Below are 144,179 nucleotides of genomic sequence, written 5' to 3'. Positions count from 1 at the left end.
TTTATTTTAATGGAAATGTAGCATATCTGTCATACTTTGATAATTTTAATAATCATTATTACTGTAGATAATTAACATTATTTCATATATTTCCATGCCCTATTTTGCTGGCAACTAATGAAGGCTTGGATGAAATGTAAAATAAACGATTAGGCCATAAGCAGCTGCCCATTGTTCCACTGCCACGTCCCGCTTATCAACAGCTCCATGTTGGCTTTCACGGCACAAGAAAGAGTGGCCATGTCAATCCTCATTAATTCTCCCATTGAATTAGAAGCAAAGTAGATGATAGGAAATTAATGTCTGCAAGGAGATACTTAAATTATTCAACAGTAACAGGATTATGATGAAAGATCACTACACTGGCTTCTTTCTCTTCATCGCCATCCATTCTTCCTCCTGTGCTCCTGTTTCGCCTCCCCCTCTTTTCTTTTGTTCTCCATCCCTCTCTCCTTTTATTTCAGTCACATTCAGCCATTGCTCGGGATATATATTTTTTAAACCCTGCCTGATACTAGTATTATCCCCTATTGTGGACATTGGTGTTACGCCTGCATTATCTGACCATGCATTAAGTTATAATACTTTTGTTTTATTCATTCGTCTTCAGCTTTTAATCCGTAAAAAAATAATCAAGCTCCTCTTGATTTCCTCTGTCAGGAGGTTTTCAGGCATTGAACTCCAACATGTCCTACAAATCAAACGTCAATATGCGTTATTGTTGGTCCATGCTCTTTTCTGATCTGATGCTGCTATCAGCAGGACGACATCATCTGGCTGTGCCTTCCAAAACTGTCACAGAGCCACTTGGTTTTAATTTAGGGAAACATTGTGGTTTATGGTTCAAATTCCTACTTCATTATGGTTAGGGGACCCTCGTCGTCATGGTTACAATTACCAGCAATAAGAAACGTTGAATGTTGACATTTGATGTACAGTCTCCTGCCTGAAATTCCAACACTGTGTTGAACCATTCACCCAAACCTCCTCTACACACACTCTAATAATGTTACCTTTCTACTTTTCACGGTGGAGCAGTCATCAACCATTTCAAATTTAGCAAATTACTACTCAGTTTAATTATGACTATAGAATGTGATGCCACTTTCCGATGCCACTTCACAAATGTCAGTATTTTGTCACTACAACCCAAAACCAATAAAGTTAATTTTGCAGAAGAGACAAGAACATGCTGTAACCTCAGGCACAGAGACAGACGGAGGGGGTGTGGAGACATTGGAGGATGTTACACAACCATGGCAACAGAGATTGAGAACAGTGTCTATGCTGCAGTGAACACACTGCTTTTGCTTAAATCTGTGAAGATGCAAGAATAATGATGTTTGAGTCAAACACAAAGATTACCATACCAGCTTTCCTTCAAACAAGCGACATGATAAACACCATTGAACTGAGAATCAAACGAATATCACACTAGTCTCTCTGAAGAGAAAACCTAGTGCATGAAAAGGTAAGCAGTTATGTAGCCCGTAAGCTGTTCATATCTATATTGTTGCAGCAAGAAAAAAGGCCTGTTTGCCAAATAACTAAGTCTAAAACTAGCTTTCAGTGCAAATAACAAGAGCAAGAGCAACGAATTCTCTGTACCATCTTTTTATTTTGACTTCAGTATGACTTTTGCATATGGATTAGTGTTGTTTATTTGCATGATAAATTCACCCTTTGGATTGAATTTTAAAAGTTTGTAGTTTCATCTTTTCTTTTGAGTTTCTCTGCACTATCAATGGTGCATTCAATGAAAAGAATCTCTTTCTTTTTCTTTTTCTTCTTCTTTTTTTTTTTACATCTCATCCAGGGGTGAGTCTAGTACATATTTCATATTTACTGCATGTTCCTGCACTAAATATTCAAACTTATTTTTAGCAAAAAAATACAGAAATAGTTACAGCACTGAGGTGTTTCCGTTCATTTTACAACTAATTAGGACAATGTGTTTGATGATACTTTGAACCTGAGCATAGCCCCAGTACTTGGCATCCCATCTTGTGAGGGGAGAAGCCAACCTTGGCTACAAAATGTGGCTGTTTAATTGGGCCTCATAGACTATATTGGCAGACTTGCATGGTACCTGGTGGTAGATGAAAAATGCCTTTTATGAATAATTAGGAGGCATTTAACAACCACACAGTATTCCCAATCTAATAATAATAAGGTATCAATGTTTAGAAGTCATTCACCTCACTCACAATCAACCAAAGGTGGACTTTAGTGGATTATAAATATAGAAATCTCAGTATATAAATTCTTTACAATCAAAAGGTTTTGATTATGAGGGGTGTGTTTCAGATATATGAAATGTAAAACATGTATTCTTTCTATTGTCATTTAGTTAGTGATGAAGTCATGTTACACTGTACTAAAAATGCAGTATGTCCTCACACAACTGAGAAGAGACGGGTCCTTAAATGCACCACGGTCGCTTCTGCAGACTCAAGCATGAATTTGTAAAATGCAGCCACAGAACAGTTTGTCTTATTCACCAAGCGTTGCTTTGTCCTTAGCTGGCACTGCAGGATGTGTTCAGAGGAGTAACCTGAGGCGAGGGATGTAATGCCTGTGCACTAATTATCCGCTGCTTCAGTTAATGGCCAATTAATTATTTAGCTATGTTGGGTTATAGATACATGACACCAATATGGTACCTGAATGTAGCCTCATTCTTTGATTGGATAATCATGACACTGAGTGATATGAGCAGTTCTGTCAATTTGTAATTTTAACAGTAATGCCTTAATGTGCTTAAGCAGATGTTATAAAAGTAGCTGATAATATTCAGGACTTGTCTGATCTTAAGCACCAAACCACTTTTTTTTTTTTACCTTACATACACACACACACACACACACACACACACACACACACACACACACACACACACACACACACACACACACACACAAACGAAGAAAAGAGACACAAACACTTGATTTTCTCCAATGTTTTTCTCGAGGTCACAGAAAGGAGTCAAGACGGAAAAGAGGCAGCAGATGCACAGTGGAGTGAGTAATTAGATACTAAGAGCAAGGGTTCTTTTATAGCACAGTGAACATGCAACAAGCCACCACCTTAACTCAAAGACATCCTATTTAATTCAACAGTTCTGCTGTTCGTAGACTGAGTACAGATGTAAGAGGTTGTGATGGGTGCTGATGGTAGAGGGTGAGATTTTGTCATCCAGCCAGTAAATGTTTCATGTCACCAGAAAGTTTTTAAAGTAACAAACTTGTGTGAAGGAGTCTCCTACAACAGGTAGCTATTTTGGATGGTAATCATGAGCAGCAAAAATCATTATTAGATGAAAATACAGAATGCAGTCTGGTGGGTTATAGACACTAGATTAAAGTTCAACAGTGTTCAGAATCAGATGTGGCAGATGCTATGTTAGGTATTATGATAGGGTACCAGTCATAAGTTTGGATACACCTAGGTTTTTTATATCTTTCCTATTTTCTACTTAGTTAAACAATACTGAATACATCACAATTATGAAATAACACATACAGAAACATGTAGTAAACAAAAAGTGTTTAACTTACCACAGTGTGTTTCATATTTTAGTTTCCACTGTTTGCCTTGATGAAATCTTTGCTCACTATTTGCAGTATCTTAGCCAGCTTGATGAAGTAGTTACCTGGAATGTTTTTCAATGAACAGATGTGCCTTGTCAAAAGTTAATTGGTGGAATTTCTTGATTTCATAATGTGTTTGAGACAATCAGATGTGTTAAATGTGCAAAGCAAAGGGTAACTACTTTGAGTAAGCTTAAATATGAAATTTTGGTTTGTTTAACACTTATTTTGTTTACTACATAATTCCTTTTGTGTTATATTATAGTGTTGATGTCTTTAGTTCTGTTCTACAATAAAAAAAAATAATGGAAAACTCTGGAATGAGTAGGTGTATACAAACTTTTGGCTTTGGTTGCAGAAGTGTGGGAGACATGAAGTCTTAGGTTTTGTTATTCCAAATGCTATTCATATACATCCTTCTTTTAACCTTAGAAAGGAAGTTTTAGTCTAGATAATGATACATGAAATCAAGGACAGTCACAAAACCTAAAGATTATATTTGGTTTTACTTACATATTTATTTACTTATTTATTTTATTCATGGTTTATTTGATAGAGACAGGTGCAGTGTATATAGACAAACTGAAAACAGCTGTCATTTGAGTGTTGGAGTTGAAGTGTCTTTTTATTGGAATGATGGGGGAAACGTATGCAAAAATGCTGCCTTCGAGTTAAAAGCCCTATAGACCTCAAAATGCTTAATGATTTTCAGAACATTCAGAGGTTCAGTGACTTTTTACAGTGCCAACAATCTCCACAGAGGCAAGGCAAGGCAAAACCCAGGACAAAAAAGCTTAGTATTGGCAAGTACACAGAGGTAATAACACAAGTTGACTTTTTAAGGGGTCACAAGCCAAACTGTTGGAAGCCACTGTGTGTCTGTGTCGGCTCACACACACATGGAGTTGCCAGATGGTCAGTGAGGAGTTTTACCAGGAGGCTAAAATACATACTGAGTTTCTAAGCCAACCTAGGTGACCCGATGTGTGAAAATTAGTCACTAGTATCAGAGGCTAGAATTTTGTGCAACATTTTTCACATCTGTTTCTGTCATTTCTATTAATATGTCCAGGCTTCTATATGCTAAAGAAAAAAAACACATCAGGAAAGTGAAATGAAAAGGTCACAAAAGGTCCTCCACAGAAATGACTTAAGGATAAACCAGAAACAAATATTATCTGTATTATCTCCATAGTAACACACATTTGAAATAACATCTGCTTATACTGTCAGTGCAGATATCACCATTTCCTTCAGACACTGTTAAGGCACATGTCACCTCCCTTAAAGAAAAGACCGCAAGACTCCTTTACAGAGCCAACATCTATTTAAAAGCAGCAGATTGAGAAAGCCAGATGTCAGATGTGTTTTCATATTAGTCACAGCTCACTGGCAAACAGGATAAAGTTGGCTACATCAACAGGACATGCTGGCAAATAGCCAAGGTTGTCCAGGCATATACCGGCGACAGCCCTATCAACTGAATGACAAAGCGAGTTGGGTAAGATAATGTGATGTAATTCATTGACATTGCATTTTGCCACTGAGCCATTCAAAATGCTATCTACATAAAATGGAGCTAACAGATGCTGGAAGGGAATATTAAGTAGACCAGGGAAGAAGCTCTTTGACAGTGACACAGTCATATTGATGTTCAGCTGCTGGTATCAGCCTCAACTTTGCCTTTTTCCTTCTTTAAACACAAGTCTTTGGTGTATGAAGAATAATGAAAACCAGTATCATACCTGTTTCAAGCAGAAACCTCAAGCGGGTTGCCTTGATTTCTGCCAACACTACATCGCATGTATTTTTTGTTCTCGCCTTCTTTGACTTGAAGAGCTTTGAAGAAATCTGACAGAATATGTTGAGGGAATTACCCGATGCAGACCTGAGGGGTTACATGCTAAACTGTCTTCAGCTCTTTCTTCATGTTATTTTTTGACGTGATCGTGTGCCTGGAGCAACATGGAGGTACACTGTTGAAAAGAATAAAGCTATAGAACAGACATGTCTGGGTTTAATGGCAAGCTTTTTGTTTGATCTGAGCATTGAAAACTATTTGATAGGTTGATGCTCATGACTGAGTGATTCTCTGTGAAAAGGTCATTTTGCTGTGAGCCTCCAGACAGGTATAACTGGTGCAGTGTTTAGAATTTAGTGGTATCTAGCCATGTTTCTACAGTAGCCCTGAACTGACAAACCAAACACTGACTCTAGAGAGGGCCTTTCATGTTTTTTGTGAGTTTCATGGCCACTGTAGGTTCTCCTACAAGCTTGAAAGGATGGGTGGAGGGTATTGGGGGATGCCACTAACTCCTAAAGACTAGTCCTTTAAGAATATGATCAGTCAAATAAGGTCAAATGTAGTCAAACAGTGAAAAAAAGGCTGTCAGTCAAGTATTATTCTTTTTGAGTTTTTGAAAATTTGAATTTGCTATGTCAATACTATGACAGGACCACACGCTTTTCAATGTTTCAATGGAGCAAACTAGTGATAAAATGAATAAAATAACAAATTGTGTGAGGTAGGATAAGCAGTTTTGAAAATGGATGGATGGATGGATGGATTGTATGAGCTCCTGTCAGTGGTTGTGTGGCGTCGCCCAGCCTCCAGGAACAAGGCACATAATGGATCCACAAACTCTCACGCTCTCTGGACTTGCTCACCCGTCTGGTGTGTGTTGATGCATCTGAACAGGCACTGCACTTTCTATTTCCAGTTTACAAAATAAAGAAAACATAACGTGCTGTTAAATGAAAGTGCAGAAGTGCAGTATGCTGTTATATCCTCGTGTCCTTGAACAGTCTGAGATACCCTGTCGAATCTCTTGAAAACCTTTTGAAAACATGTGCTGAAACATTAATATAAATGGGCAGAATTTATAAGGCGATGGACCTCTGTGTGAGCCTACAAATGTAAAAGATCTGATGAAAAAAAGTGTTGCATAATGTAATTATGGAGGTCTGATTGTATGGACTGTCAAGCACAAAACAAACAGGTAATGCATGTACTGTAGGTGGCCAGTAACGTAGATATAAATTGAAGTGTATTGTGTTAGCTCTGCCTAGGTGATTTTTTTTTCTTTGTGGGCGTCCAACTCTGACACTGGAAGAAAAAAGCTCTACCTCAAAAAAAAACACAGCAGCATACCAGTCTGGCTAAAAAAAAAGAAAAGAAACATAAATTACAATAGCGGACGGGGTCAAAGGTCTGTATTTTTGCTAGAGGACAAATTTGGCTTGGAGCTGGAAAAAGAGTGAGGTGAGGACGAAGGTTAGCTCTCTGGTTAACAAGGTCACTGGGAGGCAGACCTGACATTGCAGCCAATCCGCAGCCAGACATGCACTCCACTTTAATAAAAGACACCAATCCAAAAGGTCAAATTGCTGGCTATGAAAATTGTCAGGGTTTCATTTGTAATTTTATTCTTTTTTTTTTTTATGGGAGAAAAAAAAATACCCACACAGCAACAGGCACATTTTGTACAGACAGGCGGGTTTTAATCATCACAGTCCAAAACTGTGGAGGATGAGATGGGTGTTTTTAAACAGACGTTAAGCAGGTCAGACAGGTCAAGCTTGTCTGGACAAAGACACTCGAGGAGATCTCCAACAGAGAACTTTTCATTTCTACAGTGTAAGTGCTCTTTGAAGACAGCAGGCTTTTTTGGGATGGTCGATTAAACTGTTGTCTAGTGGGGCTACGGTTTAAAACCTTCAGAGTACATTTCATAACCCATAGATCAGAGCAAGGCGCTCTTTGCTCCCGGTTTACACTCTCAACCATTCACGCTCCTGCATGCTGACGACAGCAGTGTCCTTGAAATGCATCTGTTTCCTATGCTTTAACAAAGGAAAGAGAAACAGCACTTAAGCATTGATGCAAGCTGTGTACATGTTTACATAAATGTTACAGGAACAGGGTTTTAAAAAGCAAGTACTATTCATCGCACCTGCCTCCTGTTGACCTCAGCCAACAGATATGTTCAGTTACAGCTCTGAATGGCACTGGAAGTAAGGAATAATGAGTCAAAAGAGTGGAGGAAGTGAGAGAGAGCTTTCAAGTTGTGGTCACAGAAAGGCAAATAAAAATGGGACATCTGATGTAGAGAGGTATGTGAGACTTTGTGTTCTACTAAATATAAGTAAATCATATACATTGAGCTTCTCTTGTTTTTGCAAAAGAGGTGTGAGAAAAAAATGTGACGCTAAAAAGCACACCCATCTGTGATGATTTCAGTGTTTGGACTCTATACACACACACACACCTCCAAACTCACACACATTCTTAATGATTTATTACCCAGGTATTGCCTTATCTCCATATCCATGACATACCCTACCGTAAATAACCTTGTGTCCCCTCATTAGTAGGACAGCTATGTCTCCCTTGGCCTCATTGGCACATACCCACACACAAACACACACCATCCCCCCTGAGACCAGGCCAGCCATCACCGTCATAAATCCATGGGGCGCACAGTCTGGCAGCGAGGGCTGGGCAGCTAATTATCCATACAAGCAGTGCTGGGCATGGAGGTGACCCAGACGGACAAGCAGGGAAACCCACAGATACACAGAGAGATACAGGCTGACGGCAATGCATTATGGGTCTTTCACTTGAGGGGTGGTCTCCCTACTCTCACTACATCACAGCAAATTCACTAATTAATAGCCTTAACCCACGTGTTGCTCATTAAAATCAACAAAGGTCAGAATTTAGCTTACACTGGCTGGAAGGCAGGGGAACAGCATGGACAGGTTTTTATGCCATCTCATTGGAGAAAGAAAGCCACTATAATAAGTCTCCCATTTGCTAGCCATTGTATTTTGTTACTTTCCAATCTCCTGATGCTGCCACTCATAAAGTCTCCACAGCAACTACTTGTGTTTGAGCTAACAAGCTATACAGGCTAATGATGGAGAATATTGAGTGTTTGCTAGTTTTAGCTCACTAAAGCTACCATAATTAATGTTTTTTCATCAACAATGGATCAGATGATTATGTCACATATAATTATCGCCCAACTCTGATCAACATTGTGTTTTAGCATCTCATGATTTTGGTTGTAAGGGCCGTTGCTTTGTGTTTTGATTCACTCTCATAGCTCTCATAGACGTTGTTTTTGGATGAAGCAGGCAGTATTTTTACTGTAGCTGCCCCGCAACAAACAGCAGACAGTTAAGATAGCTGCTAGCTGGTGAACATATTGTAGTAGTGTGTAACAGCTACAGAGACTTGTCAAGCTATAGAAAGTAATACAAAACTAAAAGAAGAGTGAATGTTGGACTTACATTAATCAGAAATAGCAACAAAGATTAATTCTAATGTTACTCTGTGTCTACTGGATGTATAAATATGTGAGTTTTGCTAACAATGTTGTTTTCTTTGGCTTTATAAGGTCGAAAATAATATGTCAATGTCTTGTCAATATCCAAAGTGGCCAGAAAAATCAATGAATAGAGGTTTTTGCTGATGATTTTTCAAATACCTGTTATTAAATATAGGGTTTCCTACTGTTACAGGCAGCCATCGCTGTTCATTCATTTTTGTATGGTATGTAAATCAATTAGCTCTTAAAACTTGCTTGAGTTGTGTAATCCATCACAGTGAACATCAAGTCTGCATTAATTTTTTTCCACTTACATGATTAGCGCAAGGTAATGCAAAATGATTTGAAATGCCTGTGCTGCATAATGATACTGTAACTTTGACAGAAATGAATGCAGACTTGGTGGTCATTGTGATGGATTGCACTGCTGGTGTGTTCTTTTTTTTTTTTTTTTTTTTTAAAGAAAATGAAATGAAAGAAAACCAATAGATGTCTGGAACACAAGAAAAGAAAAGACACATTCAAAACCATGCAGCAAAAAATCCAAAAACATTTGGTATGGTTTTTTTTAGTGTTGAGTAGACCAGGTTGCTCCCATTTTAAGGACTTTTTATTTTCTGCAGTGATATTTTGATCACAAGGCCTAAAACTTCTGAGTTGCCATCTTAAATATCCATAGTCCACATAGTCTACTATAAACACATGTGACATAAAACAGCTGTTGCAGAGTGCAATCATTAATAGAATTGTACCAAACCTTACAGTTCACATTTTACTTACATACAAAGTTACATGAAGAGGCACATCTTTCTGCTTATGAAAGTATCTATTATTGTGACATTGGGATGTTGAAGTCTGCATTAAAGTCTTTTGGGGCCGAAAGTGCTGTGTCTGTATTCATAATACTTCTTGTTTTAGGAGCATAGAGTTAGTGTCTCTACTCTGTGTGGATGTTTTATAACTTCAATCTCCACATATCCAGGAGTGGAAGTGTTTCAAGACTAGATGTTACAGTATTTCTGATAGTACCACAGAGTCCAGCAATTCCAAGTTTTCAGAGATCTTGTGGTCTTGTTAATGCCACTCCACATGGGTATTTAAGCATGCACATGACATTAGCAATAGAACATGAAATAACACCTTTGATGTTGTATTGTCTTCCTGTGTGAGGGTGGTTCAATAAGTCTTGTTTTTTCTTCTCCAAGATAGATCAGAATGACGTTAGTGTGCAATTCCCCACCTCCCTTAAGCCGCAGAGAAAGGGTGACACCCTGATTGGCTAAGAGGGGGGTACACCCAGCTGCTCTCAATCATTTTTTGGGAGCCAGTCCCCAGACCCCGCACAACAGGAAGAACCCTCCAATCAACTCAGAAGGATTTCGACATTCAGCTACAACGAATTTGGAAAAGACTAAATCTAAAGATTGGAGGACTACGCCACACTAACTTTCAGAGTTGGCACTGTATGTGGCAGTCTCCCACCTGGTGTGGTCACGCCCCAGTGGGTCCACTCATTAGGGGGGTTTGAGAGCAGAGCTCACCAGCCTCAGCCCTGCTGCTGATAGAGTCATACTACTGCTGCTGCGGGTATGTTTTGGGGGAGGAATGACAGACAGACAAAGGCAACCTGCTGTGCTGCAAGGTGCCGTGGAATGGCGAGGTGCGTGAATATGTGTGTGTGTGTGTGTGTGTGTGTGTGTGTGTGTTGCTGACTTGATGAGCAGACTGTGAGTGGGCTGTGTGAAGTCCCAGCAAGCCTCAGCACAGAGGGGGCGAGAAAGAGACGGAGGGGAAACAGGAATGACAGCCAAGAAAAGACGGAGGCCAAAATCAGCTGAATGACATGGAAGACATCTAGTGCGACACCTAACTGATACATCTGTCACATGTCATGACGTTATATTTAGGTAATTTAGAGAACGCAAATTTATGTTAACATATTTTGCCCAAGCATATATGACATACAGGCTTTGATTTACCATGAAAGGTGCAAAACATTACCAAGCATGAAGAGCATAGCGCAGACAGCTGTCTCCAGATCTGCATCTATTTACCAAAACCTGTCAGATATATCTGCTGTCAGGGCTGAGGTTGAGCTTGGCACAAATGAAAGAGAAAAAAGGTGCAAATACATTATAGGTACTTAGATATCATTCCAAGTTTTACAGCTACATGAAAGCTAGCCTTTTCTTTATGTGTTATTAAATATTTTGTGTTATTTCTCCCTTGTAATAAGCCAGTTTAAAATGGTGTAACTGTAAAAACAAGCCAGTATACAATCATAAGACGATTGACTGTATACAGTATGCCTTGGTAACATTTGGTGCTAATGCAGCACGTCCTTGGACACCTTAGGGATACTGGAGGCTGGGGCTTGTAACCTGTCTTTGATTTGAGGGACAAGGGTTTGTTACCTATCTCAGATTTGCAATAGTTTCCTTTTAAAACCATAATCACAATCCTTGCCAAACTTTAACCAAGTGTTTTATTTGCCTATTCTAAAACATTACTTAAAGATCATCTCCAGACATGTTTTAAGACACTCAGAAAAACTCTGCTTTGAATAATTATTTGTATTTAATATGATTTTTCAATTTAAAAAAAGTTCTTATTACTTAGTTAAAGTGACATCTGTTCCTTCTTACTCCACATGCCATGAATAGGCAAATAGTTATGCACTCAGATCCACATGTTAAACATTTGTGGTGAGCACAGAGAAACTGCACAGTAGAAAACTTTCTGGTGTCAAACTGCAAATATATTATTATATATATATTATTCTGCACAGATAAAAATCTAAAATCCAACTGAAGTAACAATAAGCAAAACACAGTGTTATTAAACATAATTACTTATATTTGTCTAAAAAAAACTCCATCAATGTAAACTGAACAGAAAAGTAAATAACTTAGATAAATTAAATTAAATAACTGATTGATTGACAGTTGACTGAAACTCATTTTCATCATTTCATGAGGTAGTGTTAATAGCACCAGTTAATTATTTAACAGAAGGAAGGAAAGTCAGATGGATTTTGCTATCCTTATACAATCTATGTGTAACGCATTTTATGACATGAAACTACTTTCTTTTTTTTCTTTTTTTTACAGTAGACTGAGAGAATCTTCATCCTTTGATGAGGTGATTTCAACATATACTGTAGCACCGATATCACTGAATAATCTAGCACTGGCTAGGAAATCAGGTTCATTTTACATTGGTATAGATTTCCATTGTCCTCAGTTCTTCAATACTGTGAGATGATGTCAGAGCACTGTTTTTTTCGTTCTTGACTTGAGTTGATTTTAACGTTCCATATTGTTCTGTCTGATCACCTACTTTAACCTCCCTTAAGCTCATTTGAGTCTTTATTTATTGTTTTGTTCCTTCATATATCCCATGACATAGTGTGACAGTTTCAGATCATTGTATCATATCAAAACATGTAAAATGAGCATGTTCTTTGAACTCATGAAGCTGTATAACCTCTATCATGTTTTTTTTTCTCCCTCCCTCCCTTGACTTATATCAGCACTGGTTCTTGGTGCAATCAGGTCTGTGTTCACACAGCAGCTGGCTGCATTCTGACAACCCAATCAAGGACAGGATTACAGCCCTGTAAGCAGTAAACCTACAATCAGGCCCTGTGTAACACAAGGCAACTAAACTACTTTCCCCCTCCCCTTACTACTGTAGTACTAGAAAAAACATTTTTCAGCAGATTTTTTTGTGATTGTGCAGGATTGGACTTCAGAAAGTTTGAAAAATAAGTCTTTTAGCTACAGATGTAGAACAAATAACTACAATGTTTCTAGAAATAAAGTCTGAAAATGAACAGGTGGCTCAGGTAGGTCCACATAATTCCTTATGTAGACAGCGAGAGTTTGTATCAAACTGTCTCAAATCCATACAATTTCAAAGACTTAAGGCATTTAGACACTGGGGACATAACAAATAAATGCCCCAAATATTATTCACTTGCAAATATTTTGCATCAAAGCTATTCGTACCAATTTGCATCAGAAACATAAGAATTTCCAACAAGTCATTCTGCTGTCAGTGAGCCTGGTGAAGACAGTTTGTCCAGTCCCTGTCCCCCAGACCTCTGTAAGCTGTAGCTGACAGACGACCGGTTCTGTGGACAGAGACACTGGTGCAGATTGAACGGATGTAACACTCTCATTGTCTTTTGTCGAGTGAGCAGGAGGAGGACAAGAGGAGGAGGACAAGATCATCATCACTGGATGATCAAAGCGCCTTCACCAAGCTGACTGACAGCAGCAAATGTACTGAACCAAAATAGTTTGCATGTCAGCTCCACAGGAAGTAATCGACAGTGTTTGTATTTATAAATAAATGATTATGATGCATATGATGACATGCGATACATGAATCAATATATTGAATCATTGTCTTTATTTTCCTGTCTGCCTGCTGTGAAACAGGCGAGCTCACAGACAGACTGGGAGCCGTGATGAATCAATGTAGATGCAGTAAATAAGTTCAAAACACATTCAGCGGGATATTTGCATCTTGCGTCAACACCCCACATGGGCCTTTGCGATAAACAGCTGTCTGTGCAGATTACATTTGGTGATTGGTTGATGCTTTTATTCACTCTGCAAAAGCTCAAAAAATCGTCCTTACTGAAAAAAATGACGTTGCTTTTTCTCCACATAATATTCATGTTCTGTGTGAAAGTACTCGTGACAAAAAGAGCAGTTTGAATTAAGTGTACGGAAGAAAAAACACCCCCGCTGTGTAAAGGCCTTTAGAATGTCAGTCCACCGAAGCCAAACCTGAAACAAAAGCTGCCTTTGAGGGATATTTTTGTACTGTAGAGTAGCCAGGCAGTAGACTACAGGGGCTTATTCCTAGCATACAGCGTATGGTGCACTGGATGGAAGGAAAATGGAGGTTCGAATTCTGCCACCCCAGCAGTCATCTGACAAATCCATCTCAGTGGCTCTGAGCTGAATACTGTGGAAGGGTCTTCCAGCCGCCAACCTTCCCACCTCCAACACCAATCAGAGAGAAGAACCGGGCTCATTATTCAGGACAATTAGCCAATGGGCTCGGTGTCCCCTGTCCCTGTCGTTACTCATGGCTCATTTGGTCGCAGTCAGATGATGGTGCCATGTCCACTCAGGCTGGGTGTCACTCAGGGTGGCTGACACAGAAAGGCGAGACAGAGGCAGCCAGCTCAAGTTTAGCTCAGTCAGGAATGTGTTAATGTGTTCAAGCATGCATTTATTTGTACCATCTTCATAAAAGACGCAATAACAGATGGTTGCTGTGAATGGGGAAATGAAACAGAAAGGTAGAGACACACTGACCATTCAGGTAGAGATAACAAGACAAAATAAGATAAGAGCGAGAATCATCAAGCCTGTGCGGAGGAAATATTTCACAGCTTTTATCAAACATGAAGGTACGTTGCATCTGAGGACTTAACACACACACACACAGACACGCACAAGCAAGCAGAAAGATGAAACTGTATGCATGACTAATCCAGTCAACACTCTACCCCACCAGTCTGGCGTGAGGGTATTGTCCAGTAACCCACAAATTTGTGTGTGTATGAGCGTGTGTAAAAGGCAATAGCCTCCAGTTTGGCCTCTTTCAGTCTACGGTGGTTTATGTGTATAACTTTGTACATCCAGTTTTGAGGGTGTTATGTGGGCAAATAGGAAGTGTGATTATATTCCCATATGAGCTGCTGCTGGCGTCTGCATCTGAAATTAATCATCACCCACAGAAAAAAAGTGACTAAAATTGTTGACTAAAGTTTTGAAACTTTATATTATTAATAGAGATATCTTTGGATGAATTTTCAGATTTCAACACTTGCAATGTCTTAGCTTTAGAAGTCTTAATTGTGAGGAATTGCTCATTGAAATAACAACTAAAATTGAGATATCTTGATTTTTTACTGTTATACTGACACAGATATCTTGAATTTAAAGTAAATTGTACATTATTTGAAGGCTGGAAGCAGAAGTGTTTTAAGTGCGTAATAATATTTTAAATTCATGTTTTGACAACTCATAATCTAAAGATATGTGCAATAGAAATATGGTAAAGCCACTTAATGATAAAACAACTGGATGATATCTGCATTGTCTTCTAACTTACAAGAAACTCTGATTATTAAAAATGAATTATATAAATGTATTATTCTTAAATTTAACCTACTGTCAGGTTTTTTGGATACTAGTGTAATTATGATTCACCAAAATGCATTTGTAAAATATAATCATGAATAGTCTGGAAAAATGAGTCCGAACTGAGTAAAATGATAGCTTGTGTTAAAAATAATCTTTTTGTTCCTTTATGGACCACAATCCATTAATCTGGGTTTTCCAGTGCTGATTTCAATAATGCTGACATTTAACATCATATCATCTGCAAATAAATGTTTTACTGTTCTCCAGTAGTTAAACCACTTCATCTGTCTGTCCATTCCCATGAGCCAAATAATGATGAGGGGAAACCTCTCTACTCTTTCTATTGTTTGAAAGTATAATAACACCTCAAAAAGATGAACAATTAGACATTCAAATACTTTCTCTATAGTCAAGCTCCAGACTATGTTTTGCTTCTTAGTTTACATGATATCAAGTTCTGTTTACTTGAATAACATCAGCTTGATTTCACTGAATAATATCTGGAAGAGCCTGGGCTATCAAATGATTTCAGGTATGTGTAATAATTCCATTATCACTGTTAATAGGCCTAAAAGGTTGATGTATAGATACTAAGAGTGGATTTTGAGTAGCAGCTTCAGTAGCAGCTTAATGTATTGTTTCTGAGAGAACTTGGCTCTTCATGGTATCTTTACTACTACTTCTACTAATAATAATAATAATGATGTGCATGAAGTGAGTGCTTGGTACAGATTTCCTCAAGTCCTTTGTGTCAGAGAGGTATTGCATAACACCTTTGGTGGGAGGAGAAAGCAGGACCTTCTGTGTAGGATTTATAAGCAGGTGAATATATTAAATGACTCCGGTTTCCATTAGGCATGTTGCACCAAATTGTTTATCGACCCATATCTCAGCGCTGACACTCCCTGATTAATGATGTTATTAAGGAGGGAGGAGCAGTGAGGGGGAAAAAGATGACAGCCTGTTCAATGGCTGCCCAAAAAGACACCATTGACCATTACTGCGTGTGGGTGCGTTTGTTATGTACCATTCTGCCACGTGTGTCGTACACAAAATTAACATTTTAATGCGCACCTGATCAAGCATTTGTGCTCAGCGGTGCGTTCATGCACACAGAATGTCTATGGATGTCTGTTAATGCATGAGTTGTGTGTAAGTGGGTATGAGGGAGTGGACGTACATGCATGTACAGTGTGTATTGATAAACTCCAAACACCAGACTGAAGTAGCTAGGGAATGAAGTGCTTCGGTGGTTTGCCACTGCTGTGAGGTAATTTCTCAGCTAAACACATATTCTAGTCAATTACTGCAGCAAATACTTATTTTGACAAATCATCTCCATTCTGTAGAGCTGCTCTTGCCAAATTGAGGTGCTTTCATTCAGGATGACAATGGCCCTTTCAGCCTGGTTAAGTGTTCAGCCGGTGTTTTGAACAGCATGCTAATAATGTTAACCACATGCCAAGGTTTTCAAATGATACAATATGACCCAAATTTCAGCTTTTATGCTCCATTCTGCAATGATGCTTGAAGAGGCATCTTCTACTGCCGCCATAATGACAGGGAAGAATAGATGATGTCTTAGAATCATATGTTAGGAGTGATCACTAGACCAAAACCATGGCTGGAAAGCATTCCACTTCTTTGCAGAGCCGCCAGCAACACAGAGGAAAGTTTTATGTTGTTTTCCTCCTAGCGCCCAGTGCAATCCCCATCTGCTCTCTTCTTAAAGCTTTCTGTCAGCCATCAGTCCCGCTGGATGGAGCTCCAACTCCTGGCTGTGAGCCCGGGCCAGACAGAGATACTGTAGGTCTAGGTGACCTTTGAGCTGTGGCAGGCTGCACGTCATCTGACACCTGTCTCTTTCACATCTGCTCCAGGACGCACGGGCACGGACCGCTGATTCTGAGCGTGTGCGTGCTTCATGGACTCACGTGGCATGTGTGTGTAAGTGAGACAGAGTGAGAAAGAAAGAGAGAGAAGTGGCCGTGCCTCACTACACCTACGACGGATCAGTTGGGGGAAGGAGAAAAATGAACTAATCAGCCTCTCCAGTGGTGGAATCTCACCCAATTTATTTTCAAGCTAACAGGCGTTGGTTAATGAGCTGAAGCAAAGCATCCTCTCTCTTCCTTCTCTCTCCTCTCTCCTCTCTCCTCCTGTCCTCCGCTGTTCCACCGTTGATGTGCGGACCAAACCAATTACTTCTGAGCACATCCATTCATGTGCACACATTCATTTGTGTGTCCGATCACACATGTTCACAGTCCAGCTCAAAATGAAAGGAATACACACACACACATTGCATATATGCATGCTGCACACACACACGCACACACACACACACACACACACACACACACACACACACACACACACACAGGCAATCAGACATAATATCTCTGTGCACGTTCTCTAAGCTGTGTTTGGTCTGACAATTGCTAAAAGTTTGTAGAAGGGTAAAAGGCCTGGTATTAAAGAAAATTGCTCGACCCAGACAGTCATTACCAAAAGATTTCAACAGACATAATATCAATGGAAGCTAAACTGAAATAACACCCTTTTGACTTTTTGTTAAGGCCAGGGATGCAGCAAAGACAGCTCTCCGTCTCATAGCCGTGGTGAAAAATACATAATTCCTTACTTTATAAATGCAAACCCACCATGCAAACTGCTAAAGAAGACTTTTCACCCACATCTTTTGAATTTTTAAGAGATAGTTGTATGGTTGAAACCTCATTTTCTCTATAGTTCCAGCAGGTTCCCGTGCATAAGCTTGGAGGAATGCCATAAAAAATCATAGTTATTACACTTTCCTCTTGACATTGTCTGCTTGAGAGGTTTCATTGTTGCTTTTGTAAAAAAAAGTGGAGCAGTTTTCTGAGTTAGAAGATGTGTATTAAAAATGTCTCAATACTAAAATGAAGAAACTGGTGTACATTGTGCTCCAACAATTTACCGGCTTAGCATCATTGACCCTTTCTTCATATTTTTATTGTCTCATTGGAGAGATGTTTCAACTATTTACCATCACACATGTGTTTATATTAAAATAAAAAGCCACCAGACTAAATGTTACCTCAGTCTCTTCATTTGTCATGTAATGGACCATAATGAACACCTGAAGTGGCCGAGTATAAACTCATATGATGTAAGAAGGTCTTGTAATTTCTTGTCACCAGAAGTTTTAAGCAGTGATCCATCAATCTTATGACTGTAGCTTTTTTTTTTGATATCTTCGATTTTAGACAAACATGATTACTTTCTATTAGAGATATTGGTGTCTCTGTTGTAGATCTGTTCAGCTGGACGTCTTCTATTAGTTGATGACAGCAGACAGACACATCAGCTTCTTGCAGCTCACTCTGAATAAAACACAGAAGAAGCTTTAGTGATCAGTACACTGACGCTTTCAGGTGCTAAAAACAAAGAGCTTTAAATTTAAAGTATTCCACCTCAGTAGGTATAAAGTGCTAAAAGATTTGTACAGCAGCCTAAAAGACACAATTCACACATCTTTTTCCTAGTGTCATACAGCTGATGTATTAATTGCCTGTAAAGTTATATTGTCATTGTTTAGTGCAGGTTACTAAAATATCAAATATGCAGGCTGTGGTTTTATCTTGGCATGTCTGTCACTAACATACACTACAGCCTCTTTACTTCCAGCAGGAATGTTACAGTAACCCACGTACATGTTGAGTCAGGCTAAATGCTAATGCTAGCTCATTTCTAACAACAACCTGAATATTTCATTTATCATACCAGTGATTTGCAATAACAGTGGTCTCTAATTCCAAGGGCTGAAGAAGACATCACAGGTCAAGACACTGAGGTTAGCGAGCTAACACGAATTAGCTAATGTCAGTGCTTGTTCCAGCATGTGAAAAAATACAGAGAGAAATAGACTTAATTGTGGTGTGGGAGCTCTGGCTGAATTTATTGAAGGTGTAACATTAGGTAGGCCTGTAAAAGGTAAGGTAAAATTAGGTTGCAGACTCATTTTCTTTCCTTATGATGTTTTACTCAGTGCATCTAGTTCAAGCTCAGCAGCTTTAAAATACCACACGCACAACACAGATGTCACCTGAATCTGTTCCCGTGCAATCAATAACTATAATTACTTAAGGGCTCAGTCCACCTACAGTATAAGGTGCCAATATTATCGAACATATTGGTGAAAAAGCATGCTCTGAAAATCATATAACTGAATGGTGAATGTCTCAGGTGACCTTTGGAGAAAATGCCAGTGGAGCCTTCCAGCAAAATCCCACATTCCTGAAACAGCAGCCCTGACATTATGAAGGGGATTTGCAAAATCTGCGGCAGTGAATGGTGGCCCAGTCTAGCTTCCAATGAGGGCAGCTGGCTAACCAAAAGCCAAGGAGTTAAACCCTGCTGCCATGCTCCACTCTCCCAAAGAGAGAGATGACTAACTGGGAGAAGGAGCAGATAAATGGAAGTAGACAAAGTTATAAGAAAGGGTACTATATTCTATATTTATGACCATAAAACATTAGGTTTCTCTCAAATGTATGTACTTCCTACATAATACAGTGAATATATTAAAAAAAGAAACATTTTCATTAAGCTTGTCATATGCCAGTCCTCTCTTCAATAGTCGTGAATGTATAGCTGTCATATAATTAAATTGGAATAATTGCATTAGTGACAGTGTGAACAGCGTAATATTTAAAAAATGTATAGCACATATATATAAAGCTCTAAACTGATAAATGTGCAAGTTTGATTAAATGTGACAGCATTTACTTAAAAAAGTAGTCAAAAATTACATCTGTCTTCATGAGAAAATAATCTCATGACCAAAAGCATATGAAGCAAACATATGCAGCAGAATTTGTGAGCGCAAAAGAAATTGATGTGTCAACTCTGATAAATCATTTCATGATTTCAAAGCCCCTAGAGGAGTGCTTAAAATGAGGTTACATGGACAGTTTATGCTATTTTTAAACCTGTAGGACGAGTTTCATGTACCCTTGAAATGTGATGTTGACAGGTAAAAATAAGCAGGAAATGTTTTTTTTAATCTTACATTCCTTTGGTATCCTTTACCTCTGTGGCACCAAAACCCAAACATGTGATTAGGTGCTTTAACGGGCATCTCTCTATTTAATTTCAGCTCATCAGTATTAACCTGAGACTGCTTGTCAGGGCCGATCAACTCTCGTCAGCATGTTTGATGCAGAGTACCAGCAGAAAAGGCCACGAGTTCAACCCCGCAGGCGCCGACACCAATCACTCTAGAGCACTGGGCACCTGCTTGTCATGTTCCCATGATAAGAGGCTCTTCTTCAGTGCTGTGAAAAACCAGGCGCCCCTCTGGGTGGAAAGAAAGAGAAAGTCAGAGGGAGAGTGCCGGCTCAAGCTGAATAGTTGAATATTCTATCTAAGCTGAGCTTCATGAAGAAATCAATAGAAACACAACATATTTAAGCATGTGATATTTGACATTATATGAAGGAAATTTCAAGTGATGTCTCTTATTCAGAGCACAATCTAGGAGATAATCCCAATTATTAGTGCCCACAGATCTTAGCCTTGCTGCGGTATTGTTTATTTCTGTCTTTATCTAAGTTTTTTTACTCTGGCCTTCTCCAAGCCCCTTTCACGCATAGACAAAAGAGAAGCCTTTTTTCTTTTAGGGGAAGAAATGGCAGCAATTAAAAGGCAAGTGGCTTTAACAAATTCCAAGCGCATCTCGGAGCGCTGCTTGGGTAGTAATTAAGTCCTCCAGAGTGTTGCAGCCATTAAAGCTCCAAGCAACCAAATGAGGACACACCCAGCCCAGTGTGACCAGATTAAAAGAGGAGAAATCAGCCCCTTGCTGCTCCCAAATGGCCACCATCGCTTCGGGCACTCTATCAGTCTACAAATGCACAACTTGAATCACCCTCCAATCAGTATGAAAGTGACATAAACTGCCCAGTTGGCTCATTAACAACAGCCATATAACTGTATTTACACACAAAAAAAAAATAGTCTTAAGGCTTCTCAGGAAATGTGTTTCTTTTGGGTATATTTTGTGGGATCAGTTTCTTGTAAAATATGACATCAGTAAATGAATTTTTGTGGCAGCATGTAGCCAAAGAAAATCAGCAAACATTAGAGCTTAGAGTTCAGATGATGTTCCCTAATGACCCAAATTGAAGACAAAAAAAGAAAAAAGTTTTAATTCTCTACTTGTCTATTGTTGTTTACAGTACAAGCCACACACTTTATACTGATTACAGTGAACATATCAGACAAGCGTAGTCTACCACATCAGTGGGCTATAGTCCAGTTCTTTCAATTTGTCTTCCACTTCCAGGCCTCCTGAAGAAATATGACGCAAGGCTACTTGGGGGGAAGCAAGGAAAACCCTTTCATTATCCCCGGTGTCTGCGGTGTGGGAGAAATCAATAGAAGTGTCCATGCTGGATTCATCTATATTCTACTGTGTGAACCTAATACCCTCAGATGGGGAAAGGAAGATGAGTGGGTGGTTTGAGGGGAAGAGGTGAGGTAGTTTCGGAGGCAGGGAGGTGCACTGGAGGGGAAAAGGAAGTTAGAGATAGAGAGGTCAGAGTTATTTATACACTAAGTTTTTTGGTGCAGTCACACAGGTTGGAATAAATTAGTCAGGTTAGAGCAGCTTTGGGGAAGTTGAGAGAGAAATTTAGATGCAAGTGGGACATGGCTGCTCAAATGTGCACACCTGTGAACTGTGCTGAACTGCAGAGGAAAACAAACCCCTAGTTATCTCCCAAGTCTAAGAGTTATAAATGGAGACAAACGCATCTGTGATTTTCCTGAGAAACAGATCAAAAGAGGAACACCAGTCTGTCGGAGACGGCGCTAGCTAGAAGAACACACATTTTAACTGTGGAAGTCACACACACACGATCTAACAACCACATCACCTGTCACTGGGAGCCTCATTAAGTTGACAGGCGTTGGCCTCTCAGGGCAGGCCAAGACATCAGAGCCCTCTCCTTCCTGTCATTGCATGATGGATCTCTCCACGACTGGCTGCCAAGCTGCCACTCAAGTCCACCTTCCTGCGGGCGTTCATCAGGAAACACTCGCTAAGCATCCTGTTGATCAGCTTATTTGTATATATCCACCATCGCAGTTCATATCCAATCTTGACAGCATTTGGAAGGGACGATCAGGTTTGGCTCAATTAGCAAGTTCTTCCCTGTCTCTTGCGGTCAACTTGTTAGTGGGTGTATATTTAAGTTTTAACAATGGCTAACTTTATAACTACTGCAACCTGGTTCCAGGCCTTTAAATCACTGCTCAGAGCTCTAGTTTGTTCAGTGATTCATACAGGTCTGTTGTTATGCTACTTCACAGCTGTTTCTCCCTGTCAAAGAAACAATTTAGAGATTAAGGACAAGGAATAGGTAATTATCTTCCAACCAAATTGTGGATGACATGAATAAAGCTGCACAAGTCAATTTACAGAAATAACAACTCTTAGATTGGCATATGTCTGTCATCTTTGTGTTAACCGCTGTCATTGACTACTATCATTGACTTCTGTAAACATGAAACTTGGCAGTTGTCAACTTTCAAATTTCATGTACTTAAATGTACCTTGTAATGTTGCTATGGCAAACATTAGCCTGTTTACACATCCAGCAGATACAGAGCAACATTAGCATTCATTTAGGGTCATGTTTCTCACCACCAGGTAACATGAGTCAAATATTCATCCTTTTTTTTTAATCTCTGTTTTGGGCTCCACCAACTACTGGGGGAAATATCTATCTCTTCAGCTGATAAATGCTAAAGTAGCTCCACTAGCTAGTTGCTACAGTAACTTTTTCTATCTGAAGTTTGGTGCTGTGCAGATAGGGGACAATGGGTTCAAACAAGCATTTAGTTATAGGCCACAAAAACAACAATCAAAAATGGACAAAAATACTAAATAAAACTGAGTGTAAGTGTGAAGTGAGTTAGTTGCCAGGATTAGTGGTTCTCTGTGAGGTGATCTCTATTAGCAATTCCTTTCATATTACAAAGCAATTTGCTTAACTGTATGTAAAAATGTTTTGATACAGCCACTTTAAGGTTTGTCAAGACTGAAATGCCTGAAGAATGATCCATTTTAACTGTTTTTGTGTTGCATCATACCTCCTTCAAATCTAAAACTGGGATTCAGTTTCAGTCAACAGTATTTTGGAAGAGGTTTTCATTTAGCACCACTAAGATTGATTTAATCTTTGATGTAATACTGCCTGTCAGCAAGTGTTGGAAAAAACCCAAACTTAAATCCTGTGAAGAGTAAAAGTTTTTGGTATAAATGGGAGAAACACTCAACAGCTCATCACTGATGACAGCTAGGACTTTGATGAATTCCCATAAGAGGATTGGTATCTTGAGGTCTTTGAATTGAACCAATAAACTGTCAGCGGTCGTGACGATCGAGCTTGATTGGACAGCTGTCAGTAGGTAAGCGTGTGGCTAGGAGACCAGTAGACTGATATTCTGCACTGCTTTTGGGAAGTGTGAGAATGGTGTGAGAATGGTTCAGCTGTCACAACAATAACAAGGTGAATTCAGACTTAGCAAAAATTCTCATTTAATTTTCAAATTACAAAGAGTAAAATTAAATAGAGAGACTGACTTAAATAAATATTTTAAAGCTGTTAGACTTTTTGAGATATGGAATGTCCAACACGCAGTATCAGAAGGAGGGTATCTAATAATTTGCAGAGGTTTATAACTAACAAGGCGTAATATTGGGTTATGATAACTTCAGTGTGTGCATAATGTGCCAGTCCAACAATGTATTTTATCAGGTAACATTCATTTGAATTAACTGTATTTGGTTAGAATAGATACAGTATGTTAAGAAAATGCATGTTTGGATGGATGGCTGGTTGTCAGTGTGAAGATCTTGCTAGTTGTGTGTTCAGAACAGCAAGACTTATCGATGAAAATCATGCTTCATTACATGTGACTTCATACTTCAGCTTCAATCAATTTCTCTAAATTGAATTGTGATTAATGAAGTCAGTTTGTGAGTTGACATATTCACTCATGTAGTTCAAGTGTTGCCTGAGAAGAGAAACAGATTATTTAATCACTCATGTAACAACAAAAATACTATAAAAGGACCATAGTTCTATTAAGTTCAATCAAGTATATTGACCAAAGGCAACAAAGTTGCTTAACAATGTCATGGATAGAGCCTGGCAGTCGATTTTCAACTTCATCAGTATGAAAGTTGAGTTGACAGCAGAATCATACTGACGACAAAAATTCATACACACAACACGAATAAATGAATGGCAAAAAAGGAAAGGAGCAGCTCCAGATTAAGAAGGAAATATGAAAGTAATGATCAATTTTACATCTTAGCCCCAATTAACAACAGCTTATTTTACATAATTGTCATTATGTATACACAAATTGTCATTCAGGATCTTTCAGCTCATTGTTTCAGTGTTGCGCTCCACAACTTTAACATTTTGGTAAACCAAATCAATAATAGTCTTACACCATGTGGCCAAAAACTTAATGCAGGTTTAGCACAGTACATTTTTGATTATTGGCTAATGGCAACTTATATCTTATTTGTGAAATACTGCTCTAGAGTTACGTGTCTATGTGTGAAACACATTTTTATATTTGTTTTCGGGCAGCCTTACACAGAACCTCTCTTTAATTATGCAAAATTAATTTTAACCCCTCACCTAATTCTAACAAAGACAGGGAGCTGAAGCCCCAGGTCAGATGTCATCATCAAACATCAGAAGACGACCTACATAGACATACATGGGAAATAAAGTTGTATGAATTATTGAGTCTTTTTCTTGAAACACTTTTCCCAAAGTGCATCCAGGCATCTCGCAAAGTGAAAGTACTGAGGCATTGTCAGCTTTGGTGATATGATAACTGTCTCAGACACCTGACACCTCCATTGCAAGATCTCTCCGTCCAACATTCCTCTGTGTCCCTTTCTCTGTTTGTATCATCAAAGAGCAGCTGGTGGCAGGCGGTGCCCCGTCGAGATGTGTGTCTGTCCGGCAGAGCTCATTTGACAGCAGACAGCCAGTGTAGCACATGGAGGCCTGGCCAGCTTGTACCAATTTAATGCTGGCTGCTCCCGTATGCGAGTCCCAGTGGTGACCCAGTGACCCGGGCGCTACAGAGCGGGGGACTGTTAATAGCTTGGTAGACATAGGTAATGAGGTTATCAATTAGAGGGAGACTTGCTCTCATTTGTCCCTGTTATGATGTTGTGTTTCCTGAGAAGACTTCTGGGGAAGGGAAGCTATAGGTGGGAATTTATAATTGTCATTTCATTATCCAGAAGCTGGTGCTCCATTATGGGTTGTTTTGTTGTGAGCAGATGTTTCCAATGCAGAGAAGATTTCCAGATTTGCACAATAAATTACCCGGACAAGACTACAAGTGATGATGGCCCATTATTCTGGGAAAGATAAAACTGTATGATAACCCCACAGCGGATCATGAAGTTGTGTTTGTAATTAGGTCTCCCTGTCATGCCCACACAGTCTACATAAAAATTTGCATATGTTTTTGTGTATATACTTGGGTGATCTGCCAATAACGATATGACTGCGTGTGTTACGAGAGGTCGCTCAGTATTCTTCCTAGGAGCTGGACAGATGCTGCGAGCGTGAGGGTCCCATGAGGTAAGCAGACAGAGAAGCAGCCTATGCCATAGATCTTATTTTCTCTCCCTATCCGAAGCCTCAAAGGCCATGTATTATTCACATAGGAAGACAAGGGGTACACCTCAGCATGAGGGATGACGAGAGGCCGGAGAAGAGAAGCAGGGGAGGAGAACTGTAGCAGGTGGAGAGATGTGAGGATGACAGCACTTGGGGGACAACAATGTGTGAGAAAGAGATAAACCGATGGAAGGACAGATAGACAATAAGTCATGAGATCAAACGTGAGATGAAGATAGGTTGGTAGAACAAACTGTGTGCCATCGAGAGCCATGTGCCTGTAGCAAACACTACACCGTTTGATTACACTGATTAGCACACCTTCAGTCAGAGGGGAGGAACTAATCAGTGAAATCACCTGCTGTTGTGTTTGGCTCGAACAAAATCCTGTGCAAACATGATTTCAATGAGACCGCTCTTTGATTGTGGTAGATTTCTGGAAACCCTGGAGTATATGAAATAGCATGCACAAATGTAAGAATATGACAGCAAACAGGTGCATACACACATCTTCCTCAATTTGTATCAACTGATGAAGCCAAAACTATAATGTTGCAGGATCTGGCTGGCAATTTTCTATGTTTTTTTCATGTCAACAAATCTCATATGCAGAGTAAAAAAGAATAAATTGTTGATTCTACTAAAAAGTATTGTGTGTATATAAGTCCAATATATTGTATTCCTCTTTCCTGCAGAGCTCCGTTGTTGTCAGAAAATGATTAAAACTACATCAATAAGCCACTCTGTTGCACTGGTTGACATGGTCCTTTGCCAAAAAGATTACAGTCACATTAGTTTGTTTAAAATTGCTGCAAAGACTAACTGTTTTGGACAACAATGCAGATTTATGGCACAGAAGAATAAGATCTTATAGATGCTATTTGGCTGATATTTGTAAGTACAATCAGTTCATTGTGACAGAAGAAAAATGTAGGAAATTGCCAGGAATATGCTTTAAGAAGAAACCTGCAGTCCTTTTACAACAATAGTTTGATAAAAGTATGGAATAATTCCAGATTTCCTCTGGCTGGCTTCATGTACATATTCATCTCTACATCATGTACAGCTTCATGTCTGTATATATAATTTATTCATATAGCTCTTCTAGACTTTTAAATCATATTCTGACAATACAAAGTGTCATTTCAGGGTGTTTTTGACACTCCTTCATCTTTAGGGAAATATCACAGTGACTACAAGCCTCAGATTGTTCCAGAAGATTCATCTGAGAGGTTATATCTTTACACCTACTTGCTTGATTCCACCACCAGCGTACTGAGATCCTGCACTGTGTCCTGTGGTCATGGCCAACATTTAATATATAGATATTGTCTTTCTTTGTTACAATCTCAATAAATCTCCCAAGATTAGATTTCCTCTTTCCTTAGTATATATACAGTAATATATGTTGATAGGGATTTTCCATATTTTTCCATCTGTTCTTGCAAGAAATTTAAGAAGGTTTAAGTCTATTTTGCCTTCATTTTTTTAAGTAACGTAATCTCTGTGTAAAAGGGATTTTCAACAGATTTCCTGTAAATATCAATCCAGTCAGGCATTATATAAAGTGCAGCATAGTAGATACTCAAACGTCTCAGGTTCCATTATTCACACTATATTAATGTCTCCAAATTATTTTCTAATGTTTTTTTGATGGTAAAAGCTGCACACATTGCATTTAAATTCTGACAGTGTTTCATCCACGTGCCTTCCCTCTTGCACCAGAGACCGCCCACACTAGCTTACCCATTCCCACTGTGTCATCTCTTCATCCTCAGGCTAACCAACAGTGGAGGTCAGGGAGGATTTTTTTTTCTCTCTCTCTCTCTCACTCTCTCTTTAACACACACACACACACACACACACACACGCACCATCTACTTCTTTTTTCTTACTTATGTTTCTAACAGCCTCTGCTCTGCTGCACACCCACATCTACGCAGCTCCCCTAATTGTATTCACCGCACACCTATCAAATTAAATTTGCACACAAAACCCTCTTGTGCTATCACTTGGCGGACTATTCACCCACTTAATTAATCCAATTAATCAGAAAAGGTATATCCGCCTAATCAAAACATGTGTGTCATATCTGGCAGCATCATCAGTATCCTCCCACCACTGCTCGGCAAAGTGTGAAGGGTGAGATGAGGAGATGATGAAACTTTAATTCTGGTTTTCCTCCTCGTTTCATTATCCCCAATCATCTTGAAACACGTTTCCCGCAGCCAGAAACTACAGTTACACATTCTATAGTTCGCTTTGATCACACAGTGCTGACAGATGTGTGAATAACTGGCTTTGAGTCCAGAAACATCATCTTATTTGTTTGTTTAATGTGCGGCGTGGCTGTGCCTGGATGATAATAATAAAAACCTCATTAGAATAGTGTTTTCAAATTCGTTGCCTGTGTAGAACATAGAGGCAGTGCACATATTTCACAGGATATTTTGGGGGAATTCGTGCAAAATATGCACTGCAGTTATAATAAAATGAATAATTCCACCCATAAATTAAGCAAAACTGTGATTTAAAGCCTTGCATTTCACACAAAATTGTTAATTTGCCCATCAATATACTGCGTTTGAATAAAGTCAGGCCCATACCTGGCCTGGAAGGGCAGCTTTAATGACTGGTTGAGTGTGAATCGATACTGGTAGCAGTGCAAGCTGATGTTAAATATTTAACATTCGAAGCTCATTCCGCTGATGTACTAAGTAAAGGTCTTAGTATAGGGAAGCTTTTTGGTCGAGGCTTCCTCCAGGGTGTCAGCATCCATGGTCGCCTCTTTTGTCCTCCTCCACAACGTGACTTTGCTCAAGGACTTATACAACTCCAACTGATCAACTTCTCCCCCATATACACACACCAGACATCCCTCTGTCTCTCTCTGCCCCCTCTGTCTCACTCCTCCTCCCCTTTCTTCAGGCTCCGTTGACCATACAGATGACAGTATAGACTACGGCACCAGTGTATCGGAACCAAGAGCTGAGGAGAGCGATGAGGAAAAGGGGAGAGGAGATATGAGACAAAACGAGATGGATGGAGTGCTGGAGGAGGAGAGAAAGAGAGTCAGTCCTTCCCGGAGCCTGTCAGCCTTTTTATTACCATGATGTCTGTGCTTTTATCACCATGCCCGCCAACAGAAATCTCTTAAAGCCAAGAGGGCGGCAGCTACAGAGACCTTGCTGAATGGTGAGCAGGCCTGAACACTCATTTGATCCACTAGGATGGCCTTTAGGCACTTGACAGAGAGACATCGTGAGGCCTCACAAGAGTTAGAAAGGGCTGAATGGAGGCGGGTTCACCTTGCTGACCCAGTGCGGGGTGGAAGTGAGGCAATGGACAACATGTTGATGGCCAGTGGTGTTGTTCAGTGTCATACACGTGTTCAAGGAGAGATTTGTGGAAAAGCAGAGGATTAGGAGACAGTGTTCGTCTGTGGCTTACCTTCCACTGCTGAATGCTGGGAAGAAGGAGCAGAGGTTCGGGCTGTGAAGTAGTTGTGTTTAGATGTAAACATAGAATGACTGATTCTTCAGACGAGGAAGAATTGCAAGACAGCAGGGACAGATACACAAAGAAAAATGTTCAAATGAATCTAACCTCTCTAAAGCTTGACCTTAATTCTACATGGTTTAACATAATGGATTAAAAGTGTCAGAGAGAACAGTTTAACATAGTGCTATTTGCATACAGATGATCAAAGATATTTGATGTAGAGATTTATGATCGGCAATTGTCTCATCTCTGGGGAGTAGCTACTGTACATCCAGCCATCACTGATTTTATTATTGATTTAGAGCAGCTGCTGTGACATTACTAAGTGGCTGAGTGCATCAGAAATTGATATTCATGGTTCATTGCAAAATAGATACTTGAAGTTTGGCGACATAGTGACTTCTTCAGCTCTTGGTTGCCAGCTGGACAATACCTGAAACCTGTAATAACGTTTTTTCTGGTCTCTTGCAGGCAGCAGAACAAACAACCTTCTATTTACACATCCAGCAGACGTAGAGCAACAATAAGACTGTAGCCAATGCCAAATCATCTTAAAGGGCATTGCCACCAACTGCCATTAGATGCTGGCTCCAAAAAGTCCCTAGTTCCGAATGAGTCCCATTAACAAAGCATCGGCTTCTCTCTAGACCGTATTTTTTCAATAAGTCATTTTTTTAAGTGTGCTGGTGGGCATTTTGGAAATTATAGCTCTGTTAAAAAGATTTGAAGACTTATAGTCTGACTTATGACCTCTGCTGTGTAGTCATTGAATGCCAGCTGTTATTTACAGTTTGCTTACCTGTTGTTGTCCCCATTGTCAGGACGTGCGCTGTCTTGGACTTTTGGAACTTCTGTCTAAAGAATAAACTTTTTTTTCTCCAAAGGCTGGCTCCAAATGGAAAAGATGGTGCTGACCTTAAGTTGCAACCATACATCCTGGAACATGGCTGGAACTCTGGGCTTCAAACCCAAACTGGCTCCAGTGCAAACCAATGGATGACATCACATCATGCTACATCCATTCTTAGAGTATGTGATTTGGAGTAATGTTTCTGTCCTGGCAAATGTAAGTCAAATATTCACCCTCTTTTATCCATAGTTTTGGTCTCTACCAATTCCTGACAGAAATATCTGGCTCTAGCTGCTAAATGTTCCACTTTGATCAGAAACTAGTTGCCAACTTTGTCTCTCCATTTCACATACAACTAGTCATGTGAGCTATAGTTAATACGAAAAATATCCTCATGTGGTATGACTGACTGGAGGCCATGTCACATCTCTTTTGTGGAGCAATCTATTCTCCAGTAGAGCAATATGTATTTAAAAAGTATGGTGCAACACAACTAGTGTGATCACTTCCTCCATTTTGGACTCAAAAGTCAGCAAGATGACTCGCATTGGTCAACAGTGGTAAATTTCAGATTGAAAGTTCACCAAAGCCAAACCCTATGTTAAAGCATTGCAAATATTTATTTCCCCTATATGAGCTAATCCACAGATTTGTATTGAATTTAACTGATTTTGGTCCAACGTTTCACAGTTTTACATGTTGGCATGAAGAATCCATAGTGTAAGATTCTTATTCTGAGTCATAGTATGTTTAAAAGTATCAAAGCTGGATAATGTGAGATTTTTAATGCTTTCAGTGCACTCTCGCTCTCTTTCCTATGATTACATTAGCAGGGATGCAGCCACCTCAGCTATCATCACATCAGGTCTACAGTAAGTAGGCATTGGTTTTCATAAAAGGTTGACATGACACACCTCCTGTACTGATAGAAACTAGCACTTAGAGTCCGTCTAGGTCGTGTCTCCGCACACACAGACTTCAGGTCCCACAAAAAGCAGCCAGTAGATACTATTACACACCATCCTCACCGCTGCCCATCTTGTCATCATCCCCTATGAATATTTAATTCCTCTCCCCCTCTCTGGCCTTCTCATCAAACGTGGTATTAATGTGCCACAGACGGTGTGCTGCGCTCCTCTCCGCCTCCTCCCTCCCTCTGCACTACGATGACTTGTGTTCTGGCCAATGCATTATGACTGGTAGGGGTGACTCAGGCTGGGCAGCAAGCCACTGGAGTGTGGGGTGACATGAATAGAGAGCGGTTATGTTAGGAGACACATTGATGCAAATGTAGCACACGTAGGACCAGGCATGGTGCAGTATGGATCTTAGCTATGACTTTCTAAATATTTGCATTTGAGAACCTTTAAATAATTACACTTGAGACAACAGACCATTTGAAGTGATAAAGATTTTTTCATTGTAGGTGTGGAAACCTCTGATGAGGCCACTAATTCTACACATTATCTGTTTTAAAAGCTTCCACTAATCCATAGTTTGCTGGGACTTCTTATAAACCCTCAAGGATCCCTGAGGGCCCCTGGAAGACAATTTTGGAACTACTCAGAGACTGTGTAAGACACACAGGTACTGGTAGTGCTTCAAAAGCATCAGTAATGACAGAGAGATGGATGTCGTGAAACAGCTTTTTCGCATAAAATCACACTAGAATGTCAGCAAATGGTATGATAATGATCCATGCAGGGGAAAATAGCTGTGACAGATAATATCCAAAGTCTGGGTTGCAAGAAATATAAATAAGGTGAAAAAGATATCCAGCGCAGGTTGCCATGTGTTACGAACTTGAGCTATGAGGTTATCTGATTGTGACCCCCCTGTTCTGCAGTTGCTTTCATTTTCCCGATTGTTACAGACAGATGCTGGACTGAGCGGCTCACACTAATTGGCTGCATGTCATCAAGACAAAATGCCAGCAGATGAGCCCAGCGCAGTGTCTCAGCTACCGTCAAAAGGCCGTCCATTGAGCGACAAGCTCTCAGACAACGGCATTCATTGTCAAAATTGTGGATGGACAATGAGGACGTGCTGTAGCCTTTCCGATGCCAAACCAACATTTACCACATATGACAGCACTGCACCAAATGTGTCTGTGTAGGAAGAAGCAGGGGGCGGGGGGAGTCAATACTAACAATGCTGCGGAGAGATAAGAAATAATGATGGACCAAAAAGGACTGTCAGTTCACTTTTTAAAAGCTCAAACTGATACTAACAGACAAAACTGAGAATAATGATGGGGAGAGGGGTAGAGTAGATTTATTTCCAGATTAAAAGGCCTAAAAAGTACAGGTATCGTAGTGTAATTCCCTCATTATGAGTATAAAGGCACGCCATTTTAACAGGAAGTAATTACTAACTCACCTGCAGCAGCCAAATGAGTAAATTATAATTATTTCAACGTGGATTCTGCGTCAGGTTGTATATTAGGCTCCATTAAGATTTAATATTTTTGAAATCATCCTGATTTCCTCCTGATTGGCACAATATTGTACATATGATAAAACACACATTTATCTCTCACATGTACGCACATTACACACACACACACACACACACACACACACACCTTTAAAACTTTATCTGCATAGCATATTGATGAAGGAACGCAGTATGATCTGTAATACAATACCAATATAGAATATAATGTAGACAAAAGTTTATTAAACTTGACATGAATAAATCAGCTTGTTGTGTATATAGTGTATTGTTTAGTGGTGAAGTGTTTTGTAACTTTATATCTTTGTTAAAATGACTAGTGTTGAAATTGTTCCATTCAGGGTATTGATTTGACAGCTTGATGCAGATTTAAGGCATTTTACAATAATAGTTTATGTATTTGGCTCTAGCATATAGTCTGGCTCTCACTGCTCTCAAATCCCAACTCCATCCTTGTTAAAAGAAGAAGAAGACAAGCTGAGTGCAGTGCCAATGTGCTAGCAAAAATGGTAGAGAGAGAGAGAGAGAGAGAGAGAGAGAAAATTATTGGACGATAAACAAAGTCAAACATTAACTAGATATTTCTATTGAGAGTTCTTATTCTGAAACACAACTCCAATGGTACACTTGTGTCGCTCTCTGTCTGTCTGGATCATAGACTGTAAAAAATAATACATGTAGTCATCATAATGTAGCCCACTGGTTTGTTACCTCCCATTTTGAAGCCTCGAGTTTGGATTTTGACTGTTGAAATCTTGGGCTTTTGGAGCCAGAAGTGACCATATTTGAACAGTTGGAGCTGACCCTAATGCTAGATGCTAGCTTGGTTAGCATGATGCATACACTCTATAGCTAACTGGTAATGGTAATGCTAATTTTCAGGAGTGTTAGCCCCCCTCTCCTGTACAAGTTGTCATGAATGGGACTTGTTTATTTCTGCTGTTAAGTTGCCTCAGTGGTCATTGCCTTTCTACAATACCATACGATACAATATGGTATACTTTATTGTCCCCATAGGGAAATTTGTCTTGTACTCAAATGCTGCTTTTTGCCTTTCTGTATGGTTTTCCCCCTAGTGGTCAGAAATAATTCACTGCAGACATTTTGACATAGAATAAGAGTAATACCGTCACAGATGTAGCTGATAACATTAAAGATTTATCCCTTCCATTCATATGTCCCTGTAAACTTTGCCAATAGGCTAACACATTAACACATTCATCATGCTGCCAAGTGCCATATTTTTGTAATTAGTCCAATCTGTGCTCTTCCTGCTTTGTCAAGATTTCTGCTGTGACAAGGGTCTATTGTATCTTTAAAAAGGAAAATATAGTGTACCAACATTAGTATACCCACGTTGAGAACTACTCAATTGTCAATACCTAGTATTAGCTCTGACCGCCTTATGACACAACCCTGCTCTAACATCCTAACATCACATTTGTGTCAGACTGCAATGTAATTTGCTGTGGTCAAATTGGTAATAGATGGTGTGACTAGACTACTATTATCTGCCAATGAAATCAAATCAGGAGATAAAAACATGTTTGTTTTTTATATGTGATCCACCAGTTACATAAGCTGTTTTTGTACAAAGGTTCTTATATTTAACTGATACGGTCTAGCACTTTTTCTTCCAGCACAGCTGACTTGATTTTTGGAAGGCCTCCCCTGGACTTGTGCCCACAATTTCCATTCTTATTTCATTAAGATCTTAGAAGTCTGTTGTCTGACACTTCCATTATCCAGTGGACAGCAGAGTGAGGCAGTGGGGCAAAGCTCTCAAGACAGAGTGCAGAGGGAATTTGTTTCATATTTACACTTCCTTTCCACACCAGGGAGAGGGATTCAGGCTGAAAATCAGTGCACCCCTATAGACAGCTGTGCTATTAGAGCATTTTAACTTCTCTTATAACACCAGCTTGTCCTGATGTACCCTGAAGCATTTTATACCATGTGCTGCACAGGAGAAGACAAGTAAAAATGAGATGAGTCTACTTATTGATTTTCTGTGAATGGTCCACATAATATAGCCCAGTATGTAGTTTTGTACATTCACACCTAAAAGGAGGATATCAACAATTATGAAGACATTCATGTCTAACATTGCACTGCCCCCTAGAGGCAAAACCATAAAAGAGTCAAATTAATTTCCTTCCAGTCAAACTTTATTCATTATCTCGAAAATTAACAAATTCTGACCAAATGACAAATACACCCCACCTCCCTCATCCTGAAACTCCCACCCCAAACAAACTAATCAACTCCCCCTAAATGTGGACTAATTGGAATATCTTTCAACTCAGTAAAGTCTGTGGTCTTTTCATCTTTCAATGAAAGTCAGCCACAACTGCGAGCAGATGAATTAAATACAGAACAAATAATTGGGGTCCATAGTTTTCACAGTGCATTACGCAGCTCAAAGTTAAGACACTGAGCTCATGAAATTACAATTCTGCCTTATCTTACCAAGTTAAACTCAAGGTCGTGATAGATCCTCTGTAGATATTTTTCATTGATTTTCTTCTTTACTTTAATGTTGCTCATTAAAAATCACTTGTCACACACATATATTGACAGAATATCATTCAGAAAAACAACCACACTTCTGAAAGACATTTCCCAGCATACTCACTGGGTTATCATTCACATCTGATTAGACATCTGTTAATAAATTAATCAACTATTGTTTTAACTCCCTACTTCCTAACCCTTCCCACCCCCCCCTACCCACCCACCCAAAAAAAGAAAAAACAAAACAAAAAATCTCCTCACACAGTATTCAAACCGAAATTTCCAGCACCCTATCTGCCATCACTTTCCTGAGCTAATGGAGAAACTGTCAAGATAAAGTCGAGTTTGCATCTCGCTTATAAAATACCATCAGGAGTGGAGTGCATTACGGTAACATGTGGGTGTTTTACCTTGAATTGATATGACATGACTGACAATGGTATTAAGCCGTTATTAGTCTTTCAACCTCGTTCAGTCATAGTTAGCATTTACAATATCTCCAGTTTGTGATGGAATTATCGGGGTCAGTTCAGTTTGGAGTTAATTTAATATGAAATCAGTTTCATCTATAAATTTAAAAGATCAAAAGATCCAATTAGATCAAATTCCAGCCTTATTCTGAAGATACTTCCCTTTGCATATTGTTTGAAGTGACTGAGCTGACCCCATTGCTGGTAGGCAAGACACATGGTTATCCACAGTCCTTAAAACTCGGGACAGATATCCAAAGCATTCAAGTGCTTTCACAACATAAGATTTTAGTTGACCTAGATAAATTACAAAGGTATAAAAATGGCTCATTCTATCACAAATATTGACATTTTTCTTTTGACATAGAGTGCTCTGGAAAATAAAGTTTTAAACAAAAAAAGAAAAAGAAGAAAAACTTGTAAAATGTCAGCTATCAGTCCAGTGAAATCTGAGTGGCTGATGAGGTGGTGGTAATGCGTGTTGAGTGGTATGACTTGGGCTTCACTTTGGAGGCGCGTTTTCAAATCGCACCTTGGCAAGCTAAATGGTTCACTAGCACCCATCGTTAGCTAAAGAGACTGACGGTTAATCTAGTGAACCAGCATCTACAGCATGAGCTAACACACACAAGTCTCTCTGAGGCTGTGATCACGGGTGCTAGTGTGATATTTAGTGTACAAAGGCGTGGTCTGAGGTGCACCGTGTGATCCGTGGGGGTTATGTCCTCATGTACGTCTTGACTTCTGTCTCTTGGCCTGGCGTTTGGCTTCATCCAGGCTAGCGCTGTCCCCACTGGCTTGAGCCATGCTCCTCACACCCTGGATACGATTCACGATCTGTAACAGCAGGGGGATGACCTGAAAAAAAAAAACATTTTAAAAAAGAAATTACACAAATGCTTCTTGGATTAAAAGTTTCTTAATTGAGATACTGAAAGCATCCACCCAGAAAATATAAGAATATTAATGAATGGAATGAATAAGCACTGATTTAGAAGATTTAGAAATTCAGTGGCTGAACAAGGAAAGCTCTTTGAACATATTATCCAGGGCAGGTGGAGCTGTTCATGTACCTTTTCATGGTTGTATGCTGCTAACAGGAGCAGCAGAGTGAGGGGCAGAGCTATGTATGAGCCCTGGGCAATGTCCTGGTCAGGCACTTTACGCTGTGGGGAAGCACACAAATACACACAAACACTTAGTTTAGACAATTTAAACAGAAACAGCTTATTTAAAACTATTTTGATTTTAAAAATAGTCACATTTCCTATTCCTCTTCCTAATTATAACAATAGACAACCTAGGTCTTGGTTTTAAAAACAGTATATGTATCTTACGGTGGGGTTGAAGGTAAGTGTGATGTGCTTGTGGTAACCGGTGGAGGTGAAGGAGACCTGAGGCAGAGTGAAATCATACTGCGAACGGGACAGCGTGGAGTAAAGCATCAGCACGTAGCTCTGGAAAAAGAAATACAGAAAAGAGAGATAACTGCACATCGAACAGCTGGACATCCTGGGCCATGGTTAGGTCTCAAAGGTTCAATACATTTAGAACACAGGCTGACTGGAAAAGGATTATGTCAAAAGGCTTTTAAAATAGTTTCAACTTTTTAACATCCATTGAGACTTAAAGGTAGAATTACAAGCTGATACCTCTCCATCTTTGTCCAGAGGAGGGAAGTGGAAGAAGAGGGACTGTCCAAGAGAAACACTGTTGATTGGGTTGTCCAGATTGTCACTCTTATACAGCTTCACCTAGACAGAGAAAAGGAGGAAAAAGTAGTTAAAAGTTTATACAAGTTTTATAGAAGTTCAATAAAAAGGATCCAAAAAAGCAGGGATAACATAAGCCCAGCAGTCCTTACTGATAGTGTTGAGAGGTGCTCAGGGGACGTGATGACGTTTCCACTGAGGTCAAACTGATTGATTTGCCTGAAGGCGATGATGTTGACCCCTACAATGTCATTACTGCCGACCTGAATAAGAAGGTAAACACAGAGCTTAATGTACTGATGCAGTGTTGGACCCCTAAAGAAAAAATACCAAATGTGAGATGTGGATAAAGCTTTGAACAAGTCACACGGTGAGATAATAACAGAGAATTAAGTGGAATTAAGGCATTTCCAGCCTCGCAAAAGAGATTAGGGGGCCTGCACTTTTCAGACGTGGCAAAAATTATGAACCAAGAGGTTTTAAACCCGCAATGGGATTATCGGTGCTTTTGTTCTGTGTATAGTGAGGCCCCCATTTGATAAGGCTGCAGATAAGTCATAATCACAGGGTTCCCACAGTTATTTGAACAATTCAATTACAAAGTTTTCCATACCCTGCTATCTAATTTTCATGGCGATGCCGCTGCAATGCAGAGCATAAAGGAAACTTTACAGATACTGTGACATTGAAAGTTTGTGAAATGTTCAACGACTTGAATGACTTTTTAAATCAGGTGTTTAAAAGTCATTCCCGATCTTCCTGAACTCATCGCAACTGCTGCTCATAACAAGATTCATTTAGTACATTTCGCACATCTGGAAATTTGGTGTAGATCATGAGAAATATGTGATTATGTAATCATTTTGCTGCTTACCTCTATAGCTCTGTGCTGTGGTAGGGCTCTCTCTATGTGGTCGTTGCCTTCAGCTCGGAGCCGAATCAGGTACTTGCAACCCGGCTGCAAGGAAACATAATGACACAGTGAAAATGCTAATAAGATACAAGTGTAGCTCTGATTAGACTCAGAGGTCTAATACTGCCAGTCGGTTGATTTTTAGTTTGAAACCCTCCAGTTTGATTTTAACAGATCATTTTCCGTCCTCACCAGCAGACCCCTGAGTCTGAAGCGGCCCTCCTCATCAGTGATGGTGTCCTCGCTGTAGAGGCTACACTCTCCCTGACCCACCGCCTCCACAGCCACGTCCCTCTCTGCATCCCCACTCAGAGACAGTACGGCTCCGTAGCAGCTAAAGAAAAAAGCACAAAAACAGAGAAACTGATTAGACGTGTGTGCAATGGACGTTTCTGGATCCAACGAACAGGATCAACCACCAGGTAAATAAACAATCAAGTGTAGAGGTACCTGTATGCAGTCTTAATGCCAGTTATATCGATACTGAGGTTTTGACCCTCCTCCACTGTGATCATCTGAGATGCTGGCTCAAAGCGGAACTCCTTCATCATGGGCTTGAAGTAGTACTGACCGGGACTCTGAGAAGAAGAACAGCAATAGTAGAAAAAATATATCCTTTAAAAACAGAGCACTATCGAGGTTGAATCATTTCTACTAGTAGCTATGTGTTTGTATACTTAGAGGACTGATTTTACAAGGATTCCTACCAGGTTATTGAAGGTGAGGAGACCAGTGTCCTGAGTCAACAGGTTGGAGCGAAACTGTCCTCCACTCAGAGACAGAAGGACTCCTGAGAGCGCGTTACCATCCTCTGATTTGATCTACAGTACAGATGGAAAGAGAGAAAGAGCACAGGTTATCCATATGATCATATATATATTGACAAATGTGATGAATATTGCACTACATACAGGTTCACTCACAATGTGCATCTAAAAGTATCTGAGTATCTGCTGTGTTCTTTTATCTATTTCACTTAATTTGAATCGCACTGCTTTCACTTTTAAGTATTTCATCTTTTGTATCTCAGTGTATTAAATGTCATATACAAACATTTTAGTGAATAAAATTGAACATATTTGAAAAGACTGTAGTTGGACTGGAATAACTAATATTTTCACTGTGAAAGGTCATATGCAGCCAAACGGGTGCAAAGAACTGTTGAAAATCATGAAATTGCCCAAATCATGGTTTAAACCTGCGAGAGCCGAATTGTAAAATTGAGGGTTTAATCGGGCTGACAGGTGAGCCGTGTGTCTGCGATGGTCTGTTTCAGAGAGGATTTACAAAAGAAGGATAAAACAAGGGCAGCGTACTTTGTGTAAACCCTGTACGGGAGATTTCAAAGCAATTTATCACAGTCTGAAAGGGAAATGAACACTGATGGTTTGTGCCAGGATCTCATGGAAGCAGCAGATAATTGCAGACCCTTTTAACAAAGCCAGTACAAAGGCAACTCGCTGACAGCACGGCAAAGCAGAAAACGGATTCAACTATCATCAGTTATCTTTACTTTTAATTATATTTTGTGAAAACATGCAGCGAGAACTAACAAGGGCTTTTCATCATGTCATTTCATATTCACATTAAACCACATAATTAGTGAGAGGAGTAAATGTGAACAAAGAACTGGAATTGTAAGGTGTGCTGGATGAAAGCATTGGCTAAATGGTGCAAATAGGGATGTAAAAGCTGGTGATTAGTGGCATGGGGTATGATATGTAAAAGCCAGTGAGGATGGTCACATGTACCTTGAAGGTGACACCAGCCAGAGCGAACGCCTTGAAATCTCCCTGGGATCCTTCCACGGGACTCAGAACAAAACCTTCTTTGCTGGCACTGATGTCGTACTGCCGGTCGCTATGGAGGGGACCCACGCTGGATGAGTGACAGGAGAAATAAGGTGGTTAGTGCTGCGTGTCTTCATGATGCACCATTACATTACAAATCCATTTATAATACTAGAAAGACATTTATGATATTGACAGATGATTTCATCCAACTGAAATCACAAATCATTTTCAAATTGAAGACTGTAATCCACAATACCAAGAAAACATCAGGAACATGCCTCATATAAAAGGGAATTACTGCACTTTTAATGAGCTCACGTTTGGTCAGGGCTGAAAGCAACAGCTGACAACCAAAAGCTACTTTGGAGTATCTTCTACACAAAGTGCAGTGAAGGAAAACTAACCCGCTGATTCATTTTGACATCTGAAAATTGCGCCTGTGCTAACTGAGTATTAGAGCTGTCAGGTTTGTTAAACTGACTTAAAACAATTAAAGGACATGTATTCTCAAACACAGCAGCAACATCACAGATTTATTAGTTTTTGTCATGTTATTTAGAGATGATAAATGGAGTGCATTTATATACAGCCTAGTTGTCTGAGCACTCAAAGCACTTTACACTACATAGTAACATTCATAGACTGATGGCAGCCTCTGTGTCATTATCTGGAGCGACACAGCCTTTCTTATCCAAAACACTTCTTACAATGTTTCTAACAGGGAGTCAGAGAACTAATCACAGACCTTCTGATTAGTAGATGAACTGCTCCGCCTTCTGAGCTACAGCTGCCCAATTCCTTCTTTTTTTAGTACTTTTTAAAATGTTGCTCAACACTAGTACTTCTATGAGGCTGCACTTAGACACAGCAGAGCTTTGAGTTTAATGCTAACAGGCTATGTTTTCCATGTTACATCTTACGAACACATATTGGCAGCATGCTAACATTTTTAATGATCACTAAACAGGTGAGACTCATAGGAAAGTCATTCGTTTTGCACGTATTTAGTCATAAACCAGTTAAATTAAACATTTGAATTGGTGATGGTGTTAGATGAAAGTCAAAGTCATTACAATTTATCTTGAACGTGTGTTCCAAATTTCATGACAATCCATCCCATTGGATCCCGAGTGGCTTCACTTAAAAAAGAAATGTCAACCTCACAAAAAGATTAGGTTTCATTCTTTGGGGATTAAAATGTCTGTGTAAGGTTTTTTGCCAATCTATCAATTAGATGCAGAGATATATCTTTACAATTCTTTCTTTATAATGGAAATTTTTGACCTGCTGGTGACACTTGGAAAAGTCAGGGGATCGCAAAAGTCATTAGCAGTTATCCTCTGGGAACTATGAATGTCTGTGCCAACTTTCATGGCAATCCATCTGATAGCTAGGGATCAGCAACCTTAGAGACACACTGCTAGCATGGCTATAAACTCCTCTCCACTAGCTGCTCATCTGCATCTAAAACTATATGTGTAGCATAGCAAGTGAGGCAGATTTAACAATCAGTACAAGTGATGTTTCAATTTGGTTTGAAGCTGATGAAGCTTTACATGTAAGCTCTCAGCCCTGGAGCGTGTATGTGCAGCTTTTACATGTGTTTCTATGAGTTATTTTAAAACAGACTCTGGTGCAGAGAATCTATTAGTGGACAAGCTCCTAATTACATTGATGAACTGCTAAGTAGACACATTTTTAGCTAAATCTTACTCTTTTTTTCTTTTAGCATAACTGAAACCTATGGCAAATACACAGAGGAAAACTGTCTGGGATATACTTTTTGGGTTCTCATACCTGTATGCCCCCATCTCATTAGTGGCCACAGTGATGAGTGGTGCAGCAGCTCCTTTCTCAGTGATGGAAATCTCCACTCCCTGTAGCTCTGGTGACACCTTGCCCTCCAGGAAGAGACCTGCACGCCCTGAGATGTCCACCAGACGACCTGGACAGGACTCTGTTGAGAGGGAGACTTTAATTACAAGCTTTTAGATAACCTGCTGCTACTGCATGCTACAAGGCTCAGGTGATTTTATTATTTCACTTGATCCTTTTTTCATTATGCAATCAACGTGTGAGTTGGAAGTTGGAAGGTCAAATTTTAATCACATTTTTAAAGTGTGTGTATCTGTGTGTGTCTGTGTGTGTAAAGAAACTTACCTCCAGTGATGGTGGCCTCTACTTCAGGTGGATAGAACAGCAGCTCCTTGGAGGAGGGAGTCACTGTGATCTTCTCTCCAGCCCTGTTCAGACGGTAAATATTAACTCTGCATTATTATATGTGGTCAAGGCTCAACGATGACTTTGCGGTTATAATTATGGATGTCAATCAGCCACTAATAAAAGACTTGCAAAGTGGGAGAAGTTAGTTCGAGCATCCAGTCTTCCAAGAAGTAAAAGTCCTGCTCATTTCCTCCATAGATAATGTTACGTGACTCACAGATGGAGCTCTTTTAAAGCTTGGATGGGCTTGAAACTCTCGCATTTGATTCATCAATATAAAAAAAGAGGATGTTCAGTTCATTTCTTTTTTTTTTTTTTTTAAAATGGAGAAAAACTAAAAAGATAAAAACATGAATAGAGAAGTTTAAGCTTAAAATTACGTAATGTGTGTGGCTAAGACGTGCAGAAGCTTAAGTCTAAATAGACACCTGCAGCTTAAATGAATTGACCTTCAGACTGTGAGACAATTACGGAGGAATATGCGACACGGATGTTGTGTTTTGTTCACAACTGCAACAGTGTCGAAACTCTGGATTTACTACTTCTCTTATTTGTGCCTTTCGCTGACTTTTCTATAGCAACTGCTGCCAAGGCTCATGGGCATTATGGTATTTAGAGCCATCCTCAAGATTAAATGATTAAACTGATGACAGACAGAACACTATAGAATGATTACATCTGGGAGACTGTTTTGTAGAGCATTGTGTGTGTCATTTAAAAAAAGACAGAACCTTGAAATAGGAACTCACAGTGGAGGAAAATACTTACGGAACCAACAGCTCTTCCCACAATGTTATAAGTTGAACCAATATTTATATACATTATTATAAACAGGATGATTTGTTACATCCCGTGCCAACTAACCTGGCCCAGTAGGAGAACTCATAATGGAAGGGTCCTGTCAGTTCGTCAGCCTTCTCTTGGAAAGGAGGGCTATCATCTCTGGCGCCGCCCTCCTCTTCAGCGGCACGGCGCTCCCGTTCCTGACGGCGCAGTTGAATCTCTTGCAGCTGCTGCTCTAATCTCTGCTCCTCCTGGCTCCGAAGAGGGCCCAGCACCAGCGCCGGCTCGCTCTCGATGGAAGATCTGATTAAAAAATGGGAGAGTGGAGAGGACGGGGGGGAAGAGAAAGCGGGACATTTACAGTCTGATGCACAGCAGCTTATATTAAATCAGTCTGAAGAGGGGTTTCTGAAAGTGACGCTTGGCCCAGCCGTAATGAGTCTTACTTGATGGTGACTGTGACGTCTAGGATCTTGTCTGTGGTGATGAGGCCGGTCATGTGATGCCGCACTGCAGTGAGAGTCAGGATACTGGGGGCTGAGCTGTCGGGACAGAGAGTAACAACCATCACTTGGCTGAATTATCTAGCTGGAACCAATGAACTGTTTAAAGCTGGAGTGCTGGACTTTTCTCTCCTCTCTTCTCGTTTGGCAAGAGCTCGGATGCAACGGAGGTTCATTTATGCAAAAAATCTGCACTGCGGGTTTAAAAAGGGAGAACACTCTTTTAATCCCAGAGATAAATGGACACAGAGTCTCATTAGTTCATACTTACGTATCGTAGGTGTAGAAGTCCTGTTCGAACTGGTGGCAGGAGCGAGGGGTGACTTTGTAAACACCTGGACAAGCCATATTTAGTTGATTAATTACTTTGCTCCAGTTTTATATTTAGGTAAGCTTGACACAGACCTCTTTGCTCAAAAACACTATGCTCGAGGGAGCAGCTGGTACACTGATATTTCTTCTGGTTATGTTAATTCACACTATGTTTAGCTAATGAGAGGTCAGGAGAATGAACCTCACCGGGTTTGGAGAGGCAGAAGCGGTTGACTCCCTTAGAGAGGTTGTAAACGCCGACGTTCTCAGGTTTGCTGCCGTCTTGGAAGAACTCCTGCGCAGAAAACACACACACGTTCAGTGATCTTTAACTGCTACAACACACAGAAGGTAAAGCTACCAGCGTGCGTTACTGGTTACCGACCAGAGTGATGGCGTGGGAGAGGGAGCAGCGCAGGATGTAGCCGATCTGTCTGAATTCCACACCCAAGACGTCAGAATCCAGAACCTCCACTTCAACGGACTTGTGTTTCCAGCACCACTCCTCATGAGAAATGCTCACTGTGGAATGTTAAAAATAGGAGAAAATGATGCATAATTAACAGACTTCAACATTAAAAGTCACAGAAAAACTGAAAAAAAAGCGACAGATGGATGCCTGTGTCACAAACGCCTTAAAATGAAAATGATCAGATGCTATGATCAGTTAGGATCGGCCCTTTTCTTTCCTCTAAAGGATCTTTTTAATGATCTGATCTTTCAACAAATGCTTAAGAAAGTAAACTTCTCGCATTACTCTGGCTTGGCAAATATTCAAAGCTGTGTAAACATCCCTTAAAAGATGCTGTGTGCGCAGTTATCTCGCAGGCAAGCTAACAGATTGTGTGTATTCAACAGTGAGCGAGATAGATGCGGCGCCAGAAGGTACAGAAACGGCGGGCTGAATGATGTGTGCTTCCTACAGCCACTAATTACTAATTGATTCCCCCACAATCATTAGCGAATAATTACTTTGATTTCGGAACAGATTTAGAAAAGCGCGCGGGATGAAGGAATCCGTTTATATTACTGTGGTCGCCTTGACGACTTCTTGGCAAAACATGCACGCTTTAGGCTCTGAGAAACCAATGAGACAATTCCACAGCTGGCAAAAAAACTCACGTTCACTTTGGAATTGCTCTAAAATCCACCCGAAACATTACTAGTGCAATAAAGAGTGTTTTAGTTGACGGCGGTGATTCCTGACCTTTGTATTTTCCGGGTAGAACGTTGTCGAAAGAGAAGCTGAGGATGTCGCCGCCGCCAGAAAGAGCCACCGCTTTTCTCTCTCCTTGCCGACTCACAGGTTGAAGCGTTACTGACAGGTCGTCACAGGATGCTAGAGGTCAACCAGAGGTCATGAGGTCAATTTATGTCAAAATAAAACAATAATCCACACAAACATGTCATATGTTTACAAGCTGAAGCTGATTTAGCCTTCCAACCTTACCTAAAATCATTGTTTCTGTATTATAGAGTCATATATGAGTTTAAATTATAAAGCCTTTACCCACCTAAACAGTAGACTTTCCCAGAGACAGAGGCCATGAACTGAGTGAAAAGTAGGTCTGTGAGGGGCCGGTCCACAAGGGAGACCTCCAGGGCTTGAGGCTGCAGAGCTAGACCTGCTTTCACCTCGACATCAGGGAGAGACACCTGAGCACAAATAAATACATCCAAACTTATCACTGTGCTGCATACATGCATGAGCTCTGATAGAATGAGTCTCTTACTTAATTACATGCAGTATATGACTTCTATTTCAGGGTGGATTGTCCCTTTAAATGCAATAAGAGCCTGATTCAGACAAAACTATAAGTACTTAAATCACAATTATAAAATGTTAGATGCTGCTGGAGTCTTACTTGGACGCTGTAGTCTCCAGGTTTGGTCTGAAAGCAGAAAGCTCCCTGGAGGTCGGAGTCAACGGTCCGGCCGGAGGTCTTATCCTGGCCCTGGTGTGTCAGAGTGACCTTGTAGCGACCTTGCTGCTTCATGCCTTCGGGCAGGTTGCTGATGGAGATCTGACCACAAACACTGAACCTGTGTGGGAGCAAAATAAGAACATCATAAAACTAGTGATCAATGTAGAAAGAAAGCAAAAATCCCCCTTTTAATTTCAATTTATATTATGTAAAATATATTTCTTTAGGCGTCTCCAGAGCAACAAGAGAAAGATGCATCTCAGTATGTTAAAAACAAAAACAGGCTAAATAGATGCACGTAAAGCAGGAAGTGAGCAGACCAGACGTACCCTGCTGTGATGATGTCAGGAAGTTGGGGTGTGTTGGGGGCGATCTTCACTGTGATCGACTCAAAGAACATGAGCTCCTTATTGACCCGGATGGTGTAGGTGCCAGCTGTCATATTCTCCAGTCGGAAGGAACCATCCTCCTTGCTGATGACTGTGAGCATAGAATAGCGAAGCAGACAAAAATGTGAACACAATGAGAACCACAGGAGTCTGGTTGACACTTGACAGAAAGTTACTATGGCTACCTTTCATCTGGTTGTTGAGGGACACCGTGGCGTCAGGTACACCCTCGCCATCGACACTGTTGAGAACTCGGCCCGTCACGGAGAAGCCCATGACGCGGAAGATGGGCTACACGAGGAGCAACAGAAACAGCATTAAATGTCAAAATGTGGGTGCTGTGTTATGTTTTCATATTTGAAACATAATGACAAATGTTCAAACGAATATTGAAGAAAAAAAAAAACAGATGCTATTTGAATCTTTACCTCTAGCTTCAAACTGTTGTGCTCCACCTTGAAATTCATTCTAGAGGGAGCGACGTCGAAAGTGATCCTTTCTCCCCTGTAGAACGGCACCTGAAACAGAAGTTCAACAGAAGCAGAATTAAAGAAAATCATTCTATTGATGTACATGAGAACGGTTTTTGGGGTTTGAACTTACCACAGTGTACTCGCCACTGGCCAGTGAGGGGAAGAGGAAGGTCCCGTCTTCCCTGGACAGAGCACTGCACAGGTAGACCAGAGAGCTGTCCCCAGAATCTGCTCCCTCCACTGGGGATGTGTTGCAGCCGCTGACGTCCTGGAAATCATGATAAACACATACATAAATGGAGCAGAAAAGTCAAATAAGATAAAAGTCTAATATTGATGATAACCATGTGATCATAATGTTTACCTCTTTCTTGACTGTGGCGGAGTACAGTAGGAAAGTGACCTCTTTCATGGGCTCTCCATCGCTGCGGACCTCCCCTGAGACGTCGTAGCCTCCGACCACCAGATGGTCGGCAGCCGGGGCGTTGGAGTTGGACACGAGCACTGATGTGGAGCTCTGTGAGAAGACGGCAAAGGACGCCACATAAAGAGAGACATTAGTTAGAAACCTGCTAACCTGACCGGAGCCTTATCAGCTGAGCGACTCGATGAATAATGAAGTTTTTAGGACAGTTCAGTAATACAGAATTAAAAAGACCTCAGTAACCCCCAGGGTCATGCACTCTCCACTGTTTTAATGACATTACTAAGATGAGAAACTGCAATCATTTGGTATGTCAGATTTTGACTGCTGCTTTAAGTTATAAATCTGCTGATCTGAAAAGGAACATAACACCTTTTTTTATCCGTGTGGACTAAGTTAAATGAATCTTTTTTCATCATATTAGCATTCTCTGTTTATAATTTGAGCTAAAATAGTGTCTACAACTACTATCTACTATATATTAGGCTTCCACCATAACAGCAAAGTGACAAGAGCATTGGTGTCTTATAAATGATCTTTTAATTACCACAAGCTGGATCAAGAAAATCTCTGACTATACTACCAATAAGTCAAACTTTTTTATTTTATCTTAAAATACAGAGGTAATTAATATTCTCCTTAAATGTCACCTGGTGGAATTTTTTTAAATGCACAATTTTCCATTAAGAAGACACCAAAGCTTCAAATTCAAAAAATCCAGTCCTTTAAAGTTTCACAGAAAATGCATGGCTGATGTTTGTGCCAATGAGCACTTGTGCAAAATAATATATATTTTATTTAATCTCTCTCTTATCTTTCTCTTCTCTCCCTCCTTCGTTTGTGGTAAATATCTATATTAGTGCTGTGTTGATGTGCATGTGACAATAACAGCTCTTGAATATGAAACCTGAAGTTACCAACCTGCTCCAGACTCCAAGAGGGATGGGAAGCTGTGATGTCATAATTTCCGGGGAGCACTTTGAAGAAGGTGTACCTGTGTTATGAAGACCACACAAAAGGAACAGGCTTTGAAATTTGAAACAATTAAAGACAGATGTTTATATCAGGGAAAACTTTTATTAACATTTTTTATTCAGCTGACATGCTGAAGCTACTTACTTTCCTCCAGGCTGTGTGACGACACTCTGGAGTTTCTCTTCTGTCCCCGCCCGGCTGAGTTTGACTTCCACTCCTGCCGGGCCCAGGAGGTGGCCTTTACTCAGAACCTGAACAACAAACACTGCATTAGGCTGGGGATATTTTATTCTGTTTTTAACCTCTTTGGTTGTACACTTGACCACTTCTTCACCAAGCAGTTTTTACCATCAAAAATCTGTTCATCTACTTTTTGTTTGGATGAGCTTTTCAAGTTCACAACAGCAATGTTGTGATTAACGGAGGAGGAAATACTGAACAAATCTCACCGTTCCTGAGACAGAAAAGCCAGTAAAAACAAAGTTGATGTCTTCTTCTTTTGTGCAGATGTCACTGACTCCATCTACATGGAGGTCAACACTGGTAGGCTCTGGTGAAAATTTAAAAACCAAGAAAGAAAGACAAATCAGAAACATACGATAAAGCATGTAATTCCCCTTTCTAGATAACAACTATTGAAAAGTTTGTTTATTGACTGTGAGGATACAGCTCTGACATTCTTACCAAAGCTCCACCCGAGGGGAGGCTCAATCTTCAAAACAAAGTCTCCCTGTGTAGAAGACACAAATGTATATATTAACATTTTCAATAGTGAATAAAGTGTTAAAAGTACTATTAAATGAATGCTTTAAATACCTTGTCGTATAGAGGGATCATGAAGTAGCCATTGATTGGAGCACAGTCAGTTTGATATTTCAAGGAGCCTTGTTTGGTGTACAGTTTGATCTGTGCATGAAAGAGGAGACAAACTGATAATTAGGTATATTTATAATAACCAGCACTGAAATGCTAATACTGCAGTTCGTGTGTATATTAAGTCTAACGGCCAATTGTCTAAGTTAATTGTATCACCAAACAGACAAGTCTATATGGGATTTACTTAATTTCAGTAACTGACCAAATGGCTAATCCCATAGAGGCTGTGAATGATCAGGGATTAGGGCTGGGGGCTTGAACCTAACCTCTTCCTTAACAACGCTGACAGGGTTTAGGTTTAATATAAATTACAAATATACCGATACAATATAGCAAATATACGCATTTTAGTCAAATGTTAGTGTACAGAAATCCTCCCTAGTTAAATTACCAACCTAGCATGTAGCTCGAGTCAACACCGAACCCATGCTACATTACTTTAATAACGATTGAATTATTTTCTAGCAACAGAAAGCCAACGGGGAGTTAAAAACAACCTGTCGCGGTTATTATTTCATTCAAACTGTCATCACCAATCCCCTTTTAACCTTTAGCGCACTGCAATAAACTGGCTAACCGCTAGCTAGCGACTAGCAGGCTAGTCGGGATATTTGCACTCTCACCTCGATCAGCGAGTAATTGATTTCAACGTCGGATTTGACAAATCCTCCACATGCCACCACTATGTCATCCGAGGATACGGCCAGAAACTGAGAATACATAATGCAGAATAAAACCCAAAGGGCTCCCATATCTGCCCGGATCGTAATTCTCAACATTTTGGCCGACTGTCTGATCTGTCGTTGAGCCGAGCGACAGCACGCTGCCTCCGGTTCCGTACCAGCTGAGCTGCTGTCAACGGCCGGGAGGAGACAGCCAAGAGCAGCGACCTCTGCCGGCCTGGAGGGGTACACATTTAACGTTTATGACATGAAAAAAAGGACACATTTTACACAGTGTGTTATGTATTTTATTTTCCATGTAAATTCAGCCACCACAGTCATATGTAAAAAGAACTATTATGTAAAAAAAGCATTTTCCTAAAATCTAACATTATTAATAGTACTAACAACCGTGAAGGAGTTACACATAATGCCCAATAAATGGCCTCTCTTTAATGTTGTAAAATGTATTAGTTTGTACTTTGCATAATCACGCAACTTCAGAGCAATTCATGATATGAATGTTAGGATTTATACAATGGATGTACAGTACTATTAACACAAACACTAGAAAAGTAGGACAAGTTTAGTGTTAATACATTTAAAGTGCATACAACTCTAGAGGTTATAATAATGCAAGTCCTTCTCAGAAGGCAAAGATGATAGCACATACAGTGAGGAAAACACCACAAAAACAGGGGTTATTTTGGTCTAAAAATATATAAACAATGCAGCATAATATTTTTACAATATTCAGATTGTCACTAAAAGAACACTGAAAGGGCAACACAACAGTCAGCAGGTCCATAGAGTCTATAGACTTCACAATACAAAAAAGAACATTATGGTATTAATGGAAAGAGTTTTGTTCCATTAAAATCCAGTCCATTTGTCCAGTGTAGCATCTGTTTATTTGTCCATGATATTCGGCCCGTACTTCACACATGCGTGGAAGAGTCTGGAGGAGAGTGTGCCAGGAACACAGCTTCATCAAAGTTGTTGGAGAAGCTTGTGTGGTAGCTGGGGCTGCTTCTGCTGGTGCGGGGCTGAGACTTGGACACAGGTGATCTGATAGCTGAGATCTTCTGGGCCTGGCACAGCTTCTGGATCAGGAAACGCTTGTCTCGGCCCTCCTGAACAACAACACACAGATCACAGATTCTGGTTAAAACTGTCTTTTCAAGCATCATTAATGTGCAATGAAGAAAAAGTGGTAGAATACAAGTGAAATAGATACACTGAAGTCTGACATGTATTCTTGAGTAAACCCACCATGACAAGTTGCTCCCTTAGTTGGTTAATAACTCTCTTGTGAGCTTCAGCTAGAGCAATCACATAAAACATGGCCAAACTGCAGGGGAAAAATAGAAATAATGTTATGTTACAATTACAGACAGGAAGGTCAGCTGCCACCAACAGTTAAATCATCAGTTATGCAATAATCATACATGTCAATATACCTAACTGGAACACGTACCATGTAATGACAAAGAAAGAGACAGCAAAAGCCTCTGATGCAAGAGCAAAGAGGAGGCGTTGTATTCCTTGGGGCAGCTTGGACACTGTACTTGGCAGCACCTCCCAGGAGGTGGTGTAATTAACAAATGGTCCACATGCCTGGGAAGAGTTTATTCTGTAAAAATAAGGAATGGGAGGATGAGTGAATATGCCAAAAGTCTCCATGTATATTTACCTAACATTTAAATTCATGAGATAACATTCACCTCTGATGTTCATGCTTCCATTCAATAAAGCTAATGTACTAAACACAATGTGCATCAGCAGCACATTACTCACTGTGCTACGCTAACTGTGACAGGCACACAGGCTAGTAGCAGGCCTATCAGCAGCACGCCCAGGAAGAAGAAGTTGGAGCTGGAAGCTCTGAATGGACGTGTGGATGGACGGCAGTTCTTTATCAATGACACCTGGAGACCGAGGAGAGGAGAGGTAGTAAAAATATCAACGCAGTGCTACAAAAAATATTCAAATTGTGCATCATACCAGAAGGAAAGTTGTCATTTCAGTATCTAAACAGACACAAACACTGGCATCTCATCCCCAAACATACAGTCCAATTTTGTGTTTCATTTTTTTCCAAGCCAAACATAAGAACACTCCACTTCTGAAAATGTATGTAGGACAAAAATCACCTTTTTGACGTAGAAGATGAAGAAGTATTTGATGGTGCAGATGGCAGGCAGAACCGGACAGTAGAATGTGCCAATCCAGCAGATCGTCTGACCGTAGACGATCTCAAGCACATTTTGAGGAATAGAAAACTCCTGCTGGCCCCACCACTTAGCCAGGCCACAGTGACAGTAATTCACTATTAGCCTGAGTAGAAAAAAGCAGCAATGCAAGAAAAGAAAATAATGAATGAAAAACATCATACACCTGAAAGTATTAGATGTAATAAAAAGGCATTACACTCAACGAAGACTGACAAAACCCAGCAAAATATGTTATGTGTATGTTATGACTTACTTTCGGGGAAACTCAACAAAGATGGTGACTGCGATAATGATGATGAAATCAAAGATGGTGAGTTTGTACATTTCCTGTCCAACACGGGTCTCCCAACACTGTGGAGAACAGCTGTTAGATGTGAAGCCTTTAGAAGAGACAAACTTAAGCAGCAGGCCACTATATGTCCTTCACTACTGTCACTACTTGAATACAGAAAAAAAAAGACTTACAGAGTAAAGCTTATCGTTATAGCCACAGACACAAGACCCGTTGGTACAGTTAGTGATCTGAGACCACAGAGAGAAGAGCAAAACCCCAATACTGGTCAACCGCATGAAGACACACCTGAAAGGAAGAACCAAAGAACAAAATGAACAGAGGACATGTGTTAAAGATTCAATTCAATCCAGCCATATAGGGCGTCTTCACACCTGCTGTGTTTAGTTTGACTGAATAGAAGTCCAGTGCATTTTACCCCCTTGGTGCCATTTATTTAGCCAGGGCTGAAAGCAGCAATCTCACTCAGGTGTGGACCAAAACAACCAGGACCAAGACCTTGTTGAAGAGGTGGTCTCAAGTCCAGTTAGGCACAAACTCTGGTACGGTTTGTTTGTGGTAAGAATGTACCAACCTTGGTCTGACCCAACTGCAGGAAACATTGCGCATTTTGAACTGAACCAGCTCCCGTAGCCAGGTGCTCTGTGCATCACGCCGGGCTGAGGGAGAGCTTAGTGATGTAAACATGAATGGAGGTTGACCTGGAGCAATGATGAAATGTGTTCCCTTTTCCTCATCAACCGACCGAAGGCAGCATGTCTTCACATAACTTGAAGCAACACACTGTTTATAAGAAGTTGCCTTTAAGTGAGTTCAAATGTGCCATTGTGTTCACATATTGCGGCTTGGTATAGGGTCCAAATGATTACCACAACTTTTGTTAATACATTTTTGGTTTGCTTGAAAACGTGCCTGTGTGAATCCAAACCCACCCAAAGTCAAAATGCAACAATGTAGCAACTCATCCACTGATTCGGACCCAAGCACACAAATTATAGATGTGAACTTGACAATTTAATATATCTGTACTATGCAATATATCAATGTGAAAAGTAGTGGGTTGTTAACAAAACTTTGGTGGAATAACATATATATACTGTTTAGATACCTCCTTTTTCTATCATTTTGCACATCACTCACTTCTGTTTGGACATGTTTTTTTCCCAGATGTTTGTCTCCTGATGTGAATTACTTCAAGTTTAACATGATTCTGAAATTGTGCATACCTCATGAGGGTGAAGCGGATCTCGAAGGCAGGTGAGTAGTCCTCGAAGTTGATGATAAAGGAGAAGAGGAGGGGTGTGATGAAGTTGGCCATGGTGATCACAAGTGAGGGCAGATACTCAATGATGAGATCCACAATGAAATTCACCTGAGAACCAGCAAAAGATATATTGAGAGCAATAACTTTACCAATTAGAAAACATAAATCTTTGACACTTATGGATGTTTGTCAAAATAAACATTTACCCCAAACTATAAATAGTTTAGGATGTGAACAAATTAGCCAAACTTAATTTTAATCAAATACTTCAATAACTTCAGTAACATAAGAACAGCAGCAGGTTTTAAAGAGCTCACGTCTATTTGGTGTCTGTGTTTTAATTAATAAGGTCAGAAGTTACACAAGTGTATGAAGGGTACTGTCAACAACCACAATGATGTTGAAGACAGAAAGCTCATTACCTTTACTGTGCTCATCTGTGCTTTCTGGGAGAAGATAGTGGCTATATAGATGCTGTAGAAGCAAGCAGCCAAAACACCAATGACAAAAAGGTTGAGGACGAAGCGGAGGAGATAAATCCGACACTTCTGTTTGCGGGTGCGATCTTTAATTTTCTGTTTGATCCTCTCCTCCTCCAAATCAGTCTGGGGGATATAAGAATATGCAGATTTTACAAGGAAGGTATATGTTCAATAGGAGTGTAGTATTACACATTCATGATAATACATGTAACTAGACAGAATCATCAATCTCAAGAGGACATCCTGAGGAAGATACATAAAATATCTTTACAGTAGATACATGCAAACCTTTTAAAAAGAGGTTTATTATGCAGATTAAAACTGGACTTCTCTCAACATGTAAAAATGGCCACTATCGCCTTATCTTACCTTACCTCATAACTCTTGGCCAATCCTGCTATATAAAAACATCCTATTTAAAGACAGATCAACTGACCTTTAGCTCATAGAGCAGACTGCTTCTCTTCAGCCTTGCAGCATTCTCATTGGTGATGCAGAAATCCCAGCCAGCAAAGATCTTGTTGCAAAAACTCTGGAAGCGGTCTTCATCCTGAATCAGGTTGCGTTTGAATCCCGTAGCAGACCTTGGAAGAAAAAAAAAAAAGTTATCCTCACAGATCCTACAAAAAAAAGTCTGAATTCCTCAAGATTTTGCCTTTGCAGTACCTTTTGACAATCCAGACGAGACTGAGAAAGAGGTAGGCTACAGTGGCCAGCAGGTAGGCCAGTGGTAAATTATAGGTGGTCCATGGAAAGTAGATTTTGTCCGCTTTATAGTAGCCATAGAAAAGATAGGTCTGTTCTAGGAAGCCCTGAGGATTAAGCACAAGAGGTGAGTGAGGAAAACCACTGTGGTAGTTTCTCTAGAGACCATTTTTAAGATAAAATGCGAGGACTTACTCCACCAGAGAGCAGGTCAGTGATGTGCTCATGGAAGTTGACGAGACCTCGGCGAGCGCTGCTTGGATACACACTGCAGTTACTGCCTGTGGTCAAACACAGTAAGATATAAGCTTGATTTTGTATGTTTAGCATATTTTGTCTTCTGACTGAATGCTGGATGAGCTCTAGCAGGCTCTACCACTGACCATCATTCTGGTTGTAGGTAATATTCCCTCCAGCATGGGGGGCAATGATGATGGGCAACATGACAAAGCTGAACACGAGCACAAAGATGATCAAGTTGAGCATGACCAGGAAGCGCAGGAACGAAAAGTAAGACAGGATCCCTGTGCCGAACATCCCTGTTACATGCAATAGAGAGACAACAAAATCAGAAGTGGTGTATTTTCTGTTAGAGCAAAAAGTACATTTACTCATTTTGCCCATCCTGAATAGAATAAATGTCTCTGAGGCTAGGGATACACTTTTCTAACAGTCAGACTACCTCATTATCACACTCTCACCCTCTATCAGGTGGATGTCTCCCCTCCAGAGCTGCAAGTAGCTCAGCCATTCTTGGGCGTCATCTCTCAGCCTCCTCAGATACCTGCCGGTGTTTTGCTTCCACTGTCGCCAGCTGCTGAGCTCTCGATCATTTTCAAGGCTCTGCGTTCTAGTCAAATAAATAGCTAATTGTGAACCAAGTTCGCTGTTTGCACCTTTTAAAAATAGCCAGGGAATATGTAATAACTGTGTATGCTTTAACACCTCATTGACAGATGATAGTGAGGAGACTATAATGATGTAATTCCTACTTGTTTCTGCGTTTCTCAGCCATAGATTTGGCTAGTTCTCTGATGGGTCTCTGCAGTGTCAGGGTCTTCTGTTTCTCCTCATTTCTGTTGACTGTGTTCACGGCCCATTTCCCACTTCCAGAGGAGCTGAGCCGTACTTTGGAGCTGCCCTTTCGTTTGGAGCCAGCACTCGACGACTTCCTGCGGTACAGCAGGGACTGGTAGCTGGGAAGCTGGTCCAGCAGTGGGTTGCTGTTGACTCTTCCACTATGGTCAGTGAAGAACACTTGGAAAAGATGGAAAGATTAGCTCAAGCTATACAGAGACAATGATAGGGTTACCATTCTTATGACATAGTAACATCAACATCCCGACTTTCAACTGCCAAAGTTTACAGTTTACCAGGGGTGGAAAATAACTGAGCACTAACAAAGGGGCATTTACTCAAGAACTGTACTGAAGTAAAAATACAAGTACTGAGGTACTTGTATTTTAGGGTTAAGGTTAGTCCGAGTATTTCCATTAAATGCTACTTTTTACTTCAACTACCACTACTCCACTACATTTATTTGACAGCTTTAGTTACTTTTCTGATGAAGATTTGACACAATGGATAATATAACAAGCTTTTAAAATACAACACATTGTTAAAAATGAAACCAGTGGTTTGCAACCTCTTTGTCTTTTGACATCTTACAAAAAGCAGTGTGTAGTCAGGCTCACATTTCAGATGTCTGTGAGTTGTTAACAGCTCCACCAAATACTGATTACACACGGTTTCATTTCAATAAATATTCAAATGATCCAATATGTCACCAAAAATCAAAGATGAGAGAAAAAGTCCAAAAATTTAACAGCTACAGCTACAGCTACTACATGCTACTTATACACTGATGCTTCAGTATTAATGATGTCATATATAGTAATATATCAGTCAGAGGGTCCAAACCATTACTTCTACTGTAATACTTATATACTTTTACTTAAGTGGAATTTATCATACAGGACTTACTTGAAATGGATAGTTTATACATTGCTGCATTGGTACTTTTGCTGAAGTAAAGTATCTGAATACCTTTTCCACCACTGGTTAAAGCTGAGAGTAAAATATATCAATCTTCCACAACCAGACTGCATGATACATGTTAGAGTTATTGAGCTTTTCTGTAGCAGTTGCTGATACAGAGATGAAAGACTGTTTGTATGTGTTATGTGTTTTCATATTGTTTTTTATGTGTTTCTTCTTTTTGATTATTTATTAGCTCTTTTGCACTGCCAAGGACTGCACTTAATGTCATTGTACCTTTTACAATGACAATACAGATATTCTGATAAACTCATTTTGTAGTATAACAATTGTGCTAAAAGCTGTATCATTGTTTGTTATACAGTGTTTAATACACTGACCTGCCAGTCAATGGAGTTGTACTCATTTGTAGGTATCATGTTAAGTATTAAGTACTTCCATATCTTATACAAGGACACCGAATTTAAAACTGGATTGAACTTGACTTTCCCAATAATAAACACTTATTACTACAGACCAACATAAAAAAAGAGGAGCTGCTAAAGAGGCATTTTGTTGCCTTGCACTCTATATGTCATTCTGGAGAATTCATCCACTTCTTAGAAGATATTAGCCTAATGTTATTCAGTGTAATGCATGCTGTACAATATGACAGCTATCAGCCTGTGGTTGATCATTCGTGTAAGAAGAAGACATTTCAAAAAATGTGAGTCTACAATTACTCACAGCATGCAGCTACAATCATTTAGCACTGTTCATTTCACATAATGTTTCTGATTTTCCAGTATTCCTGATATGTTTTAGATGATTTACTGGAACTGTCCAGTGTTATACTTTAAAAAATGAATACATATAGTAAGACATGGTGTTTCTTCTGGCAAGTAGGTTACATGTTGGTTTCTAATGTGAGCAACAGGTTGGTTAATGTCGTCCTAGTTGTAGCCTACCAGACAATGACTAAAGAGGCAGACTCAGCAAACTAAAATGCCAACAGCGGAGTTTCGGCTCGGTGAAAAAAAAGAAGAGTCAAATAAAGCCAGACAAAGCCTATATTACTTATGCCTCTCACACCATTTACATTTACATTAACTAGCAGGACAACGTTGTAAGCCTGTTGTCAGCGACTATAGAGTGAAGTTCTATGCTAGCGTTACTAGCTGCTGGTTAGCTGCTGTTGAAGGAATGTTTTGTTAACTACGTTAACTTAGAGACAGCTAAAAACACACATATAGCGTTAACTTCAGTTTTACCTGTGTCGACCTCCATCGTTTCCTTTTCTGATAAGAGTAAATATGTTGGACTAGGTTATGTTAGTTAACTTATCTAGCAGTTTTCCTCGTCAGCTGGGATCTGACGCTCCAATTGTCAGGAAGACAACAACTTTTCCTAGACCGCACTTCCTGAATCAAGGAACGGCTTCACTGCGGTTTGTGATCCACTCATATCCTGTCTATTTTATCTCCTCACTGCTTTTAAATGTCCATTCATGTTTTACTTACTCACCTTTGAAGTGAATACAAATAAATAGTGCAGTGGTGAAATGTAACTAAGTACATTTACTCAAGTACTCTACTTCATTACAATTTTGACGTAGGCTATTTGTACTTATTTCCATTTGATGCTCCCCATATATCACTCCACTACATTTCATATACTTTGTGCTCCACTACTCCACATTAATTTAACAGCTTTAGTTAACTTAACTCTTCAGATTGAATTTTAGCTATCGACGGGAAATAAGTTTATAAATTACACTGCATTGCTAAACATTTAACCACTCCTGTGTTTTGTTTTGTTTTTTTTATCTTGTGACCCCTCTCATAAATCAATTGTGTCTCTTCTTGTATAAAATCTGTATACAGTCAGTTTAAAATCACTATACTTCACACTGATTTTTTCAAAACAGGGGCCCAACCCCCAGGTTGAATACCAATGGATTACAGCTAAAATAACTACTACTATAAAGTAGTTCAAACTAGCTCCACCTCCAGCAGTTACAACAGTATTTATTATAGGCTATAACAGAGGACAGTGTTCTACAAGACAAGTACTTTTACTTTTAATATAGAACCTTTAGCTCATAATACTTCTGTACTTTTACTTTAGTAGATTTTTTCATGCAGAGCTTTTACTTGTCATGGAGTAGAGGTAGCCTATTGCCTCTTTTATTTAAGTAAAGGATCTGAGTACTTCTTCCACCACTGAGAGATTGTCAGGGGCAGATAATTAATTAAAGTACTTCAGTGATGTAGTATTTCTCTTCCACAAAGTTAGTGGTACATGTCAAAAAAAAAGAACTGCCAAATAAAATACAGCAGAATTTGAGATATCCCAATTTATGGTCCAGTGTGAGTCAACCCTTACACACAAACACAAAACACTGCATGCTGCATTTCCCAAATGTCTCTGAATCTCAAACTCCTAGTTTTCTAGGCTCTCTATTATAAATATGAAATCTTAAGCAGACTTTAGAAAGCTGCCTCCATGGCCACAAAGGATATTATACAGGCAGAGCACCACGATGAGTAAACTGAATGTATGAGTGTACCTGTGAGGCAAAAAAGAGGAAGAAAAGAAATGAGAAGAAGAAGCATAACAACTCAAGATAGTGAGTAGCAATGCATTATATATCCAATAAAATGTCAATTGCTTAAAAGCAGTATTTAATCTATAAAGTTGACCAGTTTCTGGTTTACAGACCATAAGAATCAAAGAGCAAAACAATATTATTCTTGATTGAAGTGTGTAACATGTACTGCTGTATACACACTTATCCTCTGTTGCACATTGACCAAGGGATTTTCCCTTTAGTTTGTGAGTTGTGTTCAATAATACTGAGCTTGTGAGAGCACTTCCTTCAAGCACTCCATTCCTGTTGTGGAAAATGATTTATTTATTCATTATTGATCTGTCTATCTATCTGTAGACAAGTTCAGGCAGTTAGCAGCACCACAGGTCAGCCTATGTACAGCACGGACACCCACATGAAATCCTAATAAGGATGCCAATTAAATTTTTAGCCTTTGGGATTCATTATCCTTGTAATAACAGTGTCGTCATGAGATTTGCCTGACCTATTCAGACGCAGTGGACTTTTACCTTTATGGGTTTCACACACTTCCTGGTAGCCCTTGTTTTTTGTCTCACAGATAGTGCGTCAAAAGCTGACTCACAGATTAGTCCTCAGGCTCGCATGGACTACAGGAAAGACTCATTCTTCAAAGTTTCATCAGGACTTACATATTCTCTTACCATCACAACACAATTACCAGGTAAGAAGGGCTTGTTAATAGAGTAGAATATACTGGAGCAACATTTTTCATTACTTCCACATCTTGGCATTTCTATCACTCACAGCATTTACCCACTCCAACACTGCTCGTAGTCACAGTCCATGAGGTTTATTCTTTCTACCTTTCATGGCTAATTTTCTCTGTTAACTGTTGGTCAGATTTTCCTATCCTGCTATCCTTTAGTAGCTCTACATGGGAAACAAGGAGTTGTGTTATTATATGTGGTAGAAACCAAACCTGCTGTATGAATTAATGATGAATGCACGAGGATGGGACCAAAGGATTCAATTACAAATGCTTTACCCTGACAATGTAGCTGTCACTCTGAGCACAGCATGCTACTTGGCCTTAACACGCAATGCTTATCATTTAAGTTATAGTAAAGTTGACTGAGCTGGCAATTCAAGCCAATACGTAATGAAGGCAAACACTCTTATCTTTCTCATTGTAAGTTTAGACCCATTACTACAGTCATCTGTGTTTTTTGTTTATTCAGTGGAGTACGTTTTTTTTAAAGTGTGTGACTGGAACTGTGCTTAAACACACATCAGTAGATTTAAGAGGGGCTGTGACGGAGTGAGCTGAAGGATCACGGTCGTCTCCAAAGAAGAGCAAAAGGATCAATTTGAAGGATCTCATGTCAAGTTACAGCAACAGAGGATTTTTCAACGCCGCCTACCATGACAGCGAGACTCTGGAAATTGATAGAAGGTATGTGGTAATATCATAACAAAAAATACAGTTTTGACTTAAAATGTGCATCACTAGATCATTTATCCGGTAAAAAAGGGAGCTATTTTGCCATTTATCAAAGAATATATTTGAGGGATTGCTGTGGGTAAGAACAAACAGCTTGTATTTTTAATCAGAGGGCATATAGAAGAGCAAACAGGATGTGCTCAAGGATCAGACAGATACATGGGGGTACAAACTTGGAAACTGGAACTTTCTAAAGAAATGTGTCTGGGGAAAAAAACATACTTATGCTGTTTGACTCTGAAGTCTACTCACAAACTTAATCATTGCTTCTTTGTAGAGAATTACATATCCACATGAGAATAAATACATCACCCCGATTACAGTCATATCTATTGCAGTGGTTTTTTTATCACAGATAATAATTGCACCGTAATCATGACTTGAAATTCCAGTTCTTGTTTTATACTGATAACCACAGCCCTCAAATGAACGCCAAGATAAGCAGTTCATTTTTCACATATTAATTGATTTATTTAATGCGGTCTCTAGGTTTTCCAGTAAAACCCATCACACTAACCCCTATGCCAGGGAAGACCCAGCCTGGCGGGGTGAGAGAGCAGAGACACATCACTCATCAACAGGTTTGAGCAGCAGTGATGATGTACCTTGGGGGGGCAGGCAAGACGAGAGCTGGAGGGGGAGAGAAAGCATCCCCATGGGCCTCCTGTCAACGCGCCAGAGGAGCCCTTCATGGCAACATGACCACAGTAAGTGGACCATCTCTGTGTGACAAGACTAGATTTAATGAGTAAACCAGAACTGTGAAACTTGAGTCTCTGTATACATTTTGAAATAAATTCTATATTGTTTGTGGAGGAAAGAACCCCATCATTGTTTTGTTTGGACCACTGTCACCAGCTTTTTGTGCCTCTCTGTGCTGCTAAGTGACACATACTGTAGTAACATAGTGACACATGATACATAGCCCGTTAATGTGTACACAATCTCCTTCTTCAAACATTTAGATCACAGTACATTCCAGATCGCCCCTGCCTCTCAGTATGATCGAAAGATGTCTATTCGACTTCCTTCTTCAGGTAATGGTTTTCTCAGTTAGTAATACTTGCTTTTCACAATGTTCCCTCATGCTGTTGCTATGGTCTCACCAAACACAGAATAATGGGAAATTAATGTGATGTTGATGTTGATTTGTTGACTTTGCTTATCAATTAACTTAGAAGACTAGGTGAACATTAATGGAAGCTGTGCACCATGACAAATGTCAAGGAAGTTGGCAAAGAAAAATAAACAGAGGGAATTGGGCTGCTTGGAAAAAGATATCTTAATCCGAAGGTCATAATAAAGGCTTGTGTACATGCAGGAAGTCTGAGTTAGTGCGTTATTGTTGTCAGGCATTGTTTCCTTTGTGCTGTAAATTTAAATTACTGACCCTATCTTGAGTTTTTCAGCGTAAGTTTTCAACATAAAGAGAACTTTTTAATATTTTTATCGACCAGTCAATCTGTCATTTGGTCCACTGTTTTGTCCCAGATGAAATATCATAAAAACTAGTCAATGGATAACCAATGAAATTTGGCACAGATATTTATTGACCTTTCCTAGTGCCATTAGCAGGTCAAAGTTTCCACTTGTCATGTAAAATAACTTATGAGACTAATTGGCATAAACGGTGCCCAGTGGAGGAATCCTTGTGACTTTGGTCATCCCCTGGATTTTCCTCTAGCACTGTAATGAGGTTGACATTTGTGCTTTTGGGTAAAATGTACCAACAATTATTGGGTGGATTGTGATGAAATTCAGTTCAGGGATTCACATGTCCTTCAGAATGAACTGAAATAATTTTGTCAATCCCATCACTTTCCATACAGCAGCATAATCAGAGCAACCTTTGAATTTGTCAAAGTTTAATTATAACCAAATACCTGCTGTAAAATCACATGCTCATCACCCACAGTTTTACATTGTTTTAAATGTTATTTTATCAAACGTTAGCATGCCAACATGCAAAACTAAGATGGTGAACATGGTGAATATGTTGGCATTGTCATTGTGAGCATGTTAGCATGCTGATATTTAGCCCAAACATTGCTGTACCTATCACAGAACCTTACAGTGACTGTTATAATACAGCTTAATTGTGCTGTAATTTGCTTACCATATTATTAAGCATTTCCATACTCCCTGTGAATAATAGCAGTCATAGTAATATTGCAGTTGGCACAGTAATTCCTGGTGATCTGATAAAGTGCAGCACAAATAGCTATAGTATGATAGTATTTATCTGAAGTAAAGATAATGTTAAAGGTATAGTAGCATTTACATTGGCTCATACTGTGCATTGCACTGCTTTCAGATCCACTCTCCTGTAAATAATACAAAGATCTTAAAGTTAGATGCAGTTTTTGAATAGGAAAATCTAAAAAAAATACCATCTCTTTTAAGTTCAGGTGTTACATTTAAAAATTGTTCTTTTGATAACTGTCACTTTTTAACATCAAACTCAGGACAATCTCTGATGATAATTTTCCAACACCATAATACTTCCTTCTCCTCTTGTGTTTTCACCCAGGAAACATGTCAATGAGGTGGAGGGGACTTGCAATGAGAAGGATGAGCATGCTTCCAATAGCTGATCCTGACCATCTAGCTTTTGCAGAGGATGCCATCAGGGACGAGATAGAAAATGGTAAGAACCTGTGACAGGTGTCGGATTATTCCTGTGTGTGTGTTCAATGTGAAGTGTGACATCTGATCTGCATGCTGGATGGTTGCCCATGTAAAGATAACAGACAGCTACTGTCTTGTCTTGTCATCTTCTGTGTGACAGAGGAACAGAAACTGATCGAAGAACTTGTTGCCTTGTCGCCACGAGACCGAATCCGGGCCATACGGGACCTTCAGATGAGCTATGAAGAGAAGAAACATATCAGGTGGGTTCCAACTGACAAGAAGTTAAAGGTGATAGGCTTCCTTGTCAGTGTCCCTGTAAACACTTAGTTAACCATTACACCCTTACTAGAACCATACGTTTAAGATCCTGTTTGCAAGACTTGGAGGAATTTAGAGTGTGGCTCAGTGGTGTTGCAATATAGAGGAGTTACGTATGTCTGAGCAAATAGACAAACTGCTCTGCTCTTGTTTCAAGGTACATCAAAGCCAGTCCAAAGGTTTTTCTGCAGACTGCAGTGTTCAATCATTGTGACAGATCTTGTAGTTTATCAGGAGATTACTGAATGTGCTTTTAGGGCAAATGTCATTATCACACCAAATTATGTTTTAAATTATCTTCACAGGGACCAAGTGCTGGCCTTTAAGTCTTCTAAGCAGTCTCGTCAGTTCACATGTTTTGCTGATTGCTCTGAGAATGTGTCGCTGGTGAGTCTCTCAGCAGTTACAAAACAACTCATTTTGACCTGTGGTTGTGTAGTATTGACAATACACGTCACAAGCTGTACTTTCAGTCTCTCCGCAGGTGCGGTTACGGCATAAATTCAGCTAGACAGACCTTGGAGCTGTGGCAAGGCATCATGAAAGAGATTGGTGGCAAGTTTGGCACCAGCGTCCTTACCTATTTTCTGTTCCTCAAATGGTTGCTCATGTTCAACATTATCTCCTTCATGATCAATTTTGGCTTTATCACCATCCCGGTCCTTGTTTATGACCACTCACCCAATATACCTCCAGATGTGAACTTCAGAGGACTGGAGATACTAACTGGAGCTGTAAGTGGAAGTTCAAATCAAACCACATACCTTTCTTGACCTGAAAGAGTCACTCTTAGAGATGAACCCACAAATAATTATCACTCGACTCTGCAGTGCCTCTCAGCTCTACAAAACATTTTAGCATCTTTCAGCTCATTGTTTTGGTTTAATGGCCTGTAACTTTACTGTTTTGGCCCTCAATGTTACGGTTTCTCCAGGGTTACTTCAACTACACCGTCATGTACTACGGTGGCTACAGCAATGAAACCCTTGAGGGCCTGGTGGACTATAACATGCAGCTGTCCTATTTCTTCACCATTGCAATCTACATGGTGCTGTGTGGAATTGCACTTATCTTCAGGTCAGCCCTCTTTATAACTTGTGGAATAGGTTTGATTACATTTGATTTAGATCAATATTTATTCTAAATGAATACATCCTGCAATTATTGTACTCCCCTCTGTATTCATCCAACTGTTTTTGTGTTATCTATTTTTCCTGCTCCATCTCTATCCTCATGCAGCATGGCAAGCTCATTCAGGAAAAACTATGTGCTTGCGGATTCATCGTCAAACAGTGCATGGCAGCTTTTGTGCAGCTGGGATTTCAGTATTACCAATGAGAAAGCAGTGAAACGGCGCCAGAACAACCTCTATGTACAGCTTAAGGTAAACACTCACACAACACACTATTACAAACCCACTCAATCAAGACAGGAAGTCAGGAAAGAGAAGTTTGTTTTTGCCACCATAAAAAGAGGAAGAGCTCTTATCACACCTTCAACACTATAATCAAAACATATCTCACAGATGGGGTTTATAGTTACATTTAAAAAAACATCTGTAGCTTTGGAAGATATCATTGCATTGGTTAATTCCTTTCTTAGGACACATCACACATCTCATTATTTTTTATCACTGGGTTTGTCCTCTTTCCATCTTTCCAGGAGTCTTTATCAGAGAAGGCCCAGGGGGAGCTGCTAACCCTCTCTGAAAACCTGAAGCACTTTGGGATTTATCTGGGCTCGTGGCTCCTCTCCACCAGTCTGGCTGTTGGCTGTGGAGCCAGCATCTACTACCTCTGCCAATATGAACAGAAGGTACACAAATTAAAATCAAGATGGAATAATTAGACTCATGGCAAAAATAATTGTTGGAATAATTGTTTTTATTGATGGAGCAGGAAAAGTGGGTACATCTCGATAAAAGTTTCTTCTCTGTGTAGAAATTTTCTTCCCTTGAGAACTTAAGGTTACATATAATTGTAATGAATTTAGATACTATATGCAGTGTGATAACACTTTATGGCATGTAATGTTGCCTGTTGGATCTTTAAAGTCCATATCAGCATGCGTCATAAGCTTATACCCTACTGACAGTAATGTGTCATGTAATTTACAGACAGAGCAGAGCTTAGCTTGAGTCATTCCATATATTGTTAGTTGTCAAACACTATATCGTTGTGACCTCCATCTGTTATCTTTACAGCATGTAACGGATGCCGCCAACTGGTCTCCGACTGAGGAGGCAGAGACTCTCCTTGTTCCCTTTATGGTGTCTCTCATTAACCTGGTCGTCCCACTCTTCTACTCCCTCTTCAACAAGTTTGAGCCCTACTCCAGCCAGCGCAAACAGATCTACGCTTTGGTACTCAGGTTAGATAGCAGGGATCATACAGTTCATGAATTAAAGGGCTTAAGATTGAGGAATATGTTTTATTTAAAAAGAAATAGTTTGGCATTTTAGAAAACAAATGCTTATTCGCTTTCTTGCAGAGAGTAAGACGAGGAAATGACTGTCTTATCTGTCTGTTCAGTGGAGCCAACAACCAATTAGCTTATCTTAGCAAAAAGACTGGAAACAGAAGGAAATAACTAGCTTTGTCTAAAGGTTACCACTTCCATCTATGAGCACCTTAAAATTTGAAAGTTATATGTTGTTTATTTAATACGTACACACACAAAAGCATGAAAACACCAATCTCTGTTTCTTTTACATAGGGTTAGGTGCATAATGCAGTGGTTTTCTTGAGTCTTGCTGTCTCTGTTACTGAGTCTCCAGGAAGTCACTGTACCTGGTTTGGGGTTTATTTTACCTTTTGGCAAAGCTAGGCTAGCTGTTTTGAACTATTCCAAGCCTTCACGCTAAGCTAGGCTAACTGTAGCCAGCCTCCAGCTTCATGGAGTGGATATATGGGAGTGGTATTAATCTTCTCATTTAACTAGACAAGAAAGTAAATTTCCCCTAAATCTCGAACAAATTGTATTAACGCTTGAAATGTCTTTCTCTTTTCCCGCTTACAGAAATGTGTTTCTCAAGATGTCCATACTGGGTGTCTTATGTTATTACTGGATGAATGAGGTGGCTGAGAAGTTTTCGGTATGTTTGACAGAAACCTTTCATTGCCTTTTGTAAGTACACTATCAGTTTCATCATATAAACCTTCATTCACCCATCAAATGTGTTTCCTGCAGTGTTGGGAATCCATGGTAGGCCAGGCTTTGTACCGCTTGGTCATTGTTGACTTCTTCTTTCTGATGTTGGGATCCTTCTTTGGAGAGTTTCTCAGCAAGTAAGTTTTAAGTATTAAGTGTAAGTAAGTAGTAAGTAAGTTTAATAAATGATTTTCTTCTTTTAAACTACACAAATGTCAAAAAGTAGCTTCAGATGTGAATCACATTCATGATTTATCTTTTACAGTGTGATTGGGACCAAATTCCTACCAAGTCTGGGGGTTCCAGAATTTGACGTCGCCAGAAATGTCCTGGAACTCATCTATGCACAGACTCTAGCCTGGTAAGAACAGTAGTTTGGCACATTAATTGCTCTGTTGTATTGTGATCAGGACTCATATTTTCTACCCTGATGCCATTTCCAATTTTCTATTAAAGGTTCTTGTGTCCTCTATTTTCTCTCCATAGGATTGGAATCTACTTTTCTCCTCTTCTACCTACTATCCAGATTCTCAAGTTTTTCATTATGTTTTACTTGAAGAAGGTAACTATATGTTCACAAGGTTTAGAGGTCTTGGTAATGGTAAACTGACCTGCCATGGTGATACACTGCCATAGGCACATACAATGCCATCATTGCCTGAGCTGTTTTATATTCTCTTTAGGCTCATATTACTCTATTTGTGCCCCTGGGTCAATAATTAATTAAAATCCTTTCATCATATTGACCATTTGCTTTATTTTGAGTAATGGAAAAGACAGGCATGGTTTGGGATTTACAAAGAGTAAACTGTTTGTTGCATTGTACCAGGCAAGGTCAATCAATCCCAGAACAGTAAAAGACTTAAGTATGATTGGTAATTTGACCTGGGCTGGATCTGGTGCTGCTGAATGTTTCATGAACATGCTGAATGACCTTTGAAGCAGTGCTATTCAAAGCTCTGATGAGATCGTCGTGTTTTCTATTATGAAATGAAATAGAGATGATGTTTAGGCTGTGGTTTTGAAAATGTAAATAGCATTATGTGAGATTATTAATGAAAATGGTGTTTGTGTTATATGTGTTTGTGACCCTCCCCAGGTCAGCCTGACACAGAATTGCCAGCCTCCGCGGCGGTCAGGCAGGGCAGCTCAGATGCAAACCATCTTCATCGGCCTCTTGTTCTTCCCTTTCTTTGTGGGAGCCCTTTCCATGGTTGCATATACTGCCTGGAGGTATGCAGTCATGATGTATTTTGGCTATTATAAAAACCTTTATCTCACAAAAAACACATTTTTACAAGATCATTCATTTTTTCACAAAATTCTCACAAAACCCAACAACCCCACATCATAATACAGTCTAGATTCTCGACCAGTGAATAAATTCTCTCTTATGCGTTATGCTGTTATTCTTGTTGACAAATCTTGTTTTGTCCACCCTGTCCTGCTCTGTAGTCTGACTCCCTCTGAGCGGTGTGGTCCTTTTCGTGGACTCAACAGTACCTTCAGTGTGGTTGGAGTCTGGATAGATGGTCTGAAGGGGATCTCTCATTCCCAGTGGGTGGTCTGGATCTACCAAAATGTCATCAGAAGTGAAATCTTCTATTTCCTTATCACACTCATCATACTGTAAGTCCATAGGTGTATGTATATATGTTGTGTGTTTAAATCCACAAGAGAAAAATCAATCACAATTCATTCTCTTATCACTATTTGTGCTGTTCAGAAATTATTCTTAATTTAGACAACAATCTTACCTCAATCTGCATTTACTAGTTGTTGTGGTTTTTGCTCAGTTTTCATAAAATTGTAAATGTCAACATCTCTGATGACTTCTTGAGACTGACTGCTAAAACAGCAGCTGACAAAAAATTCTTACCTCAAGGTCCATTTAGTATCTGCCTAGCAGCTTTCAATCATAACACATCATTTTTATAAGCAGGAGAGCTTAATGTGTTTTGCAGGGCAACAACTAAGTCCAATTCTAATTTAAATGTACAATTGTAAAAATATGCTGTGTTGAGAGTGTTAATTTGTGTGGTTGAAATTCTCAATTTTAATCTTTGAATCATTGTTTATTGTAATCTTAACAAAATGGACAGTCATGTGTATGTAACATTGTGATAACCTCATGTTATGTCCGGAGCAGTAAACCTTCCAGTTGATGAATTAATAAAAAGAAAAGAAAAAAGAAAAGGTTTGTTAGGATGTGAAACAGTCTGTGAAATGTATCAGCGGATGAGTCAAGCAGAGTAACCATGGAGCTTAATGCAGCAGCATAAAAGCAGCATAATACCAAGCAGTCACAGTGTTGCAGGGATTTTATTGACGTTGATTTGATTATTAAAACATAGAGGTAATGGAAACTGGAATTCTGCCTCCATGCATGTCTGTCTTTCTGCCATTATGCAAATTGTTTTTTTTAGTAGCAATATGAAAGTCTGCTTTCCTTTTACCTGCTCTTCTGTTGACTGTCATGTTTTTTCTCTCAGAGTTTTCATATATATCTTCTGGCAAGTCACTAAGGGCCGCAAAGATCTTATTGTTCTTCTGAGACAACAAATTGTTAACGTGAGTATGGTTGAAAAAATTGTCCTTGCCTTTATTTTATTTTCCTTTCAGAACTGGTATGCCTGTTTAACCTTGGTTACATTTGAAATGAATTTTTTTTAGTAATATCAGTTTTATTTCCTTCTCTGACTGATTGTTTTTCTCACCAGGAGGGGAAAGACAAATCCTTCTTGTTAGAAAAGCTGCAAGACCTCCAGAAAGCTAATCCTAATAAAAATCCCAAACCAAAGAGTCATAAAAAGGTTTGTTTTTTAAATTCTTTCATGGTAACCTTTCCTCCTGAGATTTGTTATCAACCTTTAAGCCTTTTTTGTTGTTGTTGTTCTTCAGCACACTAAACGGCGTTCGGATGACCAATCATCAGGCGGTCAGTCCACCTCAAACGCCATGGTTCAGGCTTTACTTGCTCGCCAGCGGCTTGAAGACGATGAGGAGAGGCACAGCGCTGGTGGATTGCCCGTTCCCTCAGACGTCTCCACCTCCAGTGTTCTGATGCAGGCCATGTTGGCACGTCAGAGAGCTGAAAAACAGGATGAAGATTTGTACCAGATGCCCAATAAACACCAGACATCCTCCAGCGCCCTCGCGATGGCCATGCAAGCGAGAGGGAGGACTGAGGATCATGGGAGGGCTGAGGATCATGGGAGGGATGAGTACTACGGCGCAGAAGATATTTCTGAAAACCCTTTCAACAGATCCAGCTCTGTAATGCAGGCTATGCAAGCCAGGCAAAGAGCAGATGAGAATGCAGCCTATGATGTAGATGATTTCTCTCCAGTGTCAAGCGTTATGATGCAAGTCATGCAAGCCAGGCAGAGAGCAGAGGAACAGGACAGGATTCAGGTTCCTGCTGCCCCACAAAATCCAGCTCCCTCAGCCTCCAGCTCTCTCATACAGGCCATGTTGGCCCGGCAGCAGGCCCAGAATGAATATGATGATGGGTACTGAACAAACCAGTCTGACTTTACTATAACCAAATAGAGCTGAAAAGAGCGAGTTAATGGTTTTTAAGTCAGCTGATCTAAATGAGCCTAATCAGGATGTGATTTCATGGTTTTATGCACAACTAAAAGGATTCCTGCAAAAGAACAAACAACTCATATACATAGACATATATATACTCATATATACTGTATATAGCAGGCCTACTGTATGTGAGGTCTACCTCTTTATGCACTTTTTTTTATATTTTAATTATATATTTATATTGCAATTAAATAACAAATACTCACTTTAACAAATACACACGAGGCCTGTTCATGTGCCATTACATGTAATTTAAATTTAAACATAAGTTGTTCATATTGTATATGTAGATGAACACAAATAAAAGAAAGGCAAAAATAAACAAATGACTGTCCTCTGCATATTACACTGTTAAAGATGGCTTTTGAAAATAAAATATGAATGCCAAAATAAGCCGGTGACAACCAAGAAAATGCAAAAATGCAACCACCAGCGTGGACGGAGTGAGACGTCGGTTTTTCAAAGGTGGTGTGACAATTGACACAACACTGCCCTCTTTTGGTAATACATGGACAATACCTCAGCACTGACCTTTCCAGGAGTATTTATTGTCTTCCAATCAAAGCAGAAAAACATCAAATGAAAATTACAAACTATTTTGAATTATTCACATTCTGTCAGGATATGATACTAAACTGATTATTCTTTATATAAACCTTCATGGGAGATAAAGCTGCCTCATAACGTTGAGCTCAGTTTATTTCAATGCTGGTTCACAATGGTCTAGTCCCCATTTAGGGTTTGTGAGACAATACAACAATCATTGTGAACATCCAGAAGAAAATACAAACATTTATAATTCCCCACAACCATTCTGTGTGCAAAAGTACTGCACACTCACACTCCATAATGTATTTACATCACATTTTATATGTGTAGGCACTAATTCGCAGTATATGTGGCTCTATGTCAAAATGAATGAAAACCAGTTTGTGATTTAACATTCATCATTTGCATTGATTTATTGATTGACTGAAACATGTTAAATAAGGCTATTAGCATCTGAGAGACCCTTCTTCTATTTATAGTGCTTTACCTGACAACATCTACATTGTGCTAAGTAACACAGACAAAGAGAACCCACTTTTGTCCACTTTTTCTTGTCTGTTTGGTTCAATTACCCAAATATAACCCTTTGTGACTTGATTAACAACAGCAACAACACCCACAGCGAGTGAATTCAATTAAGGCAGTGCAGAAATGTATCAAGTGGAGTGAAATCCTGTTAGGAGTTCAATCCTATAGTGAACCAGCGATGGACGACAAAGCTTCCATCCATCAAGCTGCCACACTGAGAGAAATGTCACCACTTCCTGTCCTGTCCCGCTCAGCACTGTTCTTCCCCTAAAGACACCTGAATGTCACTCAGATCCAAGGAGTCGGCAGGTATGGGAGTTTTCCGGCCGCTGTTCAGGGTCTGACTGGAATAAACTTCCACAGTTTTGGAGATGGAGTGCAGAGAGCGTTCCCGGAAATATCCAAAAGCCTCCTGCGCATGCTCTTCCCGGATGCTTTGCTCAAAGGTCTTGCGCTTGTGCCTGAACTCGATGACGGTCTTTGTGTAGGAGTTTAAAGTGGTGACTGATGCACCCATACAGAAGGTGAATGACGCCCAGGCCATGCTGATATGAAACACAGACAAAAAAATACAATTCAGAATGTGACTTTATGTATCTTGAGCTGCTTCTGTGAGGAAAACAGTGTGTTTGCTAAGATTATCACCACTCCATGTGAGGTCAGATAGTCAAATTATCGTTTTGTGTACTTTTCACTCAGGTTGGTCAATGCTCCCTAAAGGTCAAAAAATGTTTAGCCTCTGAAATGAATTTTCAGCATACTGTACATATTGTAAAGGAGTGAAATATTATCCCCTTATGCAATTCCAATCGTGCCTGTATTGGGGGTTTGGACACCAAAGCCTAATCCTGCCATAACATGAGAGCTTTGGGCTTTTTCATTACATACAGTGATGCTGGGAAGAGGTGAGAGAAGGGCTACAACTGACTACTTGGGGATGCTACATGAAAAAAATCCACATTCCAATAGGTGTCAACTCCACTATATTTGGGTGCAACTTTAAATACCGTGGCTGATCTGATATTGATGTAAAACTATGGCTATGGTTTATGAATTCTGCCGTGTGTGTGTGTGTGTGTGTGTGTGTGTGTGTGTGTGTGTGTGTGTGTGGAGTCCTACCAGAAGGACCAGCCATAGTCCCAGTTGTAAGGTCTCCAGTCAGGTGGGCCGAGACTGACGGTCACCTGGAAGACCTGTGTGTACATCACATGAGCCACCATGCCGAGAAGACCTGAAATCAAATAGACAGTATACAGTTAGTTAAGACAAAATTCAATTCAAATGTGGCTGCATGTGGCTACAGGAAGGATATTTTTTTCCACAAATACAGAATCAAAGCCTTTTCATACACACACATGTAAACACACTGAGATGGTGAAGTCTTAAAGCTTTAAATCCTCATTCTCATAGTACACAAGTTTATTTTGAAGTGAAAAACAAATAACCTCTTTGATTTCTTCTTCTCCTCTTTCTAACAGAAACTTTTCTTAACCTTGTGACTTGTCAACAAGATTTGTTCTATCATAAATATCACACTCCTACGTCATAGATTTTAAATTAAGTTAAGTATTTATTGCAAAGGATTGGCTGTTTGGATTTTGAGCCTCTTCATCTTCACTTCATCTTTTACATTAATCTTAAAAGCAAGCTGCTCACTACAAAATGAGATCTAATATGTTGTTGTGCCATATTTAGGAGAGCCTGCTATCAAGAAACATAACCAATCGTGGAAAATGGAATCACAAATTCTTGAGTATAGTGCAGGAAATGATAGGCAGCATAAACAAACAATCAAAGTCTTAATAGCAAATAAATTCAGCTGACCTGAGAGCACAGTGAAGACAGCAGCGAAGGCATTGAGCTTGAGTCCATCAATGACGTTGCTGGAGTGGACGAGCTCTAAACACATGAGGCTGAAGCCCACCAGCAGCAGAACAATGTATAACAACTCAGAGATCAGTGACAGCCACAGCATCCCTGCAAAGAGAGGTAATGACATTGGATTGAGCCAAGTGGAGACACAGTCAAAATTTGACCTCATAATGTGATGTTATACTGTATGACAACAATTCCACAGTGTGATGTTAGTATTTAGCTCAAAGCATTGCTGTGCATGAATTTCAGTCTTGAATACAGAGTTGCTGATGTTTGCAGACATTAATTGAATAAGGCTGTGAATACATATCTTAAACATGTTTTAGACAATGATTTTGATTTAATCTGACATTTAAGTCATGTCTGAGACAGGGCTGATGTTAACATTTCAAACTGGTATAAGGCTGTAAAGCTGAATTTCAACTAACTCTAACCCTAACCCTGACCCTAACTCTAACCCATAGATTTCTAGTCCTCTTCAAATTATATGCTGATTTCCAAAGAATGAAGCCAAATGAAATCTGGATACACACAAGCATCAAACATTGTCTTAAACCTCTCGTCTCTCATGCTACTGAATCATCCTGACACCTCAGCCAGTGACGTTTGCAGAATACAATGTAAACATATCTGAATGTTCCAAAACTTAACAGTAAATGTGTGTGGCTGCATCTATGTGGACATAAGGTCAATATGAAAAGCATAATTCTCAAAATGAAAGTTGGGTTCTTGAGTTCTGGCTTTGAACACAGCAGTGTACTGATACTATCACTTTGTAAATACTCATTATGAAGACTGGAAATGTAAAAGGAAAGACCAATGTGTGCCTCTAGCTATTACACTTATTTTATCCGAGCTATCTCTGTGGAAGATTAGTGAGGATGCCTTAACATTACACTACTGAAACACTGTTTACATGAACTTACTTGTCTCCTTTTTTTATTGATATTTCAACTGAACCCTCAAGGCAAAATTATATTTAGAAAGTTCTTTTGCAGCATCAGTGTTTGGAGGTTTTATTTCCTTTGAAGATTTCACTTTAAATTCACTTATTGGATGAAAGATAAGAAAAGAATGCAACCTTTAAAAGTTGACTACACAGGTTTATGTTTGTGGTTTGACTTCCTGATGGACACTCACCTTTCTCTGATGGAGGAGCCAAATCAATGAAGCTTCGGCACCTCTCACCTAACAGCACAGCAGAAACAAAGTATCGTTATGATGACGCAGCGCAGACACAGGCTCACTGAGAAGTGAGGGGTGGAGGGGTGTGTGGAAGAGGACAGAGAGGGGATGGATTATCAAAGAAGACAGACAGCAAATTTACAGGATTGCAGACACATACTTAATCTCTGAACTGATGCAGGTTTTTAATCCAAATCCCAATCTGTGTTTAATGCCCCATTTCTGTCCAGGTGTGTTTCACTAGATGGGCTCAGACACATTATGACCTCCCGCCATGTGAATCCTCATAGCAACAAAATTCGAAGGTTATAAGTAACATTGAGTTTGAGGCATGTGGTGTGTCAGAGGTGCAGCTTTTTGGGGTCTTTCATTCAGTGCCACCAGGTGGTCAGTTGGCAAGGCTGCTCAGCATCTGCTTCCTGTCCTATTAAATTACAATCATTGTAATACAGATTTATTACTCTGAAAACAACAACAACACTGTAATAACTGCATGGCCTGCCAAACTGTACAAACACACTGTGCTACATGATGAGACCCTGTGTCAATTAAAGGAACAGGAAATAAAAAGTGACCCTTGACACATCACACAGATATGGTGTTTCCCTTCTGTCATCTGTCAAGCCAGCGTGTTGCAAGATTTGTTGTCAGTGGAACACTTTAATCAGGTAGAAGGAGGGTGGCAACAGCTGTTTTGAAGAAAAACTCATCAAGGCCCCTGTTACATAATCCTTATTAACTCAAGCTGTCTCTGCCCCCCCCCCCCCCCCCCACCATCGACACCACAGCCACTTGATGAGATCGCCATGTGAAAGCAATTCCTTGTAGAATAATCTCCATGTGGGGGGCATTTTATGTTCTTGAGCATCATCAAATATACAGAAGAGCGACAAATTAAAGGAAAAAACAACTTAAAGTGTTTTAGTAAGGTGCTGGGCCACCAGAATACTGTCAGTGCACCTTGGCATTGATTTTACAGTGTGTGAATTCTACTGGAGGGATGAACAAGATTCTTCTAAAACATATTCCCTCATTTGGTGTTTTGATGATGGTGGTACAGAGCGCTGTCTAACATGTCGCTCAAAAATCTGTGTTTGATTAGGTTGAGATGTGATGCTTTCACTGACTCCTTGTGCCCTGTGGATGGGGTCATTGTCCTGGAAGACACCACTCCCATCAGGATAGAAAATTTTAATCACAGGATAACGATGATCACTCAAAACTACTTTGTATTGACTTGCAGTGAGCCTTCCCTCTAAGGGGACAAATGGACCAGAATCATACCAGTAAAATGTCCCCCACTGCATAACAGAGGCAAGAGATCCCCACATTGTAGGGGTCAAACATTCAGACCTGTACCAGTTTTTCCTTTAATATGTCACTCGTCTGTATACTATTAGTCAGCATGTTTAGCACAGTTATAGGCTGATGTCAGAGTGGTGTTAGGGACAACTCTGACATCAGGGAATTTGGGAGATTGATGTCGTAGTAATTCCAGATCCAGTTGCAGTGAGCCAAACACAGAGGAATAATCTGGCCTGACCTCTGACCTCAATTTTTCATGACCATAAACAACCCCCCTCTTCCCTGTGATGCACACATTACCTTCACAACTCATCACTCACCTACTGAATCCCTTGTCAATTAATTACTGATCCGGTATGGATAAATTCATTTTCCATTCGTTTCTGAGTGACTGAAGCTCATGCACACAGCATTCGCAGATTTCATTCCACTTAAGCTGTGAAGCAATCACATTCTGACTCTAGCCAGTGTACAGCCACCCGCTCAAAGCCCTGAGTCTGGAGTGTAAGAGCCCCCTCTTTCCTTTTTAAGAAATCTTCATACTGAAGATACTGATACTAGATAAGTGCTGTTGTTTGTTTGTTTTTGGGGTTTTTTCATATTAAAAAGCAAACTGATGTTAAAGACAGAAAATTTACTGGAAACTGTCAATAAATGGAACAACCCAAAAAGAGCAACTGCTGTCCATGCAGACAAATGAGGGATTATTATGATGGGCTTATAGAGGTGAACATTCATTTATTTGGGTTTGTGTCTCATGTTGTGAAATATGACTCACTATTTATACTGTGTCAGGCAATAGTCTGCTGATGTCTTACATTCAAAACTACAGATTTTAAAGATAGGGGTGAAGATAGGGTAAAAAAAATTAAGCAAATTAAATTTTAGATACTAAATAAATAGCAGTAATTGCCCTTTGTACATTTATAAGTAAAAGAAAAACGGCTATTGAAAATGTTCTGAGAAAAAAGGAAATAAAGTAATAAAATTAATCAACAACAACATAACATAACATAAAATAACTGTATATGTAATGGTGAGTTCAACCAGTTTCAACCAGTTTCAGAGTTTTTTCACACCCTAAAACCCCTGCACTGACACTAATTAGACCACGGACCCCCATTTGGTAAGATTTTTTGCTTTTATTTGTTTTATTACATTATTACATTATATCATTGTGTTACTTATAGAATTAAAGTGAAAATAAATTATTCTCCTTTTTGCTCGGGGCCCCTGGGGGCCAATGAAACGTAATATTGACAACTGCTGAGCTTAGACAAACATGCACTTACAAACACTACACACACACACACACACACACAAACACACACACACCTTCTCATCTTACTTTCATCGTCGATGTTCTCCTCACATGAGTACCAGATGCCGGTGTGGAACTGGCGGAAAAGGAACCGGTCGTCCCCGGTCTCCCAGCTGTACACCACTTTATTCGGGTCTGTCTCATTCACTCCATAGTCTATACACTGGTGCGTCCGCAGCTTGCTGCACTTCGGCTTGGGCACTCTCTGAGTCCCCACACACCAGTAGTTCGTCGTGAACGCGGTGATGGAGAAAAACAGGGCGAAAAAGTTCAAGGTAACCGACAGAAGTGTCCTGCATTTACGAGACGTCTTCATTGTCCGAGAGAAGGATGGAGGACCGGAAAGTTCATGGGTTGCAAAGTGGAATAGGTGCTAATTACCAAACACGCCAGGTGGGGTACGGGTCCCATTTGGCACTCCAGTGTTCCCAAAAATCTCCATTGGCGCGCAGAGTACAGGCAGCATCCTCACACTGAGCTCAGCTGTGTGCCAAAGTGTGACATTTCCATCATTTGACCTTTTCTCAATCACACTGCTCCATGAGTGTCCAGTCTATAAGAGGTCACGTTGGCAAAGGATTTGACGCTTGCTTGCATCAAGTGTTGGATTTTTTCTCTCTCCCTCTCTCTCTCTCCCCCCCCCCCCCCCCCCCTTCTGTATCATTAGGATGTCTCTCCTCCCCCCACTGCTCACAAACAACTTTCAACAGACCGATTACTATAGGCTGACATATGTAAAATAAAAGTTAAACTAAACACAAAAAACACTGGATTTCAGAATAGAAAAAAATGCTCAATATAATAAATGAATTAAAGGTCTACTCCAGCAATTTAGTATCATATTTTCATAAAGTTGGGTGAGTCATAAGAAACCAAGATATCCTGACTTATCTAGCTCCCAACTAGATCCTACATTTCCCATAATACACCTTGCTCATTCGGTTGATGAAATGCTCCTTTAAATTAATCTTTAAGAGCAACACCTCAAGTAATATCAGTTTCCATTATTTAGACTGTGTGTAGTCCAATTTTTAGATTGCATTAATCAATACTGGTATCACTATGTTACTGCTGCTGATGTTGCTGTGAAAAAGATGTTTTAAATACTTGAATTCCACTTGAAATGGTTTACTTTAATATAGAACTAATGTCTATTTTGTATGTTAAGTGTGTGAATTTGTGAATTCCTGTTTGCTTTGTATTTGCTCTCCATGTATTTTTATTCTTATACACGTCGTTCTTGAAAAGACCTCGATGAGACATCCTGTGTTAATAATGGATTAACTAGCTAGAATAATGCAAAGGCTAACTAGTTTAACTTCAGGGACTAAATTCATGGTCTCTTTAAAGAATCTCTTTAAAGTCTTGATCGATTTTCAGGGACTATACTGTAAATTTGTGAATATGTGAAACTTTTCTCAAATTCTGACTTTGATTTTGACTCAGAGTTCAATTTAGTCTGAGCGCTGTCAAAAATATGATCAGCAAAGCACATTTATCCTTCAGTAAAATCAATGAAATTCCCATCACAAGTTGTAGTTTTTGTAATCCTCGCCTTCCTTGCTAAGAGCTGCTTCTGTTTTTCAGAGAAGTGGAGGTCATGGAGAGGATGATGAGTGTGCCTGATTGGCTCTGCGCACTGTGAGAGGTACAGATCCACTCCACATCACTTGAGCATCTGCAGTAAATGTCTTCTAATCTAAACTGCCCCGGATCACAGAGACGACACGAACGTCGGCATTTCAAAGACAGTTCCCATGAGCGCTGTGGTTCTTCATGTAAGAATGTGCTAAAAATACAAAGCGTTTGAGCCTCTGCACAGTGTTTACAACCCCACAGTAAATGAGGGCAGATAGGCCTGACATCTCTGTTTCTTCAGCTACATGTCTTCATCTTCAGTGCCTGAGGCTTAACTGCACTCCAACATGAAAAACTGACAAATCAAGCCAAGACTATCCACCAGTGCCCACAGTGCATTTAATTAGCACCTTTGCCTGGCCTTGCACAAAAAAAGGTCACGAAAGGGTAAGAGGCACACATGCTCTTCACTCACATAGACTTAAATACCCCAATTCTCCAACTTCAAGTGCCACATGCTCTACATTATACAGGCTTATAGGCACAAAATAACAAAAAATGGAACATGAAGGACTGCTGTGATATTTGTTGGACATATTGGAATACTGTGGGCCAAATCATAACTTGCCGCTGTGTGAATTAAAGCTTCAAAAAGTGCTCTGTGTCCTTAAACCAAGTGGCTTTTGCCAACAGCTGACAATAGCCTTATTGAATATCAGCAGCATATTGTGAGTCAGAATAGCTGGCCACTGTCTGGTAAACAGTGCTTATGATTTCCATGCGGATGGAAATTGGCTGTCTCCTGAGTTGGTGGAAATGACAAGAAGTTAATCCTTGCTCTCAAATTAACACATTCTGAGTCCTTTGGCTGTAGTGTGCGGATATAGATGTACAGCCATACACACATCCATCAAAGCCTACATTAGGGGAATAACTCAGTTTGCTGCATTTCAGATAAGGAGGTTCTGCTAGGCACCCAGCGATGCAGAGGATACTTCTGGATGAATTATAACTGGCTGTTTGTGTGAATCTGGAGATGTGAAATTGTCACATATGACTGCGGTGGCTCACCAACAAAACCTTGAAATGATGCCAGAGAAAAAGATTTAATTTATATCAAAATTATAGATTTATACTGGATTATGTTCTCTTTATTGAGGGTTCACAATCTTCAAGGACTCTGGGACAGTATTTGGCTGGTTTAGATCTCACCTACCTATTTGTTTGAGTTGTGTTAATTTTCTTTGGGAGGGGGTTTGGGTGTTGTGTTGATGTTATGTTTTTTTTGAGAAGCTGTGTGGTATGTTTGATGTACTTAGGGTGTATGCCTCATGCTTATATACTGTACAGTATGTTCTCATGTTTATGCCTAGATTTCTATATTTTGTTCTCTAGTGTAAAGCACATTGAGCTTGTAATGAAATGTGCTGTATTTAAAAAATTGACATCGCCATTATCAATAGGCCGTGGTTGAAGGATGTTCTCTCAACGACACCACATCTATGAATGGGTAATTTTTCATAGTGACTTATATGACGTAAGGATTACCACTAAAATACATTTCCTACACTAAAAGAACATTGCCATGGTCAGGCCATTTCTGTTACATGGTGCCCTCATTTCATATACTTTCCTCTCCAACAGTGTAATGTGTAACACACTGTGAACATGACAAGATTTTGACCTAATGACTTCAGTTGACATCGAAATCTGCAGCCCTAAAATCTCACCATTATTGTCTATAATTTAAAGTTAGTATGAAATCAACATTTTAATAATGACAATGGATCAAATGATGATGTTTGATGTGAAAGGGGTCGCTGGTACAGGACTAACAAACCAGAGAGAGTTATCACTTGACTGCTGAGCTTTAAGCCTGTTTATTTATTTATTTAGCTTTTTTGCCTTTAATTGAGAGTCAGTAGAGAGAGACTGCAAGCACAGGAAGAGAGAGAAAGGGGTACGACATGCACCAGCCAGGGGTCAACCCGTGGAGGTTGCAGTTAAGTCACCAGGGTGCCCACTTCTACAGAATTAAAGCTGTTTTGGTATGACCATTAGCATATGGTGGATAATGTTAACTAGTGTTTGCTATCTTTACATACTGTAGATACTGTTGCTGCTGTCAGTAGCTGTTACTGAGTCACTTTATTGACTTCATGATCTTCTCTACTTTTGCTATTATTAATTAGGTTAGCATTTACTGTCAACCTGTATGTTTACTTGGTACACTGAATATAATCATTGGACAGCTCAGCGTTATTGCTTCTTCTTTTACATCTCTTCAATATATTCCCACCATCCACTTGCAATATCATTAGTACATGACACCAGAGTTGCCACATTGTGCTCACAGCAGCAAATGTCTTACTTTAAATAATTAGCTTTAGTGCAATGCTTTTCTCACAGTTTGTGTCCCAAACACATCAATCTTCTGTGAAATGCAAAATGAAGTGTAATATTTTTAACCAGGAAGGCCCATGGGAACCTACTGAGGTAACAAGTCACCCATACTTTCACACATTTATAATATACTATGATACTGACTTTGGTTGTATCCCCTATTATCTTAATCACTGCGGGGAACAGAATTATACTATTTATGGTATGCGTCATCTGATGGCAGTATTGTGTCCATCATAGTTATATAAACATGCTATGGCATATTCTATATAGACTACTTACATAAGTTAACTGGGACAGAAGCCAGAATGGATTTTTCTGGTTGATGGGTTAGAACTGATCCGTTAGGATTTGATAGGAGAAAATAAGACGACACATTTCCTTACAGCTTTGCCTAAGCCAGGAAATCACATGGACATGAGCATCCTGTATGAAGAAAAATGTGGGATCAGAGAAATTTTAATGTTCTTTTGTTCCTCTTAGGGTCAGCAGAGCTGCAGGATTTGCATGCATCGAGGTGGGGAAGCATATAGAAATAGATTAAAATGAAGACAACAACATGATTGTTTTCCCTTTATGAGATCATATAGTATGGCCTCAAATCACATGGCACTGTGCCACTCTAAACTGAAACATGGATGGAGCTACATGAAGCTTTTGATATCCATGTCAAAAGAGATTAACAGTCATGGCATCTTTTTATGTGGCCTTGAATACCTTAGGAGCATATGTAGCTTCAGAGAGCAACGTTGTCCGGCCTAAGCTCTTGATAGACAGACTTCATTTGTTTTTCAGTGGCAACTTCCGCTTAAAGCTGCTAAGAGTAGAATTTGCCTCTTAACAGATAGCCCCTAAGGATTAGTCTTCATAATCTGCAGTTCACTGATCCTCGAAATCATACTGTCTGGGTGCTCTGAAATCAGCTTACAGTGACAGTAGATGGTGTGCGAGTGGTTTTATGATTGAATTGCATGTCATGTGGGTTTTATGTACAGTAGTGACGAATAAGAAAAAGACAGTTGTTTAGGGAGTGCCATTTCCAATCTGAACAGAGGACACCTAGTGTTGTAGCAACAGGCTGTGTGTCAGTCTCTCTCATGCAATCTTTCAGGTCTGTTCTGATCTGCTGTGATGAGAGCAAAAGTGTTTACTGTGTTTTGTCAGTAGGCACATGTCTAACCCATTAATCAATCAGCTAAAAGGATTTATATTTATATATGAATCACAATCTGATTCTCATCACTCAAATGTACGGTGGCCTAAATGTGCCTTGTTCAAAAAGGACGCAAATGCTCATATGACAGACAACACAGACAGAATCCGGTTTCGTGCCGACAGGCCTTTATGTGGATAGCATTAAGAATCCAGACAGGATCTAAATCAAACAACTGTCCCATTTATACAGCCGCACAGTATATTGAAGTTAGATTACAAAAACACTTGGGTAGTCATTGGGTGCAAAATACCAGATGGTGAATGAGACTGGATGAGTGGACTAAACTATGGAGCGCCTATGAAGTTAAAACAAATCTAAATGTTCGTCATTGAAAACGGTCATCGAGTGCCTCACTTGAGTTGACTTCAATTCCTCAGAACATTAATCCTCATTATTCACAGGGAATTTTCTTGGAAAACACTTGAGGTAATCCATGTTGGATTGGATTTTTGTTCCCTTTTCACTTTCAAATATATTGTGATTAACAACCAGTGTGAAGATTCACCCTGTCAACATTTTTTGCCAAGCATTAGAGCTACCGTTATAATTTATTAATGAAATATTCTAGACATGTCATCTTTAGCTATAGACAAAGCAAACATATATATGTGTCCTATTGAACAGCACTTTCAACCAAATGTCTGAGTGAGTACACATTTCAGGACAAAGAGAGAACAAACAAATGAATTAGTACTCAGATTATTCTGCGTGTCAAGAAGTCATACAATTGTAAATAGAGAATTCATATTGCTTAGTTGAGGACAGTCTGGCCCTGGAGTACTGGAGACATTTCTTATAAATAATGAGTTAATGAAAATGAGAAAAATTGTACTTGTTTTCTTTAATTAATACAGGAATGTGCAGTTTCCCCCCTTGTTCTGTTCCTTTTGAATGATGGAAGTATCACATATGATTTAAGACAGAGAACAGTAAAAATAAAGCAAGCACATACAGTAGACTCTCTGGGTTTTGGTTCCTTCACAAAACAGGGGAAATGTTAATGGATCCCTATAGCTGATCAGGAATTTCGTATCATTCCTTCTTCTTTGCGTTTTCCCCATTCTGTGGACATCTACGCAGAGCTCGACACTGCCAGTTTCTTCAAGTGGTCCATGAAGACCTGCAAGCTGACGTCGTCTGTAAGGATCGGGGCTCCTGTCTCCTACAGGCGCACAGGAAGGAAGAGAGGGGGAAAAAAAATAGTGGTTGAGTGCTTTACTCATCTTCAAGGTCAGATTGAATGATCCAATTAATTCATGCAAAAACTCTTTGATAATCCCATGCTACAGACAGCTGTAGATGTATTCAGTGTTTGTATACAGCAGGTGATGATTCTGCTCTTTCTTGATTGGAGATTGCTATTTTCAGCAATTTTCCCCAATTAGAATCAATTAGCTAAGCCAAGACCAGTGCTTGCTGAAATTTTCACTTTAAATCTTTTGAGTTGTTACTGCAGATTGTTTTTCAACCAGGATGCAGACCTCCAGATGTTTTTAAGTCTCGACACATCTTGGAAACTTATGTGAAGTGGTTTCATTGTTATGTTTTGTTATGAATGCAGAATTAAATGTCAGTGGCTGCACATGACCATCACATTTTATTTAAAAATGCTTAAGAAGCACATAAAATCCAAAATAATCTGATAGAATCGATAGTCATGCCATTTTTTAAAACCATACTCTGTTTCCATTTTGCTTTTCGAAGACTAATTCTTCACTCAGTCCATTTTAAAACATAGTAAATACAAGACAATAGGTTGTTGCTTATAATAACGTACCTGTCCCCAGGCGTAGAGGTTGTTGTGGGTCTGTGAGGGGTTGACTTTTGAGAGGAGGAAGCGAGCCTGTGAGCCTCCGTGCTCTGTGTCGATGTACCGTGGCATGGGGAAGCGCGTCTGTAGGATCTCCTGAGCATCGTCCAGAGGAGCCTGCAGCAGCTGTTTGAAGTTCTCATACTCTGCCATTTCCTGGTAGCCTGCCTTCCGCCACTGAGCAATGGTCTGTGGAGAAAAAAAAAAGGGGGATATAAGCATTAAGTAATGTCTGTTGTTCAGCCTCAAGAAAGAAATCATGGAGATGACAGATAGAAAGATTTTTGGAATTCAAATCTTGTGAAATGAACAGATGCTTTGTTGGTGAGTTTACTGCTGTGGTTTACTGTCTCACCTCTCCATGGTAGATAACGAGCTGGAAGAAAGTGTCCATCAGCAGGATCCGATCTGGCAGGATGCTGCTACTGTCCAGGAGCACAGGCTGTGAGGAAAAGACAGCACACACACACAGTTTAGAAAACAAGCACTGACCGACATCTATATATGCTGCCAGTGGGATACACAGTACACTGTTAATGGTGTTCAGAGTGTGAGGCTGACCTCTGGTGGTCCGTGGAAGGAGTATGAGTAGAGGATGGGTTGGATCATGATCAGGGACTGGGTCAGGTCCTGCCTGACAAAGTGGTGCCTGTAATATGATGACTCATCTGGGCTGTTGTTAAACACCTGGAGGAAGGGCGATCGCCGCAGGTGGAACATAAACTGCAGGTGGAGGAGAGAGGAATTAGGTACCAGGAACGTCAAATTAATAGTCTGTGGAATTCAATTATCAATTTCTTTATAGATTCACAATCATAAAAAATGTAGGGAAGTTTACCTGTGGGTAAAGGGACAGAGACTCTGACAGTTTGAAGGATGTAGGATCGTCTTTATTGAACTGTCCGAACTTCTGGCACTGAAACCAAGGGAGACAAAACATTTTTTAAATTGTGAACATGCCAGAGAATAATCTTTTAATCACATAATCTAACACATCACACAGAATAACCACAATATGACAACAATTGCAGCCCCAAGTGACGTTTTAACTATTTATAGTCATATTCAAAACAATGGATTTTTCTTTGCATCACAAAGAACAAGTGGCGCAACTACTTTTGGGTGTGCCACTCACCAGGCGGATGAGCTGCCTGTCGAGCCAACGCAGAACATCTGGCCCTTCCTCCGACTCCGCTCTGAAGACTCCCAGGCGAGCCATGATCACGGCGGCTGCCTCCTGGTCGAATGACGACTCGATGTGCTGAATTTGGGATTGAGCATCTGCCCAGCTTGGGTTAGAGAAGAAAGCAGGGAGGCGGCAGGTAAGCATGGGTGTGGCATAAATGACGCACATGTACGTAGCTCCATGACGACTTGGTCTCAAATAACAGGAATGTAAACATCCCGTTCTGTGGCTGCCTTTGAGTCCAGCTGTCACTTTCTTGGCAAAATACCAGCTTCATTATCACACTGATCTACACTAGCATTGAGGGAGTATTCACTGCTGATAATCTTTTCAGCAAAAGCGTGTGACTAATAATACACAAGGTGGACCTAAAATAACTTTAAACTTTAAATAGTGCAGCAGTAAAACCAGTCTTACTTCCTGGCGATGGTGGTGACGCGTATCCTCCTCTGCGTGTTCGAGTGCTGGTACTGGGTTACGAACTGGATTGCCCCTCGGCCGCCCTGTGGGACTGGTGCATTGTGCTGCACACACAAAACAAAGGAGACAGTGAGATGTTCATCGCCTTCATATTCCCTCCATTTGCTCTAACAAAAAGGCCTTCTGCTACAAGCAAGAAACCACATACTACGTCATTGTTTGGAGAGTTTTTAGCTAAACACACCCTCCATCACAACTGGTCACTTTGTCCGATGTGATTAGCGACATGCTAACGTTCAAATGAGTGATTTTTTTTTTTCATTTACCTGATTCACCACTTCAAAAAAGACACCCAAAGTGGTTGAGGGGTTGAGACTGCACACTTTCCACTGGCTTGTGCCACCGATGCCCATCTCCTACACACACACAAAAAAACAGAGAATACATTATGATGAATGCAAGCGAAGAACAGCTCTCAGACGCCCTATTGTGAGAAAGAAGGAATCTGAGTGTCCCAGTTCAGTTTCAAAGGACAATGACTCACATTCTCTGAAACACAGGGACCCTTAGAGTTGAGTGAAACACAAGGTCCGATGGTTCCGCACACCTTCAGCTCCCTTGATGTCTAAACGTAAAGAGAGAGAGAGAGACACATTAATTCAAATTTTCACGAGGGAAGTATTAATCTAAATAACTTCTAATTCATATTTACATTACAAGCACAAACACACAAAAAACAAAACAATTAGTTCTAAATGTGTCAGTAACTGAGTTGAAAAACTACAATTTTACCTTGACCTCCAGGACGCCTCCGAAGGCCATGCGGAAGTCTCCGTTGTAGTCTTTGCTGAAGACCCTCTGGAAGGTTTGCTTGAACAGGGAAGTGTTGAAGGAGTCTCCCATCACTATGTGGCCCCTGAAAAAACACAGCATAACAAATCATTTAGATGCTGAATTATCCTTTAATCGCATATGACAAATACGATGCTCACACCCTCAGCTGTTTCAACAGTGAGTGCTGACGTACCCGGTGAGATTAGATAAGCACTTCATCTCCAGCAGTCCGGTCTGGTCCAGTGCACAGGCGTAGATGTCAATGCAGTGTCCGTTTACTGCTGAACGGTTGGACATGGCTTCGTAGTACTGTGTCATGCAAAGATGTAAAACAACAGCTTTATACCAGTGAAAATATACTCTATTACTTACTATAGTAAGAAACTTTAGATTCATATGAGAGGATTCATGCATTTATTCACCTTGGTGGCTTTCTTCAGGTGGCGAGCATTGTCCTTCTGGATGTCATGCCATGAGCGGATGGGAGTTTTCAACTCGTCGCCCACAACCATTCCTGGGCCCTGAGTGGGGGGCCCTCCGATAAACAGCATCACACGAGCACCTGTGTTGGGGAATGTGCCCTGAGGATAGGAGGAGAGTAGGATTTGGTTTTTAGTTGCTGCAAGTGCTGTTGTAGTTCTGCTCAGGCTTTAAAATGTTAACATGTCTTTCTACTATTCTATTCAGTTCAATACAGACTTTATAAAAAAGGACACAGCTCATGTGAAAGAAAACAATCTAAAAAATGAAAGATATTCCACAATGATCCACATCAATTGTTCAGCTGTCTAGACGAGAACCTGACAGATCTCAGTTCAGGGTTCACTGTTCGCAGAATCCGATAACCTACAGATACAAGGTTTTATATAACAGCAGGTGGGTACACCACCAACATTAAACATTTGGCTTTTGCTGCAGCTTCTTGGAGCTTTAAGCAGCAGCCTCATACTGTCATTATAAACCACTGGGATTCTCTGAGTCTCTGCATGCTGCCTTTTCTGTAGTAACACCACAGGTGGGCAGTATATACATATATATAGCGGGGCATGAAAAGCTTTGAAAAGAGAGGTTTTCACAATCACTGAACACACTCTCAGTTTACAAGCCAGCATGTTTGCTTGTGTGTACACCTTTAAGCACTATCTGAAATGTCCTTATCATTAGCTCATTGGTTGTGTAATGGCTTGAATATTCAGCCTCATTACACATTTTAAGGGCAATGCCAAATGGGAAGAAATCAGGAAATACTCATTTTCCACTGTCCCTACTTCTGACAATCATATTAATCTTGTTTGCATTATAAGATGTTGAAATCTACACCTTATTGTGAACATACACACAATAACTGTTGAAGATCAGCACTAGATGGACAGAAAATCACCCACGTACATAGGTCGTTAGTGAGAGAATTACCATCAATGCACTCTGTTCCTCCATACAGATGTTAAAAATAGGAGACAAAATTCCACAGTTTGACAGGATAGAATTTCCATATTCTACTCGTATTATCAATCAGGTTTCTTACTAGAAATCTAGGAACCCTATTTAATGTAATTTGTTAAATATTTAGAGGCATCAATAAAACACATAATAATTGAGGAATTTTGTCTTTTGTTTTATCTAAAAATCCCCTTTAAGGAATAATAGACATATCAGTGCCATTAGTGTAAAATATGAACTTATTTAGATCCATACTCATTTTCTGTCGCACATCTGTACAACACATAATGGCGCCATTGTGGGTGAAAGTGATCAGCTTCTGTGATGCAGTACTTGTGCTGAATCCTTGTTTCTGGCTATGGATGTGAATAATGAGCACTAATGAACTAGTGACCTGGTCGCCATTTAAAGAAGAGTGTTAGTGGGGAAAAAAGTTAAGAATGAGGATCACCTGTGCAAATAACGCATCAGTTTCCTATAATGGGACCTTTTTTTAGTACATGTGCTACCGGAGTAACACTAATGGGACCTTTTTTTATTAAGACAAATCTGAGTGAGAGCTTTCAAGGAATCAGTTTCAGCAAAGGGCAAATCTCACAGCCAACACTACAACAAAGTCCATAGTCCAGGCTTCTGGGAAAGTCTGAGACACACTGAGACTTTTGGAAATGGGCCACGTAATCACAAAGAGCTTTAAACGTAATGTGAACATTCAATAGAAGGTAAACACTGATCCATTGGAAAAAAAAAAAGAGAAATGGAGTAAGAAAGTTTACTCATTCATTGAGAACAATTAAACCAGCCGATAGTGGATGCTGACTACTTTTCTGCAGCTCTGCCATATACGTAAAAAGACCAATTCATCACGTCAAATGCTTCCTGACAAATCAGTTAATCTGAGGCTGCTGAACGAGCCAAATATATTCTAATCAGACCTCATCTTCTCTCTCCTAGAAGAGAGTAAAACAGGAATGATATGGTGTACTGTAAGTTACATAAGCACACAGATTAGCCGTAGGAGAAGAGAGGATAATGATGGTACAGGGAAAAGACAGAAGGCAAACAGCAACCCGGCCTTTGAACTAACAAAGCACAAGTACTCTTTCTGCTGGAGATAATTATCAGGGAGTGTGCGCGTCTCTGAACACTTACATGTGGCACTGTCATCTTGACGAGGCTAAAGTTCAAGTTAGTTCCTCAATAAATTACTGCCAATTCATTTGCTGAATTTATAACTGATGTACATTCCTATATGTGTGTTTGTGTGTGTATTTTACCTCCAGCAGTCCGACAGCAACAGACAGTGCAACACCGGTGGAGCGGAGGGGCCTTTTACCCTGAGTAACGGGCCAGGGGTCTCTCTGAAGCTCACCGAGCAAGTCAGTCAGATTCATATCCACTCTGTGCACAGGCTGAAGGAACCTAGATATAAACACACACACAGACACATTAGAGAAGTAAAGCATCCTTTAACTTGGAGACATGAATACAGTTAACTGGCAAAGACACATGGGATGTGTTACTGCTCTTCTGTACCTGCAAGAGGCTCCAGCATCTTGAGGTGCTGCTGGGCGTCCCTGCTGTGCTGATGCTGCTGGCTTTGTTAAACCAAGCATCTCCTGAAACACACAGAAACACACACATTGAATTCGACAGCAATCTCAGCTGCGTTGATACACATATTTAAAACCACAAATTCCCAGAGAGAAAACAGTATAAGGAGGCTGTTACTCAGATTCAACTATGTTCAGTTTAAGTGTCCATATTTCAATAGTCTTCCCAGTTTGGCATCTGACATGTGAAAACTAACTTTATTCTACAAAAAAACCTTCTGTTTAATCTGAAAAACTATTTAGTCTGAGGAGCTTCAGAATTGCTTTTCCCCAGAGTTCTCATATTAATCTCTTTAATGTATCCGTTTAGTTCCACACACCTGGATTTGTTTCGAGGAGAGGTCCTTGGTGCCTCTGAACACGTAGCTCTTGGCAATTCCTTCACAGCTGAGCTCGTGAACCTGGACCATGCGTCCGAATGTGATGAGGCCCACCAGAGCGTTGGGTGGCAGCAGGCTGAGTGACATCTGAAGGGACTCCTTGAGGGCCTGGAGGTCCTCTTCTTCCAAACACGTGTCCACCACATAGAGGAAGATCAGAGGAGTCGGAGGCCCACGCTGTAAAGAAATAAGAATCGGGCTGAATTAATGCTTTATGTTTGGTATGCCGTTTGTGAATGTAGGTTTTTAAAAAAGGCAAGCACTAGCAGAGACAATGTGATCTCATAAGTTGCTCGTATTACTTTAAAACCATAGGTATTATTTATGATGTAAAACACTTTTCAGCCCTCAGCAGTTGCTAAACCAATGATGTTTCTGTATTATTACAATTGCCAATGTGTCTTGGAGCCTATTGTATAAAGTTTTCATTACTTGGACTTACAACTATGATATTTTCCCTGAACCCTTAACAAATAGTACTAAAGTATTTAGATATGCACCAGGCTGAAAAATAAATAAGAACTCTTCACCTGTGGAGGTCATTACCCAAAATCATTAATATTCACCTTTGCACAGTACATTTTCAGTACGTACAATCTGTATGCACATGGCTGTGGTCAGAGTGCAGACATGTGTGTGGTATTTACCTGCACTATGTACTCAATAGTAGAAAACTGTGGCATGAGTTCAGCTGGCTGGTTTACTTCAGATATGCCTGCGTAGGAGGGAGGGAACTGTAGAAACACAGAAAGAAGCAAGTTAACCAACCTAATAAAGGAATGTGGCTGCTCCACATGTAGTTATGCAAGTTATGACAACAATTAACATAAACTACAGGTCTAAAATTGTCCTGTTAGCATCAGCACTTACTGGGTTTCTCTGGAAGCAGAAGTTGCACGCCCATATTTTTGCTCTGAAGTCAACTTGACTGTAAAAAAAGAATAAAAACTATTTAGTTTGCTTCCAGTTGACAGGTGCATAACTGTGACTGATCATGGGCAGTACAGGGTGTATTTAGAGCTCTTGTGTACCGAATCTTGTTCTTAAAAGCAAAGAACTAAAGTTCTAAACAATGAAACCTCAGCATGTGGAAATGCTGATGCGTCAAAATATAATCACACACCACAGCAAACATATCAATGCAACCTTACTTCATCGTCAATTAAATTTACTCAAAAAGTACTACAATTACGAAATGTCAGGAACACACTTAGCAAATATGTTTTTAAATGATTCATATATAAAAAAGAGGCAAAATAAAAGCTAAATACCCACATTCTTGCTTTCTAATATTATGTAATTTAAAAAAAAACATTAATTTGTACACGCCATGAAGAAAAAACATTGATTTTCAGACTTACCACAGCGGGTTGAGCACTGCCTTGCAGTTGGCCCGGCTGCACATAACTGGTTCATATTGGACAGGGGGCAGGTCAGGTCTCTCCTTCAGGGGTGTGAATAGGCAGGAGACTGGGACCACAAGCCTGGTGGCTTCCAGTCGACTGGAGGGCCAGAGGTTCCAGCTGAATCTCACCCCGTCCCTGTCCTCATTCTGTTGGATGAACTCCTGGTAGGTCGCCATCACTGAGCTTCAGCAGAAAAACAGCCCAGTAGACAACAGTGAGATTGTAAGTCTGATAGAAGAACTGGATACACAAACTGTGACTCTCTAAACTTGCCCCTGTTTTTCCCCGTCTCTCTAAAACTAAATGCTCTTTCTTACTGGTGACTGTCAGTGAACACCTGCTCTTTATACAGGTGTTCTTTTCTTACATGCGAAAATAAGACGACGCGTCACTAGGAAACCTGACCAGCGTGTTTTGATGACGAAGAGTACAGAGGTGGAGTGTGTCAATGAAACATCAATGACGCCTTAAGCAAAGGAAAGCATCACCAGGACTCCTGTTATAGCAACTATGTACTCAAACCGGATTAGGAGAAGAATTTGAAAACAAAAGTTGCAATGTTTTGTTGTCAGCTGGGCAGATGATGTGCGCAGACTAAAATATGCTCTAAAGTACTATATAATGTCAGAAAATGGTGACCTCTTCATATGATTTGTTTTGTCTAATCAACAGGTCAAAACCCAAAGATATTCACTTTACTATCATATAAGACAATACAACCCAGCAAATTATCACAATATACACTGGAAGTAAGGACATGTTCTGCACTTTTATTTAAAAATGTAGTTGATCATTAATTTTCTGTTGATTTACAGTAATTGTACTTCAGATTATTGATATGCTTTTAGTAAACGAACAGACAACCCACACTGTAACTTTATTTGGGTGATTCCTGTACCCAATTAGAGCTGGAACAATTAACAGATGACAAATATTAACAGAATAGTCAGGTGAAAAAACCCCCAACTACAATTAATACAGTTATTTTTCAAGCATGACTGCAAAACACTGTAGTCCCAGGTTCTCCAATGCATGGATGTTTCTGCTTATCTCTGTGATTAAGTTATAGTAAGTTTGAGTTCAACTATACAACAAGATTTTTGAAGACATTACCCTGAAGAGATTAATCAGCAATGAGAAAAGAATGGTCAGCTACCCTGTATCTAATGTGTCTTTGTTTGACCTTTGACTAGCCATACCCCCCTCCCCTAAAAACAAAACAAAACAACAAACAAATAAAAGAGGGGGTGTTGGAGTGATACTGTTATGTGGGGGGTGATATGGGGTACTACTGGGAGGGACTACAGTACTGCTTAATCAGCATCGCAATTTATTCAATACAGTATATTGAATCTGATTACTTAATAGTGTATAAGACAGGCTACAACGCCACCTATCATCCCTACTTAACCCAAAAAATGAAGGTTTGTAGGTTAATGCTAGCTATGTGTCTTGGACTGTTTCTACTCAGGAATCATTCAAGACCGTTTTCTTGGTGTGTGCTCGCACGACGAGACAGGCGAATAAGAACGATGGTGGTTGTAAAAACCCAATGTAATTAACACCAAACGTTTTCTTTTGTTATATGTTCACCACTGTTGCCAAATAACTCACCGCTGCTCTCTGTAAAAGCTACGCTACGTTGAAAACCCGGCTAACGGAATGTAGCATTAACCCACTTCCTGTCCCCTTCATACATGGAAGCGGACCACAGGCCTCCTACTTTGGAGCAAAATAAAAGCGAGAGCTTACCTTTTCTATCAGGTTGGCCTCGGGTCTATTCAGAAAACTTAACGGTCTGTTCTGCTGACAACAAACTACAGCATTTGGAGGGAAAAGCCGACAGATGTATAGGAGGACAGATAGACCGTGGAGAGGTGGCAACGACTCCTCGTCAGCCGGCTGCTGCACTTTACTAGAATGACGTGTTACTCCAAGTTCAGACGTCTCCTATTGGTGCTTCTTGCCGTGACGTAACAGGGCGTACTCCGCGTACGCACTGCGAGAGGGTGTTCATGGGAAATAGAGTCTGGGACATGCCACGTTACACAGTGCATAATCAGATGTTGATTTCTTCAGTCGTCATGGTAAAATGTGATAACGTGTCTGCTTTCTTTCACCACTCACCGGTCCTATAACGTAGAGAGCTAATCTGATCACATTAAGGAACTAAACAAAACAACTGCTGTCACCAGTTGTGGGAAGTTTTGTTTAAGTGGCTTTCTACTTAAGATTAGGTAGACTACAATATTTACTTTGCACTTCACTCAAGCTGTCCAGATGCTGATTTATACTTAAATTCCAGTACATTTCAGGGTGGTGTTGTACTTTCTACTATGATATATTTAGGCAAGTAGAAGATACGTCCACCTTTCTTGTCAGTCTTTTTGTGTCTGTGTATTTTTTTTAGTTTAAAAGTTTTAAATTTACAGAGGTTTCTCACATTTGCACTGGAATATGAGGTTATACCACATGTGTCTGTAGTGATGAGGCCTTGCCTTTATTCAGTTGTTCTGTTCTGCTTCAATTTAAGTCGGCAATTTGGCAAATGTGTAGCCTAACACCACATACAATAGCTAATTTGACCTTTTCACCCTCAACCCTCAACGAAGGGTGCACTCGATTGTAAGTTGATAACTGAGAAGTGAAGAAATATTCCTGTTTAAGTTGCGACCTTTAACTAGCCTTCCACGATGCTGTAGCCTACAGTTTTGTAGCTATACTATTCTCTCACTCACCTATTTGTCAATCAGGCCCCCAGTTGCAGCTGTCCATGGTGCTGCAACTGACCAACGTGGACATGCTGCGTCCAAACATGAGTTTACATAGGCTACGGAAGACACAATCATTAATCTGCATCCAAACGGATTACGTAGTATAGTTTGTAATATTTGATTGAATGATAATATCGGATGAAGTCAATCAGTTTCAGCATAACTACTGGAATGCATTCGAGTCTTGTCACTGTACATCTCTTTGAAATTACCTATCCCATAATAGCTCACTGTCAGAACCTACTTAGGTTGAGACAAGTAGAATGAAAACGCGCTTTACAAAGCACTGACAGTACTTCCAGTTTAAATAAAAACAAACAAACAAACAAAAACGAACAGCAATGAATCTGTAGTAGACTATAGTGTAACTTATTAGTAAGCTACTGCTAAACAGTGGGGCGTATCTATGCAAACACATTTACACAATGTGTCGTCAGCAGGAGACACCTGGGAGAATCTGGTATTTCCTTATAGTGCAAGTTAAGTCAAGGGAATTGAACTCAGCACTTCATCTTGTCAGCACTAGGTGGCGCTGCAACCACGCTATTTTTGGTGATGCACAAGCCCCAGGAGGGAGAGAGCTGGAGAGACAGGGTGAGGGAGAAAGCTCTCTCTCTCTCTCTCTCTCTCTCTCTCTCTCTCTGTTTGTGTGTGTGTGTGTGTGTGTGTGTGTGTGTGTGTGTTTCTGCCCGGCACAGAGGACTCTCTCCTCTCTCTCGCAGTGTGCTGAACCATCAGGCGGCAGGTGTGAGCACCGGCTGCCCGCCGAAGCTTTTCTCACTTCCTCTGCGTTCAGGACTGAATTTGGATATTAAACCGATAAGAAAACTCACAGTGTCAGTCGGCTGCTGCACACAGTCCATCTCTGCTGTGAGGATGTTGCAGTGATAGACGGCACAGCATCCTCTCCACTGTATCGCACTCCGCCGGCATCGTCAGCTGTTGCTCTAGCAGAGAGTGGAAGTGTTGGGAGCAACAGAAAAGGCCAAACTATGCGACTGATTTCAAAACGGTAATCGTTTACCACAAGTCAACCGGGAGCGGATGCGAGCAGAGGTTGTCAACGAGCCTCTGAGTATTTTCTGCCCTTTGTCGGTGCCGGAGGAGCTGTGCCAATGGAGAAAGCTACTCCACCGCCCCAGCCCCAGCTCCAGCTGTCGATAGCGAAGACTGAAAGTCCGGCGGAGGACATCTCTGGTCTGACGGACGAGGAACTGCTCAAGTGGACCAAGGAGGATCTGGTGCGCCGGCTGAGGCGGTCTGAGGCCGACAAGATGAGCGTGATTCTGGACCACGGGAATCTCATCCGGGAGGTCAATCGAAGCCTCCAATTGCACTTGAACGAGATCAGGGGGCTGAAGGTGAGGGGGCGCGCATTGGTGAAGGATGAGATCATAGGTTTGGAGCGCACCTGAGAATGCGCATAGGAGTAAGGATGCTCTGCTGTTTAGAGACATGGAGTGAGAATGGATGTTATCACTGAAGTTCATTGTGACACTGTGTAGGCCTGTATGTGGACCTGATATGAATGTATAATACAGTGTGTAAATATATGCTGAGTGTGCATGCACAGGAGTAGGTTTTAAACTTTGGCTGGGGAGGTGGTGAATTCAGATTTAGGGAAGGGATGTTTATGCTTGTGACAAAACTGTCTTTAAAACTCGGCTTATAAAACTAAGTAAGAGGTAAGAAGTTCATGTCATGTCAACGAGATAGAAAGTAATTCCCCTAATATTAAGGAGGGGACCCCTCTGTCTCCACCCAAAACAGCTGTGTCTATATCCCAGATCTCAAATCTGGCATCCAGATCACTCTCTGACAGTCCAGTTATACACACCTTACATTCTGAGAAATTCCTGCTCATAAATCTACAGCATGTGCAGCGCACTTTGCCTTTAGAACAATAAGGGATTTTGTTTTGAAAGCATTCTCCTCTTCAGTAACCTTCACCTACTGTCTTCATTTTCTGCACTACTAATGAGAGAAATATGCCACAGTGTCCACAATGTTTTGAGTTAAAGCTGAGACCAGCCTGAGGTATAGCTTCAGATGAAGCACATGGGGATCACTTGCCTTTCTTGGAGAACTCGTCACCTCTCCACCCATCCAAGCTGCCTAATTACAGAGGAAAGAGCTGGAGGGTAAGAGAGGGCGAGAACAGGAGAGCGAAGATGCATGGGGGAGAGTTAAATCGTTACACAATGATAGAGGAGCAAAGAGGGGGCTCTTTTGGAGGCGATGAGGGTATGTTTAAGGAAATGCTGTTTGGATTGAAAGGTTTGGGGCATGTGATTTTACCGCCCCAACCATGTCTTATTTCTGTGTGTGGCCTCTCTATTTCCTACAGAGCATTCTAATCTACATTATGTACTTCATAATGGATGGTACACAGTGAGTCAGTGCTTTCATGGGAAAGAGAGAGAGGATTAGAATTTCATTTCATTATGATTGCATACAGTGTTTGGCTGATATCAACTGTTAAAGAGCAGTGAAATTATTTGAAATTGGACAATGGGTGCAGCAGTATACTTTGGAGTGCAATTAATAGAAGAAAAACAGTTCTGTTTTAAACTCAAAAGCACATTTGTCTTTTTCTGGCGCTGACTAGCATTGTCCTGATTTACAATGTTCACAGTGCCTGGTTCTAATGCTCAATCTTACTAATGTCCCCTTCTTGTTTTCTCTTTTTTCCCCTCTCAGGACATCAACCAGAAGCTGCAGGAGGACAACCGTGAGCTGCGGGACTTGTGCTGCTTCCTGGATGACGACCGCCAGAAAGGCAAGCGTGTATCCAGGGAGTGGCAGCGTCTGGGCCGTTACAGCGCCAGCATCATGCGCAAAGAGGTGACCCTCTATCTCCAGAAACTCAAGGAGCTGGAGCTTCGACAGGAGGAGGTAATACGCGAGAACCTGGAGCTGAAGGAGCTCTGTCTCCTCCTGGATGAGGAGAAAGGGGTGGTAGTTGGAGGGGTTGGCGGCGGAGGAGGCGGAGGCGGAGGGAGTGTGGGAATGGGGGGGTGCCGCAACTCCATAGACAGCCAAAATAGTTTGCTGCTGGTTCCTGGGCAGGGGCTCCTGATGCGAGACGTGGGGGACGGGAGCAGCACCTCCAGCGCTGGGAGCGCTGACAGCTCCGATCACCTTCACCATAAGCAGCCTCATCTGGCTGCAGGACTAGCTGGAATTGGAAGTGCTGGGGAAAAAAGGAGCCCTGAGCTGGTGCATAAACCCAGATGTAGCAGCATCAGTGGAATGGGAGGAGGAGACAGGGAGGTATCCAGCCCTGAGCACCCAGCTGGGCGCCACCGGAGTACAAGTCTGGAGTACCCATACACCTTGCCCCAGCTCTGCCGACCCCGCTGCGGCTCCATATCCGTGCCTGACCACAGTCGAGTCATGCGTGGTCTAAGCCCAGAAAAATATGGGAGGAATGTGGGCCGACGCAGTCCAGAGCAGCATCCTAAGCACCACAGCTCTGATCTCCTCCTGGGACAGAGGCAGCACTTCCTGGGTCAGGGAGGCAGTGGGGAGCTCTATCAGAGGCACCACAGGAGCAGCATTAGCAGTACTGGGAGCCCTGAGCCCCGACAGGCACATTTAGGGACCAGTGAGCATCATGAAAAGGGCTGTGTTGTCCAGGGGGGCAGCCCTGAAACTCATAGGCACCAGTACAGTATGAGCCCTGACAATGTGAAGTTCGGCAGCCCTGTGAGAGACGGCCAGAGGAGGCCGGCCGGAGACGAGCTGTCACCACATCATCGGAGCATCTACAATGGCATGAATGGTATGTGCATGTGCATATTAATGTCTGTGCCTGTGGATGGGATGGGACTTCTCATGCACACAATCTTTCTCTTAAACAAAGTGCAAGATGCTGCAAAGCACTTTTTATACACAAAGACACAAATATAGATTCATATAGACAGAAGCTACACAAACTTGAACACTACAATTTAATACAATACTGTATCAATGTTATGCCAAATCATTGTTTTCTTATTGTATAAGACAGATGGAATAGGATAGTACATGGGAGTTCTAGGAAGGCATTTAAAAAGGGTGAATTGCTGTTTGATGCACAGTTGGAATGCATTTATTTGAATGAGAAAACAGATATACTCACTCTCATTCGGACTGATGCAAAATATACAGCATTATTGATTCTTTTGGTGCCTTTAGAGGATTGTGGGTTGGCTCTGTGGATGAGACGGAAAATAAGGAGTTCAGAAATATTTATATTACATGTTCTGCATCTAAGTCGAACAGATTCAGCTCTAGTGAGGCATGCTCAGATGACAGCCTCTGGTGTAATGTTGCATCTGCCTGCACACAAACACACAAACAGACGTCGAATGACCCCTGAATCTTTGCTACAGTCATGCTCATTTCTGTTAGATCAGTGGGAGTTAAGGGTGTCAGAGAGAAGGAGGAATATCAAAGTACCATCTTGGCTTCTGTTTAAATACCCCACAGTGGCTGATAATGATTTCTAGAGGTCCGGGGAAAAAAAGTGCTGAGTGGCACGGAGTTGGCATAAGCTAAAGGACAAATTGCTCAAGGTGAAATATCTGCCTGACTTTGCAATATGAGGCTGAAATTACAAGAGAAACAAGCTACACAGACTGGAGTAAACCAACACTTACAGGAAGGATTTCAATTACCTCTCATGACGTGAAGTCCATGGTTATGTGAGAATATGTGCTTTTTTTATTTATGCCTATTGATTATTTGAATTGATACATGCACTTTATATTAATAGCTGTAAATATACAATCATAAAATCAGCATGCACCTGTTGCTTTTACCTCATTCAGTGCCTCACATGCGCCTCACAGTTTGAAAACCTCTGATCTAATGAAGAGAAAATACTTACATGATGGGAAATTACGTGTATTTGGGGCTTGGCCCATACTGCAGATTTTTTTAATCAGGATATTCAGCCTCTGCTGTTTCGATTATGACCATTCCTTTTGTAATCTGTCTCTTGCGACTCCCCTGATGTTATAACATTAGAATACTAAATTGTTGGAGCAACCCTTTAGGAACTATGCCATAGCGTGAGAAATTACAATCTATAGTAAACACGGCCTCTCTAGCCATTTTGCAATCTCTATGGATTGCACCGGATTATTATAAAGACACACACAACTTTGATTTGGATCATCACTCTGTTTCTATTTTAGGTCATGGCAGTCGTGCACTCTGTAGCTTTGCAAGAGATTTCAATCTTGATGTAACCTGAAACCCGTATGATGTCTGCAAAAGGCCATGGCACATTAATGCCTCACAAAATCCTTAATTGGAAAATGTTGTGAGTGCACAGGGGCACTCACTTGCCGTGGAGTCTGGTGGTTTGCCAACTGTGGCATAACTGTTTTGGACTTAGCTCGGAGAGAAACATGTGCACCAAATAGCCTTTAACCAGGTCCATAAAAACTTCATTAAGCCTGTGTGCGAGAGCAAATTTAAGTGTGTGTGTGAGTTGGGATGGAGTTACATCGGTATCTTATGGCTAGTTGTCTGTCAGAAGGGCTCTTTATCTCTATCAAGAGCATGTCCCTATAGGGCCACTATGCTTCCCCTGACCTGACAAGGACACTAACTTCAAGTGTCACAACACACTATTTAGTTATGTCAAGACATACAATCAACATTTTGTGTGGAAATTGGAGATTTTGGCTTTGTGGTGCAGATACAGAGAAAACTTCTTCATAATTTCACATAAAATACTTCCTCTCTGTTGCTGATATACTATACAAAAAACAAACAAAAAAAACAAACAAAAACACTTTAACTCAATGTAGAAAAGAAAGGGTAACGAAGAAGAATAGACATGGAGAAAGCCTTCTGCGTAATAGGAATAGTAAAGAGAGCAGCTTTGTGGCCGTGTTCGTGTGCTTCATCCACTGACCCATCCATACTGCCATGTCCTTTTTTGGACGGAGAGGGAATTTAATTCCTGTGACGATGTAGTACACTCCACTTGCTTGGATTATCCTCTAAGCCCTTTGCACAGTATTATTTCATTTTTTATGTACTTGCGTGTGTTTGTGAATGTGTGATTTGGGTGGATGCGCTACAGTGTCCACAGTGTAGCTGTGTAGGTTTTTATTCAGACAAATGAAAGTCTCATGTGCCACTCAATAGTACAGAAGCTCAGGCCTTTTAAATTCCTGACAAAATCCAAAATGAAAGCAAAACAACACTCTGACCTCTGTAGCCTCTTAATATAATGCACTGTTGCATCTTTTGGGTGGCTTATCACACATATTCAGTTGTTTTTTGTTTTGTTTTTACAGCTGTGAGAATCACACCAAAAAGACTGAAAGTACTGTTTAAACTATTCATGATCAAGAAAATCACTATGTGGTTTAACTAAAAAGGCATTTAGATAATTTAGGAATTCTCAGTACTAAGTGCATAAATTAGAGATACAAGTTCCCTGTGGCAATAAGTATTACATTTCACATATAAAATGATAGGCCTGTAAAGTATTTTAAGATTATGTGATACTGAGCTGTTCAACTAAATAGTGGCACCTTTCAGTTCAGTGGTAACCCAGATCTAAAATGCCTGTCTTTCCATGTGATAGATTCCCTCTTTGTGACAGATACTGATCCATGAACACTGTAGTCTCCTGACCCAGACTGGAAGGGTGACTATTTGTTAAGCCTGTAGGATCGCTGCACTGCAGTGGGTCTTTTTCAAAAAGAGGAGAGACTTAATCATGTTTTCTGCTTTAGCAATCACAAGTTCTGCATATTAGCTTAAGCTGCTCAGATGATCGGAAGGAGAAAAAAAGGTTGCTTGGGGGGAAAAAAAGGCACTGTAAGTGTTTGGGTGAACCTCCGCCCTTGTGATGCCAATGAATGGCACTCACGCACACAGTATAAGACAGCAATTCTGCAATGAAACAAATATATTTTTAGCCAAAGTAGTAATATTATGTTGGTCTGTTGGTTGGTTCACCACTTTGGTCCAATATCTCAAAAACTGTTGGATGGATGGTCATACAATTTTGTAAAGACATAATGGTCCTCAGAGGATGTATCTACTGACTTTGGTTATCCTTTATGTGTAGCACTACTAGCTGGTTGACACACATGGTTTTTAGCTAAATGTCTTGACAACGACTGGAGTGATTGCCATGAAATTTGCCATGAAATTATTGCCATGAAATTTGGCATATACATTTATGTCATACTCAGAATTAAATGTGATTACTTTGGTCAGCCCCTGACTCTTCACCATTTGCCATCAGTGTGTAGGATTTAGTGACATCTAGTGGTGAAGTTGCAGATTGCAGCCAAATGAATACCCCTCCTCCTCATCGCCCCCTTTCAAGCATGTAGCAGAAAGTATGGCGGCCACGAAACTTGAGAAAAATGCATACACCCTCTCTAGAGCCAGTGTTCGGTTTATCCATTCTTTACTACTAAAGGAAGCATGGCAGTGCAACATGGTGGGCTCTGTGGAAGAGGACCTGCGCTCTTTGTAGAAATAAAGTGCTCATTCTTAGGTAATGAAAATTGAGCAATTCTTAGATTCAGGTGACTATACTCTAAACAACACATACTTGTGAATATCATATCCGCCAAGTCCAAGTTCCATTAAATGCCACTAAATTCTCCACACTGGACCTTTAGTCTGTTCGAAATGACATTCCCATCAGTCTCCAACTTTGTGTTTGGTGCAGAATTCTAGCTTCTTAACTCACTGAACTAAGATAGTGACCATTGTAAACATTGTACAAGCATCAGAATGTTAATATTGTCAATGCGAGCATGTTAGCATACTGACGTTAGCTTCAAAGTATCACTTTACTTAAAAGTGCACTATGTAGAATATATTGGCATCTCGCAGAACGGACAAACCAAACACTGGTTCCAGAGAGGGCCTTTTGTGTTTTCGCCAGTTTCGCGACCATTGTAGATTCTCCTAAACACTTGGAAGGGGAGGGTTAAAATGGGGGTATTAAGTTGGTTGCAGCAACCTCACTGCCACTAAATCTTACACATTACTGGTTTAGTACAGCCTCATAGACCCACTAGCATTGCTGTGTACTGAATGATTAAGAAGTGTCTGCCAAACTTTTTCATAATCACATCGAACTCCATTTGTTGTATTTTGATTGGATTTCATACACTTAATGAGATTTGACAAACACTGGCAGCATGGTTCAACAGTTTATTTCTCCATTCTTGTACATACAATCTGATCGAATTAGCAAGAATCTTCCCGCTGTCTCATTGATTCTATTAATCTTTATAATTAGAGCATCAGTTCAGACTATCCAGCTCCTCTGGCTGTTGTTTAGAAGTGCTGCTTCCTGTCAGTGCAACAGGAAATCATCACTGAAGCTTTGGCCGCGGATAATGTTCTCCCCTTCCACTGTCACTGAGATTACCAGGCAATCTCTCTCTCTCTCTCTCTCTCTCTCTCTCTCTCTCTCCGTCTTTCTGTCTCCTTCCATCCTAATTGGCTGCCAGTATGAACAACCAGCTGTCGGACAGAGAGAAAACTCTGATTACAAAGCTCTCTTTCTGGAGGAGGCTGGAGGGTGTACTGTTTGCCAGGCAGAGCTGAGGGAAGATGAGGGTTGAGGAAGTATTTGAGTGGATTACTGGCTGTTTTCTCCCCCCCTCCTTCTCTCCCTCCCTCTGTCTTCCTCACTCATTCTTCTCTTCCTCTGACTCCACTCAGTCCTGACTTGTCTGCCAAGGCGATGGATGGAAAGCTTCCCCTTGACAAATTGTGAAGTCCCATAAGCGTCATGAAGAAACTCAAATGTTTGTCACAGCTGCTTGGCGTGAAAGGATTTGGGGGAGCATTAGGCTGCTGTAACTCAAATGGATTAGTATTATTACCAGACAGCCTCATCTGCACTGCTACTATTGCAGCTTTAGCTTTCATTACTCTCTGAACTTCCAAAAGTGGCATGATGTTGTGTAGACTTACTTGTACAGGCACATAATCCTGTGTTTTTATCACCTAAGCTTCTATTTAAAACCCATGTTAATACAGTTTCCTGCAAATAATTCAGTATTACCTGTTCAATGTGTCATCATCTAAACAGTAGAATAATCAGAGCAGGTTAAAAACTCCAGAGTTAGTTGCAGTTAAGGGCATCAGAGACGTGCAATACTCAAGGTGGAAGTCTTTATCGGAGCTCCGCAAAGGGAAAATGTTACTTTTTAAATGCTATCATGGCATTTGAATTTGTAATCACACCTGAGACCAATTATCCCAAACACCTTGCCTATAGGCCATTAGAGCAGCCAAAGAGTGCATGATTAGGCATTTTGTTTATCTACCTCTGGTGCCTATCATTGTCAATTTTAATCAAGCCGCCGTCAGCTTCATCATTTCTAAGCTCGCTCCTCCTGGATGGAGCACACAGACATACAGTATAGTGCCTACTTGCTGTGTAGTATGCAAACAATGCTCTTATTCCGGCAATTCAAGCCAAATATAAACTCCTGACAACAGTAATGTCAACAGGAAATGAAGTGTAAAATGTCTCCAACAAGAGAACTAAGATTTCTTTTTGGCAAGCTAAATTATATTCAAGGTGAGACAAGGAGAATGGTTATGTACTGCAGATATTGCTAAGAACATTTCCAATATTATGAGGATGCCGGGCTGGAGAAGTTAAAACAGATCACTCATTCAGAATCGATGAACACGATTAGCAGTTAACCGTTGTCGGGCACACCCAAACATTTCCTCCCTGCCAGCTGCTAAGTAGCTGTGTGAGTTATGAAGGTGGATGCTTGGCGTGTACTAGCGTCACTCCAGCCCAAACCCCAGAGGTATGCGACAAATGTTCCACAGTAGCCCCAGTCATCCGGTAGACACGCAAACCCAGTGGAATGGAGAACAGTCTCTATTGTGCCAATGGGGAACAGCCCAGTGAGCTGAGAGGAAATTAGCTGGCTAGGCCAGGTAATTAACTGGAAGTTGAGTGGCTGCCATGTACGAGGGCAAGACTGAGCCTGGGGGAACCTCTCTCAGTCCCAAAGTCACCAGCAGTAACCACTTTTAGCTATGTTACATTTACTTCAGGCGTAGCTGTGTGTCATGGGGAGAGCTGGTGGCATGAGGGTATCAGATGAGCAGGTGGGAGTGCAGGAGGAGAGTGCAGCTGGACAGATGTAGCTAAGTGCATCATGTAAAGTATGCAGGTGCTGTCATGTCTTACCAAAGGTATAACAAACACAATGTAACAGACACCTATCTTGGCAAAAGCTGTTACTATAACAGATGGAGACAGCAATGTTATGTATTCATATGTGGAATGGCTTGAAGATAAGTCACTAAAATCTACTGATCATACCAGACCAAGTGATGTGCAACTTGCAAAACCCTTGGCTCTGTTGAACTGAGCAATGGTGCATTTTATACTTATTTTATACTTGAACTTTTAAATTTTAAGATGAAGAATGTGTTATTTCTTCTTTCAAATACAACATAGTCTTGTTTTATTGGTCAACTATCTAACTGTCTTCAGTGCCTGTTTGCTGTTCAGTTGTATCACTGGTTGAGTAGTAATAATGAGCTCCTTTGCTGCTGCCATCAGTGTGATAGCTTTTACCTTCCCACCATCAATTAAAGTGATGAGAAAGTAAGATATCATATCATATCATAACATGTCAAAACCGCTGCAGCTGACAACATTAGTATCCCTCCTCTCACAACACACAGGATGTAGTTATCCACTTCCTGGAGCATAAATGTATCTCCTGCCCATATTGTGCATTATGTGCATTTGATGTAATGTTTTTCCTGTTGAGAATGACAACACAGTATGTGTGCAGCTCCTATTACAGCAGATGGACTGATCTTACCAACGTGAAATGATTGGCACCGCTATCATTATATTTATCTCATTATATCTTACTAGTTTTCTTTCAACAGTGTCTTTTGGTCTGTGAGATTTCCTCTTGGAGATATTGAAATCAATTTCATTACCCCCCGCTGCTCCAGACTGACTGGCTCATTTCCTTTACTGTTACAGCAAAAGGTTCATTTAATTACCTATTTATTCTGGCTTTGTGAGAGCTTCAGCTGCAGGTAGAACTTGTAATTTGGGGAATTTTGCAGTCAGTTTCTCTACTCTGTCTTATTCAAGAATATGAATTCAAGGTAAATCGTGATATATCTCAGATTTCTAGTTGTATTCAAGTGATTCCATCGTTCAACCCTGTGTAATAGAATGCTAAAATTGTATTTTCACTGTGAGGAGAGCTGTGAGATGTGTGAAATAGATGGTAAATTCCTGTTCACACCTAGATGTAACCATCAAGGTGTATTTCTGCATTAATGTTAGCTCATCCTTCAGACTTAACAGTACCAAATTCAATACATCATTGCATTATTCTAAAGCCAATTGCCTCAGTAGTGTTTTTGTATATCTGATGTGATCCCTTGCATAATTTCTGTCTAAATACAAAATACTTTTTAACACAACACTAGTACTGTTGTTTTCATTAGGGAGAGGAGAGACAAAGTAGTCTGAGAAAGTGCAAACAAGTTTCAGTCTCAGCACGTGGGTCAGTAATGCTTCTGGGTGTTGAGAAGGCAGAAGTCATTAAAAGCGTACCCTTGGTGCTAGATGAAGAAGCAAAGAATTATGGGATGCCTTAAATCTAACATCATTCTCAGCTGATAAAACTGCCAACACTGTATGTCATCCCCTCCCCATGTGACTCACACACACACACAGACACACACAGACATACACAGACACACACACACACACACATTATCTCCTACACGCTGCGTCCGGCCTGTTTTATTATTCATTAGCACTGGGGAGTGATGGGTGGTGACATGTTAAAATAGGACAACAGCAGTTTATCTGGCAAATGTCTGCTTGAATATTTAATTTACCTTTGAGAGTCAAAGCAGAATGCATACCAGACCAATACAACTTGACGGAGGACGAAAGCAACAGAAGAAGTCAAGGGCTGGTGATTTGACAGCTCTTACCTCTGTAAATCTTTCTGACAGTAATCAGTTTTTTTCCTCCTCTCTTGAGCCCCTTTTTTTTAATATGAATCTCACAGAGGTGTTTAATTTTTGAGACACGCAATACAATACAAATATTTTACATTAACATAAGAATTTGTTAGAATATTTAAAATGTGACATACATATGCACTCCTTGTTATGAAAAGCAAAAGGACAGCAGGCACACACACAGACACACACACACACACATAGCGCTTGTAGGCTCTATCAGCCTACAGGGCTCCAATTATCCAGCTCTACTCCAGTGAGTTTCATGCTCTCATCTCTCCACAGTCTACTTCAGCCTCACAGTGAGACGCGCTGCAGACATCAGAGCTTGAAGTTATTTGCCGTTCGTACCTGCTGCCATCACACATCTCATTACAATGCTTACACAGTAGTCAGAAGACACTTAGCATTAATTACAGCAGCATGCCATTTTTTGCTCTTATATCGCTATGTTTTTAAACTCTGTATAATGTGACAATGGGGAGATTAAACATGGATGCATAAAGAGAACTGGATACAGCGTTGGAGGCGGGGCCCCGGTCATTCCTATGAAAGTTGCTCAATGGAGCGTGAAGCCAAAAAAGCCACTTCCTGCTGTAAAGAAATTACCTGGATGAAAACATACTGTGCACACTCTATGGGCTGCATTTGAAGTCTGTATGCAACTTTGCAACATCTCTTATTGTAGCATTGACTGTGTGCATGGTATATACTTAATGTACAACTGACGTAAGTAAAATGCTCAATTCGAAATGATGAACTGCGTTATGTTATGTAACTTTAAACAGTCTAAAGAAAATAAAATTAAAAAAAAAAATGTAAAGAATTACAAAATAAGAATTTAATAGCAAAATCTTCTAAAATCCTCAGGCAGCCATTTTGTTAATGAGCCTGTGGAAAATACTTTGGTACAAACATGTTTCTAGTGATTGTGATTTTATTGGTGTGAAGAAGACAGAATTTCTCCATCACTGACAGACAGCTTGTGCATATGGCCACTCAGCTTGTTGGTGCCACAGTCTAGTTCAGCAGAAATGACAAAAGATGGAGATGAAACTCTCCAGACCTCAAGAGGAATCAACTTGAAAGTCTGGCCTCACAAGAGAGGCTCTTTGTGTGCAAGCCACAGTCCAAACTCGGACTTCATAAATATCCGGCATATTGTTTCCACATGGTATATGTGTTACGGACACAAATAACCTTGGCATTATGCATTCAGAACTTACCCTCCTGCTCTAGCTGCAGCACTGACTGCAGCTGCCTACCTGAGGGACATTAAGCCAAGTAGCTCTGCTGTCAGACAACTTCACTAACTGACTGACTGACTGTCTGTGTTTCTGATTGTCTGACTGAGGGCCAGCTAAATGGAAGGTCACTGATCTACCATGCACTCCTCCACAGGCATTCCTGCCCAACCAGCCTGAATAATTTATGTGGCAGATTTCAGGAGATCTGAGGGAATAGCCATGTGAAATTACCTCGCATTGATCCCGTAAGTTGAGAGAGGGAGAGAGAGAGAGAGAGAGAGAGAGAGAGAGAGAGAGAGAGAGAGAGAGAGAGAGAGAGAGAGAGAGAGAGAGAGAGAGAGAGAGAGAGAGAAAAAGAAAGAGAGAGAAATAGAGAGAGAGAGAGAGGAAGAGAGAGAGAAAAGGGGGTAGACAGAACAAAGAGGATTGAGAGATGAACAGCCCTGAGGAGAACAGGTTTATGTGTTTACTGAGTTGATTCAGACATCAATAACAACTTGATTACCCATTTTGACAAATAATACTCCTACACTGCAGTCATTCATAAGACTGGCGCAAGAACATTAATTCTTTTTATTACCCGGATTTACAATATTTTCATCCAGCAAAACAGTTCTAATTTTGTTAAAACTTAAAAACTTTTTCTTTTTTTTTAACTGTCTTAAGTTTCTTGTATGATATCTAACATTATGAGCTATATAGTGTTAATAAATGGTGTCTTGCTGCAGAGGGAAAAGGGTTCCCCCAGACGGAGCAGTGATTTATTCAATATGGGAGCAGCATCTCCCAAGCCAATCTCACAGATCTATTTGTGGGGAAATTTGGAGGCTTTCTCTTGAGCTCAGCTGTACAGAGGTGGAATTTAAGGGAGCTTAATCCCCACATTATTCTGGAGTAATCACATTATCTATATACTCTTGCTCTGACCCACACCAAAGCCCCTTCCCTCTACACATCTCTCACATCCCGTTAAATCCAATTTTGGTTTTGACGCCCTGCCCATAACTACATCAACAAACACCATCCAAGTGTGCTGTATGTTTTTCTCACTTTATAACTGCCCTTGAAGAGGTCACCAACGCTGGTTTGAATTCAGAAAGAGCAAGTCTCATTAGACATTGCTCAAGTTCACTTTAAATGGATTCTCTGGGTTTTTGGCACGTGGTTGGTGTGTGTTAATCGGACTGCTCCATCACAAGACGAGAGTTTGTAATCTTGTGACCTGTGTGTGTGTGTGACTGCCGACCTTGGGACAGCAAATCAATTTAAGCTAATTGCTCTTGTGCTTGAGTAGTTGAGGGTCCATAGAACCAAGAGAACCAATAGAACAAGAAGTTGTATTGTTTGCAGAGTCTTTCTTTTTCTGTCATATTTTCTAACTGTGCACTTTGAGTTGTCTTTATGTGATTCTTGTTTAACTGTAAGTGCCACAGTTGTACATATGAAGATGTAAAGAGCATACTGTTAGCCAGACTGACACAAACAAAAATGTAATGAGACAAAAATATCAATCATGTTTGAAACTGATCTGGACGTCCCAGACAAGATAATGAGCTCAGGAACAGAGGGCGCCAACCTTCATACAGCAGGGTGATGACAAGGCCTCACAGACATGTGTTTATTATGAAAATTCATCTGGAATACATCTGGAACTAATCGTATTATGTAGGCAGACCTAATGTTAATTTTGCAGGTTATATAACCAACAATAAATTCATGTTTTAAACCTCTGGCATCAATCCAAGACTACATTCAAAAACTGATGCACAAATACAATGTAAAACATTTTAAATGTAAATTCAGTGTAAATCAATAAAAGATTATTCCTGCAACATAATTTTGGATTCATTAGAAATTTTTAAAATATAGCCTATGGGTCTATCGCCCAGCAGAAGACTTCCAGCAGTTCAGACTGTTTGTCTAGAGAAATATCAGACAGTGAAGAGGATACAGATCAACAGTAAAATTAACAAGTATCAGTCCTGGCTGTAATGTGCCCATTGTAACATTTTAAAAATGAAACCTACACAGTCAGTTTTGTCTGTTAGATAACATTGTAGGATACTAGTTTGTTGACAACATGCTTGCAGATTTTCATTTGCGTTGCTCAGATATTCCTGTTGGTCACATGACCTTGGCCTTGCGCATTGTAGCAGCCCATCAAGGGTGTAGTTTGTGTTAGTGTGATAGGCTAAACGTATGGTGGTGTGTTAACTAAGGAGCTAATGTGCAGTGCACCGCCACAAAAATGTAACTATACATCAGATTTTTGGTACTAAGATATGAAGACAGCAATAATTATGTTCCCACTACAAGTTTCTGAAGCTGCAGACATGGTTTAAAGACAGTTGGGTCAGTATTCTTCTCCTTTGAAGTGACGCACATCTAACAAATTTCCACTAACCCTCTGCTGACCTTGAATGTTACACTTTACCTCAACGAATTATTCAAATATTTTTTGAGCTTAGGAACAGAGGGGCGTTGAACCTGTGTTTGTTATGAAAATTCATCTGGAACACATCTGGAACGAATCACATTGTATTATAGATACTTGACCTAATTTTTGTGTTAATATAACATAAATGTAGGGCTGTTTTTTATATATAAGGATAATCCCATTCTCAAATGCCAGAATTGATAAACACTTTCTGGCATCATTCAAAAACTGCAGGGATATCATTACTAGACTATTCTGTTTGTATCGATCCATCAGAGCAGGTTCAGGCAAAGTTATGCTTTCAAATGTACCATCTAAATAGCTATCAGCTACACTTCCTGCAGACCCTCTTTGTGTTTGTTTGTGCTCATGTGTTAGGAGGAAGTGAGATGCATATGATCATGTATTTAGTCTCTAACTACTCTATGAGCTTTGCTTTAGCCATGAAATCAATCCCATTCCACACACCCTGACCTCCAAATGAAAATACCCTCCAGTCCATCGCTGCATCTCTCCCGACTCTTTAAAGGAGTTTTCATACCTCTATGTGCAGCCTTGCCTCACCCAGCCCCCCTCTCCCCCGCGAAGATAAACAGAGTGAGGGGAGGGGCAGGGAACGTAGTGGCTACTGGAATCTTTCGCAGAACTCTGCGGTCACAAGAGCACTATGAATCTTTAATGTGAGATGTTAGCGTGCCAAGGAGAGGAAATGTGCTGAAAACATGATTATGGGGAAGACTCATGGGGAGAAACCATTGGAGGAAGGAGAAAGAAAGAAAGAGGGCGAGAGAGAGAAAGAGAAAGAGAGAGAGAGAGATCAAGCAGGGGAGCAAGGATAAAAGAATTGTTTTGAAGGGCAAAGGAGGTAAAGAGGGATAGCATTTTTTTAAAGCTTGGACTGCTTAAGCATTTGGTAACACTTTCTATAAAACCTAATGCATTATAAACTTACTTATAGTGTGTTATAATCTGCGTATACCATATAATTATACTTATAAGAACTATACATATTCATAATTGAATTATCATAACACAATATAAAGCATTTTATAATTACTTACAAGGTCAAGTACTGTATCATTATATTTCATATATTTATTTTGCAAGGATCTTAGTGTATTATAATTGTCATAGTTGTAATACATTATAATAATTTATAATTAATTATAATCACTCTTATAATGAATTATAATGTGATTATAATTTATTCAAAGTGGTCATTGGGTACGTTAAGTGAAATAATGAAATTCCTGAGGTAGGTACGGGATCATGCTTGATGAGGTGTCCATTATCAGGAATTAATGGACAGTGGGGAGTCCAGAACCGAAGCTCAGTGGGAGACGGTTGCCTCCATGGAGGTCCTCCGTCCTCTGTATTTTATGTCATCATAAAATGCTTCATAATGTGTTGTGATTGCTGTTATAAAGCATTATGAATATGTCTGAAGGTATATAACTATAATTACACAGTGCTATAAGAAGATTGTTCACATTATAAGTATGTTTGTAATGTATTATAAACATGGGCTTCATAGCAAGTGTTACCAGGCCTTCTTCCACTTCTTCCTCAAACCCAAAAAGTTGTAACCAAAACTGGACACAGAGTAAAGTACGAGGGCAGATATTTTTTCTTTACTTCAAATCAGTTAGATTAAAACTATTTTATTTGACAGCAACTTTCCTCCTGAGAAGCAGAAATAAAGCATAGAAGGAATCTTTAGTCAAGGATGTCAAGAGCTTTGCTTGTGTTTCCAGAGCAGTAGAGTTGAGTTGAACAGTGTGATGTCTGACACTTGTCAGGCTGGGTGTGAGAGTGCATGACTGAACCTTTACAGTGAACTACACTGACCACAAAAAATCCCTAATTTCTCACTGCCTGCCTTTGTCTGCTGACATTGTTTCACTTAATTTGTTCAGCCTTAGATTTGATGTACTCTTTACAGGGTAAAGGTCTCCATAAATCAGTCTGCCTGTGCGTGCATGTGTTTGCGCCTCAGCAGATTCACATTTAGCTATCCTGTGAAGGTTGCTGCCTTTCTGCTCGCTGTCACTTGCACCATTAGGGCCGAGATTGAAACAGACAATGGGGGAATGTGGAAAAGTTGTAAATGCCGTTCTATACAACGCAGCACAAAGTGGTGGCCGTGGACCGGAGGTGCCTTTTATATGCATCTTTCAATGGAGTCTGAAAACTCATCCAATCTATGAAGTTATTTTTATCACACAGTATTTTGAGTTCATAGAAGAAGAAAAAGATTAAAGATACATTAAAATAAATAGTTTGACATTTTGGGAACTTGAATTAGCTAGAGAGTTACGCATAGAAAATGTTGATACCATCAAGTATGGAGCTGGAGGCAAAAGGTGGTTAGCTTAGCTTAGCATTAACTGGAAGCATGAGAAAATATCCTAGCTTCATTCAAGCACTTACAGCTCATTAACATACATGTTGTATCTCTTTTGTTACAAAGAAATGTAAAAAAAAAAAAAGAAAAAAAGTCCTTTGTGTTGTTGTAACTGCAGAGAGCAATGACTTTCTGAAACTGGAAGGTTTTCAGGCAATCATTGGACAGTATAACTGTTGTTTGTCAAGACAAATGTTACACATAATTCCCTCATCATTTTAACAATTCAGCTTGGGTACAGAATAAAGAAATGAGTTATGATGTGTTAATTAGTGAGCTTTAGAGGTGTTGGTAGGCAGATTTTTGAATGGTGGACAGAGCCAAGCTGCTTCCAATCTTTATGCTAACGTTAAAAAATGCATTAAGCTAATCCCCTCACAGCTCTAGCACCTTAACGTACACACATGAAAGTAGTATTGATCTTCACATCTAACTCTCGGCGTATATCCCAAAATGTCAAACCAGTCCTTTGAATATGGTTCAGTCAGTTTTTCCAGGCACAGTAACAAACATATTCCAAGTTCTTCCCTTACATATATTTCTCTGATAAAAAACTGGTAGTACTCCATCACCATGTTTTATTTATGAGCCACTTTTACTTGTTTTGGCACTCTAAACAGACAGACGTCAGCTCTAAATCATTAGATTAATGAGGAGCTGTACTCAAGTCAAAACATATTTTAAACCCTCTCTGCCTCCCCCCCCCTCTTCCTTCCTTCCTTCCTTCCTTCCTTCTTCCCTCGTCTTCTTTCTCTCTTTCTCTTTGTCACAGCTTTGATATCAGCCGGCTGCTGCACCAACAACTGTAGAAATGTCAAGATATGGGACAGGTAAGAACCTCTCTCTACCTTGTTTCTTTTTTATGAACTTCTTTTGTGTTAATTAGAGTCTTTGAAAGAAGAAGAACAACCACTGAAGGTCATTGTCTATTCTTTCCACAAGGGCTCATAATCCTGTAATTAGCTCCAATTATTCTATTTGACTATACAATGTACTTCCTTCAGCTGGACTCTCCATTTGCATTTAGTCGTTAGGTTGGAAGGTATTGACAGTGAATAATGATATTTAGGAATTCAGGAATGTGGGAAGTATTTTCACTCTGTCCTCTAGTTCATCATTACATAATCAACAAAATATCTCTGACTTGTATTGTGTATTGTGATCCTGTGTCATTGCAGGGTCGTTCTCTGAGTTAGTCCAGTGCTCCAGATGAGTAATGTGTTTGCATGCATGGTCTGGCCCAGGTGTAATCACAGTGGGTTTACAGAGGGACTACAGTGTTAGAGGTGACCCTATCCTGTCCCTGTGTACTATATCCTAGATCTTCAATCAGGCCCCAGCGGGAGGGCGAGATTGCTGAGTTAATATTTAATGATGGCAAGAGAAGATGTACCTTCCCCTAGAGGATACTCAGCCCCTCCTGTCACAGAAAGCACCCACGCAACATATACTCACGGGCGTGATTCACACACATTCTCATTGACGTTCTCCAATATGTCGTGACATCTTCCTCCTCCTTTTCCATCAATCCTTCGATGCCTTTGCATTTTCAGCCCACTTACCTCATACACAAATATCAATGACTCAGGTGAGGAGGAGAAGAAAGTGCACTTCATGTCAGCAGATGATTTGTGAGCTCAGAGAGAAGCAACAACGATGTACTTAACAATGCAGACTGAAGTCAGGTCCCACGGCTCTCTGCTGTAGTGGAGACAGACACAGGTGGGAACAAAAGGATCTGTCACTGATAAGCAACACAATAGCCTGCGGTGATGAACATCTTACTCCCTCAAACTCTATTTGTCTATCTATGAGATGACATGGCAAGTTGTAACTAGTAGATTTATTAGTGATGGATAAATCTAGAAAGAGAACACAGTCTTTTTCACAGTAGAAAAAGCAGGTGAAAAAAATAAAGTTAATGATGGCTGAATTCCATTTAGCTGCTTGAGATTCAGGTGCATGCTGACTCACTGTCACACCAGCACACTGCCATGGTTTTACTTAAATAGTAACACCTGTGCTTTTCAAGTCAGACTGTGTGCCGTGAAATAGTAGAATTAGGGTGGATTCATATCTCTTTGTATTGCTAATCACAGAGTATTTATCATCATGAAATCCCAAATGAAATCCCAACTTAATTTTGCCTGAACAAGTAAACCTGAGACTTACAGGTTAATTTAATAGATCTTATGACATTCCTCTTGAAATTCTCATTTTAATCATGAATTTGCCGATTTGCTGTAATGAAAAAACAGTGACAAAGTTTGTCAAAACAAGGAGCACCTTGGGAAATGAAGTTTGTAGCAACTGAGTAACTTGCCTTCTGACGACATGTAAAGTTATTAAAAAATTCCTCCCTTGATTAATAACATGAATCATAAATGATAACCTTAGTGTCCCTGAATTGCAAGATTCTTTCCTGTTTGTAAAAATCAGTCAAGGAATACCCCCACCTCCCATGTAATACAACATTTCTTCTTCTTTTTTCCTTTCCTGTACAGTTTTGATGCCTCCTCTTGACCCTAACTTGGCCAGCCAGGCTCCTCAAAGGGGTGTGGGGGGTCGCAGCGGTACAGCCCTCCTGCGTCTCTGGCGTCAATAGACACGAGGGCCCCTGGGCGCCACCCTTCATGGCTCCAGATGGTCTGTCCATGGCCTCATCCATGTCCACAGCCCTGAAACAGTCTGCCTCCATGTTTTTATTTCTACATATCCAGAGTTTTGAGGGGAGGGGAGTTTTGGGGATGCTTTTAGTACAGTTGGTAAAACTCGTGAAGACTGCCGCAGCTAAGTGGATTAGAGTGGAAATCTCTCCCTGCCAACTGTGACACGGCTACCTCCCGGAGAGCACCCAGAGAAAGGGAGAGAGGATTGGAGGAGATTGAGAGGACTCTGCACTGTTTCTGTCGCTACCCTCTGTTTACAAATGTAAATCATTGGTGGAGAAGCACATAAATGAAACTTTCTAAACGTTAATTATTTTTCCCACACTCTTCCCTTTTCCTCTCTCTCATTTCACTCATCTTGCCTCTCTGTTTTTGATGGTCCCTGTTTTTTCCTGTCTCCCCCTCTTCTCCTTCATCTTCTGATATCCATCATCAAAGTGTGTAATGAGACTGGTGTAATCTAATGTTCTGTCTCTCAGTCTCCAGACTCCAATCCAGCTGATCACATTACTTGCCGTCCTCTTTCAGCCATTTCAACTAAAGTTAAAAAGAAAACAAAAAACATACTTGTCAAAGATGTTCTAGCAGAGAAAAAAAAAAACTCTTCCTGTGTCTTAAACCAAGATGGTCAACATTACTAGCTGCTGACAGATGTTCTAGTTCTATAAGATGCAATGTTCAGGTGTAATTTTCTTTTTTGTATTATCTTCTTTACTCCCTCAAAGCGCCTATATTGAAGCTGGAGGGAAGATTATACGTTTCTCCATGTTGTTTTTTACAAGGAAGTAAAGTCCAAGTAAAAAGTAGATTATTGGATTAGTTTTCTATATATCAATCTATATAAATATAATATGATTATTATTTTTGACTTACTGGTATTAGAACTATTATATGAAGATGCATATGATATATATAAATATATATATCAAATAATAAACAGACTTCTTTATGTAAAAGTGAATCATTTGTTCGTTTTTTTTCAATGTGTTGAAATGAAATGAGGTGAATGTATAGTTGAAGGTCACATTGGACATGTTGGGAGGCAGATTATGTTTTTTGGAAAAACCTACAGTGATCAGCCATAACATCAAAACAACCTACCCTAATATTGTGCAGGTCCCTCTCGTGCCACCAAAACAACTCTGATCCATCGATACATGGTCTCCAAAAGACCTCAGAAGGTGTCCTCTATTATCCGACACTAACATTAGCAGCCGATCATCATCACCAAGTACTGTAAGTTTTGAGGTGGGGCCTTCATAATTCGGACTTGTTTTTCCAGTCTTTTCCGATCCGATTGAGATCTTGCCTTGTTTCACACTGCCTCCAGTCCAGTCCATCCTAGTGCTGTCTCTTCTCCAGATAAATCAATCAATCAATCAAACAACTTTAATCAAATGATACACACACTCCCAGTGGATGTAAAAGAAAACGTGATTCATCAGGCCAGGCCAGCTTTGTGCATTGGTCCATAGTTCAGTTTTGATGTTCACATGTCCATTGTAGATGATTTCATCAGTGGGCAGTGATCAGCATGGGCACTGTGGCGAGTCTGTGACTACACAGCCCATACACAGCAAGCTGCAATGTACTGTGTATTCTGACACCTGTTAGGGATTGACCAGCCTTGCTTCCCTCGTGCATCAATGATCCTTGGGTGCCCATTATCCTTGGGCACCAATGACCCTGTCACCGGTTCATCAGTTGTCCTTCCTTGGGCCACTGTTGGTGGGTACTGACTACTGCATACAGGGAAGTTCCGACAAGACCTGCAGTTTTCGAGATGCTCTGACCCAGTCATCAAGCCATCACAGTTTGGCCTTTGTCAAAGTTGCTCTATCAACTTCAAGAGCTGACTGTTCACTCGCTGTGGTATTTATCCCACCGGCTTTGACAGGTGCCATTTTAACAAGATAATCAATGTGATTCACTTTGCCTGTCAGTGGTTCTAACGTTTGACTGACCGATGTATAAATCACATATAGCAGCAGTGTGTCTTGAGGAGCATCTATTATCACATTTATCATAGAGATAAGAAAAACATCCAAGTATAAGTTTTTCAGCTGTTTGAATACTTGTGGTAAAAACATAAGCAAATTTTGATAAGTGTATGATGAAAATATAAAATTCTGTTGAGCTAAATGTATCAAGCACCTGCAAAAACACACGCTTACTACCACATGTTATATGTGATACGTCACGTTGCCCCATCTCATCCTGTCAGATGGGAGACAACGAGGTCAAACTGGGGAGAATTTCCTGTTAAACCACTGGAACGGTTATCTTTCCTCTGCACCCACCACCTTCCTTCATATCCTGACCAACAGGCTCAGTCTTATTGTGTTGTAACATCTGCTTCTTGTGTGCAAATGTGTTTATAATAACGTCAAGGGATAAGGCTCATGGTATTCAATATTCTGTGAAAAAACAAAACCCACAAAGCATTAGTCCATCTCTCTTTAAATCTTACAACCTACTGTGTCTTAAGACCTAAACCCTAGCAAGGACGTAAATCTTAAAAAATCTGTAACATATATATAGTTTAATTTTTACAAAAGGGTAAACACTGTCCTAAGGCAGCTGGGCACTGTAGTTTGTAGCAAACATGGCTCAAACAAGAGTAAATAGTGCATGTGATGGGAACTACTTTCAGCTGGCGAATAATACACATTTGATAAACTAGTGAGTACTTACTAGTCTATCCAAGCTCGACTCAAATTAAACTGAAAGAACATGTCACCCAATGCAAATATGTGGCATACTGGCAATACCTGTTAATAGGATCAGTTCATTGTTTGTTTTGGTCTTTTCCAGGCTTTTGTTGACAATAAGAAAAATGTTAAATAACAAGACCCTTCCTTTACAATGGGACAAGGCATCTGGTTGCCATATGTGTGTGTGTGTGTGTGTGTGTGTGTGTGTGTGTGTGTGTGTGTGTGTGTGTTTGTGTGTGTGTGTGTTTGTCTGCATTACTGTGTATCAAGTCGTCCATTGGGTCGAAGTATTACCAGTACACTAAGTGAAAGTGAATCTGGTTTGATCTGATTGCTCAGAGTGATTAAGGTTTACTTATTTGTCCCTGAAAATCCCTTTAATGAGGTTCTGTGCTCTGCTGGTATTTAAATCAGATGTCTTGGCATTGCTGTTACATATTATATCCTATGGGATGTCCTGTCTACTTGGACATTTGGAGATCTACTGACTGATGACAATGAGTGATCACCTTATTAGTAGAGCATTAAGTGTTAGTGCAGTGAAGGAAATTAAACACAGAAGACTCTGCCTATAAATGTATACATGTGTGTGTGTGTGTGTGTGTGTGTGTGTGTGTGCGCGCGTATGTGTGTGTAGAGCCATGTGTGCATTTTAGCTAGGCAGACAGTGCTTTGATTAAGACACACCCCTGCATGGTTATCACACAAAGAGAGCATGTGTGTGTACGTATGTGTATTGTGTGCATCTAACATTTACATAAGTGTTTGTGTTTGAAATCTGTGGTGAGCTGCAGTTTATGTGTGTGTGTGTGTGTGTGTGCGCGCGTGTGTGAAAGCATGCAGCGCCACTGATCTGCTCTGCTGCATTGCAGCACGTCCTGCCCATCCCGAGGTCGCCGTCGTCCTCCACCAGGGCACTCTTCCAAGGTCGCAGCAGGTCAATCCTCCCCATCTGCATACCCAGCCGCTGCGAGGTTAAATCTATAAACACCACACCAAATCTGTTGTCTGTTAGAGCAACGAGACACCAGTAAGAACCACAGCCGGAGATCACTGTACTCAGCCTGGTCACAATAATCTATCAACGCAGAAATCAGACATGTAATCTACCCAGATGACCAGTCAATAAACCGGAAAAACCTATCAACAGAAGATGAACTGCAGCAGCACACATATTCTACATGCAAATGCATGCAGCTGAAGTCATATATAGTAACACTTTGACTTGGGAGCTGATGGTCTGGGGGAATTTACTGTCCATCTGTGGAAGATGAGGACTTTTATCCTTGCAGTCAACAGGCATGTGATGAAGCAAAGGCTTTACAACCAAATATGTGATGTACTTTGTAACAGGAATATCTTTGCTACATATATTATTGAGACAAATAAAAAATACTATTTAGTACATGAAAAATACCCCTAAAAGACACACATATATTTGTTAATGAATGTGCTAGGAGTATGTTAAACAAGGACAGAATGAAACAAATATTCCCATCTGCTACCATGAGCACAATAAACTGAACAGTATAAGCACAGAGGCCCTGAAAGCACCTGAATATGTATTGCTTCAAGAGTAATAGACAAGGAATTTCCTCTGACCTTTCAAAAAACACATTCAGCAAATATATATGATTGAGGTAGATATGAATGCACATTTTCATCTCATTTTCATCTCATGAAAATGTGCATCCAATTAAAAGATAATTCTGGTTTAGTCCAACTTTTATCAGTAGGTTTGTCCATTACTTACTAAAGTATTTGGGAGCATGATGACATAGGAAAGAAGAGTTTCCCAGAGGCATGATATACATTGCTAGATTATCAAAAAGGTTGAAAACTAGCTAAAATTTCAGCCAGATTTGGAGGTGAAACAGAAAATAAATCAACAAATGAAATGTTGGAGATTCCCCTTATTACACATATGAAACAAGAGGGAGTAATAATTGTACTCTTCCTCTTCTCTTCTTCCTAAATATGGCTAACCAGAGTGTTTGTCTAAAACTTCCAACAGCTTGTGCTTCTTGCCCTGACCTTTTTAGCAATTGCACTGTGTTATGATCTCGGGAATTAACTTGGCAAGTGCAAGTTATTATAAGTGAATGATGGCCAAAGTTACAAGTATAAGACCCAAGTTGTAATGACCTGGAATGAATCTTTTAAATCCTGATTTCATCCACCTAAAACAAATCAACTTGAGACTAGATTTACTCCATATGAATAAATCCATGTAATAATTTATCCAAGCACAGACAACAAAAGGTCCTTCTAAGATCTTCCCCTTTCTATGAAACTGTTGAAACCAGAAAAACACATGAAATTATCCTTTCTTTATTGTTTTTTTGCCATCACTGCCACAGTCAGAGAATTTGGACATACCTTAGAGTGCCTTGACAGACTTGCCTTCTAACCATGTGTCTTGCCTGATGTGGCTTCAGGGGGCTATCTGACAAGGAGTGGCTTGTTGTACAAATATTCAGCCCCAGCTCACTTGCCAGGATGTTTGGGGTTTCATTACATTCTCACAGCAGGATGATTTCAATGGGGCCATCAATGATTTATCATTACGATACGACAGAAACCAACAAATAGATCCCCCGTATGATTTACTGTAACACAGCTAGGTCTCAAATTTCCCCCATATGTATGAATCTTGTTGTAGTTACTGCATGTAAACTGAGGTGGCATCCCAGTGGGCTCCACTGTGTAAAATGTAAACCACGTCAGACAGACTGGGTTTATGAGGGAAGATAAAAACAACAAACAAAAAGAAAACACCTATCAATTTTGATATAGTCTCTGCACTCTGACTGTAGGTGCTCTGGAGGCAGAAAGAAATAAGGAGCATTCTTAAGCTACACTTAAATAAATGCAGTCATGTGTACAGTAAGATTTGGACTGACATTTTTTATTGTTATCTATATTATATATCTGTGACTCACTAAAGGATTACTCTTTCACTGTACTATCACCCCTGTATAGTGATAAATGTCTGCAGTGCTGCGTCTGCATATAAAGTGAGGAAGCAATGTGCTTCATCTGCATTCTGTTCATAAAAACATAACTCCTTTGTGATCACAGCCAAACATTTTTCTGTAAACACAGCATCAATGCAGTCCCACAACAAAGAAACGTTAAACTTCTCACCCCATATAGGTCACAATCATAAGTGGAGAAATCACAGTGATGCTACATGCTTCTTAGACTCGTTTGCTAACGACCCATCTCTAGTACAATAGGAGTTAATTACACCCTCTAATGACTTCACACACTAAGGCTAATGGCCAACACAGATAAGAGATCTCTCATTACCACTCTTCCCATATCTCAGTTGGAATGGAGGACTTATTAAACAAGCTGCTCCCCACTTCATTGTGGGGACACTTGCCACATTAATATGGGTACTGTTAGAGAGGGGAGACTAATGTGGTGAAATATGTCATGTGGTGCCGGTGCCATTACATAAAACACACATTTCAATGGTGAGGTGGTTTGCGCTTTTCGATGATGTTACCGGCACTGCAATGCGGTTGCATGCTTAGACAGCCAAGCTCATGGAAAGGGAGGAAAATGTTTTAATCCTCATTCATACACACAGATGAAACACATACATGCAAATCCCCCAAAACTGCACTATCCTTTGACATTATTGTCTTAATAGAAAAAAAAGAGTTAAAGAGTTGAATCCATAACTGTGACAAAATAAATCTAGTGATAGACAATAGTGCTGTATTAACTAATTGGGGCAATGTGTGCCCAATGAATGCCTAAAACCTGTGCAGGAATATTAGTACTTTGTGTACTATAACAACTTACAGCTATTTTTACTTGACATGTCACTGTTGCAACATTTGCAGTGTAATGCGAACAGATTTAGCAGAGTTGCTGGGAGTAGATGTCATCCAAATTTGGTAATGTCAGTTTGATTTGGTTATGTAATTAACTGTCATAAGTTATGACAGTTCATGAAGTATGATGTGCACCAAATGTGTTGTCAAACTGTTGCTTCCAGGGCCGCAGCCACCAGAGGGGATAATGAGGTCATAATGTCTGTACAATTAAATAAACTTAATACAGGGAGTTTGGCTGATTCCAGCATTTCTAAATTGAAAACATTAAATTGGATAGAGACTAATGTAACTGACCAAACAGTTTTGAAAAATTAATTTAGAGATTTTATTTTTTGGTATCTACTCAAATTCTTCTGGTTGGGTGTGCACATTGAGGGACTTGGATGTAAGCAATTCTAAAATATTGGCAACAGGATAAAATAGAAAATAAGATTAATTAATTAATTAATGTCAATCTATGAGTTTTTGGAGGACAATCAAATGGCCAAGGTAGTATATTAGTAGCAGGGGTATGACACCATTGACAGGTGACCAAATGGACCGTTTCTTAATTAAAATAACTGATTTCTCTAGGTTTGAAAACATTTGGGAAACTGTAAGTACCAACTTACATTTTCATAAAGCAAATCATATAACAAATGTCTAGTCATTTTAATACAGAATAATTATATTATAGTTTTAAAGGTATACTATGCAGGATTTTCCTAAAAAACAATGTATAGGCTCCTACAAAAATTATCTCTCAATCATCCTGTACGACCCACTAGAAGTATGTATCTACATATCCTCTGCCTGTGTTTTCTTCTTATTTTGCTGTGTTCAGGGTGTTTCTGGGCGTCAACTTTTGGGCAGTGGCTGTGAATCTCCCAGCTTATAACAGCATGCAGGATGTGTGGTCAAGACTCACAGTGTAGCAACCAGGCTACAGCTCTGTCTCCATCGTTTTCCTCTGCTCTCTGTCACTGTGTCATGGTTGTATAAAGAGCTGCAGGTCTGTGTGTCTGCTTGACCGAGGGCAGGGCTGAGATACACACACAGAAGAAAGGCCACAGTGGACAGGATAAAGCTCTGCATTCACACCAAATCCAGCAATGCAGCACCTTCCCACAGGGTTGTACAGAGGGGTTGGCATGTTTCAAATCCGGCATGGTACATCTTTAAGGAAGAAGAACTATTAGGACTATTTTGTGTGTCGTTCAATAATGCTAACCAGCCCATAAAGCCAAATGAGGCAATGAGGCAGAACACTAACTCATGTTATGGGCTTTGGTGACTGAATCATACTGACTGATGGACTGATGCCGAGGACTCAGCACCAGAAAAGCCTTCATTCTATTTGCAGTTGCAATTTGTGTGTAATTAGCATCTGATTTACTAAGGCAGCAGCTAATTATGCAATCAGACAGCGACTGGTGCTGCTTTCTATGTGCATTTTGTAAGTTAAAGAGGCCTTAAAATGTTCAGTTCAGTAGTGAGATTTAAGTGAAAATGTGGTTTTCTAAACACTTTTTTATGGTCTGTCAGTCAGATTTTGGTGTGTAATACAAGTTAATTAAATTGACCAATATACCAGCATAGCTGAAAAAGCTGTACTATACTCTCTGTAATATGTTCATGTTGTACAAGATAAATTGGACTAATATTTTTCAATATATACTTTTATTAATAGCGTGTTCCATTTGAGCAAGTTTACTTGATATTCCATCATTTTATCAGTGCTTTTCTGTCCACTGCTGGCATTTCTAGCATTGTCTGTGAATTCTAGCTGCCTTTCCTCCTTGTTTCTTGGCTACTTTCTATCTTTTTCTTATTGTTATATTTTGTGCCTCATGAGTGGGCGAACAGAGTCAGGAATGTTGAATTGAGATGTTAACACAAAGCTGATATGCAGTGACAGCAGTAGAGGCGGGCAGAGGTGCGGTAGGAGCTGAACTCAGGCATAGACACGACTGACTCATGGAGACAGGGTTGAAGATGAGACCGGAACCTTTATGCCAAGCTCCCACGTGAAACCGCCACGACTTCTCTGACCTCTTGTTCACATGATTTCTACTGTTGTTTTTGAGATAGACTCGCAGCCAACTGTTTACCCTCTCAATCCTATAAGCTATGTCAAGTGGTTTGTCTGTGTGTCTAATGTCTTTAACAGATTGAGTGGTTTACACACACAATTCTGATTTGTGTGACTGTTAGAATGCAGCTGTGGCCACGCTGATTCAGGTGGCTCTACAGGTGTGACAGCCCCTTTTGATTTTCCCTCCAAACATTTTTTAGCACTAGTAATGTTAGTTGATAATGAAGACAACATGAACAGGTGGAATTAGATTTTATTTAAGTCATATTAATAGTTATAAAATGTCTTATCTACACAGAGAGTATGTGAATTCAGCAGGGGGTGAAAATTTAGTTAATGAAAAGTATACACATGCATGAAAATTATGATCCTTAAAAAATGATGATTCTTTCTGCCTTGTCGTATAAGTAGGTCATTGTGTGAATAATATGAAGGACGACATTGGGAGAAGTCACAGTCTGCATCAGCAAATTCCAATTCCGGCTATGTGTCCTAGAAATGATGTTTATATACTAGTCTGCAATAATGATCTAAAAGAAAATTGCCACCCAGAAACTTGCCATCCAAATATGCTAAAGGATTGATGCTGTGGAAAAAGTCAACATTAGCTTGAGGCTTAAGACAGGCTGTGTTTACTTTTTTAATGCTTAACTCAGATCACAATCTTCTCTTATCCTGAACCAAAGTGTTTTTATTGCCTAAACCTAACAACATGTGGGACTCATGCACTCTGGACGCCTATAATCCACCCTCCTGTGACTTGCGTGAAAAAAAATTGCACTTCCTACACTACAAAAAATGTCACTCACCATAATCCTTCAGGCAGCAGTTACAGTACATTTGATATAAACGCAATCTGTAGGAGGCAGGGTTGAAGTTTGACAATTTCATGACAAAATACGTTAAAGAGAAAACCAACAAATCTCTACATCCTCTATCAAACAGGGAAATGAGTCGGATTGCATAGACCAGTATAGCAGCATCCAATAAAGCAATTATATAGAATGCACAGACAACTCACACAGAATATACACATAATTGTTTCAGGTATGCACAGCACTGCCAAACTAACAGTTATCTCGTGTTGCAGGAAAGCTATATTACATTTTAAATCAACTCCTGCACTATAGGCATCTATGGAGTAACCACCATAACACCTTGACAGAGATTTGGTCCTTACTCACAAAAATAGTGGCTTGAACCTGTTTTTGTTGCCAAGGCCAACACATAGACTGACAACCACTCATATTGTGTGCAGTGTAGATTCTTCCCCAGCTCACCTTGATGGTCCTGTCTGTAGGATGTGAGAGGTAGCTGAGGTGTCGACACACACAATATGCAAAATATTTTGCTCACGAGGACGGAGCAGGCATATCAAGACCCAGCTGGATGTGAAGCTACTGAAGGAAGTAGATTTAAATTCACTGCACTGCTGGAAGGCATACCTTATATTAGATGCACAATAGCACCTGGTCCAACGACAAAGGAGTATTCTCTGGCGAAGGATGAAAGTCTTTTGTTGATGATTTGCTGCCTAATCGCCTGCTGATATTTCAGATGTAGCAGAAAACACATAAGTTTAGCAAATGTGAGTTTCTATTGTAATACCCAACATTATGACTTTCAATCTATCTCTGTCAAAGATCAAATTAATAGAAGATGGTCTCAACCAGAGCAATGACGCCAGCAATAAGCCATCCAGTCATTCCCCGACATGCATACACCCACCTACACACACACACACACACACACACACACACACACACACACACAAACACACACACACACACACACACACACACACACAGACACAGACACACACACACACACACACACACACACACACACACACACACACACAGGGCCGGCCCGTGGCATAGGCAGTATAGGCAAATGCTAAGGGCGCCGTCCATCCAGGGGGCGCCACAAACGGGGGAAGAAAAAAATGTAACTTCCACTATTCTTAAAACTACTTGGTATCATGTCTTAATATGAAGATAATAAGCCCACATTAATTTAACTGGATAGCAAAGCCTGTTAAATAGGAATACTAATAATAATAATAATGATGACACGTTACTTTCCTAAGACGCCCCCCCCCCCCACTAATTAGACTGTACCTGCTACCTGGGGGAGGATGGTCGTTTTTTAACGTGACCCCAAGGCAAGCTCGACAACAATATGTCAAAACGTCCCAAACTGTCTGGTGCCCAGGGGAGGAAAAAAAGAAAAGAAGAGGAGGAAAAACGAGACAAAGACAGAGGTAACGTTACAATAAAGATGATGTCATGACATTATTTGTGTGTTGCAGAACGACGATAACGACGTTAACCATTAGCATAACATGGTTTGTTGTTAAACTGTTAGTTTTAACGCCAGTTAATGTTATGGAAGAGCCTAAGTTGGAAAATAGTAATGTAACTACTCCCACCTTACTTCCCAGCAAGCACATTTTGGATGAAAAGACGTCTAAAAGACGTCTATGGTAACCGGTGAAAAGACGTTGAAAATTGGTTGAAAAGTGAACGTTTTTTTACCGGCTATATGGAGACGTTTATTCAACTTTCACATAGAAAACATATTTCACCGGGAATTGCTGTATAGAAAATTCCCAGCTTATTTAGTGTGCAGACATAGCCTATATAGTTTCATATTTATGATATTTTATTCAACATTAAATGCTTTGAAATTACGTTTTGTTTAGACGTCATTTCACCTCCTCTCATTTATAGAAAAAACGTCAAAATAATCAATAGAGCTACAACTGAGGTAATTATCAACCGACATCAAACAAATGTGTGTTTTGTGACACGTTGATGTTGTAACTGTTTTCAGACGATTGAAAAAACGTTCAGACCTCATATCAACCTGTTTTTAACCGGAAATCAAACGTTGAAATTAGGGTTTGTGCTCGCTGGGTTTCCTCAGGGTAATGTGTAAATATTAGATCTATTCAGCATTTTTATTAACATCTGGTTAGCTAAGGTTTTCTTAGCTTGTAATAGTCAATCAAAATGCTATTCCTTTTCCACCCTTTTATTATAGTTGTAAGCCGAGCTGTATGTTGTGTTACAGTTCATATTGTCTAAAGTGTGTTTATAGTGCACATAATTCATGTTATAGCATAACTTATCATTCCCACATTCTATATTATACTGCAGTTTACTACTTCTTTGCATTCTGCTAATCAGCATTTTGTTGTAATGACAATAAAATTGAATCTTATATAGCCTAGTTTGCATATCAGAAAAAGTACATTGTATATTATACATGTACAGTACAGTGAACATCATGCATGTATCTCTTAGATTTTTCATTTATATTATTTCATTTCATTTTATTCTTGAAATCATATTAGCCTATCATATCATATTTATTATTAGACTGGTGTCACATACTCCTCTTCTCTCTTCAGATGCGCTGTTGAGGTTTCTCAGTCCCACTCCTGCAAATCTTGGACCACCTACAGCATCAAGCACTCCTCCTGTTGCCTCCACCTCAGCAGCACCACCCAGAAGTGATGCAGCAGCATGTCACTTGTTTACACTTTTTATTTTGTGGTCATTTAAATCTTATACTTTATGTAAGCTATTTATATTATATTTCATATATTAATTTCATATTTTTTTGTATTTCTTTCTAATTTGTTCTAAGTATTTTGATTGGGCAATTTCTTTCTTTAAATAAAAGAATGTCCAAGATAAAGCTATTCAGTTTCTTGTGAGTATGTACACCAGCAGTGGAATTTACTTCGATGCAAGGGGGGCGCCACCTAAAATCTTGCCTAGGGCGCCACATTGGTTAGGGCCGGGTCTGCACACACACACACACACAATGTAATTATTACATGACCCAGTATAAGAACATGACCAGTTATGCTACAGATGGATGCATCCATCTTTTTATGCACTTCAAAGAGATGACAGATGCATAGCTTAGCTTCTGATAATCGTCTCTCGTGCTCTCTTTTAAGTCTTTTTCTCCATATTTCTTGTCACAGTGGAGTGCAGGCAGGTAGACCCAAGTGCAAGGGGCAGCAGCAGACAGGATCTAAATCACAGCTATTTATGGTAACTAAAAAATGTTGTAACTCGTGAACAGACAAACTGAACAGATGAATCAACAAAGACTGCACTGAAAACTGGATTTCAATACAGACACAACTAATTTGGGAATAGATGACTAGGCAGAAGAACAGACAAGAAGCTGATTGGCTGGTAGAATAAATGGAAAAGGGCAGAGCCCAGAAAAATATATTAGAACAAAACAGGACTGTGACAGGACCATGATATTTTTCCTCAAATCTAACTTGGCTTAAACTGGTTTAAATGATATCTGATGATTCGGATAGCAGGATATTATATAGTAAATAATACAATTACATGTCAGCAATAACCTGCCATGATAATGTTTCCATGGTGTGCCATTGTGCGAGGTTAGTAAAGTTTAATCTCCTGCAGGGAAGGAATTTTTGGACAAAATGCTGAAAACCAATAGAGAGCCATTTTCACCTCTTCCTCTCACAATGATCAGGCACAAGGGTACACTCATGTGCATGCACGAACACACAGACACACAAAGGCATACACCCAGAAGATGAGCTTGAGAAATAAAGGGCCATCTTAGATGGTTTCACTATATTAGTTTAGCTACGGGGCTTGAAATAAAGGATGAGATGACTCCTTGGGGATATTTTTGATGACTTTGTCCCCTCCTGCTTCTTTACCACTCTGACATTCCAAGTCTCCCTTTTTCTGTGGGTTTATTGTCACTTTAAAAATAGCCGAGCCCCAACAACCATCTGAAAAAGCAGTCTGCTGCTATGCTGTCAGACAGATGAGAGTGAGAAAGAGACAGTCACACATTTGACAAATATGAAATAGTTAAATGACAATATATATGAAATATTGCCTACTTCAAAGTCCGTTCGTAATGAATCAAAAGGTCTTTACGGTGTTTATGAATCACCTTGTCATGCTGGTGCTAATAGGTAGAAGGGGAAAGCATATGCTGAGTTTCCTTCTGAATGACCTGAAATGATAAGGGCTGTTCAGAAGTTGGATTAAAACAAACACACACACACTCACACACACACACACACACACACACACACACACACACACACACACACACACACACACAGCACACAAATACATAATCTGTTAATCTGCATGCATGTCAATATGCCATTAGTGTCGTTTGAAATGAGAGGGAATAGGTATCATTCCTGTGGGACCATCAGCCCGGCAAAGGCTTTAGGCAGATTTGTTTGGGCTTATCCCTCCTGTTGATGGAGAGACCCTGAGACGGAGCGGCAAAGAGAGTTGGAGTGAATGAATACTGAGTGACAAAGAAGACTCAAAGAGTCAGATTGAGCAGGAGTTTACGAAGGATAGAAAGATGGGCCCAAGCCGTTCAAACATCACAACACAAAACACGGGACTGCAAATGCAATACTATGCTGAAGGAGTGCTGATAACTGAGAAAGAAAAATCAATTCATTCATTTCTTTAAATATTTTTTTCTGTGCTGCAAACCAAAGAAAGCTGCCAGCATCATAAAAAGAAATATGAAACTAGCATAGAAATCTGAGCGATATAAAACTGACATTAAAACTAGTAAAACATTAACAACAAAAACACAACACTTGATAGAAACAATTCACCTGATGATGAAGATCATGTGATATGATTTTTGTGCAGTCTGTCTGTTTATTTACTGTTAAGATGACCAGCAGGTGAAAATGATCAGAGCTGACCAACCTCTGTTAGAAAAGACTCATTCTCTCTTTTCACATTTGTTTGTTGAGGATTTTATACATCATAATGTTGCCTTATTCATAAGACAATAAAGTCCATTTATTTGGTAGCTCAACAGTGAGCTGACTTACTCCTCTTTTTTATATGATTGAATGTCCCAAAACCACTAATAATATTTAGCTTTTATGCCAGCTCACTTTAAGGGTTCATACCTTTAAATATAGCATTACATCTTCTGCTTCTTTCCACCTGATGGTGAGCAGCTTAACAAGTAGGTTATAACAGAGGCTCACCAGACTCCCCACTGCACTGTCACACGCTCCTCCACAGCTGGGTGCAGTCTTACATCCAACTGGATTTTAAATTTGAATGTAGGGATTTCTCCATTACTTGATGCAGTTTTACAGCTGTGTTTCTGTACTGTATGTATAAATATTTCATTTGTATATACAGACCAGGAAATACATTCTAAATTAAAAAATATTAAAAAGATTAAAAAGCATATTTTGTCTTTATGTGATGTTTGAGATATTAGTATGCAATCCACTTTACAGGCTTAATATCCTAGAGAGATTATTTATCTATAGGATAAGGAAAACGTTTAATCATTTGAAAATGTGATCTTTTATTAAATATTTTATTTTGGGCTTTTTCAGCCTTTATTGAGACAGTAGCCTACTTTGCATGGAGGCCAACAGGAAACAGGGATAGAGATAGGGGAATGACCTGCAGAATAGGTCCCTGGTTGGATTCAAACCAGGGACGCTGCGATTATGTGGAAAGCATTCTAACCACTCAACCACCAGGGCACTCCAATTTTAAAAATGTGATCTTAAAATTTTTTTCACATTTTGGGAAGGAAGCTAAGTGTCATATGTTCTCTCTGGTATGCTTCTTCTCAATGGCCAGAGATAAAACTGCACCAGGAGGACAGAACATGTGTGGAAGTTTGCAATATTTCCCCGACCTCCAGACGGATTTGCCAGTGCCATGATGCAGACAGTGTACCTGTTTGGCTTCAAATAATTTGAATCAATTGGTTTAAAGGTGTATGTTTAATACATATTCACTTTATGAGCCATAACATTTATGTTTTTCTTTGATAAATGGTTATGATATTAGTGCAGTATTGAATTTTCTCCACATTGTCCTGAGTAGAACAGTAATATGTGAAGTGTAAATTGAAGTGAATGTGTTTTTATATTCTAGCCCAGCCCTGTCTGTTGTATTAACGCTGGGAGCAAACTGTTGAGTGTAAAACAGTGCGGTTGGTGTGAAACAGTGGATGACGTGTGAGGAGCTTTGGGACAAGAATCAGAGAGCCAGAGACAGGCTGGAACAGCCGTACTGCTGCCCAGCAGGCCTTGGCCTCATTAGAATCAGCAGCAGTTTGATTTCTGAGCATGTGTGTGCATATGTGTGTATGTATGTGTGTGTGAGAGTGTGAGTGTTTGCTTGCACTAGCTGGGAGGCCCAGTGGGCAGGAGCAGATGCTCCGTCCTCACACTGAAACCACCCCAACCGAGTGTGTTCTCTGTCTGTGTGAGGCGTTTTTGCTTACCTCGTCTCCTTTTCTTTCTCACACTCACTTGCCCTTTCAACCTTTCATACTGTGGATCCCATCATACCTGTAATACAGCCTCCTTTTTACTGTAAGCCCAATAAAGATCTATGCTTTATGAGTGTGTGCCAGCACTGTTCTTATCCAAATCAGATCTTACTAAATCAGCTGCTGATATAGTGTCTGTTCATTCTTTGTTTAATACTGCAATGAGATCATACTTTCCTTTCTGCTTGAGCATTTTCTTGCACTTTAAAAATACAAATGCCATAGCATGCTATGCAATGCTGTGTTCATGTGTATTTGCCTTGCATCCTCACAGCAAAGGGTAATGCATTGACCCATGATAATAGCTTTGATGATCCCTGCCCTTATACGAGCAGCGCCGACATCACAGTGACTAGAATGGCTTAACATGTGTAGACATGTGAGTGACGAGGGAAGAGAAAAGGTGCTATTTTTAAAAGTAAAGCCTTCAGTCACTGTTTATCTTTGGCATCGTTTGGACAATTTACTTCTATTGTCTTCCCTAGGATGTTTAGTCCTAAAGATGACGACTGATTCTTGTTTAATAAATATCAGTCTGTATCACATTAAAAATGATCTTACTGCTTTTGTGACAGAAGACTTTAAATATGCCAAAGCAGGAAAGGTAGAACACAAAATGGAGCCAACAGGGGAAGTGTTGCAGTTGCACATTATGTACAAATCTCCAACATCGAGCTGATCCAGTTGAACAACACTATTCCCCATGCCATCCCATTCACATGAAACCACAACTGCTGCTGTGCCTGCGTCGTGGTTTCAGATCACAGCTGCTCACGTGGCACCTCGCTGGTAGGCAGCTGTCTTGACAACAACAATGTCTCAAATGAGATGTGTGCTTGAAAATAAAGTTTGTTGGGTCACATGGTTATAAGAGGTTTTTTTTTCCTGGCAGAGATTTATATTTATTCCTGTGGGGTTCAGTTGATTGACAGTCAGCAGGGAGTGACATGATGTTGACACTAATAACACTCAACTATGCACAATGAAATAATAGTAACAGACGAGCTCTGACAAAGCTGAATGGAGGCAAAATTACCCAGCTGCTTCAAGTTTGTTATCACACCATAATACAGTATTGTGTGATAACAAACTGCTGTTGAGACTGCTGTTTCCTACCAACAGTTTAAAATATGACAAACCTTATCATTTAAAAGACAACATATTCTGCAAAGAGGAAACTCTTAGACTCTGATAACATATCAATACTGGTCTTTAAAATTTGCAATGGAACACAGCTGGCACAAACATGCATACATGTACTACTACACTTAATACATACAGTATATACTGCAGGTCCCACCTCACATGTTTGCTGTTTCATCCTTGTCTCTGCCAGCCTCCCTGCCTCCTCTTATCTCCAACAAGAAGCTTTATCATTTTGTCTGAGCAGCAGTGTCAACAACACAGGCTAAATGGCCTTTTCCAGAACCCATTTGGCCGCACATCGATTAAAGACCATGCCACCCTGATGGCTGATAGTAGCAGGAGGAGATGGGGGTATATGTCAGCGTGGAGGCCTGGTGATGGAGTGACTCGGCTGGGCAGAAATCTAAACTCAGGTGGGGTAAATGGAGACAGGAGGGCCGCTGAACCTCGACACCAGTAAATATCAGATGCAGAATGTCGACTGACCTGTCAGAGGGCGGTATTGATTTCCCCTTGTGTCCAGTGTAAAGAGGTAAACAAGACAATGGTACTAACATACGCTTGTGAATCAATGCCACGTGAGAAAAGTACATTGTTCCTACACCTTGAAAGCTGTAACTCTTCTGGATGACACTATTATTCTCAACGACAGCTGTTTTATTGGGACATCTGTGCCACCATCCTTGGCAGGTTGAACATATCTAATGAAGATGTAATCAAATTTTATAAGAAATGGCGAGGGAGCAGTTTGAATAAACACCATGATGTGACCTTCAGCTCAGGGGTCAAAAGGTCCCATTTTGTCATTGTGACAGCACACTGACAAAGAAGAGCATTATGGGCTTCCAGCATACATCAGTCCTGAAAGGTGAAAACAAGCATTTGTTAAAGTAATATTGTTTTCTGTATTCATAAAAAGAAAGGTCCTGGGGTCTCTGCTTACAGTTTGTTCAATATGGGAAATAATATGCTTTTTGTGTTGGTTTTTTTTTGCCAATGTTCCAAAACTCATAGATTAAAGTATGTAGAAATGTTCACTGCAAGTCAGGGCTTCATCCTGCTATGACTGCTTCCTTTGCAATGTTTCTTTGTTGTTGCTAAGGTTCCATATGTTTGCATTGTTCACTCTCAAGCACAAAGGGCCAGAATAAGATAAATAGGGAGTTTTTCTTACTGAAATCATGTAAAGATATTCCAGTAGAGCCCTAGAATAAAATAGAGACCTGTAAATGTGAATATGTCCCCTTTAAAATATAGATCCATTGTTTGTAACAGCAACAGTCCCATTTTCTGGCCTTGGAAAGTACCAGACTGTAAAGCAAGTTTGGCATTTTTATGTAAAATAAATATGCCGCGGTGTGATGCTCTTTTGCTTGCTAAAGGGATCACTAACAAATCCTCAGACCCCATATGAATGTAATGCTTGAATATATAGTTTAAGTCTAAGAATATACAGAGTGCATCTCCTACAGGATGGTGCCTGGCTGTCTCTCAATAGAGAGCCAAGTCTGGAGGGTCTGCAAAAACAGGCCAAGCTGCTCTTAAAATGGCCACCAGTGTGGAAGATTTATCACACCACCTGCACACTAGTAAAAAGAGATAATTTGCTCCCCTTCCTCCATACATAAACCACTGTCTAATTCTGGGGGGCATAACATTTATCATGGCACACTTTCTGCCATTTCATCCTGCCCCCTATACCTAGACATGGTGTTGTGTGCAGGGAAATTCATTGCTCAGGTTTATGCATCAGTAAAGATGTCATGTCAGACAGGAATCACAGTGAAGGCTAATCGTGTGATGTCAGTTGCAGTTATTGTCAGATTTGCATAAACGCACCCAGGTGAGGTATGCACTGACTGGGGGGCAAAACTATAGAGGAGAGGTAAAAAAAAAACAAAAACAAACACACACACACACACACACAAAAAACAGGCTTTAGTTCGAAGGCTCCAAAACAACAAATGGATCAAGCAACTTATGACTCAGTACCAAACAGCAGCAGGCAGGCTGTCCTAAAAGAACACACAGGATATCATAACACCAGTCCCGCAGGTTCAGAAAACCAGCTGTCTGTTCACATTTGTCCATATGTCCCCCTCAGTGTCTGTGACATGAGGGCAGACTTTTGTAAATGAAGCCCTCGCCTCGATGTTTTGCAGTAATGCTAATATTTCAGCAAAGCTTGGGCTGAAGCATGTCAGCCTCAGTTTAACTCACACAGGATCCTGGAGGACTTTGCTCAAGGATGTAACAATCGCTGTGCGCACTAGCTGCTGATAGTCCTTTAAATAGAAGTACTTGTGGGGTTGCTTTAGACAAGAAGTGGGCCTTGACATGGTGTTGAGTGTGACGATACACACATGCGCACATACAGTACACACTTCCCCTCCATTTTCAAACACACCCTCAAATCAATAGCTTGATTGAATTTAGTTCTCCCGTCCTTGCTCCCCAGGGGGCTTGTTGATTGGGCTTGGCAAACACAGTGTGGTGTGTGTGTATGTGTGTGCACCAGAGAGAGCATTTAATGTGTGTGTGTGTGTGTATGTGTGTGTTTTTCTTGATTGTACACATAGCAAAGTGGCAACTTGGATCTGCATTCAGAGAGGCTCTCCAGTCCCTGGAGTAAAATCAAGGCTAACATTCTCCAGCCATCCTGATGAATCGCTTCCCGTCATTTTCAAAACCCACCGCTCGGCCCCCAATCCGGAAGTTGGTGACTGTCAGTTGCGGAAATTGCCCACAGCTGATGTATCCAATTAATCTGGTAACTCAATGCCATTCAGAATGACTGTGAGTCAATGGATCATCATTTGGCTGCCTCTCTAAAACACTTGTGCTGCGCAGTGAAATATTCTGTCACAGTATTAGGAAATGAAGCAAGTGGAAAAAAACATATCTTTATTGTTTTGAATCCAACAATGTCTTCCAAATGTAATCTAATCTGGTATCATGAGTAATTGGCAGGAACACATCATTACAAACCACTGTTGAAGAATAGTAATGATTTATGATGTTGCTAAGCTGTGTCTGCTTAGGCTTAGGCACATAAACCACTTGGTTAGATTTAGGCAAAGAGGGGAACGTGGTATGGGTTAAAAAGTACTGAGAGAGAGATAAAAAATGAGCAAATGACAAAAAAAGAGGAATTGTCTGCACCCCTCCCACCCACCCCCCCTTCTCTATATGACTTTGCACTTTCTCCTTATTAGTGGAAGCGGACCAGCCAGTGTCTTGTCGGTGACAGCAGCAGCAGCAGTAGCAGTGGCAGCAGCAACCCAAAACTGTGTCCAGAATGTCTAATGAGAGGTCTAGAGAGATAATTGATGGCGATTTTAAATTTGCTAGCCATTATGTGGGCCTTGAACACTTTGGATTAATGAGAATTAAAGATTCAAAAGCAATGCATTTTATATCAATGAGGCAAACAACCCATGGGAGATGAGGACGGGAGGAGAGAGGGGAGTGGATAAAAGAAAGGGAGAAACAGCAGAGAGGGGGCAGTTACGTGTCTGAAATCAGCAGGCGGGAAGAAAAATAAGATCAGTCACAACTGATGTTTATGGATATACTTTTTTCTTTTTAATTTATTCTTAAAAAGTATAATGTGTAATCTGTTTAATGGTCAAATCTACAGGCAAATCATATTTTAGTTTTGAAGCCAATGCTATATTTAGCTGATATGTATTTTTAGGTTTGTGTATGACTATGATAAATGACTTTGTGAACAAGCTGTTTTCACTTTCCAGTATCCACATAGCATGCATACTGTCACAGCAGAATTCCACTTATTTCACTTTCATCTGATTATATTTGTTTATTATTGCCAGACTGCCTGAAATCTATCATTTATTTCTCCTCCTAAACTGATCTGTTCTATTTGATGACTGAACTGCACGGTAGCTTCACAAGTAGGTGGTCTCCCTTCTCATCAGCCACCTTGTATGGAAAAGGAACACAATGTCGTGCTGACAGCCTTCAGGCAGATTGGTACTGTCAAGTCATACTGTCACTATGGGGAGTCAAAGATGGAGGAGGGATGGTGTGGAGGAAGATGAGGGTGGAGGAGGAAGACGAGAAAGGGAGGATGCCACAACAATCAGCGCCCTGCTGATGGCAGGCATGCAGCCCTGCTCTGTGGGGGAGTGGTGATGACATCAGAGGAGCAGCAGGAAGAGCCCGCCGACTCTCGCCATGCAGGGACAGGGTGGCTGTCAAATATGGTTTAAACTGAAGTGATTTTATTGGCTGTATGGAAACAAGTTCTCTATTAATGTAATGTATTTACAAAACATATAAATGTCCTTTTGGTTTCTGAAGTTATTTAAACAGCGGTTGTATTTGAAAGCTATCGGGAGCAGCAGAACAGCTTGAAAACATAACATTGATAAATGTTGCAGCGAAAGCAGGCACGGAGCAGCATTACTGTTCATTTGGAGTTGCATCTCTGGCCATCTGGAAAATGTGAGTCCAATCTTGACCCTCCATTTTGGTCTCCAACAACTTCTGAAGAAAGTATTTGCCCATTTTGTAGACATTGCTCCATTTTTTAACTCATGTCACATTTCTCATTCGTTGCTAACTTTGTATTGTCTGTTGTTTCATAGTGTAGTAGCGTACATTGGGTTTATCAGAGGTTGCTAGAAATAGGAGTAATGACTCTAAGCCAAAACAGTAGAACAGTGGGAGGCAAGACCTAAAAAGGAAAAGTGTATACAGTTGGGTGATAATCATTGTCATTCGGAGCGATTCTGTTCACATTAACATGTCATTTCATTAAACATTGTACCATTATTATTATTATTAAAAACATTGATTCATCTGGAAAGTACATTGTAGACCTAACTATGCAACAGACATAAAGTATAAAAAGTTGGATGCTTAGTTGATTTAGTTGGATGTTTCATGTTGAATATTTGGTTTCTGCAACAGTCTTTGTAGCCTTTGTTTGGACAGATAAGCTGGGCTCTGCTGTACCCATGAAAAGCATTTACAACCAAGTTCCTGTGCTAAAAGAAGCCTAAATTACTCTTGTGACCTGCCTGAGCCCACTTTGATAGATAATTCCCTTTACGTAATCATCTTAACATGATTAATAGACTGTGAGAGCCGTCTAAGAGGTGACTTTTGTTAACCTTTCGTGGGTATTTCCCTCTAGAGAGGCTATAAGAGGCTTGGCTAAATTGTCTGTTTCACCATCAGGGCCAACACAGTCTGCCAATGTTGATATACGTCTCTGATGTATTGCCTCTTTCAGAGAGAGGGGAAAATGAAGTCCATAAACTCAAACATATTTCCCAGTAAGCACATGAAAACAGCATAGTTTATTGTCCTCAAGAGGAAGTTCTCTCTCCATAAGCATGTTCAAGCAATACATATTCACATGGAGTCAGAGTGCATTCCAAAGACATATAACACATAGAGTACCTGCTGAAAGGGTATATCACAATATATTAGCTTAGCTAAAGCAGACACAAACACAGCAGCTCCATTATGGGGTTTTTCTCCTATCTTTATTCAAGAGCGTGGTCTTTCAATATGAGAGCATGATTTATTGATTTCATGTTAAGATTTTGTTTCTTTCCCTTAAAAAACTTTCCTTACACTTAAATAGCCCCTGCTTGCTGTAGAAATAAATAATCTTTGCTCCTGGTCAGACTGTATGCTTGCAGAAAGCAAAGGAAGTACATTTAATAAAGCCCTGGAGGGTGGGAGTGGATGAACCCGGTTAAAGAGTAGCCATCCGTACGGGATGCTTTCATAGAGCGAAAGCACCTGGAAGGAGGTGGAGGATCATTTCATTGGTCAATACTACACCTGATATTCTATTGGTTGGGGGATTTTGACTGGGTTGTTGCACAAAAAATCTGAGAGCAGACGTTTCAAGAGTGCGCAGATACAGGCTGAATGTAAGGCGAAGGGCTAAAGCTGGAGCAGGAAATCTATGCAAGCAACAATGAGTGCTGAGCAGAAGCAGTGCAGCTCTAAACACAGGCAGATGCTATTTAAGTGTGAGGGTGGGATTTTGAGGGAGAGAATTACAAAATCCGAAAGTGAAATCAATAAATCATGCTCTTAAATTGAAAGACCACGCTCTTGTATATAGGAGAAAAGCCCCATACGCCATCAGGGTGGAGCGTTGTTGTGTGCATGTGCACACACACTCAGAGAGAGTGGGCTGTCACAGCTGCAGGTATCTAGTAACAGTGCAGGGCTGGATAGTAACTACTGCAGAGGCCATTTGACACCTCCTATATGGAGAGTCAGACGCAGTGCTCGGGCAGCATACTGAAACACTAGCTCAGGCTGCCTGGACTACATGCTTTATGACACTATGCCATTTGTTCTGAATGCTTGGATTTAAAGTTATGCTGATGTCTCTCTTTCTGTCTTTCATCAAAATTCACCCGTACTATTTTTTCTCTCTCATTGTAAACACTGATGCAAACATGTACATTATTTAGAATAAGCAGACCTGGACAACGTTTTGTCATTCCGCCAGCTGCTGTCTGACAAGACATAAGCTCTACTATCAGACAAGCTTATGGTATTATCGAGCTTGGCATTATGGAGTCTATAATGCCATTCGGCATCAGGCATTCATTTCACATTATGAGGCATCTCGTGCAAATCTTCACTCTGATGTTCCTCCTTTCCAAGAGATTCAGACATCTATGAAACCTCAGGTAGTCCAGTTTGCCAGAAAGAGTTCAAAGTAGAACCTTTGTTGTGTTGCATTCATTGTTTTTCTGTTGGGCAACACTGTACCTAATGTACTGGAGTTTATACTACACAGTACGGGTTATGTCCATAGAATGAAATATAACACCCTTTATTAAAATATGTTTATAATACATTTAATTATATGTCATCAATTTTTTATGATGTAATTCAATCTCATGGCGAGAATATGTAAATCAAGTCAATTTCACCAGTCCACCATTAGTACATTATAAAAAAGCATGTGAGCGAGTCATCTGTTCATCAGAGATAAACTTTATTTACTTTATATTACATTATTATTTTAGAGCTTTAGAACAACCAGCTGGGGAAAATTGACCAGTTGAAGAACACACTGTGCCAAGAACTGCAGAAAATCTTTGATAAGGCGGGTTCCTTTGGATGACAGCCAAAGGTCTGAATGTGACCTGCATCTGGAGGAGAGGAGCACACTACTAAATAAAGAACTGTGAAATAGCTTATTCCATTTCTGGAGCCTCATACCATGCATTCAGCCAGTGGTATGAAAGTAAACTGCCTCTGGAGAATGAGAGGAACACATTCCTCCATCAAGAACTGATGAATATCAATGAAATAGCTGGTGACATTGTTCAGGTCTCACACCTTGTGGACAGCCAAAATTGTGAAAAAGAACTGGAGAAGAAAAATACCATTGTCTGTTCCATTTTACACACCTCACACCTACTGATGCAGAAATTGAAGGTGGCTGTTCACCAGGAAGACGCCTCTGTCAAACAGGAGGATCAGAGAGAGGTGGAGGACCTGAACTCAGAGTCCCAGGTTGAGAATGATAGCAACACACTACTCCATCACCAACTCCAGAAAATCTTTGGGTGGCCTCATACCACACAGATAGCCAAAGGTCTTAATATGACCTTCATCTTGATGAACTGCAATTAATCAGTGACATGACTAGTTCAATTTTTAGTGCCTCACACCATACAGCCAGCCAATGGTGTGAACTTGACCTGTATCTAGAGAATGAGAGTCACACACTACTCCACGTAGGACTGAAGAAGATCCATGATATGGCTGGTGACATTTGGCTGGCCTCACATCATGTGCTCAGCCAAGAATGTGAAACTGAACAATTGGAGAAGATAAATGATATGGCTTGTTCCATGCTGCAGACTTTACACCATCTCATGCAGAAACTGAGGGTTGAGAAGCAAAAACCTTCCCTAAAAATATGGCAGGAGAGACAGCAGTCCTACAGCAAGATGTCTCTGCAAATGATGTTTGTTGAGAAACAGAAGAGCTGAAATCTTAGCTCAATGAAAAGCGCTCACTGAACCTTAAGCCCAAGACTGTGAGAGAGGACCATGAGCTCGTGCAGGGGGCTTCAGAGTGTCTTACACCTCCTCAGACACTGAACATAGAAGTCAAGATTTCAGCCTGGAAACAAGTCTGCCACTTTCTGGGTTTGAGAAAGCCTAAAAGCTAGGAGAAAATGAAACCATAGAAGGAGTCAAACTCTGTGGTGGAGGAGGCTCTTCAGAATTAGCTGGAGGAGCATAAACACAAACAGCTCTCACTGCTCAAGAGGAGTAAGGACCATGTGCTCCTGAAAGTGGCTGAAGTGTCTAAGGAAAAGATCCCAGAACTCAGAATTTCAGCCTGTAGATGAGCTTGAAAAATATGTTTTAAAGATGCAAATATGTAACTAAACATATATGTAAATATTTACATAAATAGATATGTAAATGTGTATATATGTAAACAAATAGATATCTAAATAAACATATATGCAAATAAATAAATAAACACTTGAAAACATACTACATGCATGACTTGTTTCAAAATGGCCAAGTAGGAGTTGTCCAACTGGAGAGTCAAACCCTGGAACTTCGTGTCAGCGGCCTAACACCTGGACGAGCAGCCCAGCTGGTGAACATGCTGTCTTTCATTTGCATGACCTCAAAGTTGAATACAAATTATATGTATGGGACTTAATGCAGCTGAAGTTCAAATATTCACCAAAACATCAATGCTTGGGATTTATACAGATATTTACCAGAGGTTGTAGATCAGACTCAATTTAATTGAGCTCATTCATTTTATGAAGTTCATTGTCTACTAACCACAAGTATCCCTATGGAAGATACTGAACCCAAAAAGCCCCAGTGAAATTAAAAAAAGTTCAGTGCACCTGAGTCAATATTCATCATCATAAAGTTTTGATATAGATAACAATGGCTTCTAGATATGTAAATGACATATTGATTAAAGTTTCATTTTAGCTAATAGTACATTTTAGCTCAAATCTGATATAGGATAACATCAATAACAAGAAGAGTTTAATGCCTGTTGCTTCACAGCAGCAGGAAGGTCACAGACAAGGTTAAACATTTTATTCACATAGTGTCCTGAACAGCAGAGATGACTGATGCACTGACAGCAAGTATCAATATAACAGAAAAGTGGAGAATATGGGCGAAACCAGACTGCCTATTACCTGCTTGTTTGTGTGTATGTAGGACTGTGATGACAGGTTGAGTTTGTAAAATATCAGAAGACAAACAAACAGCTGACAAGTAGTTCAGCTGGTGATCTGTTGGACACATATGTGATCATCAATGCCCTCAAAGATCATTTTGACCCGAGCTATGTTGATAATCATGTCCCCTCCACTACGCACGCACGCACACACACACACACACACACACACACACACACACACACACACACACACACACAAAGACTACATATACTGAAACACTGCTGCCATCCACATATCCACACCCACACACACCAACATGATGCAGCCTTGCTAATCTGACTGGTCATCCTCTGGGGTCAGGGCTGACACACATCTCCAGTATTCTGACAGTGATTTCCCTTGTGTGCTGTTATGCAGCTGCCACCTCAGAATGCCCCTACCCCTCTTGCACAACACACAACTGCCACAGACAGCCTGACAGGTCACCAGACAGACACACAGACAGACAGCCTGACATTATCCAGCCTACTTCTTCACCTGTGTCTACAGTTTTTATATCCCTGTCTGTCTGCTTGGCTTCCTCAGCTGTTTGAATAACTGCCATGCACACCATTCAACTCTTAATTGTTGCATGGCTGGCTTACCTCTTTGGCTTATAAAGAGAAGTTATACAAGCAATCTTTTGACTAAACTTTGCTGTAGCTGGCTTAACAATCATTCGCTTGCCGATTGTCTAACTCCCCTACCTGACTAATAAACTCCCTACCGAGCTCAAAGGATAAGGGTCTGGCTCTGCACCTGCTAAGCCTTCCCCCTGCACAGGGACCTGGGGAATGCACAAACACTGAGCCCTTTAATAAGAATATTCAGACAGGCACCTGCAGGGGCGGCGACTGAGAGTCACCGCCGGGCCTTTGGGACTGGGGGATTACTGATGGTGATGGGAGACATAAAGCCACTGACACAGGGATTCTCTCTCTTTATCGCTACATGTTTTTATAATGCACTCAGAGATTCTTTATATAAGCAATGTCATTATTATAGCATCTGATACGCACTTGGCTTTCAGGTTACTCCAATTTAAACCCATCCATGTCATTATTAGACGCATTTTCCCAATGTGCATTATCATGACAGTTTGGAAGTATCTTTCAATGTAACAGAAATCACAGTTTAAAATAATTATGTTTTATGATGTGACAAGATCACAGTTTGGGTTAAAATGATCACTTGTAGGGAGTCCAGCTTTTTGCCATCACCTCATACAGACATCATTGGTCTCATGGTGTCTATCTCAGATGTTGTTGGAGTTCCATGGGATTCTATCAGACATATTGAAAAAAGACACTAAGGGGAAGCCAGCGTGTTAAAAAGTGGCTCCAACTGGTGTGACAAAGCTGTGGTATTTGACAGTTGAGAGTGAGAACAGACTGGGCTAATATGTATTATGTGTGACACTTATGTTCCTCAGGCGATGGATCCACCTGACCTAGTGGTTGAAGCTGACATTTTTTAAAGATTTTTATTTGGTAAATTATATTTGGAGCCCACAGGATGAATTCTAATGACATTGGTGATTTCCTGACCTTTCATCTAGCACATTTCAGTTTGTTCATCACTTCAATTTATCACTCCACAATTTGGTTTCTTTTACAATGTGAATTACAGCCTCAGAGAACTGCTGGCCTTGCTGTGGATATAATTTATGCATGAATAATTCCAGTGTGTAACAAAACCTAAGTCATTGCAGATGAATGAACAAAGAACCATTCACTAACTTCTTATTAACGGCTGATTAATAGATAGCTTCCCCAACTACAAGAAAGGCTTTATTACTTAATTTATGATCACGTTCTTTTTACCTACCATTTTTGTTTCCAATAGATTGAAGAAGAGTATCATCCAAGTGATATGAAGCTACTGAGATTTTATTAGGAATTCAAAGCACATTTGTTAGACACATCATTTCATCAACATCAACACAAATTAAATATATCTTGTCACATCATTCAAATATGGTAGTATCTCACAGTTTATGCTCAAGTATATCATATAACACAATACATAATTCTTAATTCACAAGACTAATGACTTTAGTTTACCTTATTGTTTAGTGTGACCACATGTTCTTCTCCAACCTCTATAAAGAACCTTCTCTCCACCTCCCAAGAGGAAGGGAGGGAAATATATTCTGGACAGTATTTACTGAACTCAAGAATCAAACAGCCTGCCAAGAACTGTAAACTGTAAGCTGCTCAATTCAAACAGCAACGGTTTATTGCAAACTTTACATCCTCGCTCAGCAATAACATCAGCCCTCAGGTAGTTAGTCACTATCCAGGATGAAAAATCAATGGCAGACTGTAGTCTGGTTTCACTTGGCTGAGTGGAGAACATTTAGGTCTGCTTCGATACTGACATAGCTCACAGCTTGTTAACGTGCTTGTACTTAAAATAGGATGTTAAGAGTCTTACGTTTTGGACTTTTACCAAATTTCCACTTCAAAGGTCTCTTATTTTACACTTTTCCAGTTTTTTTTTGTCTTATGCCTGCTCGTGCCCCTCTCTTTTGATTGGCTGACTGGTTTCTGAGTGATGTACACCCAGGCAAACCACAGGTAATGGATTGTGGCTGCTATGACAAATATGCTTCCTGACATCCAACACGATGCAGCATTTCCTACACTGTCTTGCCTCTGCTCTGCTCCATGTGTGTGTGTGTGTGTGTGTGTGTGTGTGGAGTAGTTAACCCAACTTCATAGAAGAAGAAGCTTGACATTGACAACATAATAAATAGATTGTGGAGTTTTTGTTATTTAGCAGAAAGTATTTTTTGTGCTTGACATTCCTGTGATGTCTCCATCTGACCTGAGATATTGTTACTTTGTTTTTGTCTTCCACTCTTTATTGACACCCACGCACAGTATGGAAGGCTAGTGGGTAATGGCACTAAGCAAACACACA

General features: G+C 40.2%; 6 protein-coding genes across 7 annotated transcripts; 2 read left to right on the top strand and 4 right to left on the bottom strand.

Moving 5' to 3' along the window:
• Nucleotides 1–35,354: 35,354 nt before the first annotated feature.
• Nucleotides 35,355–49,710, bottom strand: nomo (nodal modulator). Its single transcript, XM_053330933.1, has 31 exons — nt 49,516–49,710; nt 48,833–48,922; nt 48,701–48,746; nt 48,466–48,566; nt 48,161–48,267; nt 47,963–48,035; nt 46,982–47,134; nt 46,748–46,885; nt 46,573–46,662; nt 46,330–46,435; nt 46,085–46,235; nt 45,696–45,873; nt 45,345–45,486; nt 45,038–45,169; nt 44,216–44,352; nt 44,038–44,125; nt 43,790–43,853; nt 43,462–43,557; nt 43,097–43,318; nt 42,170–42,252; nt 41,807–41,966; nt 39,968–40,094; nt 38,924–39,037; nt 38,667–38,794; nt 38,409–38,550; nt 38,178–38,261; nt 37,456–37,566; nt 37,244–37,345; nt 36,929–37,048; nt 36,665–36,757; nt 35,355–36,449 (listed from the first exon to the last, which is right to left on the bottom strand). The coding sequence occupies exons 1-31, from the start codon at nt 49,669–49,671 to the stop codon at nt 36,318–36,320; spliced, it is 3,666 nt and encodes a 1,221-aa protein (XP_053186908.1). The 5' UTR covers nt 49,672–49,710; the 3' UTR covers nt 35,355–36,317.
• Nucleotides 49,711–49,882: 172 nt separating this feature from the next.
• LOC128370006 (transmembrane channel-like protein 7) lies at nt 49,883–57,908 on the bottom strand. 2 transcript variants are annotated; one of them, XM_053330934.1, is made up of 16 exons: nt 57,780–57,908; nt 55,524–55,788; nt 55,233–55,381; nt 54,915–55,070; nt 54,727–54,812; nt 54,493–54,638; nt 54,263–54,410; nt 53,767–53,949; nt 53,307–53,452; nt 52,254–52,368; nt 52,042–52,139; nt 51,708–51,891; nt 51,352–51,482; nt 51,032–51,187; nt 50,827–50,905; nt 49,883–50,687 (listed from the first exon to the last, which is right to left on the bottom strand). In XM_053330934.1, the coding sequence occupies exons 1-16, from the start codon at nt 57,793–57,795 to the stop codon at nt 50,493–50,495; spliced, it is 2,253 nt and encodes a 750-aa protein (XP_053186909.1). In that variant the 5' UTR covers nt 57,796–57,908; the 3' UTR covers nt 49,883–50,492. The 2 variants fall into 2 exon arrangements, with proteins under 2 accessions (XP_053186909.1, XP_053186910.1); XM_053330935.1 differs by having other exon boundaries at nt 50,608–50,729; nt 50,777–50,905.
• A 2,529-nt stretch (nt 57,909–60,437) lies between these two features.
• Nucleotides 60,438–70,335, top strand: tmc5 (transmembrane channel like 5). The gene is made up of 20 exons (XM_053333230.1): nt 60,438–60,533; nt 61,071–61,288; nt 61,547–61,624; nt 63,112–63,228; nt 63,370–63,472; nt 63,836–63,917; nt 64,004–64,264; nt 64,465–64,607; nt 64,770–64,914; nt 65,193–65,345; nt 65,734–65,900; nt 66,549–66,624; nt 66,720–66,817; nt 66,946–67,041; nt 67,167–67,242; nt 67,780–67,913; nt 68,136–68,309; nt 69,173–69,251; nt 69,401–69,493; nt 69,582–70,335. The coding sequence occupies exons 1-20, from the start codon at nt 60,460–60,462 to the stop codon at nt 70,197–70,199; spliced, it is 2,985 nt and encodes a 994-aa protein (XP_053189205.1). The 5' UTR covers nt 60,438–60,459; the 3' UTR covers nt 70,200–70,335.
• Nucleotides 70,336–71,604: 1,269 nt separating this feature from the next.
• On the bottom strand, nt 71,605–77,356 carry LOC128372628 (germ cell-specific gene 1-like protein). The gene is made up of 5 exons (XM_053332743.1): nt 77,068–77,356; nt 74,370–74,417; nt 73,179–73,331; nt 72,474–72,585; nt 71,605–71,899 (listed from the first exon to the last, which is right to left on the bottom strand). Exons 1-5 carry the CDS (start codon nt 77,354–77,356, stop codon nt 71,605–71,607), a joined length of 897 nt encoding a protein of 298 aa, XP_053188718.1.
• Nucleotides 77,357–82,340: 4,984 nt separating this feature from the next.
• Nucleotides 82,341–93,236, bottom strand: sec23b (SEC23 homolog B, coat complex II component). Its single transcript, XM_053330963.1, has 19 exons — nt 93,079–93,236; nt 91,282–91,509; nt 90,791–90,848; nt 90,568–90,654; nt 89,861–90,097; nt 89,464–89,546; nt 89,205–89,349; nt 86,910–87,068; nt 86,681–86,796; nt 86,446–86,569; nt 86,198–86,278; nt 85,980–86,069; nt 85,651–85,757; nt 85,183–85,336; nt 84,886–84,963; nt 84,609–84,770; nt 84,403–84,489; nt 84,015–84,236; nt 82,341–83,399 (listed from the first exon to the last, which is right to left on the bottom strand). Exons 2-19 carry the CDS (start codon nt 91,500–91,502, stop codon nt 83,310–83,312), a joined length of 2,301 nt encoding a protein of 766 aa, XP_053186938.1. The 5' UTR covers nt 91,503–91,509; nt 93,079–93,236; the 3' UTR covers nt 82,341–83,309.
• Nucleotides 93,237–94,944: 1,708 nt separating this feature from the next.
• On the top strand, nt 94,945–115,597 carry ccdc85al (coiled-coil domain containing 85A, like). The gene is made up of 4 exons (XM_053333136.1): nt 94,945–95,461; nt 96,801–97,884; nt 112,982–113,039; nt 114,714–115,597. Exons 1-4 carry the CDS (start codon nt 95,216–95,218, stop codon nt 114,730–114,732), a joined length of 1,407 nt encoding a protein of 468 aa, XP_053189111.1. The 5' UTR covers nt 94,945–95,215; the 3' UTR covers nt 114,733–115,597.
• Nucleotides 115,598–144,179: the final 28,582 nt, after the last annotated feature.

This window comes from Scomber japonicus, chromosome 2 (assembly GCF_027409825.1).
Source record: "Scomber japonicus isolate fScoJap1 chromosome 2, fScoJap1.pri, whole genome shotgun sequence".
Taxonomy (NCBI): Eukaryota; Metazoa; Chordata; class Actinopteri; order Scombriformes; family Scombridae; genus Scomber; species Scomber japonicus.
This window is presented reverse-complemented; position numbering and strand designations above follow the sequence as displayed.

Excerpts from the sequence above, each read along its gene's own strand:
- nomo (XM_053330933.1), bottom strand. The coding sequence starts at position 49,671 with ATGTTGAGAATTACGATCCGGGCAGATATGGGAGCCCTTTGGGTTTTA. Across the intron at positions 48,036-48,160 it reads GTCACACAGCCTGGAGGAAA|GTACACCTTCTTCAAAGTGC; the intron begins GTAAGTAGCTTC and ends TTCATAACACAG. Across the intron at positions 46,436-46,572 it reads ACAACAGTTTGAAGCTAGAG|CCCATCTTCCGCGTCATGGG; the intron begins GTAAAGATTCAA and ends CTCCTCGTGTAG.
- LOC128370006 (XM_053330934.1), bottom strand. Across the intron at positions 54,411-54,492 it reads CTCGTCTGGATTGTCAAAAG|GTCTGCTACGGGATTCAAAC; the intron begins GTACTGCAAAGG and ends TTTTCTTCCAAG. Across the intron at positions 50,688-50,826 it reads TAAGGGAGCAACTTGTCATG|GAGGGCCGAGACAAGCGTTT; the intron begins GTGGGTTTACTC and ends GTTGTTGTTCAG.
- tmc5 (XM_053333230.1), top strand. The coding sequence starts at position 60,460 with ATGTCAAGTTACAGCAACAGAGGATTTTTCAACGCCGCCTACCATGAC. Across the intron at positions 61,289-61,546 it reads TTCATGGCAACATGACCACA|ATCACAGTACATTCCAGATC; the intron begins GTAAGTGGACCA and ends TCAAACATTTAG. Across the intron at positions 63,473-63,835 it reads GAAGAGAAGAAACATATCAG|GGACCAAGTGCTGGCCTTTA; the intron begins GTGGGTTCCAAC and ends TTATCTTCACAG.
- LOC128372628 (XM_053332743.1), bottom strand. The coding sequence starts at position 77,356 with ATGAAGACGTCTCGTAAATGCAGGACACTTCTGTCGGTTACCTTGAAC. Across the intron at positions 72,586-73,178 it reads TGTCTTCACTGTGCTCTCAG|GTCTTCTCGGCATGGTGGCT; the intron begins GTCAGCTGAATT and ends ATTTGATTTCAG. Across the intron at positions 71,900-72,473 it reads GACTATGGCTGGTCCTTCTG|CATGGCCTGGGCGTCATTCA; the intron begins GTAGGACTCCAC and ends GTTTCATATCAG.
- sec23b (XM_053330963.1), bottom strand. The coding sequence starts at position 91,502 with ATGGCGACCTACCAGGAGTTCATCCAACAGAATGAGGACAGGGACGGG. Across the intron at positions 90,849-91,281 it reads GCAGTGCTCAACCCGCTGTG|TCAAGTTGACTTCAGAGCAA; the intron begins GTAAGTCTGAAA and ends CTTTTTTTACAG. Across the intron at positions 86,279-86,445 it reads GAGGCGTCCTGGAGGTCAAG|ACATCAAGGGAGCTGAAGGT; the intron begins GTAAAATTGTAG and ends CTTTACGTTTAG.
- ccdc85al (XM_053333136.1), top strand. The coding sequence starts at position 95,216 with ATGGAGAAAGCTACTCCACCGCCCCAGCCCCAGCTCCAGCTGTCGATA. Across the intron at positions 95,462-96,800 it reads ACGAGATCAGGGGGCTGAAG|GACATCAACCAGAAGCTGCA; the intron begins GTGAGGGGGCGC and ends TTCCCCTCTCAG. Across the intron at positions 97,885-112,981 it reads CATCTACAATGGCATGAATG|CTTTGATATCAGCCGGCTGC; the intron begins GTATGTGCATGT and ends TCTTTGTCACAG.